Genomic DNA, 109,889 nt, shown 5'->3' with positions numbered 1-109,889 from the left:
ATTTATATTATGCAGTGCACCTATCAAGTAGGACTGATTTTGAATGAGAAATCTGGCACGTGGAATTTTGGGAAGTGTTTTTGCTTAATTTCGTATTGCTAAAAACTTTGCTTTTAGTTTGTATTGATTGTATCAATAGACTGTAGAGGATCTCATCCATGTTAAACAAGATATTTAAGTGTATTAACCTTGTTTAAGCCCCTGCTGGTCGCTCTTGCCGGCACATGCTTGCAATTACATGAATGTTCATGTCAGAGTTCCACAACTTACAAAAATCAACAGAGACATTGACACAAACACAAGTTTGATGTACAGCAAAAATACTTTAGACAACTTTATTGTTTATCAAAATGTAACTGCAACAGTCATTGCTTAAAAGCCATTTCTTTTATCTCATTCACATAGGACACATCTTTTTCTCATTACTCTGATATGCTGATTACATAATAACAAATACCAAGAGGGTTGGGCGGTGGGGTCGGGTGTGGTGACAGTGAAGTCATGAGACTGCTTCAAAGTGAATGTCAAAAAACAGCAGTTTCATCTACCAGTAACACTGAATTAGAAAAAAATAATAAATCCAAATATATATCCTGCTGGTTGCACCTGTCAGCACTATACAAGCTACTCAGCTGCTTCCTCTATTATCTGCTTCACCTCAAGCGCATCCCCTTCGTTTCTCTCAATTCATTTTTTGCAATAAACAGTTCTAACAAACCCTGCTTTGCAATCAGCCCAATCAGCTCACTGGTTTAATCAGCATGGCGTGGCACGGCTACCTAAATTGAAGAAATTGCTGAAAAAACCCACAAATTAGAGGCTTTTTTCTTTTTTTTTCTTTTTTAGAAAATACACCCTGAAGCCTTGGGCAGTGGTGTTTAGTTTAGCCTTGTGAAATGAACGATAACATCCAGCAAAAAATAAGGCACACTCTCTGACTCGCCTCTCCAATCTCTGATCACAATTTTTTAACAGCAGTGTTGCTAAATCCAGGCAAAAAAAAAAAAACAAACAAACAAAAAACTAGCAGCAACTAAACCGTTATTTGAAAAGTCTGACTAAAATGCGTTTGTCTCTACAGTTGTCCATATATAAGCCTACAGCTTCCACCATGAATGTAAATAAAAGGTATGTGTAAGTTTGTAAAATTAAAAATGAAAAAAGTGACAACTACAGGGCTTACAGAAAAAATAGGGAAGTGAAGCTAGTGAACAGAAAAGGGGGGGCGCTCAGTGTTTCAGTACGTATAACTGGGGTACAGAGGGCCATGGAGGGGGCGTGGGGAAACAGGAGGAAGGGGCGGGGCTACACAGAGATACGGTAGGGGCTCCCGGGGATGTGCTCGTCCCCCCACTTCACCACCAGGATGTACTCCCCCTTCTCCTTCAGCTGGTACGACACGTTGTACTGGCGGTTGCCCAAGTGCTTCACCAAAATCTCCTCGCACGGCACCCTGGGACCGTCCACGCCCACCAGCAGCATGTTCCTCCCTAAGAAGGGAAACAAACAAAACCCCACCCGTTTACATCCGCTTAGCCAATCTGCCAATGTCTGGAGATTCTCCTCTTTTCTTTTTTTGCATTTCAACTGAAATCACTCTGTGAAAAACGTTGAAGTTTTTCCCTCCACACTGGTTTCAAAGGTTTTTTTTTTTTTTAAGGGTCGGGGTCAGAAGACAGGAATATATGCAGACTGGGCTGGAAACAGTATCGTATCTGTAGGGGGAACGCATTTCAGCAAGGCACTGTGGTTCCCACAAATCTGTGTTGGGACTGCTGCTTTTTCCTTTTTTGCAAACGTGACCTTTTTGAGGACCTTCGTACCAATTTAAAAAAAATAAATAAGGAATACATAACAAGGAAAACAGGCCATTCAGCCCGTCTAGGCCCCTCACACAAATGAGAGAGTATTATATAAGCACTATATAAAGCCTGGACTTTTTTTCTTTTTAAGATTAAAATTCTTCTTTGGCCGTATCATTTTTTATTTGTCTGATCAGTAACTGATGAAGGCTAGTGCTGAAACACGTTGGTTTTGAAGAGTAAAAGAAAAGTCCTCATCCTTTCTACTTCATGGAAGGATGCTGGAGTACTTATGAAAAACCTTAGCTTCCTTTTACTTAAGCCTGAAGAGTGTGCAAGTCAAACAAAGCTGGGTCCAAACAAACTCTCCAGTGCCCCAAAATGTACTCAAATAGAATCAGCTAAAGCTTGCCTATATCTAAGGGTTTTCAGGTGAGTACTTGATAAACCACGACCCCTGGACCCCTCAGCCCCAAGGCAAACGTACCTGCTTTGCTGCAGTCCACGCTGAAGCTGTTCTTCTGGCCCACGTACCCCTTGCTCAGGCCGGGCCCCTTGGCTACGACGCGGCTGGCGTCGGAGGAGGCCCACCCCGGCGCCCCCTGCTGGCTGGTGGACACCCTGCGGGACACCGGGTCCACCAGGACCGAGGAGGTCTCGTGCATGCTGTGGCTGCTCACCAAGCGCGACCCTGAGGATGGACAGACAGACAGACGGACGCAGGTTTCACAAACTGCTAGCGCCACGCTTCCAAAATCGATACCATAATAGCCATACCACTGTTCTAAACTGATTAATAGGTTTTCAGATTCCACACGTCCCAGAGGCAGAGGAACTGGGTACGTCATAAGCCCAAACACATTAAGGGCTATGCACTCAGGGACAGAATGTTCAGTAATAAAGCCAAAAGATGTTGGTACCCAGAGAAGGGTCCAGTATTTACTGATTAATCAGGAAAATCAACAAGGGGCGGGGGGGGCGGGGGGCTGTGTTTGATTGGTTGAAACTGAGTCCTTCACTGGTAAGGGGTTGCCCTAATGACGTTTTCTCTGAGGGGCTCACCGGTGATCTTGGCCTTGTAGGGGCTGCCCACGATGTGGTAGGGTCCCCCGTACTTTATGGAGATCAGGTAGTTCCCAGGAGCCATAGGGGTGTATGTGACCTTGTAGCCCTCGGGACACTCCTGGCAGTCCATCTTCACTTTGGAGGGCCCGTCGATAGTAACGGCCAGGGCCCCAGGGCCCGCCGAGCTGGTGTTCACAATGAACTCACAGGGAGAACCTGGAGAGGGAAACACACACACACACACTTAGTGTCTACATGATACACACACACACACACACACACTTAGTGTCTACATAATACACACACACACACACACACACACACACATACACACACTTAGTGTCTACATAATACACACACTCAGTGCCTATAGAATATACTAAATCTGTGTGTGTCCATCTCAGCCTCCCGTCTCCCGTCTCAGCAGGTGCGTACCTGTGCTGCCTCCCTCCAGGCCGGTCCCGTAGGCAGACACCATGCCGGGGTCTCCCGCCTGGCTCGTCTCCCCCACGCGGATCTTGAAGGGGCTGCCGGGGATGTGCGAGCCGTTGAACTTCACGTCGATCAGGTAGAGCCCGTTCTCCCGGGGAATGAAGCGCACGGCGTACTTATCTGCGGGAGAGGAAGCCGTCAGCGCACAGGCTGGGGAAGTCACGCTGTCACTTCCTCATCAACAGCCCTGGCAACGGTCATTTCCATGAGCAATCTCTGAACTGGATTTCAAGCATTTAAAGGAAAGTTAAAATTTGCTTTTCCAAATTTTACTTTTTTTCCCCCAGCTTTGTCAAATTTAAGAAAATACCTGGAAAATGTATATTGCTCTGGGAATTACATGAAATGCAAACCCTACCACAGAATCCGGATATCAGCATAATCAACATACAAATTTCCAACATAAGGCTTATTACCAGTCCCTATGAAACATAGTGTCTTTGGAGTTCAATACTAAGCAGTTTTACTTTTATGTTGAATGCTTAATTCCTTAATAAATGATTGTTGCATCGAAGATCAACCCCCAAACATTCTAATTTAAAATTAATCTCTTCAGAACAGAGATCCATGCCAGAAGTTTGACTTGACCGAAACGTTCTGACCTAGCCTATGCTTACGGTTTGAACTGGACTTAATGTGTTCATGGCTATGTTACAGTACTCATTATGCAACATTATCGGACCTATGGTAGTTGTTACAATGACCTTTGGCATGCACTTATTGTACGTCACATTGGTGGGGTTTGGGTAACACAAACACAATTTACTATGTTCTGTCTCCAGAAGAGAGGGTGTGACTGGTGTTTCATGTGTCTGAACCAAATCTTTCATTTGTATCTACGAATGTTCATCCAAACTGATGATGAAATTGGGATACAGGTCCTTCTCTTATCACTGATGCAGGTGTCTTTTGAAGAGTACTGTGCAATGTAAACTATTTGTTGTACACATTTGACACAACTGAGATTGAGAATCTTGTTTTAGTTTGTTCATAATGTCATCCTCCAGTAAATAATCAGAATCCATTCCCTACAATTGGGGAAAGGGAAGGAGTTATACCCAGGTGACATCACTGTATGGGGGTGGGGCTCTATGCATTTTCACTGTTGTGGGCTAAAGTAGTATGTGACATATTAGAAATGAGATAGCTACACCTCTTAAGGTCAGGACCAAAATTCACTGTAAAGAAACGATATAGGGCTGTAGTTCACCTTTAAGTCCTACCCTGGTTACCATCATTATAAATGTGAAGATTTTGGGCTGAAGTTACTCAACTGCTCCCTGGTTACTGTATTATAAAATAACAATATTGTGCTGCAGTACCATTCAACTCCTCCTTGTTTACACTCATTATAAAGTAAAGACATTGGGCTGTAGTTCCCCTTAATCTCCACCTTGGATACCTTCAGTATAAAATAATGGTATTGGGCAGTCATTCCCCTTAAACTCCTCCTTGTTTACACTCATTATAAAGAAATGATATTGGGCTGTAGTTCCCCGTAAACTCCTCCCTGGTTACACGGATTATAAAGAAATGATATTGGGCTGCAGTTCCCCGTAAACTCCTCCCTGGTTACACGGATTATAAAGAAATGATATTGGGCTGTAGTTCCCCGTAAACTCCTCCCTGGTTACACAGATTATAAAGAAATGATATTGGGCTGTAGTTCCCCGTAAACTCCTCCCTGGTTACCTTCGTCGATCTCGGTGACGCAGCACTCCTCCAGAGCGCCGGACGGGCTGTGCACCTTGGCGTCGATGACGCCTTTGGCGCCGTTCAGGCTCACGGCGAAAGAGGCCGGCTGGTTCACCTTCAGCCCAGACTCCTGCAGGGAATCAGAGCTTAACACTCAAACCTGAATGGTCAGCCTAAATGGGGGGGGGGGAGGGGACATTTCTCACGGGCCCAGTTTCTCATTTCTCAACTGTGCTTCTCACTTCTGCAACGATCCTAATACGTACTCTGGCATTGAACTGGCAGCAAATGATTTTGGCTATACTAGCATTTATGCATGACCCACAATGTTATTTATTTATTAGGCTAGACGAGCATGAAATAATTTCACAAAAATTCATGAAGTATCTACTGTATGAAAGAGACTGCATAATAAAGGGTGATTGACAATCATTAGAACCAATAAGCTATCAATAAAAGTTTGTAATGCGTAGATTTGAGCTCAAAAAGCCCCTCCCAAAAAACAGAAAAAAAAAAAAATGTCCTTCATCCACACAAATCTTTCAATCTGTTTTGGGGGCACACACAGATCTTTGTATCGGCATTTGATCTCACTGTGAAGATAAGACACTGCGTACATGATGGGTGTGATACTTCTGTAATGCAGTCTAGTATTATTACAATGACCAGCAGAAGCCAAATTTAACAATTTAGTCCTTCCAATGCGGCTCATTTATCAAACTAACTACATATAGATATAAAATTAGGGACAAGTATATCTTTCACACGATAAAGAAGCTAGTCAACATGTTTTTGTTTTGCAGGGAGAGGTCTTCAGCTTCTCCTGGACTTCTCAGACATGTGCATTGGTTTCAAGCCATAAAACCACAGTACAGAAATTATATTTTTGTGATTCCCAATTAGAATTTGACAAAGCCCTAGTAGTACTATTTTTAAAATAATTAGGAAAGTAAAACAAGTCATTAGCACTGATGTTGATTTGTCAATCTACTTGTGGATAATATCTAAGCTAAAATAATGTGGTGCCATGCAATACTTTAATTTAGCACTTCTCAGTGTGCAATGAGCTACACTCTGGCTTCACAAGTAGAACGGTCAACATGTCCTGTATTACCCAGGGCATCCTGTAAAGCCCTTTATTCCATGTTTTCCCAAGTCCTGTAAATTCAAATGAGTACAAAGCGTTAGACTATAAAACCAGGCTGCCAAAAAATGCTCTGAGAGCTGCAATATTGTTACCTTGTTCAAAAAGCAATTAATTTGGAAAAAAACAACAACCCCCCAGGGGGCATTGTGTCTGATATTGAAGGAATGGAACGTTGGCAACCCTACTTAAAGTAAAATTTCCTTTTAAGCGGGTGCAATTTTGCCAGCTTCTTTTTGGAGCTGCAGACCCAGGTGATGACATCATTAAGGAAGAGTGAGGACAGGTAGCTTTTACCTGGAGGCAGCTAACAGGGTTAAAGAGGGAGGCTTCAGAGGAGAGCGAAGCAGGAGAATAACACCACATAACCAAAATAGGATTTCACTTTCTGTGTGTGTGTGTGTGTGAGAGAGTGAAAGTGTGTTTGACAGTTTGTGAGTGTTCATTAGTGAGTTCAGTAAATCAGGAGTGTGTGTGCAAATGTATGTGTTCAGGAGTGACTCTGTCAGGAGTGTGTGCGTGTGTGTGCGTGTGTGTGTGTGTGTGTGTGTGTGTGTGTGAGAGAGACTAACACTACTGAAAAGCAGAGGTGTCCAGCCCAGAGCAGTAGCCTCTTTCAGCGTCTTTAACCCTTTAGCTGCTGGTTTCCAGCGCTTTGGCTGTGAGCGAGTGGGCTGTTGAGAGCCTTTAGGTAGAGACACGAGAAACACACACAGTCCTTCAGTCCCAGAGCGTCCACACCACCCAGCAAATACACAGCAGCAGGGCCTACGGTCACCCCAATCCCCCCCAAAATCTACACTAAAATCTCTTTCCCCAACCCCCCTCCCCCCAATTCTGTAAGAGAACCAAATTTACACTAAACCCTCTTTCCACACAAACCCCCACCCATGGACATACACCTGGACATGATGCCAACAGTCATATGGCCAGTAGGGCTGATTTTATGATCAGATTAGCATCTCATCCCATATTGTTTTCACTTCTCATCTTCCATCTCATATATATATTTATACTAAAATGCCATTTTTCATGTCTCATTAGGCCATGTCTTTTTACTTTTTGCCTATTGTGAAGCACTTTGAGCCACCTGTGTAATGTAATGTCCCATAACTCTGGGCCCTGCTGTAGCCGAGGGCCCATTCCCTGTCCCATAATGCTCTGGGGCCTGCTGTAGCAGACGGCCCCCTCCCTGTCCCATAATGCCCTGGGGCCCTGCTGTAGCAGAGGGCCCCCTCCCTGTCCCATAATGCTCTGGGCCATGCTGTAGCAGAGGGCCCATTCCCTGTCCCATAATGCTCTGGGCCCTGCTGTAGCAGAGGGCCCCCCTCCCTGTCCCATAATGCCCTGGGGCCCTGCTGTAGCCGAGGGCCCCCTCCCTGTCCCATAATGCTCTGCTGCATCTCTCCCTAGAGGCCTGCTGCATTTGCTGGGGTGTGGGGGTGCTGGGGTTCCCCCCCCCGCCCCCAGGGGCAGGGGCAGGGGGTCCAGACAGGTGTCTGTCTTTCCCGATGTCTCACCTGAAGGCTGGCAACAGTGAGGCGTCGGGCGTCGTCCGAGGGGGAGGCCACAGGAACGATGAAGGGGCTGTCGGGGATGTGCTCGTCGTTGAACCGGATCGACACCTCGTAGTCGCCTGCGAGGAAGGAGAATGAACCCGGGTTTACACCGCGTTCTTCCAGCGTGTCATTTCCCTGAAGCCACGCTGGACGTACCAGTGTCACCCATGCTAAAATTCCCCCATAAACACTCAGGGGCGATTACAAAATCCAATCGGATGAGACTCCTTTTGTTAGTTAGGGATATAAAGCAGTTTCACTTCCTGATGCTTTTATCTAGCTACATCACCACATTTATCATCACTGCCTAGTGGACATGCGAGGTACTGCATGCAACACCTGCGTACACCTGAGTTGCAAAATCCCTGCAGTAAAAAAAAAAAAAAAGCTTGTTGGAGACAAAGGTGCTTCCTGTGATGAGTGTTCATATCTCTGTGCGGACAGTGTTCAGGTGGATTCGGAGTGTGTACCTGGCTCTGTACAAAGAATGTTCAGGTGGATGGGGTGTGTGTACCTGGCTCTGTACAGACAGTGTTCAGGTGGATGGGGTGTGTGTACCTGGCTCTGTACAGACAGTGTTCAGGCGGATGGGGTGTGTGTACCTGGCTCTGTACAGTGTTCAGGCGGATGGGGTGTGTGTACCTGGCTCTGTACAGTGTTCAGGCGGATGGGGTGTGTGTACCTGGCTCTGTACAAACAGTGTTCAGGCGGATGGGGTGTGTGTACCTAGCTCTGTACGAACAGTGTTCAGGCGGATGGGGTGTGTGTACCTGGCTCTGTACAAACAGTGTTCAGGTGGATGGGGTGAGTGTACCTGGCTCTTGGACGGTGTAGGACACACCGCTGGACCCGTCCTTTCGGTCCTCGAAAGTGATCTCAGCCTTGCTGGGTCCCTCCACTGCGATGGACAGGCCGCCTGCCCCCGCTTCTCTGGTCCAGATACTGAACTCAGCTGTGCAGCAGAGAGAACGCTGGTTACACCTCTCACGCACGCACACACAGACCAATAAGACACACACAAACATACACACACACACACACAGGCACATACTATAGCATACAACAGAAACAGGCACCACACACACACATACACCATTAAGACACTCATACACACACACAGACCAATAAGACACACAAACACACACTGATACACACTGACACACACACAAATACACACACAGACCAATAAGATGCACACACACATGCACGCACACACCATTTACACTCACACACTCTCTCACACACACACACTACCTGGCACCCCAGCTTCGGCCCTCTCCAGGCCGGGGCCTCCAGCGCGGACCTTGTGGGCCCCTCCCTCCCCCAGGGGCCCCACAGTGAACTGGAAGGGGCTTCCGGGGACATGCTGGCCCTGGCACTTCACGCTGACCGTGTGGATGCCCATCTCCGTGGGAACAAAGCGGATGCAGTACGTGTTGTTCTCCCCTTCCATGATCTCGGCCTTGTGGACTTTTCCAGAAGGGCTGGTGACCTGAGCGGTCATGTCAGCGATGCTGATTTCTATGCATGTGCACAGGCGGGGGGGGGGGGGGGGGGGGGGGGGTCAGAGCGTTAATGCATTTGATGCATGTATTTGCAAACTGGTACAAATCTGATTTGTCACAAGGAAGTCAATACTGCAGTGAACAGGATTACTACTTTCAGGATTTTAATTACAGTGGCATAGAACTGGGCATTTTCCACCATTTATCAATATGGAATAAGCGATCATCTGTCGCAATTGTGCTACCCACCAAAATTCAAACACAGATACTGTTCCTCACTGTGTTAATCCCTTTAGACTCCGCCTCTCACTGTTCCTCACTGTGCTTATCCCTATAGACTCCGCCTCTCACTGTTCCTCACTGTGCTTATCACTTCAGACTTCGCCTCTCACTGTTCCTCACTGTGCTTATCCCTATAGACTCCGCCTCTCACTGTTCCTCACTGTGCTCATCCCTTTAGACTCTGCCTCTCACTGTGCTTATCCCTTCAGACTCCACCTCTCACTGTTCCTCACTGCGCTTATCCCTTTAGACTCCGCCTCTCTCTGTTCCTCGCTGTGCTCATCCCTTTTAGACTCCGCCCCCTGGCTTCAGTACCTGGGATCTTCAGGCTCAGATCGCACTGGCTGCCCACGTTGGCCACGGACGCGGCTCGCCGGCGACGGGTGATGCTCTCCTTCATCCTGCCCTCCCCCGTCACCTTCACCGTGAAGGCACTTCCTGTAACGGAGGAAGAGACAAAATGAAGTTCCTCACGGAAAATAAAGTAGTTGAATTTGAATTGAACTGACGGAGGGTGAGTAAGCCCAGAAACGTGCTCTCGTGCTCCGCCTTTTCACGGACAGCAAGTTAATAACAATATTAAACTATTCTATCCCATCAGCATGATAGACAATGAGAGGAAGGGCAAGTTTATACAGTAATAAATTATCATACCCTCCTTTCATATACTGCAATATGAGGGCCAGTGAGTTAGTTTAAATAGGAACTCCAACAAAATAATTATCTAACATGTTGGGCATAACCTTCATAATTTCATATTTAATGGATCACATATTACCTTGGAATTATTAAAACATTAAAAATACAAAGATTTTAAATATTTTTTCATAGCGGGCAGGGCTACCTGGCACGTGCTGGTCAGCAAATTTGATGTTGATGATGTAATTTCCTGGTTCAGTGGGGTAGTAGGTCACCTTGCAGGTCCCGTCCTCCTGGTCCTCTGTGTTGATGTCCACCTTACTGGGGCCTTCGATCGACAGACTGAGTCCCCCGTAACCTTCGCCAAGGGCAACAAACCGGGGATTAGACCAACGGGTTCAAGCACTGCTCGGCGATTGGCCCGTACGGCGTTCTAACTCCTCCTCCCCTCCTCCGCTCTCACCTGCTTCCCTGGTGTCGATGACGAACACGGCGGGTTCGAAGGTGTGCGCCTCGCTCAGGCCCGGCCCGGACACCCGCACGCGGCTGGCGTCGCCGATCTCCGACTGGCTGATCGTCACGGCGATGGGGCTGCTGGGAATGTGCCGCCCGTTCTTGCGGATGTTCACCAGGTGCTCCCCAATCTCCTTGGGTACAAAGGACACGCCTGCAAGCAGAGAAGATTCAGAAGTGAGCACTTCTGAACAATCTGGACCATGGGTACAGCCAGTACACACAGTATTTGAAATATGCATTTGCGTTTATTAGGAGTTTTGTATGTCTTAGGGGTTGCTTGCTTCTTTGTGTGTATGGCTTTAACAAAAAAAACATACACCTCAACCATTTTGCCTGCAGTTTATAGGTACATTCAATTTGGGAAACAAAATGCCTTCCGTTGTATTTTTGCCCATCCTTGATTTGAACATGTTTCCAGAGTCACAGGGGAGATCTTTGCAGGTCTTTGTAAGCACCAAATTTCTTCCTAGATACAGTATGTCTAACAAACTGTAAGTACTGTTACACAAACGCATCAGGCACGGATTATGTTAGTTATGAACATGAAAGTGAAGTGGAAATAAACCAACTGAAAGAATGTAAATCCAGTACTGATTGAAATCCTTACTTCCATTGCTGTCACCTTGTTTCTAATAGACTAATGATCTCATGGTGTAGCAATAAATCACCAGTAACAAGGATCTCATTTGAAAAAAAGTTTGGAAAAAATGAGAAAAAATTTGAAAATTTTGATTGTGTCACACCCTTTATAATTTTCCTCATATTTTACGTTTTAGAAATAATGCCAATACATGCCACTTTTCTCTACATTGATAGTATGTATACATTTTTTAAATAATGAAAAATGTAACTTCTTAAGGTTTAATGCTTAACCATGCGCATCAGTAATAATAAAGAGCTTGATGGTGTCCTGGCTAATACCTTGTTGGGCTTTTTTTAAGGCTGATATCTCTGAGCTCATACTGCAATACCAGCAGGTCAGTTATATGTGTGTCCCAGGGCCTGTCACTCACCCACAGGGGGCTTGTCCCTGGACCTGTCACTCACCCACATGGGGCTTGTCCCTGGGCCTGTCACTCACCCACAGGGGGTGTGTCCATGGGCTGTCACTCACCCACGTGGCCATTGCGCAGCATCTTGAGCAGGCAGGGCTCCTCCCTCCCGGAGGGCGTGGTCAGAGAGGCGGTCAGCTGGCTGAGGTCCAGCTCGCCGATGTCCAGCGGGATGTCCGCCGCAGACCCCACCTTCAGGTGGGACATCCTCATCGAGTCGTCGCCTAGGAAACGGAAGCGCAGGGAGTTGGGGTCACAGGTGTAGGTGCAGATCTCTGTGCTTGTGTCTGTGTCCCAGGTGCAGGTACAGATCTCTGTGCTTGTGTCTGTGTCCCAGGTGCAGGTACAGATCTCTGTGCTCATGTCTGTGTCCCAGGTGCAGGTACAGATCTCTGTGCTCGTGTCTGTGCCCCAGGTGTGTACTCACCTGTGATCTTGGCCATGAACGGGCTCCCAGGGATGTGCTTGTCGTTGTACTTGACCAGGATGTTGTAGTCGCCTGGCAGGACCGGGAGGTAGGACACTGTGCAGGTCCCGTCCTGGTTATCAGTGCAGCTAATATCCGCCTTGGACGGGCCCTCAATCGCCAGGGACAGGCCACCTACAGGGGCGCATTTTCAACAAACACTCAATTTCAGCGTGCGGATAACACCCAAGGGAAGGTGTGACAAAATGACAAAATTCCAGAAATTTGTCATTGTCCAGAGTCAAAACATTAGCAACAAGCCACCTGTTATAGAAATAAACAGTGTGTCTGATGCAGGGCAAAAAGATGGCTTCACGCATAGAGGGAAAGACCAATCAGATGCTGCGAACGGCAGATCTGTGGATGCCCAGGGTGCATTGCAGCTTTGTCGTTCTACCTTCACCGGCGTCTTTGGTGTTGACCGTGAAGACCGCGGGTTTGTTGACCATGCCGTGGATCAGCCCAGGGCCGTAGGCAGTCACATGACCACTGTTCACATAGTCCACGTAAAACTGCAGAGGACTTCCTGTACAGGAAACGAATAAAAGACACTCAGCACACAAACTATTTACAATCCAGAGTGTCATACTAAGTAGTAAGGCAAACAGAGGCTTATTCTATGCCTTGCAGTGTTTTTTGTACCTGGAATGTACCTTTTGTACCTATGCCTTGCAGTGTTTGTAGCACGCCTGGGTCAAATACGTATTTGTTTCAGATTAAAATACTTTTCTATGCTTTACTGATCTTGATTGGTGTATTGGAACCAATTAAATACTCTCAAAAAGCGCAAACCCTGCCTTCTGGTCATATTGGCAGGCTCAATCACACCAGGAAAGATCAGTAGAGCACAGAAAAATATTTAAATCCAAAACAAATACGTATTTGGCCCAGGTCTGGTTTGTAGCTGGAATGTGGATGCCTTGCAGTGTTTGTAGCTGGAATGTGGATGCTTTGCGGTGTTTGTAGCTGGAATGTGGATGCTTTGCGGTGTTTGTAGCTGGAATGTGGATGCTTTGCGGTGTTTGTAGCTGGAATGTGGATGCTCTGCGGTGTTTGTAGCTGGAATGTGGATGCTCTGCAGTGTTTGTAGCTGGAATGTGGATGCTCTGCAGTGTTTGTAGCTGGAATGTGGATGCTCTGCAGTGTTTTTTGTACCTGGAATGTGGATGCTTTGCAGTGTTTGTAGCTGGAATGTGGATGCTGTACAGTGTTTGTAGCTGGAATGTAGATGCTTTGCAGTGTTTGTAGCTGGAATGTGGATGCTGTACAGTGTTTGTAGCTGGAATGTGGATGCCTTGCAGTGATTTTTGTACCTGGGATGTGGATGCTCTGCAGTGTTTGTAGCTGGAATGTGGATGCCTTGCAGTGTTTTTTGTACCTGGGATGTGGATGCCATCGTATTTGATGTCCATCTCGTGCAGGCCGGCCTCGGTGGGAGCATACTTGACCGTGACGGTGCCGTCTTTGTTGTCCGTGATGTCCGGCTTGGCTACCTTCCCAGAGGGCATCCGGACGTCGCCTGGGGAGAAGGGTCGCACTGTGACAGACCGCCGGCGGCTTGCTCCACACACGCACATCTACGCCAGCATGGCCTCAGTTCAGGGGTACCTACCTGTGATCTCTCCCTTCTGGATGGTGAAAGGAATGACCAGGTCAAAGGGTCGTAGGCCAGCTACATCCAGTCCGTTCATGCCCATTGGCTGGTCAGTTGCCTGCAAAACAGGGTCAAAGGTCAACAGTCTTAAACAGTTGCATAGCAGTCTGGCAAGAACCACACTTTCCCAATGTGCATTGTGTATTTAACGGAGAAATGTGGCTTTGTGGGCAATAGCCTGAAAGATTAGCACATGTTGAGGCCTTATTAGTTAGTCACCAGTACATACTGCTCAATCTCTTTCCTAACACTGAACAGGGGGTCTCTAACTTTTCTTCTCAGAAATATATTTCTCTAAATTTACTTAAAAATGAAACTGGCATTTGCTTTCTTTGAAGTCTTCTTTTTACCTAAATTTTTACAGTTTCAGAACCTCTATACTTCTGAAATCTTTCAACAACAAAAAAAAACAACGTTGAAAAGGCAAAATAAAAAGAAAGCTTGACATTTTGACATCACCCACACAATGACAAAAGCTGGCAGAAGGATGGCTGGAAAAGAGGAGTATGAAGTGGTTAAATCACAATAGAACAGGATGACCATGGATTCGCCAATAGTGACACTGCAAGAGGAAGTGACATCACAGCACACAAGAGGCAGGAGAAGATGACCATGGAATCACCAACAGAGACACTGCGAGAGGAAGTGACATCACAGCACACAAGAGGTGGGAGAAGATGACCATGGAATCACCAACAGAGACACTGCGAGAGGAAGTGACATCACAGCACACAAGAGGTGGGAGAAGATGACCATGGAATCACCAACAGAGACACTGCGAGAGGAAGTGACATCACAGCACACAAGAGGTGGGAGAAGATGACCATGGAATCACCAACAGAGACACTGCGAGAGGAAGTGACATCACAGCACACAAGAGGCGGGAGAAGATGACCATGGAATCACCAACAGAGACACTGCGAGAGGAAGTGACATCACAGCACACAAGAGGCGGGAGAAGATGACCATGGATTCGCCAACACTGATATACTGTGAGAGAAAATGACACCACAGAAGACGAAGGACTCAAGGTTTAGCGCACAGAAAGCGGTGCAGATTCAGGATGAAATGACCAAAGACCCGTTGACGCTTGAGATGACGTGACTGAAAAAAGAACAATTACCCACGGGCAGAGCTGAAAGAAATTTCATTTCAAATTTAAGCCTTTTTGGTCAAATAAACACAACTTAAATTTGGTGTTTGTACTGAACACGGATGCGGCTAAACAAGACTAAACAGAAATGTTGATCTTAAGATCGTAAATGTCTCAACCAGAGGCGGACATCTTGAGTGCTTCAGCCGTTTTGCGTTCTCAACCAGCTGATAGCAGGAGAAAAGGCTCCACATGAAGTCCAACTCTAATCACCTCAGAGACATTTAGGGTTTGAAAATCAGTGTTTCCTGATCAGCACAAAGGGCTTTGTTTCGGTTTCATATGAATTTGTAGATTTTTTGGTAAAATAATCGATGCCCCGTATTTTGTTCCTGTTTTTGATCAAACCAGGTGGTTTTTGGGAAATTTCTCTTAAACCTGCAGGGAGGAATGAACGAGTGGTCAGTCCCAGGGTGCTAGGGGCAGCAGGGTGGATTCTCGCTAGGAGTCAAAGTGCAGATGCGTGAGGGTGGGGAGGGGGGGGAGGGGGGGTTGGGGTGACTGTGGGAGAATAAGGTGGCAGTACCCAGGGCTGGCCCATGTTGGGCGCGTAGGCATATTGTGGAACCTGGCTCTGTTGCATCAGCTGTTCTGTGGGACCTCCGTCGAGGGCCTGGAGGAAGAGAGGGGAGGAGAAGGAGACAAGAAACCAGAAAAAAAGAAGTGAATTATGGAGATAAAGAATAAAGAAGGAGAAGGGAGGATATGGAGAGAGGGAGAAAAGAACGAAGAGAAATAAGAAAGAGGGGGGAATGCAGAGAGGGAGAAACCAGTTTTTTTCCCCTTCATTCATTGATATTACTGACTGAATGAGATCGAGTCCACGAGGCTGTAGAAACAGAGTAAATAAGACATAGTCCATGGAGGACGACAGCAATACAACACTGACCAGATTTAGCGCTGTCAAACAAACATTAAGCATTAGTCAATCAAAACAGCATCAGAATAATGTTTAATTTTAAGTACAGTACAAAAAAACTTGTCAACACAACACTTGTCAGTACTTCAAAAGAAAACAATGTCGATACACTTAGCATTGTTCCATCTGAGAAAATACTGAAAAAATCTTCATGAAGTCTGATTAATGTGAAATTTGGAACACTTTGTTTTTGCCTAACCAAATAGCAAAGAAGTTGTTTCTATGTTCTAAGACATGAAAATAACAGCCAAACATATTTCAGCATATGAAAAAATATGAAAAGCCACAGAATTTATTCTTGGTATGATTAATTCCAGGCTTGGTCTTTGAACAAGGCAAAACCTGAATGGAGCCAACAGTATGAACAACATGGCCGGCAGTAGGGTTTTAATATTTCACATTCATTGGTGTTCTGGGGTGTTCAGGTTTGTGGCTAGCTGGGCTAAAAGTATAACTCCATGAAAATGCATGGCGTTGCCACATGGACATGGCTGACCTGCAGCAAGTCGAAACTTGAATGGTGGCTGATGACTTGAAAAACATGGGTAGCTTAAATTTTTATTTATTATTAAGCATTTTTGTCCATTTCCATTAGAAAGAAATAACACCTTGCATGAACCAATAAGTCCTTGCAAGAACCATAAGTCCCTTCACAACATCTTTGGAACATGAACTCTTTTGTTCAAGAAGCGTGGACATGGCTGATTCTAGCTGCATTGTCGCACTAGCTGCTTGGACCCCGGAATCGCTGCTTTGCAGCTGCATTCATTATTATTGCTATTACTGCACTTACCGTGACCTGGAAGGGGCTGTTGGGAATGTGCTCTCCTCCGAAGCGCACGCAGATGACGTACTTCCCGGGCTGTGGGGCCGTGTAGAAGATGTCGAAGGTGCCGTCCTCGTTCTCCACCACGTCCACGTCCACCTCCGCCCCTTCGGGCGTGCAAACGCTGCACGTCACCTTGCCCTTCCCCGCCGCCTTGGCGTCCACCGTGATCACCGTCTGCTCGCCGATCTGTATGGTCGGTCCCACCCCAGCCCCTGAGGCGCGCCAAATTCAGCACCCAAATTTAGACGGTTCCGCAAAAAAAAGAAAAAGCAAAAAAATAAAAAATAAGATGTATGTCCATATTGTTTTTACTTACATGAATAAATAACACATTCAGTCTCAACTGTCTACGTTATCCACCCAGTAACCAATAGACCAGGGTCAAAAAAGACATACTTTTAACCCTTTAGACACCAGTAGGGCTGGGAGATAAACCATATTGACGATTATCACGTTTTTTTAAGTGTACTAACAATCAATCATCACCACCATGTAGCTTATCGCCTTCCTTTTGTCTTCTTTTTCTTTAATCGTACAAGATGATTTCATCTGGCTTTTCTTTAATTGAACCGGAAGTGACTGCGAACATCCAAACTTCAGAGGCTATGATGAAGTGCTTCCAGGAAAAAAATATCACCACATACCTATTGAGTGTTCATAAGACAGCCAATCAGCAGCAATGTGTTTTTGGAAAAACACATCACATTATCACATAGAATCCGTACGACCTTGCTGCAGATAGTATTATTCTTATTAATACCCAATAGATATCAGTGGTGGTGTGTTTTTTTCTGGAAGACTCATGTGACCTCTTAAGTTTGGATGTTTACTACAACATCCGGTTCAATTAAAGAAAAACAAGATGAAAAGAAAGGTATCACACCATATGGGGGTGCTGATCGTTACTGTGTTAAAAAAAAATAATTGGATAATTATCATTACGATATATTGCCCAGCCCGAGACACCAGTAAAAAATCCTGTAGATTGCTGACAATTACAGGAGTGTTTTCAAATGTTACCAGCATCTTGAAGGGTTAAAGTATTTCAGATGCACATTTGACCCAGTCCTGGTAACCAACGGTAACATTCGAACCACTGCGCATGAAACTGGAGGAACTAGCAGGAGAGGAGAGCATGTGGAAGTCTGTGGAGGTGGACTCATTCAGACATTTTTAACCATTAGAAGCAGACCTCCGCTTCCACAGTTACCTCATCTGAAGCAGGAGTATTCAATCTTATCCAGAAAGGGCTGCTCCTTGTTTTAGCCCAGCACTATGACACCTGATTCAGCTAATTAACGAACCATAGTCTAACTTGATCAGTAGAATCCGGTGGTATAGTGCTGGGCTAAAACAAAAACCTGCAACCACCCTGACCCTTTTTCAGATAAGACCGGACACCCCTGATCTAAAGGTTGATATTGTCTGCATTTTGAAAATCACAGAGTGCTCAATAAAAATAACTGCATAACTTTGGGTCCACACTCAAAGGGCATGTGTATTTTTCAGTGAAGCACTTCCTTGGAAGGATGCAATTGGCCAAAAACACACGTCTTCTCCATTTTACCATTGCTCCAGTTTAATGGACAATGTAAATCCAGTTAATAAGATTACTTCCCTTTCCAAAATAAACCCACAGTCCATTATATGTTAAAAAAAAAAAATCCCCCCAAAACCATATAAAAAGGGTCATTTCAGCCATAACAACAAACAAGTGTATGGCTGTGGTTAGTCATTAGTAACCATGACAACAGCCCTGAGGACAGAAAAGTCATGCTGCAAAGACATTTACACAGGACGGATGGATGGGCGAGGAAAGAGAAAATCTAAACAAATATCATTCTCTTTGAATAATACCAACTTATAAGGGATAATATGATGGCCATCTTCTAGGAATGAAAGTAAATTAACCATCAGAGTTTCACTGGTTACCCATACAGATACAATAACATTTAGGTTACAGAACGCTTTTCAATGTAGTCAGGAACTGTAAAAAAAAAACGTGTTATATAAGAGCATGTCTGCATTGCATTTTAATGCAATGTCTAGTAAATTGGTAATGTTTCAACCAAATTACATGAAATGGTATGAAAAATTCCTAACATTATATACTTTTCAACTTCTGAAAGAAAAAAAGTTATGAAGGAGGAGTGGAAATATTCCAAGCGCAGACAGGCTTTTGCTAAACTGTCCCATGCCAATATTCATGCAAAACGAAAGGTAAAGGGGAAGTTTTAGAAAGCGCTTACCCAACCCATGACCTCCAATTGAGACTGAGGAAAAGTGAGAAGCAGAGAGCGAAAAAGTGAGATCGTCAGCAACAACAAAAAGGCAAAATGTGCTCCAAAAAGAACAAAGGATGGTAAAAAAAAAACAAAATAAAATGTGATTGTGAGTGTGAGCAGCAGGGCAGAACAGGTGACAGGTGTGCGTGCCCGTGTGGGTTTGTGGGCTTGTGCGCTTGTGTGCGTGTGGGCTTGTGTGGGCTAGTGTGTGTGTGCGCGTGTGTGTGTGTGTGTGTGTGGGCTTGTGTGCATGTGTGGGCTAGTGTGTGTGCGCGTGTGTGTGTGTGTGTGTGCTTGTGTGTGTGTGTGTGTGGGCTTGTGTGTGTGTGTGTGTGTGTATATTGTGAAGCTGGATGGGGCTCATCTGTACAGAGGCAATACAGCTTGGAATTGAACATTTGGGAATAGGGCACCCAACCAGTCTATCACCTATTACACTCAGCTTCCTGTTCTAATCAGTCTATAACACTCAGCTTCCTGTTCTAATCAGTCCAAGGCATGCAGCTTCCGGTTCTAATTAGTCTATAACACTCAGCTTCCTGTTCTAATCAGTCCAAGGCATGCAGCTTCCGGTTCTAATTAGTCTATAACACTCAGCCTCCTTTTCTGATCAGTCCAAGGCACTCAGCTTCCTGTTCTAATCAGTCCGAGGCACTCAGCTTCCTGTTGTAAGTGTATAACACTCAGCTTCCTGTTGTAATCTGTCTAACAAACGCTTGTGGGTGTTATTAGACTGATCATAGAGGCTTGAAATTGCTGTGCAATGTGCACGGGATCTAAGGGCCTCACTGACTGCATGAGCAGCTTCTCAGAATCTGACAATCAGCATTCATAGCATCTGCATGGCATAGCATAGGATCTGATCATGGACTTAATGTTATTCAGTATTTATAACCTCCACTGTGTTACTGCGTGTACTGCATAACACTTATGAAGCGTTTATAAACTTCTCCGATAACACATGTAATGCTTATACTGCATCTATGAGCTCCACTGTGAGGATGAATTAATATTCAGTCTTTGTTAACTTTAGCAATCATAATGAATGTAATGCTTGTATAATGATAATTAAAACTAGGACATGGATAATTTAAACTAATGCTATGGACCTCTTTTTAAGAGGAGTCTTAAATAAAGTTGAAATGAAAAAAAATAAAAAATGAAAAATGATATCAAGCCCAGGTTGAACTCATAGCTCTTCAGAAAGCTGGGCTGTGTAAATGCTCTTCTTCAAAGCTTATGATACTCAACGTGTCAGTGCTGCTCAGTGCAAATTGAAGCGTGCAACAATGTGAGTTGGGTGTGGGGGGAAGGGGGGGGGGGGGGGGGTGACAAAAACATTCAGACTGTGTTCCTATTCTTGTGTCAGGTGTCCTAGTGCTCTTGGTGTGATTTCACTTCGGACAGTTCTATTCCATGTGCGATAATGTGATCTGATTTCAGAGAGTTCTACTCCGTGTGAAATTATGTGATCTGATTTCAGACTGTTCTACTCCATGTGTGATTATGTGATCTGATTTCGGACAGTTGTACTCCACGCGCGATTATGTGACCTGATTTCAGACTGTTCTACTCCATGGTTAATTACTTGATTGATCAGATCAAGGTCTTTGAGTGATGGGTCTTTAGGTCACTCTTCAGGTTTCACATTTATGTTAAAGTACCAAAATGTGAACTAAACACAAATAAGACATACAAAACTGCAGAACCAACCACTGCAATACACAAACAACATAAATGGCGAGCACACATGAATATAAACATTTCATACAAGACATTATCATCTTGGCCGACTGAATCTCTCCTGACTTGTGAAGCTACCAGTCAGTCGGTCACAGTTAGGATTTGATATCAAACCATGGGGCCAATCACCACTCTGGAACAGAGTCTTAACAGATACCAGACCATGGGGCCCATCCACACACTGGAACAGTGCCTTAACAGATAATAGACCATGGGGCCCATCCACACACTGGAACAGTGCCTTAACAGATACCAGACCATAGGGCCCATCCACACACTGGAACAGTGCCTTAACAGATACCAGACCATAGGGCCCATCCACACACTGGAACAGTGCCTTAACAGATAATAGACCATGGGGCCCATCCACACACTAGAACAGTGCCTTAACAGATACCAGACCATGGGGCCCATCCACACACTGGAACAGAGCCTTAACAGATATCAGACCATGGGGCCCATCCACACACTAGAACAGTGCCTTAACAGATACCAGACCATGGGGCCCATCCACACACTGGAACAGAGTCTTAACAGATACCAGACCATGGGGCCCATCCACACACTGGAACAGAGTCTTAACAGATTCCAGACCATGGGGCCCATCCACACACTGGAACAGAGTCTTAACAGATACCAGACCATGGGGCCCATCCACACACTGGAACAGAGTCTTAACAGATACCAGACCATGGGGCCCATCCACACACTGGAACAGAGTCTTAACAGATACCAGACCATGGGGCCCATCCACACACTGGAACAGAGTCTTAACAGATTCCAGACCATGGGGCCCATCCACACACTGGAACAGAGTCTTAACAGATACCAGACCATGGGGCCCATCCACACACTGGAACAGAGCCTTAACGGGATGATCCCCCAGCAGCCCCCATTCCCCAGCATTACACTGCTATAAGAGAAGCTATGGGGGGGGGTGAGTCTGTACCTGTGACGGTGCACTTGCTGGCATCCCCAGTGGGCAGGGCTCGGATTCGGTAGGGCGAGTACGGGATCTCATCGCCCCCGTACTTGATCAGGATGGTGTAGCGCCCAGTCATGTCCGGCACGTAGGACACCAGGTACGTCCCGTCCTGGTTGTCCCTGATGTTGGCCTTCTTCGGTTTTCCCTCCGGATCCTGAAACAGCCAATCACCATGTTATCAACCGCAACTGCCTTTAACGTGATTTTAACACGATTTTTCCCAATTTACCTAGAAATACTGTTTTTCAGACCCCAAATGTCTCCGCAGACACAGAGGACTTGGGTAAGTCAATAGTTTGCATACATCAAGAGCTTTCGCACTCTTCACAGCTGGTAGCAGGAGAGAATTTACAGAAATAAAACCAAATACTAGTGGCCCCCAGAGATATTAAGGGTCTGAAAAGTTTTGTTTCCCATTAGGGTCCTGCGACGAAACAGTGAGGAAGGCCCAACGATGCCTCACCGTGATCTGCACCGCCAGCAGCCCTTCCCCGGCATCCTTGGCGTCGATGGTGAACTCGACGGGCAGGCTGGCTGGCACGCCAGTGGTGTTGAGGCCCGGGCCGCTGGCACGCACCTTGCTGGCATCGTGAGTGGGCAACACCTTCAGCTTGTAGGGGCTGATGGGAGAGAAACCACATTAACATCCACGCAGAGAGAAACCACATTAACATCCACACACAGAGAGAAACCGCTTTAGCATCCACACACAGAGAGAAACCACTTTAACATACACACAGAGAGAAACCGCTTTAACATCCACACAGAGAGAAACCGCTTTAACATCCACACACAAGAGAGAAACCACTTTAACATACACACAGAGAGAAACCACTTTAACATACACACAGAGAGAAACCGCTTTAACATCCACACAGAGAGAAACCGCTTTAACATCCACACACAAGAGAGAAACCACATTAACATACACGTAGAGAAACCGCTTTAACATCCATAGTGTACAGGAGAGACTCGCCTGTGTGGGATCTCCTCATCAGCGTACAGCACGTTGATGGAGTAGGGGCCTTCGCGCGTGGGAACGTAGCTGACCGTGTGGGTTTGGTCGCCGTTATCCGCCACCTCCACTGGCTCGGTCACACCTGGGGGTGGGGTGGGGGGGACAGTTTTTCTAAAGTTCCCTGACCTGGTCTGACCTTGGGAGCATGACACCGTGTGGTGGAGTATATTTTTTGGGGAGGGGAGACTGACCTTTGGGGCCCTGCACGCGGACCTTCAGAGGGGCCACCCCAGCCTTGCTGGCGTCCACGGTGAAGACCTGGGGGACGTTGGCCCGGACGTTGGTGCCCAGGCCCTGGCCCTGGCACTTCACCTTGGAGGAGTCCACCGTGTCGTGGACAGGCACGGAGAAAGGGCTACCTGCAGGAGGGAGACACGGGGAGAGAAAGAGAGAGGGAGAGACAGAGAGAGAGGGATGTAGAGAGGGTGATGTAGAGAGGGAGAGAGGGATGTAGAGAGGGTGATGTAGAGAGGGAAAGAGGGATGTAGAGAGGGTGATGTAGAGAGGGAGAGAGGGATGTAGAGAGGGTGATGTAGAGAGGGAGAGAGGGATGTAGAGAGGGTGATATAGAAGGGAGAGAGGGATGTAGAGAGGGTGATGTAGAGAGGGAGAGGGATGTAGAGAGGGTGATATAGAGAGAGGGAGAGGGATGTAGAGAGGGAGAGAGGGTGAAGGCGGTCAGATACAGAGATACAGACACTGCGGAAGATCGCAGGCTAGGCTAAACCTCCCTGATCTCAGGACATTACATTCTACATTACAGGCATTTGGCAGACGCTCTTATCCAGAGCGACATACAACAAAGTGTATAACCATAACCAGGAACAAGTGTGTTGAAAACCCTAGAGTACCAAGTGCGGGGAACGACCGCGTAGTTTAACTTGGACCCTGTAGGTTAATCTGATCAACACAAACAAAAGCAGCAACAAAGGAGTCTATGCAAACAATACAAGCAACAACTGAGTAGGCACGAGTGCAATAACTAAGTCAACTAAGATAAACTGAGGACATAAAGGGAGGGGCCTCCTCGAACCCTCAGTCACAGCGCGCTTCCTGAGTGGGCGGGTGCGAAACGAGGCATCTCACCAGTGATTGGCTGGCCGCCGTACGTGACGTTGAGGTTGTACTTTCCCGGCTCGTAGGGGATGTACTCCACAGAGCAGCTGCCATCTTTGTTATCGGTGCAGGACATCTTCGCCTCAGATGGGCCTTCCATTGCCAGCCCCAGCCCACCAGTGCCCGCACCGCTGAGGGGGGGGGGAGAATGGACATACTAAGCACACGCTAAGTACACGCCAAGCACACACTGAGTACACACATCTGCTATTGGGCAGGGGGGTGGGCAGGACTTTGCATGTATGCATTTCGTAAGTATAACGGGCTGATTTTTTTGCATTACAGGTTTATGGTTCAACTATTCTAGATGCACTTTTTTGGGAGGTGCTCTGTATTTTGTGAAAAGATGCATATTTGGTGCAGAAAAGGCAATCAGGGCACTGATGGGGATCTGGAGATTTTTAAAAAAATGAACAGAACCTAATTAGATGAACAGACAAAGCTCTGAGAAAGATTTTTGGAGACACAACAACCAGGCTGTAAGCACTGGAATGTTCTACACCCATATAAGGAACTAAAGAAAGGCTTAGTAATGTTCGACTCCGCATGAGTGCTTCGATTTCCCCTTCGTCCCATTCGCTGGTTTCCCCTACGGAGGAAGGAATCAGTGTTTGTCGTCTCCAACCCAGCTGCCCCGCCCCTCCTGCCCGCCGGGCCCGCCCCCTCACCGCGTCTCCACGGTGAACTTGTTGGGCTTGTTGGTGATGCCGGACTGCAGGCCGGGCCCGTGCACCCGCACGCGGGCGGGGTCGCACCCCTCCGTCACCGGCACGCGGAACGGGCTCTTGGGCACGGGGGAGCCGTCGTACGCCACGTCCACGCTGTGCACGCCTGGGGAGGGAGGAGGAGGAGGAGGATTACTCATTAAGGTTCCACCCCCTACATTGGCATTTACAGTGATCGGCCATCTTTGACTTCTTTTGCAGCAATTGTCCAAGCTGCATGAACCAATCATTCACATTTTATTTATATAGTGCATGACAAAGAATCTGTCCCAATATGCCTCATACCCAAATGTGAACCCCCACAAAGCAAGCCAGGGGCAACAGTGGCAAGGACAATCCCCCTGGATGGGATATCGGATATCTGATGTACTGAGAGACAGCACAGCACCACAGGGTGTGAGTCTACTTTACTTAAATCTGTGCCTTAGTGATAAGGAGCTTGACAAGGTCTAAGTGCATATGCTACCGTAATTGAGTAGGCCAGCATAATTGGGTACGCAAGCACAATTTTGTACGCTAGCCTAATTGCGTATGCTAGCGTTTCATACCACATTTGGTGGGTCTAACTGCAGTTCTACCGCACATTAAATTTACATCTAGCATACGCTTTTTCCCCCCCAAACATCGATGTACACAACCACACACACACACAGCCGGACATTAACTGGAGCCACTCATTCATGTACCAGCTGGGGGGTGGAATCAGGAAGCTCTGAACACGCCCAGTTCCCTGAGCACCGAACTGAGCACTGTCTCCGGTCAGCGGTGCTACAGGATGAATTGGGAGCCCAGAGGGGTGAGAGTGAGAGTGAGAGGGTTAGCCCAGTTCTCCAGTCAGCAGTGCTACGGGATGAACTGGGAGCCCAGAGGGGTGAGAGCGAGAGTGAGAGGGGTTGGGCGAGCGCTCACCCTCTTCGTAAGGCGTGTACTCCACTTGGTAGGTGCCGTCGCCCAGGTCCCGGATCAGGGCCTCGGTGCAGTTGCCGGAGGGGTTGTTGATGCAGGTCTTGATGTGGTTCCCGCCGGATTTGGTCAGAGCGCGGGCGTCCACCGTGAAGTCGGTGGTGGCCTCCCTGAACACTCCTGGGGGAAGAACGATGTTTGTCAATGGCGACTGCGAGGCTGTACGCTTGGTTCCATGCACCTGTTAACAATGGGTGTGGCTGAAGTAGCTGAAACCACATTAGAAGGGCTGTCGATGTACTTTTGGAAACGTAGTGTGTGTGTGTGGGTACCTCTATCAAGTAGGTAAGCCAGTGAAACATTTTGATCTTTTCTATTTTTATCTTGAAAGCCAGTGTATGCAGGTGTTCACTCAAAATGCTTCATGGGAGTAGTGTAATAATGCCTAATCAGAAGACCAGTTTTGCAGTGTGACAGAAAAAATAAATAACTGAACAATGTAGAAAATGACAATAGCTACATTTGGTAAAAGTACATTGCTGCCACACTAAATTTACATTACATTACAGGCATTTAGCAGACGCTCTTATCCAGAGCGACTTAGACAACTTTTTACATAGCATTTACACTGCATCCATTTATACAGTTGGATATACACTGAAGCAGTGCAGGTTAAGTACCTTGCTCAAGGCTACAACGGCAGCGGCCTACCCGGGAATCGAACCTGCAACCATTAAAGTTACGAGACCAGCTCCTTACCCGTCATACTACACTGCCGCCCTGTGTGTAAAAATAATAGAGAGCACACAGGGATGGACCTAAAAGCACTGAATCTGCCCTTTTAACGGACGTTACCTTTGCCCTCCACTCCTGGGCCGAACACCTTGACCCCGCTGGAGTCCACGGCAGGCTCCACGTTGAGGCGGGCGGGGAAGTTTGGCACGTCCTGGCCCCCGTAGCGGATGGTGAGGGTGTAGGCCCCGGGGTACAGGGGGATGTAGGTGATGGTGTAGGTGCCGTCGCCGTTGTCCTGGATGTGGACCTCGGCCTCGGTGCCGTTGCTGGAGATGATCTCGATGGTGAGCTCGGCGGGGCCGGCGTTGGTGCAGTCCACCACAAACTTGCCCGGCTCGCCCACTTTAGCCCGCTGCAGACCTGGACCAGAGCACCGGACCTACAGAGGGGAAAACACACACAGAGCTAAGGACCTGCAGATACACACACACACACACACACACACACACACACACACACAGAGCTAAGGGCCTGCAGATACACACACACAGAGCTAAGGACCTGCAGATACACGCACACAGAGCTAAGGACCTGCAGATACACACACACAGAGCTAAAGACCTGCAGATACACACACACAGAGCTAAAGACCTGCAGATACACACACACAGAGCTAAGGACCTGCAGATACACACACACACACACACACACAGAGCTAAGGACCTGGAGATACACACACACACACACAGAGCTAAGGACCTGCAGATACACGCACACACAGAGCTAAGGACCTGCAGATACACACACACAGAGCTAAGGACCTGCAGATACACACGCACAGAGCTAAGGACCTGCAGATACACACACACACAGAGCTAAGGACCTGCAGATACACACACACAGAGCTAAGGACCTGCAGATACACACACACAGAGCTAAAGACCTGCAGATACACACACACAGAGCTAAGGACCTGCAGATACACACACACACACACACACACAGAGCTAAGGACCTGCAGATACACACGCACAGAGCTAAGGACCTGCAGATACACACACACACAGAGCTAAGGACCTGCAGATACACACACACAGAGCTAAGGACCTGCAGATACACACACACAGAGCTAAGGACCTGCAGATACACACACACAGAGCTAAGGACCTGCAGATACACACACACACACACAGAGCTAAGGACCTGCAGATACACACACACAGAGCTAAGGACCTGCAGATACACACACACAGAGCTAAGGACCTGCAGATACACACACGCACGCACACACACGCACAGAGCTAAGGCCCTGCAGATACACACACGCACAGAGCTAAGGACCTGCAGATACACGCACGCACACATCTAAGAACCTGCAGACACACACACATGCGCACACACACACACAGAGCTAAGGACCTGCAGATACACACACACAGAGCTAAGGACCTGCAGACACACACACACACAGAGCTAAGGACCTGCAGACACACACAATTAAACACACACACACACAGAGCTAAGGACCTGCAGATACACACACACACACACACACACACACACACACAGCTAACATGCAGAGACACACACGCACACACACAGCTAAGAACATGCAGAGACACACACGCACACACACAGCTAAGAACACACACACACACACACACACACACACACACACACACACACACACACACACACACACACACACACACACACACACACACACACACACACACACACACACACACACACACACACACACACACACACACACACACACACACACACACACACACAGCTAACATGCAGAGACACACACGCACACACACAGCTAAGAACATGCAGATACACACACACACACACACACACACACACACACAGCTAACATGCAGAGACACACACGCACACACACAGCTAAGAACATGCAGATACACACACACACACACACACACACACACACACACACACACACACACACAGAGCTAAGAACCCGCAGACACACACAATTAAACACACACACACAGAGCTAAGAACATGCAGAGACACACACATGCACACACAGCTAAGAATCTGCAGACACACACACACAGCTAAAAACATGCAGACACACGCAGAGCTAAGAATCTGCACATGCACACACACACACACACACGCACACATACACAAAGATCGAAGAACCGGCACACACACACACACACATACATCTAAGAACCTGCAGACACACACACATGCACACACACACACAGAGCTAAAAACCTACAGACCCACACACACAAGACAGAAACCTACGTAACTAATCACAATTTCCTGAACAGATCACCCCTATAAGTCAGTAATAATTATAATAATAAAATCTAAGGGACCTTCCACTCATTATGTTCCAAGCACTTCACAAATACATGAGAAAAACCAAGATAAACAGGGAATTTTCTTAATAAAACATATGTATACACACACATATGTAACAAGGCAGTTACATGGACTAATGCAGCACAAATTCAGTACAAGAAACAGCAGGTTTACAGCTGGGAATGAAATCACAAACCTAAGAAAAACAAGTTTTGTAAAAACAGATGCTTTAATGTTTCGCGGTATCTGACCGATCCTCTCGGCCCCTCACCTTGGACGGGTCGGTGGGGGCCACGGCCTCCACGGGGAAGGGGCTCCCGGGAATGGGGACCCCGTCGTAGGTCAGCTCCACCTGGTGGGGGCCCTTGTCGCGGGGGATGAAGCGCACCTGGCTGGTCTCCGGGCTCAGGCCCGGCTCCACCTTGCAGGGGAGGGCCTTCCCCGCGGGGCTGGTCACCTTGGCGCCCACCTTGCCCTGTCCTCCAGCTCCTTTGGTCTTCACCGTGATGTCCTGGTCTTTGCCAACAGGCATCTCTGCAATGGAGGGGGGGGGGGTCAGCACTGGGATCTGCTAGCTATGACTACAAACCATCGCTATGTATTAACTGGGCGGGATGTCCAGAAATTCAAAAGTGGATTCGCCCCATGCAGCACACCATATTTGGCTCCTGTGCCCCTATGTTCAGCAAATGATACCTTCCTTTGCACCTGTCTTTGACCTTACCCTGAGGACTGCATAAAGACTGACTGAACAATGAGCTACTGTAACGTTATGTTGAAAAACTAATTTGGTGACAGGAAAACCAAAACAGTACGCGGCACTACCAAATTCCGGTTGCTACACAGTTCCCGGCGTATTCGGTAAGTTGGCAACAGGGCTGCTGTGATTGGCTGCCTGCGGAGGCAGATTCTTTGTCTTGGGATATTCCATACACACCTCAGTGAGTGTATGTATGCCGTCTCTCTTGCAAACTGTATCTCTTCTCTATAACTGCGAAACCCCATTTTTTAATCCAGCTACAGGCATTGACACGTTCTGTATGTAAGCAAAGGAGACACCCCCTTCCATGCAAGCGAAGAACACAGAGAGAATTTAAATTTTAACTCACTGTCTGCAAGGCCAGAGACCTTGACCTTGCTCAGGTCCACAGTAGGGGCGACTGCCACAGAGAAGGGGCTTCTGGGAATGGAGTCCCCGCCATAGGTGACGTTCACACCCAAATTCCCCTGAGAGGACACACACACACAACCAGAATTATACTCGTACTGGAATTTTCTCTCCTCGTCTACCTGCGCTGCTCCTCCGACCTTGAACGCAGGTCACTCACCTGTTGCACGGGTGTGTACTTGACGGTGTAGGTGTTGTCGTGGTTGTTGACGATGTCGAAGTCGGTGACGGCGTCTGCCTTGGTGGGCCCGACAAACTGGGCATCCAGCTTGGCTTTCCCCGCTCCCTTTGTGTTCACAGTGAAGTGAGTGGGCTTGTTCAGTTCCACACCTGAGAGAGAGAGGGACAGAGGAGACAGAGAGTCAGAGAGAGAGACAGAGACAGAAAGACAGAGAGAATGATTGACAAAACCATTTCATTTTTTTATTAGATTTTTTTGTGCAGTATCATATATGCATCCACACGCACAAATAAGTGATTAAGAGGGAGGACAGGAAAGGAAGTCGGTGTTTAAGCTTAGCACGCCCCCTGCTGGTAAGGATGACCAAACTCACCGCTGCGGCTGAGACCCGGGCCTTCAGCCTTCACCTTACTGGCGTCGTGCGTCGGGTCCACTTTCACCCGGATGGGCGTCATGGGGATGGCCTGCAAAAGCCCCGCCCCCATCCCGTTAGCAACGGCTCACTGGTGCTCAACAGAGATCATCACTGTGTTACTGGACACGCCTCACTGGTGCTCAACACAGATCATCACTATGTTACTGGACACGCCTCACTGGTGCTCAACACAGATCATCGCTATGTTACTGGACACGCCTCACTGGTGCTCAACACAGATCATCACTATGTTACTGGACACGCCTCACTGGTGCTCAACACAGATCATCACTATGTTACTGGACACGGATCACTGGTGCTCAACACAGATCATCGCTATGTTACTGGACACAGCTCACTGGTGCTCAACACAGATCATCACTGTGTTACTGGACACGCCTCACTGGTGCTCAACACAGATCATCACTATGTTACTGGACACGCCTCACTGGTGCTCAACACAGATCATCGCTATGTTACTGGACACGCCTCACTGGTGCTCAACACAGATCATCACTATGTTACTGGACACGCCTCACTGGTGCTCAACACAGATCATCACTATGTTACTGGACATGGATCACTGGTGCTCAACACAGATCATCGCTATGTTACTGGACACAGCTCACTGGTGCTCAACACAGATCATCACTGTGTTACTGGACACGCCTCACTGGTGCTCAACACAGATCATCACTATGTTACTGGACACGCCTCACTGGTGCTCAACACAGATCATCGCTATGTTACTGGACACGCCTCACTGGTGCTCAACACAGATCATCACTATGTTACTGGACACGCCTCACTGGTGCTCAACACAGATCATCACTATGTTACTGGACACGGATCACTGGTGCTCAACACAGATCATCGCTATGTTACTGGACACAGCTCACTGGTGCTCAACACAGATCATCACTGTGTTACTGGACACGCCTCACTGGTGCTCAACACAGATCATCACTATGTTACTGGACACGCCTCACTGGTGCTCAACACAGATCATCACTGTGTTACTGGACACGCCTCACTGGTGCTCAACACAGATCATCGCTATGTTACTGGACACGCCTCACTGGTGCTCAACACAGATCGTCACTATGTTACTGGACACGCCTCACTGGTGCTCAACACAGATCATCACTATGTTACTGGACACAGCTCACTGGTGCTCAACACAGATCATCGCTATGTTACTGGACACGGATCACTGGTGCTCAACAGAGATCATCACTATGTTACTGGACACAGCTCACTGGTGCTCAACACAGATCATCACTATGTTACTGGACACGGCTCACTGGTGCTCAACACAGATCATCGCTATGTTACTGGACACAGCTCACTGGTGCTCAACACAGATCATCGCTATGTTACTGAACATTTAAAAAAGCCTAAACATACCTGAGTGATAATCTCCAATGAGTGCCAGTGAGAGTATATATCAAGAGTCATATAATAATTTCTCCAAAAAGTTTCAAAGTAAAAACGGAAAGAGAGTATTGGCTCATTTGCCCCCCCACATACCTGATCAGCGAACAGGACCATTATGGTGTAGCTCCCGGCGCCCGGGGGGGTGTACTTGACGGTGAAGGTGTCGTTGTCGTTGCGGATGATGTCGAAGTCGATGTCGGCCTCGGTGGGGCCCACGACGCCCGGGGCACACTTGATCCCGATGCTGATGTCTCCTGCCGAAGCCAGGGGGAAAATTCCTCATTAGCTACACATTTGCTAGGTAAACAGCCCATCTGGGGGGGAAACCAGCAGGGGCGCTGTGGAAGAAATGAGACGCAGCACTGCGGCTGCACTTCCCAAAAGTCAAAGGCACTCTCGTAGAAGGAAGGAAGAAGAAGAAAAATATGGTTTAAAACACTTTAATTTGTCACATCCATTAGAAAATATTGAAACTTCAAAATGGGTAATGGTCAAGGCATTTTGGTGGCATAGCCTTAGTCAGGGCATAGTCCTCTTGGCCTATGTAAGGGTTTGACTACATTTCCCATAATTAACCGTTTTGGCCAATCAGAGAGCGGAGCTGCAGTGGCGGCATTCTCAGGCTCACCTTGGCCTGCCTCGGCGCAGTCCACAGTGAAGTACGTGGGCTCGAAGGCTTTCAGGCCCGTCTTGGCAACTCCGGGTCCTGACACTTTCACCTTGTTGGGGTGACAACCGGCTCCCACATTCATCTACACGAGAGAAAGCACCAGTTACATTCAGGTACTTTTTACACTTTCAGCCTCTTAACAACCTCAATTCCTGTCTTTTGTAACCTACATTTACAGTAACAATCACCAAGCTTAAAAGAGCTGTTGGGGATGCTACACTGTTAGCATGTTAGCACTGACCCTCAAAGAGCTGTTGGGGATGTTATACTGTTAGCGCGTTAGCACTCACTCTGAATGGGCTGTTGGGGATGTTATACTGTTAGCGTGTTAGCACTGACCCTGAATGGGCTGTTGGGGATGTTATACTGTTAGCGTGTTAGCACTGACCCTGAATGGGCTGTTGGGGATGTTATACTGTTAGCACGTTAGCACTCACTCTGAATGGGCTGTTGGGGATGTTATACTGTTAGCACGTTAGCACTCACTCTGAATGGGCTGTTGGGGATGTTATACTGTTAGGGTGTTAGCACTCAACTCTGAATGGGCTGTTGAGGATGCTACACTGTTAGCACGTTAGCACTGACCCTGAATGGGCTGTTATACTGTTAGCACGTTAGCACTCACTCTGAATGGGCTGTTGGGGATGTTGACTCCACCCCATGACACCATCACAGTGTGCTTGATGGGTTTTTTGGGGGTGTAGCTGCAGCTGTACGTCCCGTTCCCATTGTCCTTCACCTGCACCTCCACAGGATTCCCCTCGCCGTCCTACAGAAAATCGGGAAGCGCAGACAAACCGATATACACACACAAAGGAAGTCTCATCAACAATTTTACACACATTCAACTTTGCAGAATGCCACTTGTACTGCAGTTCAAATATAATGGCATGTACATATCATTCATTGAATACATGTTACAGGAGATTTACTGAATTGAAATGAATGGCTCATACCTGGGCGTGGATTTTCAGAGGAGCTTTGCCTCCCAGCTTGGCATCCACAGTGAACTCCGCAGGCTTGTTCACTCCTAGGCCACTGCTCTCCAGCCCAGGGCCATGGGCCTTCACCTGAAACACAGGAAGGGGATTCATCAATCACCTGTTCATATCCCAGTTACAGGGAGGGAATTAACCAATCACCTGTTCATACCCCAGTTACAGGGAGGGAATTAACCAATCACCTGCTGACACAATAAATATACTGTATATCTTTTATTTACAAACCAGTCGTGTCTGTTATTTCACTAAGTTGGGCTCTACAGACGTACAGAATTCAGATTCTGGTTGCTGAACTTAATCTGTTCCGTTTAGACCTGACCAAACCTCAATACAGTATCTAGCTAGCAAGCTAATGCTACATATTTGCAAACAGAACCCCAGACAAGATCCCATGTTCACTTGCATATCAGTGCCGTCAATGACCAAAAATCTCTGGGGCAATGTGGCGAGAAGAGAAGTCTAGATAACTGCTGAATTTGCTAGCTCACTGATTGGAAACAGCAGCCAAGTGAGATGATTATGCTGTTTTTTCCAACTGATAAAAGTATGGTTTATCTTTATTGCACTACCAAATCTGGTTATTATTCGATGCGGTTTCTAATTTGCACGAGTTTCGGATTTCACACAGACAAGCAGACACATTTGGGTCTGAGTTGATCTAGATTAGGAGAGAAAGTAACCCACTTCAGCTCATGGCTGATTATAATGTGAGTTAATGGGCGACACTATGGGGGATTATAATGTGAGTTAATGGGCGACACTATGGCGGGTTATAATGTGAGTTAATGGGCGACACTATGGCGGGTTATAATGTGAGTTAATGGGCGAGGCTGGACTGACCTTCTCTGGGTGGAAGTCCTTTCCTGGCGATGGCTTGATCTCGGCCATGAAGGGGCTGTGCTGAATGTCCTCGTTGTTGCAGAGGACGTGCACGGCGTACTCGCCCGCCTCCATCGGCCAGTACCGCACGTCGCAGGACCCGTCGCCCTTGTCGTCGCACTCGATCTTGGCCTGGGACGGGCCCTCCACGGAGAACCCTGCCGCGGGCAGAACAAGCTTGAGGATTTGGGAACCGGACGTAGGAAAAAAGGGAACTCCGGACTCATTAATACATTGGTCTTCAACCTTTAAGAATAATTTATCCACTGCATTTCTAATAAGAAAAGAAATACTTTCGCAAACAAAGAGTGCACAGAACTTCACCCCAAAACAATGATGTCACATGGGTATAGCTCCTCCCCTTCCCCCGATTATAGGGAATGGATTTATAAAATTTAGCAGGAGCTGCTGTTCAGATGAAAATAAAACAAGACTCCAAACCTTCACTAGCAGCTTAAATATTGTGATTGTGACTCCAGATGTACAGACAAAACAATAAATTTGTCAGTAGTGCACAGTATTCTCCAAAGCAAGAGACATCTACATTCCCTTCAGTGAAAAGTACAGGAGGCGTTGCATCCCAATGACATCATCGCTTCAGATGGTCATTTGCAGATATAGATAGGAGAATTGTTTCTGATGCATGAACGAGGTCATGCCAACTATTCTGAGGGTAAAACAGAATGCACAATACAATACAAATTCACTATCCACACAAAGTGGGACATTGTCTTTGGTTTCACATGGCAAACAAATAAAAACAGCCATACGACACACAAAAACACTGGGATCGAGAAAACTAATCATGAAATGCACAAAGTATGTAAGTGTGCAGATCATTGAGCAGCAGTGCATTAAGTTTAAAATGCTGATGGCACCTTCAACTTGATTGCTGATTTTCAGTTGGATTTTAAATCCCCTTCAAATCCTAAATGAGCAGAACATTCCACAGGAGATGAACTCTGTCTAAGGACTTACCCAGTGTGCCAACATTGTCCCCGACAGCCTCCACCACGAAGTCCGCAGATTTTCCCACGATGCCACCCTCCAGTCCTGGGCCCCATGCCCGCACCTTCTGGGGACCGGCATCCGTGCCCACCTTCACCTCAAACGGGCTGAGGGGTGGGGGGGAAAGAGGGGGAAGGGCCGTTCGTTAGCTCATTAGCTACCTCGCAGGGCTGGCCGGTGTTCCATAATCATCGAATGTAATAACATCACCTTCACCTCCATTTTATAATAATTACAATACAGGCATTTAGCAGACGCTCTTATCCAGAGCGACTTACACAACCTTTCGCATCGCATTTACATTGCATCCATTTATACAGCTGGATATATACTGCAACACAGGTTAAATACCTTGCTCAAGGGTACAACGGGCAGTGTCCAACCCAGGAATCGAACTTGCAACCTGTTGGTCACAAGCCCGTTCCTTGCCCATTATTCTACACTGCCGCCCATATGGTGCATTACCCTCCTTTTCCACTTTTTCTCTTTAATTATGCCTGATGCGGAAGTAAAGAACCACACTTCAGAGGCTGTGTGAAATTATTTCAGAGGAAAAAAAAAAAAAACTTAACATCTTATCGACTGGGTGTTAGATAAGACAGCCAATCAGCGGCAAGGTCGTACAAGCTTCCACGTGATCATGTGATGCATTTTTATCGATCACATGGAAGCTGCAAAATCTTTCTACCGATTGGCTGTCTTATGGTTACCCAATAGATAACAGCGACAAAGTTGTTTTCACAGAAGCATTTGTGAACAACCAACGCAACGTGCACTGAATTTTTAATGGCCCATATATGCTGCATGGAAATATAGGGCCAGAGACCGAGTCCTTCCGTCCGAGACCCCTCCGCCCACAGGAAGGCCCCCTCACCTGCGTGAAATCTGCTGCCCTCCCCAGGTGATGGTGATGATGTAGTTGCCGGGCGTGGTCGGGTAATACTCATAGCCGTACGTGCCGTCTCCCAGGTCCTTCCTCTTGCAGGGCTCCTCGAGGCCCTCTGAAACAGGACGGAGAAGCCAATGGTGAGAGCAGCCATGAGGATTACTGAACTGCTGCCAAACAAAAAGGGCAGCGCATCTGCCATTTAGTTATTGGGCACATGCTTTTAGCTACAGCAACAAACAAGTGGATTTAACATGGCAGGCAAATGCCACTGGATGTAGAGATGGGCAAAACTCATTTACTTTAAAATTAACTCAATTACCAGTAAATGCATTTCAGGGCAAATAACAAATTAATGAAATTTTACAGTGACGGCAGTTACGGAGTCCGATCCTGGTATTTTTCTGGGGTGCGTAACCTTGGTGTGATGTTTCAGGGGTGTAATCCCGGGGGTAAGTTTTGGGGTGGGATCCTGGGAATAGCGTTCTTTGGGGGTGACTCTGGGAGAAGTTCTGGGGTGTGTAAAACCTTGGGGGTGGGTAATGATGTTTGACCCTGTGGATGGCGTTGGGGTGCGAGACTCTGGGGACAGTGCTTTTGAGAGTGTGACCCTGCAGGGGGGGGGGCAGCGCTTTTATTTTGGAGGGGGGGAGGTGACGCTGCTGTGGTGGAGACTCACTGGGTCCTTTGATGGTGACTTTGAGGTCTCCTGTCCCGGCTCCCTTGGTGAACACCTTAAATTCGGCGGCCTCTTTGGTCCGCAGCCCCTTGGGCTGAAGGCCACGCCCGGACGCCCTGCAGAGGCTGGGGTTGCAGGCTGCCGGGAAAGAGAGAGAGAGAGAGAGACACGCTCAATCGCCAACGGCAACACAGCGGCAGCTCAACTGCAACACCACGAGCTTGCTGGGGATGTTACGCCAGGGGAAAAAACGCTTTCAAACACCCCCGAGTCAGTCACACAACCGTTTCACCGAGCGGTGAAGTTCAGAGACGGAGTTCACTTGATACAACAACATACGCAGAATTCTGCAGACTCCGTGAGAGAGGAAAGTCAAGGCATGCAAAACTAAACTGGGCTGGGCTGGGACATAATTTCAATTAACAGACAACACAAAGTTAGGATGCATCTGGAGTCTTCTACAGAACAACCCACAGCCCTAGCATTAAGACTACATTAATACTAGAGAGTCCAGTACTGCACTAAACCTGTATTTGAACAGAGTTTCTGCCTCTACTACATGACCTGGCAAGCTGTTCCACACATGGACAGCTCTCTGCGTAAAATATTTCCTGATATCGGTGTGGAATTTACTGCGCCAATTTCCACCTATGTGCTACTGACAGAACTCAGCTTATCCAGTTCTCTTACGTTAAAAAAAGGAAGACCAGGACTTCCAACGCCCAGCACTGCCGACACCTAAGCTCATATAAATGTGTGCTAGCCAGGCCTGGGTCAAATACATGTTTTAAAGTATTTTAATTACTTTTAATAAATTTTATTTCAGAAATTATTAGAAACACAGCATTTACAAATACTGAGTATTTATATGACATATATTTGCAATTACTTTCAAATATGTCTTAAAGAAACATTTAAAATACTGAATTTTCAAATACAAAATGTTTGATTTAATGGAATTATTAAAAAATATTTTCACAACATAAGGCCAGTGGTGCTACATGGGCAATTGCACCAAGCCACTGAAAGCACTGCATATGCGGGAACCTATCAGCTCTGAAAGTTGAGCGTTTTGTCCAATTAGAGGACAGCATGATGAGGGATGATGAGGACGCGTCATGTGACTGCTGACGGCTCCAGTCCAATTTCCATTGTTAGGCAATATGCACGGCTGAATTCTATTTTATCAGTGTCTAACCTTACAAAATGTAAAAGATGGAACTGTACATATGGCTGCTGAATGCTCAGACAACAGGAAAAAAAAGGGAAATACAGTAACTAACTTTAAAAATATTGCATGGGTACAAATAAACTGGCAAGTAGCTTATCAAGAAGTCTGAGTTTGCCATCCCCCCATGCAAAGACATGTACGGGCATTTAGGGTACTGTCTGTTAGAGGCAGCACGTGGATTGTTTAAAATTGCCAACATTGGCAACCATTGTCCATAATCCAAATTCAACCCCTAGCCCCTAGTAATTGCCCTGTGTTATAACTTGCTGACATCACAACGGGGGCCACTAACAAAGATTGCTCAAAGAACTCTGGGATACTCTCTTCAGTATGAAGCCATCATTGTTGCTGGCTCTGTCATTTTCATTGTCGATCACTGAAATATTTCGAAATATTTTAAAATTGTATTTAATTGAATAATTGTAATTGAATTTAAATGTATTTTTAAAAGGCTCTACATACTATTTGAAAAAGTATTTAGTTTCCCAGGAAAGTATTTATTCAAAGGAATGTATTTTTAAATACTATTTGGGAAAGTATTTGGTTTCCCTTTAAAATAATGAAAATAAATCAAATACATTTACACTTGAAATACTTTGTATTTGAAAATATTTCAAATATGTATTTAACTACATTTTCGAATTCAAATACAAATATGTATTTGTATTTGACCCAGGTCTGGTGCTAGCCAATCCTGAGGCTCGGCTCACAAAAACCAACTAACACCGAGAGGCCTCATGATGGGACGTAAGCACAAAAACACCAATTAGAATCAGCCAAACTACACCGCAAAGAAAATGACATCACCTATTTGAAGAACCAGAGAAAAAGCGCAAAGCAAACTGGAGCGCTGTCGATCCGTAGAGAGAGAATGCGCTGTGACAGACCACATGACCACAGCGGCGGAACTTCAAAGAGACGTCCTGACAAAGTACAGGCTCGGCGATGAAAGCTCGGACACAAGCAGACCTACCAGCGACAGGGGGGGAAAGAGACAGAGCTCCAACTTCCTCTCAGGAAATACATTAAAGAAAAACACATATTCTAACTGAACCGGTTTGGGGACCAACCTCTCTAACACTTTGAGCAAAATACTTCTTTCTGGGAAAGAGAGATGGAGAAAGAGGGAGAGAGAGAGAGAGAGAGTGTATGAGGGAGAGAAATTGAGAGGGGGAAGAGGGGACAGAGGGCGAGGAGAGGGAGACAGGGAGAGGAAGAGGAGAAACGATAGGGGGAGAGAGATAGGAAGGGAGAGAGAGAGATTTGGGAGAGACGGGGCGGGTGAGAGATGAGGGATAGATAGGGAAGGCGAGAGAGGGGGGAGGGAGGGGTCCCCTATCCTAGCATCAGTGGGGAGCTGGAATGTGAGATGGTAAGTGAACCGCAGGGCAATTAAACAGATCAGATAAGCCTGGGGAGCGGCTACACGTCTGTTGGGCGGCAGCGTGGCATGATGGGAAAGGAGTTGGTCTCGTAACCTATAGGTCGATTCCCCAGCAGGACACTGCCGTTGTACCCTCGAGCAAGGCACTTAAACTGCACTGCTTCAGTATACATCCAGCGGTATAATTGGTCACAATGTAAAATGCTATGTAAAAAGTTGAAAGTAAGTGAACTTAATTTAATGTAATATAAAGCACAATAAATATCCAACACCCTTTCATAAGAACACCAAACTCCATTCCCTCATCCGCCTTTCTAAGAGCAGGAAGTGGAGACGCCCAGACAGACAGACGGACAGACAGGCAGGCAGAGACAGATATACACTCCTAAAACCTATCTGAGCGAGCAGCCACGATGTGTCACCGTCACAGTCACATCTATTTAAAACCTTAGGAAAATGCCCAGTTATGACTGGACTTCCCCTGAAGGAAATGAGGTTCCTGTGAGGTTCTCAGATAACAATAATAAAGTGTGCGCACGTGTGTGTGTGTGTGTGTGTGTGTGTGTGTGTGTGTGTGTGCGCACATGTATAATTCGTTATTAGGAAAATGGAGCATATCACAGAATTTAAACATGCCGACATACTCAACAAACCTCTAACGTGAAAAGAAAGTACGATGTTGGGAACGTGCTTCGCTACGACCACACAAACTGCCATCTACCCACTACGTGCGCATGCATGCCTACCACACTCTCAGCACAGGAAGCGGTTAATGCTGGCAGACAGTTAAGAAATGCATGCAGAACACAAATACTCAAGAGACCATTCGTAAGGTACCCAGAACAGAGATCCAAGGAGACAGGAAATGACATCAGAAGTCAAGAAGCTGATCCAGAGAGAGAGGAAGAGATACCAGCTGGCCAGGCTAACAGGACGAAAGAGGGGAGACGATGCATGTAAGATATAATAACAGCAAAAAGCAGGAACACAAAGAACATCAGAAAAAGAGATGCATACAATCAACTTTAAAACCACCTTCCATACTTATGTTACTATTTTAAATTTCCCCCTCCTTTTTCCCCAAGCCCAGTTTGTGCACGGCTGTGCTCTCCTCCCAAACATGGGACATCATTCTCTCTCTCCACAGTCCACCAGTTAACTCACACAGTCAGCGGTGCCAGACTGCGGTGCCAGACTGCAGTGCCAGACTGCAGTGCCAGACTGACCCGAGGGGGGCGCTGGTGTGCGATGAGGCACAGACACACCTGCTGACCAAACCCACCCTCCACACTGAGAAGCCTATGGCCAATTATACACTAACCTGAGTGTACACTTAGCTTGCCCATCTCCCACAGTGTACCCTTCTGCCCCACACACTGCACACTTACCCTTACAGTGTACCCTCCTGCCCTACACACTGCACACTTACCCTCGCCCAGTGTACCCTTCTGCCCTACACACTTACCCTCACAGTGTACCCTCCAGCCCTACACACTGCACACTTACCCTTACAGTGTACCCTCCTGCCCTACACATTACACACTAATCCTCACAGTGTACCCTCCTGCCCTACACATTACACACTAATCCTCACAGTGTACCCTCCTGCCCTACACATTACACACTAATCCTCACAGTGTACCCTCCTGCCCTACACACTGCACACTTACCCTCGCCCAGTGTACCCTTCTACCCTACACACTTACCCTCACAGTGTACCCTCCAGCCCTACACACTACACTTACCCTCGTCCACAGTGTACCCTTCCACCCTACACACTTACCCTCACAATGTACCCTCCAGCCCAACACACTACACACTTACCCTCGCCCACAGTGTACCCTTCTACCCTACACACTTACCCCCACAGTGTACCCTCCTGCCCTACACATTACACACTTACCCTCACAGTGTACCCTCCTGCCCTACACATTACACACTAATCCTCACAGTGTACCCTCCTGCCCTACACATTACACACTTACCCTCACAGTGTACCCTCCTGCCCTACACACTACACACTTACCCCCACAGTGTACCCTCCTGCCCTACACACTACACACTTACCCTCGCCCACGGTGACGGTGAAGGGGCTCTTGGAGATCTGCCCACCAGCGAAGGTGACATGGATGGTGTGCGCCCCCTCCTGGACAGGTTTGTAAGTGCAGTGGTAGCTGCTGTTTCCTTTGTCCTCTATTTGACACTCCACAGTATCCTTCTTCCCGCTGGGGTCGACAATCACCACTTCCACTTCCCCTACCCCAGCTCCTGCAAGGGAAGAGAGGGCGTGACTGGGAGTTACAGCCCCGCCCACAACCAGCACCATCCCCTCAACATCACGAGCCCCACCTCCAATCACCAGCCACAACCACCAGCCTCAGCATCCCCATCACTAGCCCCACCTCCAATCACCAGCCACAACCAGCACCATACCCTCACCATCACCAGCCCCACCTCCAATCACCAGCCACAACCAACAGCCATCCCCTCATCATCACGAGCCCCACCTCCAACCACCAGCCTCAGCATCCCCATCACTAGCCCCACCTCCAATAACCAGTCACAACCACCAGCCATCCCCTCACCATCACCAGCTCCACCTCCAATCACCAGCCACAACCACCAGCCTCAGCATCCCCATCACTAGCCCCACCTCCAATCACCAGCCACAACCACCAGCCATCCCCTCACCATCACCAGCCCCACCTCCAATCACCAGTCACAACCACCCGCCTCAGCGTCCCCATCACCAGCCCCGCCCACGACAACCAGCACGTTTGTTTTTATAAAGGGGCCCTCTGCTTTAGAACGGCCCTTTCAGTTCTTCAGCACTACGTTTGGAGACCGTGACCTACGGAGGACGCAGGCAGGGACGGCAGGCAGCGCGCGCTACCTTTGAGCATGCGAGGGCATCGCCAGCGCTACCTGCGGTGTACACGTCGAAGTAGGTGGTCTTGTTGGCGATGTTCCCCGCGGGTTCGAGGCCGGGGCCCTGGGCGGTGGCCTTGCTGGAATCCCCCTGGGCCATGCCCACCTCCACCTCGAAGGGGCTCTTGGAGATGTGCAGGCCCGCAAACAGAACGGTCACCTGCAGAACCCAGAGCACGAGCGCCGTTAAAAAATCTAAAATGGCTTCCGTCATTCAGGCAACGCGCAGCTATTGGCTGCGCCACTGGGCCCCGCCCCCCCACTGGTTCCGCTACCCACTGTACAGCAAGGTTAATGACCTTCAGTTTCACTCATACAATGACCAATTCACTGAGAAATTAAGAGGCAACTGCACAAAACACACTTGAATGAGATGCATTACTATACCGAACTAGCGTGGCTCATCAATTCATGAAACAAATACTACTATCCCATCATGCATAGGGTCATGTACAAATGCTGAAAAGGACTGGCTGCCAACAGTTGTGGTACAGACGTCTGCAACAAGAGACCTCATTCATTGTGAAATACAAGCGAATGTTTGGCGAGAGCTTCAACAACCAAGACACTTGCTGAATGAGCAACAAGCTGGGACATTTTTATCTTTTAAGAATGGAATATTCCGGAATGATTCCCAAGACAGAATTTTGTACATCTATCTCCTGAGTGTGAGCTTATTACCTCTTTATCTCTTAGTTTTTCCAGAAGAATTCCAGATGCTGGCAGACACTGCACACACAGCACATTAATAATGTGCAGTGGCTCAGCACCCTGTTCACTAACATTTTTTTTTTGTTCACACTTGTGAATTTGTTGATTTCCACAGCAGAAAATAACTAGAGAGAACCCTGCAGCCCGCAGTTACTTCAGAAGGACCGCTCACCCATTCAAAACCTTTTCTGGGATAAAACCGAGGGAGAAAGGAGAGAAGAGAAGGAGAGCAGTGGTGTGCACTCTCCGTTCAGAGCTTCCATTCAACCGTTTCACAGGACCGGAAAAATGGCTGGAATGCGTCCGTACCAGGGCTAAACGACATTAGATTACATCCGCCGAGCAGACGCTCTCAGAGTGACCGGCACTGTAAGAGAATCACGAGTGCCTTCATACGATTTATACGAGTTATACAGTGCCTGTGCCAGCTAAACGCATTCCCAGACCATAATGCTAATACGCGCAACACTACTAAAGCTCGAATACACGGTGTCAACTGTGCTTGAGTTGCGTCGCTTTACCTTGTGCTGTCCAGTGACTTTGGGTACGTAGACCACAGAGTACGTGCGGTTCTTGTCATTGTTGGCGGTGACTTTAGCCTGGGGGGGGGGGGGGGGGACCAAACATTTAAAAAAAACACAGGTGGTTAGACTCGTGGAGACCATTTTAAGCGCCGAGCAAATGAAGGGGTGAACGAGCGAAAGTGGCGTTGAGGAAAGACGTCACGTGACGTAACCCTCACCTCCTCCCTGTGGCCCGCCGGGTCCTCCACGTACACCAGCACCTCCCCCATCCCGGCGCTGATGGTTTCCACGGTGAACAGAGCCTTCTTCATCACCACGTTACCTGTGGGCTCAATACCTGCACGACACAGAGACGGTATCCATCACACACACATACGGACTGAAACGCACACATCCTCTACACCTGTACGACACAGAGACAGTATCCATCACACACACATACGGACGGAAACACACACACACCCTCAACACCTGTACAACAGAGAGAGTATCCATCGTACGCACATACAGACTGAAACACACACACCCTCAACACCTGTACGACAGAGACAGTATCCATCATACACACATACAGACTGAAACACAGACACACCCTCAACACCTGTATGACAGGGAGGGTATTCATCATACACACACACACACACACACACACACACACACACGGACTGAAACACACACACAACCTCAACGCCTGTACGACATCTCACACACACACGGACGAACGCACAGACGGACGAGCACAGACGCACGAGCACAGACGCACGAACGCACAGACGGACGAGCACAGACGCAGGCGAACGCACCCGGTCCGTAGGCGCGGGCCTTTTTGGGGTTCAGCTTGGGGCGGAGGGGAGCTCCGGGCTTCAGCTTGGCTTTGGGGAACTGGGACAGGTAGGTCATGACGGAGTGCTCGTCCACGTTGGGGTCCACGATCTCCTCGGGGGTGATGACCTGGAGCACGAGACGAAGACACAGCCACGTTAACCCACAGGGCCGACTGCCGCCATTACCGCCTTACGTCCTGCATTAGCCTGAGCGTCCCGCATCTCAGCCAAAAATATCGCCACACAGAGCACTGGTCCAAGACTACACAGTATATTACCCGCGTACATACAATAAATTCACGTTAAAGGGTTACCAAGTGTATGTGCAATGAAACTGACAAATACCCAGCTTTAAGTGGTATTAAGTGAATAAAATTACACAAGCCAACACTACAAAGCAGTGGGTAATACAGGCTACTAAGCCCAAAGCAATAAGCCTCTTATGCACTGTAAACGCACGTTAAAGTGCCACATCGGGAGATGCAATTGTTTTAGTTTCAATAAGACACTTCCCCTGAAACCAAAAAGGAATACTCCCCAATACTCAGTTATAGAGGTCATTTAATTAACAGAATACGACGCACCGGTCCAGACAGGACAGCTGTATGCCTTTGATGGAGATAAGGTTTAGTCTGCTTGGGTGCTCCGGGCTAATGGACTCAGAGAACTTCAAAGGCCTAGCCCACGGCAGGACGGAGATAAGCACAAAGATGAACAGGACAGAGGACCAGCCCCAGGGTGGGACGGAGATAAGCACAAAGAGGACAGGGGACCAACTCCAGAGCAGAACCGAGGGGGTGACTCTTTCTGACCCTAAGGGCAATCAGTGTGTGTGTGTGTGTGTGTGCGCGCGTGTGTGTGTATATACATGAGTGTGTGTGTGTCACCAGGGGTTAGGTGGCTTCAACAGTTCCCTGAGGAAGCCTCACTCTGCCACAAATTACAGTGTATGATTCCTCAACATTACAAAAGTTCAATATCTATGGGCACCATGTTTAAAATCCTGATTCAGACCAAACTAGAATGAGACCGAGGCCATGGTGTTACTACCAGCCTATTCAAACAGTATGTTTATTGCCTGACCAAGACTCCCAACAGCAGGTTCTGAGGTTTGCTGATGCATCTTGGGATGCCTTGGGAGAAACAGTGGTGAGACACTCATTCATTTTCCTGATGATCATATACATAGTATTTCACATGAAGGTAAATTAAACTCTTTATTTTAGCCAATGAAAATTGGTATTTGATACCATAAATTGCTCATAAACCTCCTTGATTTCATCTGACTGTGCACAATTTGTCAAAGGTCGATCCACTAAATTTCTCTGCCATCAGAGAATTTGGTAATACCATTGATGATAATTATCAAGTGAACTAAAAATAACAAATAAACAACATATTAAATGTTGGAAACGTGAGGAGGAGTTTTGGTAGCCAAATTTTGTCAGGAACCTTTCTACCAAAAAATTTCTACTTGTCTGACAGCTCCCAAACTCTCATTCACACACACACACACACTCATTCACACACACACACTCGCTCACGCACAAATATCAAGTCTGGCCGACAGTTCACCTCAGACGACTCTGACTCCGATAATACCCATAGATCCAGTTTGCCAGTCAGACAGACTGCCAGCCAGCCAGCCACGTGTGATGTGAAAGCAGCTTTTGAAAGCCTTTGTCACTGAAGAGGAATTAAAACCTGCTCTCTTAGCAGAACTCGCGCCAGTTGCAGGAAAACCACAGGCAACTGGCAGCCTGGCAGACGGGCTGCCCGCAGCACCGCACGCCACGGCTGGCTCGCTTCCTGCGCCATCACAAAGATTCGCCCGCCACTACAGACTCTGCACCTGCAGCTTTTCGTTCCGCACGCTCTCTGCGACGGGCGCTCTGCTCTCTGAGCCCGATCACCTCTGCATAAATGCACGCAGCGAATAATGCCTCTTCTCACCGGACCCGCATGACGCCCAGTCAGCATCAGTGATGGCAAATCAAAGTGGGCGTGTCTGAGTGGAGGAGGGTCTCTCTGTCTCTGCATGAGGCAGGGGGTATTTCTGGACCGGGGGGAGGTGTGTCTCTCTAGGGGGGGGGGGGGGGGGGGCGTGTCTCTGGACAGGGGGGAGGAGGTGGGTCTCAGAGCAGGGGGAGTGGCTCAGGAGCAGGGGGTGTGGCTCTGGATCAGGGGGTGTGGCTCTGGAGCGGGGGGTGTGGCTCTGGAGCGGGGGGCGTGGCTCTGGAGCGGGGGGCGTGGCTCTGGAGCGGGGGGCGTGGCTCTGGAGCGGGGGGCGTGGTGATGAGCGTACCTGTGGGATTCCCAGCCAGTCGTCAGCCTGCTGCATGGCCTCGCGGGCATTCTCCACCGGCTTGCTCCGGTCCCAGGAGTCCCAGTCAGGACACAGACCTGGGGGAGGGAAATGGGAGAACAAACTCAAACACCACCCCCTCACACACACACTTACTCCCTCAGGAGAAATAAGGACGCACAGCCCCACAGGCTGAAGGAGAGCTTGGGACGTTCATCCCACTTCATTATACAGATAATTACAGAGAGAGAGACAGAGGTGCTACTGGGCTTTAAGCTCACCCTCCTTTTCTCTCAGTTTGGAAGGACAAAATTTATTCTCAAGTGTACTGCTTATCACTACGTTCTCCATGCTTCTATCAGAACAGATACCAGACCATGGGGCCCATCCACACACTGGAACAGGGCCTTAACAGGATGAAGCTCCCAGCAGCCCCTCTGTCCACAGCCCCTAAAAAGGCCCTAGCCACGCCCCTCTCACCTGGGGCACAGCTGTCCACGAGAGCGCCCAGGGCCTGGCCTGTCTGCCAGTCACGGCTGAAGTTGGCGATGGGCAGGTCTGGCACTTTGTTCTGGATCCATCCCAGCAGCCTCTGCTTCGGCGTCTTCTGCTTGCCCTCGTCCTCCTCCTGTTCCTCGTCCCACATGGGCATGGAGATGGAGTAGTGCAGGATCAGCGTCCATATCAGGCCCAGGATCAGCTTCAGGTTCCCGTCCACAATCGCCTTGGAATCTAATGGACACAGTATCGACGGTGTGAACATGCATCACAACAGCTAAGGATGACTGTCAGAGACACTAAACACTGAACAGTAAGGACATGAGATTCACAGCTGAGGATGACTGTCAGAGACACTAAACGCACTGAGCAGTAAGAACACAATTCACAGCTGAGGATGACTGTCAGACTAAACGCACTGAACTGTGATAGTCGGCATCATCACAGTTGAGGAAGGCAGGCATGTTTTTAAATGGCACAGTTGCAACCAGATCGCGTGCCAGAAACGACCACTGGCCTAAAAGCGAATTACACCGCACACCACGCATCCTTCGGAGAGAGAGCATGAGTTAAAGAAGGCCCTGGCTAAAAAGCTACAGGTTTTGGTTCATTTATTTAGCCCTTTTTTGTTTTATTATTTTTACCAAGATCCACTGAGGGTGACAGAAGAAGCTTTCCATTTATTTATTTGTCATACTGTAAAACCTCTGTCTCTCTCTCTCTATCTCTGCAAATACATTTGCTGGTGAAAACCAGTGAATTCACACATCTCCCCGTGCCCAGCTCTTCTGTCCACCCAGGGGCGTGTCACAGGGGTGTGACACAAGCGATGAGGAGTTATTTTCATAAACCCGTGACGCATGTGTAAACTGTGCAATTTACAATATCAAATGCCCCTTAAAAAAGTAACGCCTATGCAAAGCTACACAAAAACTCAAAACTGGTGTTTTGAGAAACATGGAAGCAGATCTGCAGAAGTCATACACAGACCTGCAAGTGCATAAATATATCAAAGTGCCACTCATGGGTATTTCAGTGTGTTTGTTAAGTGCCAGTGGAACACTGTGTCACATCAGAAACACTGGAATTAAAGCCAATGAGAAGCGGCGATTCAGGAATTAACATGAGCATTTCAATACAACCGCAAGGAGTCACAGTTTCCATTGATTCAAAATGAACTACTATCAGAATTATGACTACACAGCACTGATAAACTTCAGAGTAGCACATTTTTTAGAAACGCAACAGTAACAATTCCAATCAACCAAGGATTCAAGTTCTTAAAATTTTCCACATCACTTTCATAGTTAGAAACATTTCAGAGTTCCGGAAGGGTCCGTTTCTGTATCTCAAGCTCTACCGTGATATTCTGCCCTTTCACCACTCGGTATTCAGACTACTGAATAACATCGCACAAACAAACCCTGGAACCCCACAGCAGACAGCAAAGGTGAATGTGTCACATGACCGGGCGGGGGGGGGGGGGGGGTGAGGAGAACGAAGGACTCACAAAGAGAAACCACTGCACCCCCCCGCGATGGAAGAGAGAGAATGAATCATCACAGCTTGCATGTCACGCGATTCGGGTCTGCAGGGGACCCAGCTAGCCATTCACTGAGATTAGAATGGCGTGCCAGAGAGGTGTATGCTGAAAGTCATATGCATAGCTTGTGATGCATGAAAGTGTTCAATGCACCAAAAACAGCCCACATATAAATCAGAAATTCCCCATGACGAATCAAAACCCCACGCACCCCCTCTCCTCCCCCCCCCCCCCCCACAGTCAGGAGGGCAGTGCACCCTCACATACCTCACGACTTTAAAAAAAACATTTCATGTTATATTGAAAAGTTTCATTTGAGTTTACATTTTTTGTTCAAACAATAATGCAGAATTAATCCCTGTTCCTCCAAACTTCCAAAGATTAAACCGTTATCTGATGTAAATCAGATGGATAAATCTCATTCACGTGGGGTCTGCCAAGGCACCCTGCACTGCCATGTGGTATCCATGGTAACAGGACTGCTCTGGGCCCAAGATAATCTTTGTGGATTACAGAGAGAAGAAAAGTAAACGAACATCGAGTGGGAAAAACTGACCGAGGGGTGTGTGCGCTGGGGGATGTCGTCTGCAGGAGTTCAAGTTCTCAGAACAATATAACCACGTGCACGCGAGTGCGCACGCACGCACACACACACACACACACACACACACACACCCCTCCAAGGTTACAGGGCAGGAGGACAAATCCTGTGATGGGGTGATATGACAGTAGAAAACTCAGTTCTTGCCAAACAAGGACTCATCCAGACCCCAATGCCGTAAGGAACGTGTACAGTCAGTCAGTGGGCGTGGCTCACACCCCAGGGTTGCATGTCAATCAACACGGATGATTATTACTCCGCCTCCATATCACAGTGCCTTAACCCCACAGCTAGGAACTCTCTGAACGGTCTGAAATGTCAGAAAGCCGTGTAAAACACAGGGACGGTTTTTAAAAAAAATTTTTTAAGGAGCACCCGAAGGCACAGCGCGTTCCCCTGTTCCAGATACGCTAACGGCCATGCGAGCCAGAGGAACTGAGCGTCCTGCTCCGGGGGTAAAAAGGGAAAGCATGATTTTGGGGATAAGCTGGAGCGAGAGGGAGCGCTCACTTATCTAACGGCATGGTAACAGGAAACATGACAGGAATCCCAGAGCGTTCCAACATCGGCCGGGGGATTCGGTACACACACACACACACACACACACAAATACACACACACAGGCCTTTTTTGGCCATAAACGCGTCCAGTGGGCTTAACCACAGTTAGAAGGCAAATTCCCCGAACATGAGTGCCGCAGCAGTGGAGTTGTGCAGAATCACTGAGTCATCCCTTCCTTTAAAAGAGGAGGCGCTGTTCACAGGCCCTGCTGAGCCTGACTCATTACAGGGCCCAAACTGCGCCAACCTGCCCTAACACTGCCCTCTAACAGAGAGAAACCACCCCCTACCTGCAGTACCACTGCCCTCTAACAGAGAGAAACCACCCCCAACCTGCTCGAAAACTGCCCTCTAACGGAGAGAAACCATCCCTACATGCTCTAAAACTGCCCTCTAACAGAGAGAAACCATCCCGTACCTGCTCTAACACTTTCCAACTGACAGAGAGAAACCACCCCCTACCTGCAGTAACACTGCCCTCTAACAGAGAGAAACCATCCCCTACCTGCTCTAATACTGCCCTCTAACAGAGAGAAACCATCCTCTACCTGCAGTAACACTGCCCTCTAACAGAGAGAAACCACCCCGAACCTGCTCGAAAACTGCCCTCTAATGGAGAGAAACCACCCCCTACCTGCTGTAACACTGTCCTCTAACAGAGAGAAACCACCCCTACCTGCCATAACACTACAGCACACTGATCACTGCAGTGGGGAACAGCACACTGATCACTGCAGTGAACAGCACTGAACTACAGCACACTGATCACTGTGAGTGAAGAGCACTGAGCTACAGCACACTGATCACTGCAGTGGTGAACAGCACCCTGATCACTGCAGTGGTGAACAGCACTGAGCTACAGCACACTGATCACTACAGAGAGAACAGTACTGAGCTACAGCACACACTGATCAGTGCAGTGAACAGCACTGAGCTACAGCACACTGATCACTGTGAGCAGGGCTGGAGGTTGTCTGGATTGATGCCACTAGTGGAAGCACACAGTGGGATGTTACCTTTGAGGCAGACAGTATGTGCCCAGTGTGACATTTAAGAAGACAATCTCAGTCTCAGTGCCCCATCCCCAAACAGGCAGCAATAAAACCCAAATAAGTTTAAAGGGTTAAAGTCCCTGCCTTGTAATGACCCTTCCCAGTGAGCTCACTGCATCTCCACAGGAGCCAGAGGAAACGGTTCACATTCCATTGACATCTTATCACAAACTACGTGGTCTGGAGTCGGCCCTGACTCACACCCCCCAGCGCTGGGACAGGGAGGGGGGCGTCAAGCCCATCGCCCATTCCCCTTAAGGCCAGGAGAAACCCCACAGAGAGGGAGAGAGGCACACACACACACTGAAGTGCCACACGTGGAATTAAAAACCCAATGGAAAATGTGAATGTACGTGAACAAGTACAAGTAAGCGAAAAAAAATCTATCTGTAAGACTGGAGATCTGTGAAAATCCTTCCTTTTTTTTTTTTTGTTGGATTAAATGAAAACCCCGCTCTGGCCCGAGCGGTTTGCAGGAGCCGGAGCTAAAGGTTAAAACATGGGGGAGACACGGTGTTCTAGCACACAGGGCCCAGCTCCGAGCGCAGGAGAGAACATGTCTCGCACGGACAGCCTCCAAAACGTCCTCTCCTCCTCCTCTCCGTTCTGCTCCCTCTTTCCCTCCCTCCCTCCCACCCTCCCTCTCCCTCCGACTGGAAACATTCCCTCGGCTTTTTTTGCCTTAAAAGGGCAGAAGCAAACTTGATCCTGGCAGTCTCCCCATTGCTCGGCTCCGAGGTTTCTGATTACAAGCAGGAAGAGGGGAGGAGAGGAGGGCGGAGGAGAAGAGGAGAGAGGAGGAGAAACTGAAGGCGGGGTGGGGGGGGGGGGAAGAGAGAAACGCAGCCGAAGAAAAGTGCTGTGTGGGGAATTTTTACAGCCCTGTTCTGACGGGGGCAGATCGTCAGACCCCTACCCACAATGCATTTCAGAACCAAGCAGAATGAGAGACGGCTCCCACAATGCACTTCACACAAATTCAAACGGTTCACATAACGTACAATTCTCATACAGTAGCAGCTATCCACAGCCATGAACCTCAAGTCCAGGTCAAACAGTAAAGCTTAGGCTTGGTTTTAAGGCTATGTTAGTAAAGCTATGGCTAAGCCTTAAGCTATTATAAGAGACATGATGAAAGAACTACAACATCTCAAGATACAGGTACAACAGGAAAGTTCAAGAAGACCAAGATAAGTGCAGCAGGAAAGTACTACTTGACTGGGGGGTGGCTCTGCAGTGAAGTGTAGTGTGAATGTTCGTCAAGGTGGAGTCTGAAGAGATGAGTCTTCAGACCAACGGCGGGAAATGGGCAGTGACTGAGAATCTCATAGAGGAAGAGGGAGCTCATTCCACCGCTGGGCAGCTAGGGCAGAGGAGACTTTCGGGCAGAGTCTGAGAACCACTCGTGCGGAGGGAAGGAAGTGCAGCAGAGCAGAACAGGAGCGTAGTGCTGAATTGCGTCCTGTGCGTAAGAAAGGGGCTGTCCGGTTGGCTGCTATATAGAGAGAGAGTCAGAGAGTGGCTGGATGCTCCCAGCCAGCAGGTGGGATTCAGTATTTTGTGATCAGTGCTGCAGGATCAGTATTTTGTGATCAGTTGCTGCAGAATCCGTGTTGTGAGCAGTGCTGCAAGATCAGTATTTTGTGAGCAGTGCCATTGAATAAGCGAGCAGCACAGAGTTGAATCATTTACTTGCATCAGTCAGTGGCCTCACCAATGTCTTGTAATTTTTTAATCCCATATTGTATACTCTGGTATACAAGGCCAGGTTACACCCTGTAAGCATACTGCACATGTATAAACACACATCACTTTAATGCAGGGGATTATGGGTAATGGCACTCAGCCCCTCCCTAGAGACTCAGACTAACTCAAAATCAATGACTCATCCCCCCTACGGATCACAGCAGGGGTGGGGAACCCAGTTCCTGGACGGCTGACCACTTCTGGGATGACATGGAAGCTTCCACTCGTAATTATGCAATTGGCCCAAATCGCTGAAGTCATCCAGAATTTCAGCTACGTTTAACCTCATTGATGAGAGCTGAAGACTGCATTAGAGTCCCTACGTGAAATGTTTAACAGTTTTTTAACAATTAACCAATTAAGCCAGGGGAAACCAGCAGAAAGACCGACCAGAAATAAGGAGAGGTCAGAAACGCAACACCTTTAATAAAACCGACCGATTGACATTCTGATATCTGCTCAGAGCCTGATGAGTCTTTAAGGGTATTGGGTTTCTGAGCTTCGATCTCTGACCTTATTCGAGGTCAGTCCCTGTGAGGTAATCCAGGTATGGACCCCCTCTGTGTAAACAAAGGCCCTTCATGATAAATAAGGCTGGAGTAGGATCATTTGATCGCAGGGTGAGCTGACAACCACCAGTCACAAGAAAATTTCACTTTGTTTCCACTGTGGTTTCAACTGATGTAAACGGCACAATAATACAAGAGGAGAAGCATCTACAGGTCGTCATGGTTACACAAAGACAAAAACCCAAAAAAACAGGATGTGTAAGAAGAGAGAGAAACAGGAAACGAATGAAGCCCTGAGATTGATGCGGTGAGCAGGTTACCCCAGGCCACCGCTTCGCGTGCCTGGAGGGTCTGAAAGGGTTTCGCGCCTCATTTCGGCTCTACCAAGAAAAGACCAATACCAAGATAAGAATGTGGGCAGTGCAGCTGCAAAAACCATTCCAGGGTAAAAAGCCCCAGAGCTGTTCTGCCTATTCCGACTGCGTTGCACTCTAAAACACAGACCTGCAACGACTACTCAAACTGTGTTACCGTAAACACCAGAGCTCCATCAATCTACCGCCAACTGTGTTATACCGAAAACCTAGACCTGTGATGACTGCAACTGCGCGACGCTCAAAAGCCATTAACACAGTACCATTTCCAGACCTGGGTCAAACACATATTTTTTTGGGATTCAAATACTTTTCTGTGCTCTATTGATCTTGCCTGGTGTAATTGAGCCTGCCAATACGACCAGGAGGGGTTTGCACTTTTTGAGAGTATTTCATTGAGTATTTCATACACCAGACAAGATCAGTAAAGTATAGAAAAGTATTTGAATCCAAAACAAGTACGTATTTGACCCAGGTCTGGCCATTTCACAGCTGTCGACTGTACTAACTGTATCACCTGGAACAACCATTAAGACGATGTCGAGAGGCAACACCATCATGTAACTCCACCTTGTTGTTCCACACGTGCCTTACAATGAACTTAAATGAGGTACGATTAGTTTAAAATGTCAGAATTATAAAAGAACGACAGACAAAAATATTGCGCAAGGCAATGTAGATCTGCTGACGCCAACTCCCTGCCTGTCAGGTACGGAAATACGTTTTTCACAATGATGCAACAGGCATTCCTGGATCGCAGCTCATTTGGAGAACACGTTTCTTCACGAAAGCACTGGCTACGAACTGAAGAAAATAAAATAATTCTGCTGGCAGGGGTACACCCTTATTTTAGAATACAGCTGCTGAAAGACACATTCAGAATCCCCCAAAATTATGAACGTGCGCTGCACACAAACACAGTCCGGGGTCCACACACCGGGGTCCCCTGAAAGGCCGAATCCAGGGCGCATCTCGACAAACACCACCATGTTTCCAAGGAACAGCTCCACCAGGTTCACTACCCAGCATGCACTATTCCCAGCTGGTCATTTTACCAACAATCCATCAGTGCTAAACAATTACAAAATATGTTATTGGTGCAAAACCATCTCCAAAAATAACACACACACACACACACACACACACTCACTAACTGCAATAGGGCATAACGGTTTAGCCTAATCATGTAGGGTTTTGAATCAGCATTATTAGAGTTTTGTAGAGATTATTGTAGAGTTATGAAACACTGACAGTACAAAAAAGCTGGATGAAAAACTTCAATGTGTCAAAAAATATAAATGACCAAAACATGGATGTGCAAAACGTTTCTGTACATTAGCGATGACATGCATCTTTGCTCACTGGATACTTCCCTCGTATGTTGCAAGAGAAATGTCCGTTCAAACAACGAGCAGCATATCCTTGCACAATCCTTGCCCCTGGGGCAATGGATTCCTTGGGTGGAGCGAGACACTCCTTTATGATGAAGAAATACAATTTATACATTGCTTCAGCATCGCCCTTGTTCTGTTTATGAGCTTGGCACCGCTTCTGTTTTTCCCCTTTCACAGAAGAACAAGTGTCAGACATACAGACAGACAAACGCACATGACGCACCCACACAAACTCAACGTGTCTCCTCCTGTGCAGGAATCTACCAACTCTTGGCATCTCAGTTTGGATGCCAAGGCCCTTTAAGTTTTCAGTGCACAGAGAGCCATGTTTTTACCGGTGCTGTGTGCAGCCATTTTTCTTCTCCAGACCACATTACTCTGGAGGATGACACTGCAGGCTCTGTGGCCGTTAAAATGTAGAAAAACGATAATAGTTGTGCACATGTGTGTCCGTTACAGCTTCCTTCCTCTTCAACGTAGATGGGCTGAACAGCCTGTTCTCCTCATTATGTATTAGGTTCTTATGTTATAGATGGGCTGAATGGCCTGTATTATGTCCTGTCAGGTTTCCACAATTCTGTTGCTCAGCAAAAAGAGAAAAGAGAAATGTTCTATTGGGTTATCTCTACGGTCACAGGTCACTGCACAGAGCGGTTGTCCCCGTCAGCCAATCGACACAGAGCGGTCTTCACTTCCAGCCTATCGCATATCTGCTAGTTCCATCTAACGGACTGCGAGATGCACTGAGCAAGAACTCCTTTAAAGGACTGACTGGACTGATCTGATATCTCCCAGGTAACCAGTAAAGAAGCCACCGCCCTTGTAGGACTTGTCACAACATGGAGATCACCACTGCTGAGTGTATTAGATTACATTCCTCTACTCTTCACAGGCAAGGCAATTCAACTCAGGAAAAACCCACTCACTAGACTCTTTAGAACTATACTGAAGTAAGTTGGAAAGTTCTATGAGAGATGCGGTAGACCCCAAAATGAACAACCTCATTTGCAAATAAAGTAAACATTTGTTCTGGCAAGATAAAATACTTGCTAAAATATCACTCTTAGGCCTAAGACAGGAGGCCGAAAGCAACACAGCCAATTTTAGTAAATATGACGGGGATTTATACTGATTTGTTAATGCAGATTTCTTTTGTTATTTCATACTTGCCATTAATGCATTAGGGATGTATACAATGCTTTGACGTTTAAAGTTTTAAAATGTGTGTGGGACGCACGACTGAAACTAACATGGCAGGCGGTAGGGGGTTTCTTTGGGCAGGCCATGTCTGCTGCAAAGGAATTTGTTTTACCAACAGAAGAAAATGGTTTCAGAAAGATTAACCACAATGCCATAGCAACCAATCACTGGGTAAATATGTAGTCAGTACAACCATGGCAACCAATTTAGGCAATTTTGTAATCAATCCTACATCCACTTTTCATAGTTTTTGTTCTTTCCATGGAACCTTTAATTCCAGAAGAGGTTTTGCCACAACCCCCAGGTAGCTGCTGAACTGAAACTGCAAAAACAGACAATCCCTTTTGTGTCAGAATTAATCTCCTGGAATTACACTGGCTATAACTATCCAACCTGCGTGTGGAACTCTTTTCCCCAGCTGTTACAATGGAAAGGCCCGGGCAGAACTCACAGTGCCCTGCACAGACAATGGCCATAGTTTTGCATCTCAATTGTGTAAGAACACATTTTAAAAGCCAGCTAAGAAATTAATGCCAATGTATTTTGGCTAGATTGCCACCCAGAAGAAAGCTGAGGAAGTTGGCCACACATTTCTTATTGCAGTCACCCCACCCAAAGCATCTTTGTATAGCTCACAAGACGCAACTGCTTTCCAGTAACATCGAGCGAAGGAAGACAAAACTACTACTAGCATAATAAAAAAAAAAAATCAGGCAGACACAAAGCCCAAAAATTAATAAAAAAGGAAAGATTTCAGGCCCACTCACTTCTGTCTTCGAGGGAGGAGCGACCAAAGAGCAAAATCAGGCAAATGTGAACAAACAAACGCATTCTGTTGTGAGGGTCCAACTGGGACAGGATAAAGTTTAACGTTGGTCTACACCCAATATTACTCTGAAAATCATAGAAGATTCCACAGGTGTAAATGAAAAACATGACAAAAGGGTGTGATTTTTGATAAAGAGACAAGAGTGTGGCATGTTTCATTATCGATTAAGCCCAATACATAAAAACAAATTCCACTGACAGACTGAAGCCAAAATGGCAGCCACACAGTTTGACAGGTTTTAAAAAACTGTCAGCACACATCCCGGCTGTGTCCAAACTGTGGGAGCCCGATATCATGGGGGCCTTGTCTGAAGCAGCACGCTTGCCTGCTACTGAGTATACAACCTGTGTACAACTTGTAAGCGACTTGAATGCTCAATAGTATGCAAGTGCGCCGATTTGGACAAGGCCCCCATGATATCGTTCTCCCACACTCCTGCAGTGCCTGGTTTCTTTTTTTACTGTTCAAAGAAATCACCAGGCATAATGGCTAAATAAACAGATGACAAAAAAAGGTGACAGAGGGAAAGGGATGAAGAATGTTCCAGACAGAAGAAGGGCAAACAATGAGGTTGAGAAAGACTAATCTTACACCTGGTTAGCCCCTTAAACAGAACAAAGACCCAGGTACATGGTTACTCATTATTGACTGTACAGGTGGTAACATTTAACTTCTTTTTAAAGAACAAAAGGAATCTCGCAAAATGGAGGCAGACCCTTGTTTGCAGTGTCAGAGGTTAAGAGGACAGGAGATTGCAGAAAAGGGTTTCCTATTCAGAGAGAACTGCAATCAAAATACCACACAGATAGGGTGTTCAACAAATGGGATGGGGATAAACTACACTAAAATGAGGCAAGCAGCCCGTGTCAGGTGAAAGTAAGACCCAGTCTATGCCACACAACAGAACAATCAACCAATGGTTATATAGCACACAGCAATACATTTAACCAATGTCTTCAGCCATTACTGTTCTGACCCTTTATTTACAACAGGACGGCCCAGCCCTGTTCCTGGAGATCTACCGTCCTGTAGGTTTTCACTATAGCCCTAACAAAGCACCCCTCATTCAACAGCTAGATTTCATTGAGCAAGTAATTAGTAATATCATATGCCAAATTGAGGTTGAAATTAAAAACCTACAGGACAGTATATCTCTCAGAACAAGGTTGGGCAGCCCTGCTCTAGCAGTTAAATGAGGTGTGCTTTGTTAGGGTTGGAGTGAAAACCTACATGATGGTAGATCTCCAGGAACAGGGCTGCCCAGCTCTGACTTATAGTGATGTTCTCAGGGACATACATATTGGTCAAAGAACACTGGTTCTTGACTTCTAGTCAAGGCTAGGTTCGCTGACCATCACATAAGGTGACAGTAAAATAGTAATTACAATGCACAATATTACAGCACAACTGACACGTGCAATGCCAAGGAACCTCCTTAATTACTCAGACAACCTGAGAAAATAAACACTGAACTTCAAGGGTATAGTCTTACAAAGCGCATACAGAACACACATTACGGGGTGTGGCAGGCTTAAGTAATGACATGGCAGCCATTCCGTAATGTTTACTGTAATGCAGAGCCAAGAGCTTAAGGGCAGGTAATATGACTGTTCTGTATTATGTTCATCCAGCAAAGTAATGTTCATCTAAATTTTGTTTGACCATGGACTCCAAACTGTGTGCCACGTTTATCATTTTCAAAATTTAGAAGCCCTAGCATGGCAAGCGTGTGCGTGGCACAATTACAATAGGCTGCTATTTTCCCCCAGACTGCATTTAAAAAAACAAAACAGAAACATTCCATCTGAGATTACACCAAACCTCACCTATCTGTAGATATCAGGATATCGTGGCCTTAGTCTGGGAAGCAGTAGCAGTGACTGGCCACAGGGATGTGCAGCTTAATCATTGGTCTGATTCTCAAAGGGGCGATACATTTGTGATGTATCTGCCTAGCAGTAGCCTGACATGTTAGCACAGTCAAAACCTCCCCAAAACTAGGTTTTCCAGCAAATGTATCCAGCAGTTCTGGGGGGTCTAGGGTGAGCCCCTGGGGCATGGGCCCACAGGCCCGGCTGCCTTCTCCAGGAGTCTGGAAACCATCAGGCCACAAAATTTGAACCAAACTAGGAAGTGACCCAGAAGAGAACCACTGCATGGCAACAGCCAGGTAACATGAAAGCCATTCAAATGAACTAGACTGAAAAGCAACAATATCGGGCTCTCTGCTAACATTTTTTCCAAGGAGCAAATGTGCTCCTAAATCGAAAAATCTACGAGCACAAAAAGGCATCCTGAATTAGATGTGCTCCTAAATTATTTTTCCAGGTGGCACATATCAATTTTTGGTAGCAAATACTCCTACAATGGGAGCACTGTAGAGCCCTGTGTATCATTTCACAAACTAAGGAAACAATGTCCCTTGGTCTGGTGGGTACAGGACCTATGAGAAACGGTCAGGACCAACTAGGAACCATCAAGCTTTGCAATGTGTGTAGCCACACCCAGAGATGCCCTTGCAACAGGCTCAATTAGCATGTTTCAGGCCCTGCAAATGTGCTGGGGCAGACCAGTTTGTACAAACCCAATGACAGCCCGTGTGAGGAGAGAGGAGAGGAGAAACAAGGACTGGAATTGGCTGTGTGTACTTTAGAGAGAAAGGGATGAAAGCAATTAAACACAGTGCCCAAGGGAAAGTGCTCGCATCCTGTCAGGACACCAGTCCAACACACAGCTCTAACCAGGAGAGCAGCCCAGAGCAGCCAATACCATCATTCAGAAACTTTATTGATAGAAACCTAACTCCCAGAATGACGTTGCTTTGATATTCTCTTTTAAAAGCAACCTGCCTCAAAAGTCTGGAGGAAATCAAACGTTTAGACCTCATAAAGACTCACAGCGAACCAGAGGAATGTATTGAGTCGTACGTCAAAGTCACAAATTGACCCTCATGACCCACTGGGTCACTAAACTGATCATTCCTAAACTCTCAGCTTTTCCAGCATGCTTTGGACGAATTTGAAACCAACTGTGACTGATTGTGACTTCAAAAATACAGAGAAAATAGATTTTTCACCAATACGGTATTCCGCAACTCAAAAGACACCTCCGGTCATTTTAAGGATAAGAGAATTAACTGGCAGATTATTTGATTTTGACACATGAAATACAAGTTGCAGCAATTACTCTGATATTAAAACAGATCATACCAAATTATGATTCATGGGTGGAGTTCCCCTTTAAGAGTTCAGAGGAAATATGTTACCAGATAGTCATCCGCTGAAGACTACTCATTGGGAGCACAATGTGACCAGGAGGCCAGCTGTGACTACTTGTACAACCAGTGGGGATCAACCCACCCTTCTGTACCTCCAGTGGAGATCAACCCACACTTGTGAGCCACCAAAGGGAATCAACCCACCCTTCTGTGCAACCAATGGGAATAAACCCCACCCTTCTGTGCAACCAATGGGAATAAACCCACCCTTCTGTGCAACCAATGGGAATAAACCCACCCTTCTGTGCAACCAGTGGGAAGCAACCCACTCCAAAGCAAAAAAGCTATAACATGCATCTACAAGGCAATAAAAATGGGGCCATTTCACTTTGAGAGACAGTGCAGACCGATGTTTCAGGACTAAAGCTAAGATTAGGCCTGCTCGGTCCCAGATGTAGAGACCCTGGAATCAGCACTTACTGCATTAGCTACAGGCCACACCAGGGATACACCAGTGCAGACAGTGGTCAGAATCTGACGGCATGTTCACAGGAATGTTTTCTGGTTTGAATTTGCATGTTCGGCTGAGACCCGCCATCACCAAGTTGATGTGATTAGTTCGAAATATCTGCAATTTGCCAAAGAGGCTCTGAACTGCCCCGTCACCTCCAGGCTTGGAGCAGTGGCATATAACCCTGACCCAGGTGGCCAAGGCATGCTCAACCGGACATTTATACATTGAATTTCTTCAATGTAAACTACTTGGTGTCTAATCAGAGCATCCTGAAGGCACCTGGAAATTAGGGGTGCCATTTCAAATGTGTTCCATAGCTCAGCATTCTGTGGTAAACATTCAGGGCCAGGAATCTCGTGTTGCTGGCAGTGAAGGAGGAACCCAAAGTTATGCACTCTGCAAACAGCTCTGGGACACAGCATTTTAGGATGCAGCCAGAGCCTGTGGGCCTGTGTTGGGTTCAACCAGTACTCAACCATTCCCTTGGTCCATGCACAGATTTAAAAAATCTAAACTGTTTTTGCTAAACTTAAAGCAAGGAGTATTAAACTCCATTCCTGTAAGGCTGCATCAGTTTCTGGTTTTAATGGTTTTAATCCTTCCATCAATCACCCTGATTCAATTATCTAATTAGTCATATACATTAATGCCAGGTCTACTTTGTAGATTAGACCAAAGTGAAATACTTCAACAGGCACAAGAACAGACCTTAACTTGCATTCATAAACTTATCAATAAATATAGCTAAAATGGTGGATTATGTATGCAATTGGGGCCATTACACAATTAAGAGAAGCAGTTGGCATGAAATACAGAAACAGAGCTGGCTTCCCAGGAATGGGATCTTCTTCAGTCTTAAAATGAAAGCTGGGCTGTCACCTCACCCAGTAGCTGGATGCATAAAGGTACGGACTTCCTGACTTCCAAATTTTAAAAAGAACAATGGAAAAACAGAGGCCAAGACATACCTTGTGATGTCACCGGGCATTACATGGATAAATGCATGCCATTTTAAAGAGTGTATAACAGTAATGACACAGTACCTGAGTAATTACAAGAAACCCACTGCTTTTAACCATAATCATGAAGACAAGAGAGCACAATGACGTTCCTTCCCAGACAAACATTACCTTTCTATTTAAGGATAAACGTCTTTCTATTTATATACAATTATGTATATATCAGCTGTCCAAACTTGCCTCGCTTCACCTCTGTATTGACATACTAAGCTATGACTGTGAGAAAATGTCTGTGATTGAAAAGGTTACAACTGTTTATCTATAGTTAAATGTGCATACAATCATGCTACTGAATCTAACTTTTTTTCTTTTATTTATCAAGCATGAAGAGTCGGACTAATTATTGACAAATAAAAATAATACTCTTGTCCTCTGTGAAAACCGTGTCGGTAGGCTACGATAACCATTTTGTTTTTTAATGCTTTTGGCTTTACGCTCATACTTTAAGAAATCCAATTTTTTGTTTGTGCCTCCCCGCGACTTTAGGAAATAGGCAGCACTGCCTATTCACATATGGAAAGACATTTTCATGAGTTAATGCTGGCCAAAATCATCCACGCCGTTTTGGCGCAACGCCCGTAGCCTATGTCCCATTACTTCGCCAAAAGTTCAGGTAGCCTAGAAACAAAATCGTGAAACTCTATAAATGCATCTCTTAGGCCATAACATTACGACACTTGCAGTCTCAAACGTTTTCTACGTGTCGCATAGCGTGAAAGAAAATGAAATTGAAATAATTCCTAAAGTCTGCACTTCATCCGCAGTGGATGGCTGGGCTTTCCCACACTGAGTCAGACAAAAGCTTAGCAGTCCGCCGTATTTACACGCTTTCGCCGTTTTCCCCACCCCTCGTTTTCTGTCTGGCTCATGGATTGAATATCCAGACTGGACACACGTCCGGACATTAAAAAAGCGAGGCCTTTACTTTCGGGATTACATCTAACTACATATCCCGATGCTCCAAGTGGCCAATATTACAAGCAACCACCGCTACGTGGGGATCCGGACAGGCAAGGCGTCTCTACCTCTGCAACTCGAAAAAACTTAAATTTTTTCGGGAAAAAATATATGGTCTCACCATACATGTTATTGATCACACAATTGTTAAATAGTCTGCATGGTTTTAGTTACCTACGAACACGGATCTATGCAATACCTTTCAAATACTGGGATATCGAAGTGAGTTTTAAAACCGGAGCTTTGCGCCAGGCCGTAAAATCTCAAATTCACTTGACCTTTTTTTCCTCCTCAGTTATGCGTGTTGGTTTGTTGCAGACTTGCCCAGAGACGAGCTCCGTGTAGGTATGCACCGAAGTATGCAGCTTAAACGTGCTTTAAACTGCGAAAGACGCTGCATTTCAGATTTTACACGTAGCAAAGTTTCCTCAGCTGTGAGCCCGGACACTTAACAGTTAAACTTGTATAAAACATAATTTGGTATAACCCCCAATTCTTGTGTCAAATGGTAAAAGCCCCCCCATTTCTTTTGTTAATTAAACTTCTTTCATGAATATGTTCCTCAGATTTAAGTCTAGAAGCACGCACTTTTAAATGCAATAATACAGATATAACGGGCACTAACCTATGGAAACAAGTTTGATATTTTCTTTGTCCAGGAATTCAAGCGCCACCGAGACGTTCTCCAGCTGCATTTGCCGGAACGTGGGGCGCTGGTTGTACTTTCGGAACATCTTCTTCTGGCTGAGGACTTCCAGAAGACCGATAAGCCGGAGCCCGTCGCTCAGGTCGGTTTGCAGGTTGGCGATGCGCTTGTTGACGCATTTCAGGTGTTCGTTGCACCAACGCGTGAAGGTGTTTTGTTGGATCTTCTTCCACGGAGCGTCCTCCGCTAGATCCTTCTCCGTGGCGGGCATGTCTACGTCCTTATCCGAGCCGTGGACAGAGTTGGAAACGGGACTCGAAGCGGCAGCGCTCGACTGGTGGAGGCGTGGGTGTGGACTACTCATTTTTATTGACTCGGCTCTCTCACTCGTTCGCTGTCTAGCTTTTTGGGTGGGGTCAGTAGATTTTTTTTACAAATCCGCACAGTCCGCGTCTTCCTGAACGCAGCGTATTCCTCTGAAAGTGAGAACACACAAAGACAGTAACATCAGAAATACTTTTATATCAAACTTCTGCGAAGAAGCAAACTTCGATCATTCGAGCTCAGAACAGACCCAACACGTTTCTATGACGTGTTACCTGGGTCAGTACCAAATTCCAGAACAAGATGAGTTGGTGTAGCCTACAGATTAGAGATGACTGACGGATTTATTTATTTATTTATTTATTTATTTATTTATTTATTTATTTATTGAATAATCGAATCGATTTGAACGAGACATCTATTGTTTTACATAGCACAGATTGGCTACTTTTTTATTGAAATAAGACAGCCTACTCGTGGGTCTTGTGGAAACTTCAGTACATTGAGTAAGAATCCTGTACAAACCTTGTGTTCTTAATTAAAGAATGCTGCCCAAGACTGGATTAAAATGTATTCAATAATCGTTTAAAAATTAATTATTGTATATTAATTATTGCATAGTTATAGTATATAGCTATAATTATAGTATATAGCTAGATTCAATATTGAACACAAATAACATCCTTTAGGAAGTCAAATGTGAAACCATGTGGAACTGTGCTTTTTTAAAAAAAACCCATAAAAAAACCAAAGCCGTGTCTACTTTAGTGATGTGTCAATACAGTAGACTAAACTAAGCTTGTTCTATACAGTTAGATGCTAAAATAAAGTAGAAGCATTAACTCAGGAAGGCTTACTAAATTATGACTGTACAGTTAGAAAAAATGCTGAAAGCAGCTGCTCTTGCAAATCTCTAGCTCCTCTGCCAGTGAAAAGCTCTGTATAGATTCTTGTCTCTTGCCAGCGGGTTATCCTCCTATTTATGATCCCTAAACAAGGAGCAAACCTTGTTTAGATCATGGTTCAGATAGTTCAAACTTGTTTTCTTGTTCGTTAACTTTTTTTAAAATAATAATTGTATCATAGATGGTTTTTGAACCCTTTTGATGGAGTTGTTGGGTATACTCTGTGCAGACAAGTTTCCTGGTTTTATGTTCTCACGTTCTTCTCTCCTCTCCTCGTGATTGGTGCGTTGTCCCCTTAGTGTAGGTTTCAGCTCAGTATGGTGCCTGAGTAAGACCAGAGACGCATGTCCCATACAGGGGACAAAAATGAATTGACTGCCAAGTCTTAGGAGGACATGGTCACATGACACAGAGTTGGAACCTCTTGTATATGATAAACGCACATGACCCGTAGGTACATCTACATTAGGCAGGTCTCTACTGCAGAAAAAAAAGTCAATGGAAAGTATGAATTATTCACCAACACAGTGCATGCGCAGTCTTATCACTGAAATAGCTTTCTGCATTCTTAAATGAACAGATAAACAATATTTCTCTGTTCATTTTCCAATTAAGTATAAATTGAAATAAAACAGTTCCAGGACGTGCTGGAGTATGCAGGTGTCAGGTAAAACCCAGTCCTTTACTTTCACTAATGATATAGTGGGTGAAGGAGGAGTAAATGGCAAGTTATTTGGCAGAAGAAAGTGGATGTGTAGCTTACAGTCCATTACTAAATAAGGTAACCCTGCCAAAGCCTCTTGTATGGACGTGGTCCATGAAGAATGTTGCTCTTTCCCTTCAGTTACTGTGGGAGAATGTAAAGAATGCTGATGTCTAATGAAGAACCAAAACACCCCTGACCTCACAGAGTGGGGTGGGGTGGGGCTAAGAGTCTGTTTAACAGCATCCGCAATGACGCACCTTGGTCCTTATTAGACTAGATCAGTCCCGACGCACAAATATCGAGTGGCGATCGGGGAGCATTTGTCAGAGCTAATGCTAATTTCTTACCGGAAAAACAAACGGCTATTTCTAAGTGCAGTTGCTCCAATCTTCACGGAAATATTCCTGTGTGTACGAGTTATAATTCACGAGGACACATAGATAGCAAAATTCAAATAAAGGTCAACGAGAAAATTTCTAATAAAGGTCAGCTCTTGTGGTTATAGCGATAACTATGCATGTGTACACAAATGAGTGTCCAGATGCAATGATAACTACAAAAAGTTGGAATGCACAACCCGTCTGATCACACGCAGAACGATTTTTAGAACAAATCTACAATTATAAAACAAATCAAACCACCACTGCTGTGCGTTGAGTTTGCCAGCGGAAGGCGCGTGTGTGTTGAATGACAGGCGTGGACACTGATAACACTTCGCCGGTGTCGACGCTTGCGGACGATTTATAGTTTATCATCACGGTTGCAGTTATCGTTATAGGTCCCGGTGGAGATGGGCCTGAAACGCTTTGCAACCACAGCTCTAGCGCAGAGTCTGGTGCCCTCTAGGCTCTATGTGCTGTAGAGAAGCTATAGAAGCGTGAAGTTCCAGCTACCCTCTGAAATATTAATTGCCCTTGGAAGAGTGTTATACGAAGTTGGGCCAAACGCTTCCCCCGTTATTTGATGATGGTGAGATGGTTATCATAATAATAATTATTATTACTATTATTATCATTATTCATAAGCTCTATTAATCTGGCCTATTATCTTCACCACATTTAAAGTGCAGAAAGAAAACCGCAACATCCCTCCCCCGGTCAGCGTGTACTGATGCGCCCTCATCTGTACAGACAGCCATCCTTCTAGTCACCTAACAATCTATGCTAACTCGACCCTGTCCTGCCCTCAATGGATTTCGCATAGGGACGATACCCATGTCATTGTTACAGTGTAACATTTTTATTTACAGAGGAAGGAGTGAACGCAGTTAAATGAGGAATTATTCTGGAATAGCCTACTTTCTGTATTTATCACTTAAAATCAACACCTGGCGGAATATAAACTTTATTAAGCCTCAAAAGCTCCGCCACTATAAGAAAGGAACTTTTAAACACAACGAAATAACGACTATGCATCTATTGCCTGAGTCAATCGCTTAGATTGCAGTTTCACGTCTGTTGTGTTGCGTCGCTTGAATGCAGCCAAAGAGACTTCCCCTCGCCTGTGGGGACGTAGCATCATGCAAAGTCATCAAGATAAAGATTATTTTGATTAGGTCTGTTCATACTTAGGTAGCGGAGAACAGAATTGCGAAAATAGACTACACTTCGACGGCCCTCTGCAATTATTTACACATTGTAACCCGGGGAACCCATTTTGCCTTTAAGAGGTTTTTTTTTAATTTTTTTTTTTACTTAAAGAGTGAATCAATGTTGGGGGTCATAACAGGGTATTCGTGACGGGCAACCATATGCCTGTCGGCGCAGAGCCCGGTACGGGCGTACGGGGGCGCAAGCTACTTTCACGTTCCAGTCCATCCAGACACAAAGATGGACTTTACGGTATTGTTGCCTTATTTGGCGAGGAGACCTTAATTAGATTATCCTACAAGAGTGGGGTTTAAATCCAGAGGACGGTCTGATGTTTGGATGTAGCTAGTTTCCCCAGTCCCGAGAAAAACGGAACCATGAAACCTTTTATTACCGACACCAAATGCATTAAACATGATCATGTTTGACATAAATAGGATACAAGCGAATATGGAAGATAAAATAGATTAAGAGGAGACACAAAATTATTGAATATGTTCAGACACCATTGCTGTATTGTAATAATCTGTAATTTTGTGTGATTTAGGCTACTCTCTTTACAACATACTATTATGTTTCAGACATTCCATCGCAATGGCAATTTTAAGCATCAAACTCGTACCTGGCATTATACTGCAATACAATGTGCAAAAAGCAAAAACATATTCGTTTTCTTTCTTTCTTTTTTTTTTTTTTTACAAAGAGCGCACGCATATCTTGTGCAGGGCACCACGTAGGGTACCACCCAAAACTACCCACACTGCATACTATTATACCTGTTAAACTTTTAGCGGAGGCAAAATTAAATCTTACCACCTAGCTCTTGGCAGCACAAACGTCTTCCAGAATACCGGCATTAAACAATGAAAACCACAGACATCAACATATCCATATTCGAATATTTCGCTCACCGTGACCTTGGTACATCAAGTATACACACACAAAAAAAAGTTATTGCAGCCGGGTTGTAAGAATAAATATCTGTTGATAATTGAACTAAATGCCTCTGAGATGTATATTCAATAAAGTACCTACCGCAAGTAAGAACACCCTTACACGTTCAAGAAAATTGTTGAAACAGTAACAAGCACTTCGATTAAAAACGAGACACGCTTAAAGTTCCAAACTTACTTTTCGGGTTTATGCAATGCCTGTTTTTATGATTTTAAATTATGCTTCTCTCTCTCCCCCGTTTGCCACTCGGGTGTGCGTGAAACTAAATCAGGAAAATGTACTATCGCCCTGTAGCTCCCTCCCCGACGCGTCTCTCTTGGGGAAATGCGTCTTCGGTGAACTCGAGAAAGAACAAGAGTGACACCCCTTCGTATTTTCTCCCTCCTTTCCCTTAGCCGTTGCAATAGCAAAAGCCTTAATTGGTAAAATATCAAAGGGGGGTACTTTTTTCTCCTGGTGCGAGCGCGTTTTAGCAAAGGGGGCTGACGTTATACCGGTGACCGCGCCTTCGGATTTTAAAGGTATGATGTCACCCTGTTCAACTCGCCCTTGCAACTGTAAACTCGTGTGGGATATCGGCAGTTTTGCTTTTCTTTACCGTCAGATTTAAGTTTGTTGAATCTCACCACTTGAGCCTCTTCCTGGCTTCCTCGGTTAAATGTTTTAACATCAGAAGGAGGTTAATGTACCTGCCCTTTGTTCTTAAACTTATTCAAGCTTGAATTGGTGACGCGCCAAGTAGACAAAGGCACAAATGTATTTTATTTAAGCCACTTTGTTATATTCTTCAGTTCAAGTCATCATGGGGGGGAACTGCAGTAAGAAGTAAATGCAGTGATTAAGCTTCTCCGTTCTCCACTGTTGCTGTTGGGAGTCTGGGGAACCATGCAAACGCAGGAGAGACATAGGGTTACACTGCGATATGGCCACGTGCCACTGATACATTTGCGCCAGGTACAGTACTTACAGCAGAGCGGGAGCATTCGTATTTGCATTTGATGCCTTTCTCATTCACCTGAAGGAGGTGTGAGATGTCTCACTTCCTAGCTGAAGTTTTTAGGAGGAATGTTCCTCCCTGTGGATTTTTAAAGTGGTGTGTGTGTGTGTGTGTGTGTGTGTTTTGGGGGAGAATTTTTTTGGTTTGGTTTATCATTGTTGGAGAATAGGAACGTCCTTCCGAGTATTAACTCAAATAGGAATTGTTGTAGTCTGTATTTCCAGTCACTTGTCTCCCCAGTACTGTCTCTGTGTCTGTGTTCCCTGAGCTGCTTCACTCCCCTGTACTTGTGTGATTTCACTATTCGGGTGGTTCCGGGTTTTCGTGGTTTCCCCCCTTCTTTCCAGTCTCGCTTTACTTTCTTCCTGCTGATTTCTAGTTTTACTAATTTCTACTAATCCCTACTAACTTATAGATTGTAAAGTACTAACCTCACTAATATACTAACATGTGAATATTACTAATGGACTAACACACACTAGTTTTGGGTTTTTGATAGTTTAGATCACTATACTAATACATTAACCAGTCTCCCCTTTTCCATGCTGCGCTGTAGCTCCGCCCCTTTTCTTTCTAGCCTGCTCTAACGCTGAGTTCTGCAATTGCCTGCACCTGTCTCTTGCTCTGACTGCACCTCTCTCTCTCTGCACGTGTTTTACCTGCTTCACCCAGGCCGTCTATTATCATTGTTGTCTATGTGATTCCAGTCCGCGTTTTGTCAGTCCCCTGTCATTGAATTAGTTTTCCTAATGTTCTTCACCTGGATGTTGTTTGTTACTCCTCCCTCACTCACTTAACCCCTCCTTGATTGTTATCTTCCCCAGTGTATAAATGTCAGTCTTTTCCACTTGTTTCTTGTCAGAACGTTGATCATATTCATTGTGCCGATTATTTGTAAGCCTTTGTTTATTGAGATTCTTGCGACACCCCTTTGCCCGACTTCGAGTTTGCCTGCCCCTTTTGGTTTTGTTTGATCTGGTTCGACCTTCGCTTTTCTTTGACTTCTCTTTTGCCTGCCCCTTTGTACCTTCGCTACTTCTGATCTCCTGGTTTTTGACTTTTTGCCTGTCTTTCTACTTTTCTTTTGGAAACTCGATTCTGTACCGCACTCTCTCTGATCACCTGGCTACGAACTTCGCACTGATTAAAGACAACGTTTTCTTGGATTTCCCTGGTCTGCGTGTGGGTCCTTACTCTGAACGTAACAGTACGTTCTGACCAGGATGGACCCAGCGGACCCTGCCCAGGTACAATTTGTACTTGGGCAGCAGGGAGCCATGTTGGGACGCCACCAGTCCCACTTAGAGTCGGTCTCTCACCAGCTGCAGACTCTAACCTCCTGCGTGGCAGAGCTGACATCTGCACTCCGGGCCTCCTCGCCTGGCTTCGCTCCCCAGCAACCTGCGGCTCCCGCTACGCCTGACATCCCACCTGCACGTGCTCGTGAACCCCACCTTCCTCCTCCGGAGAAGTACGACGGAGAACCTGGTGGCTGCCGCCCATTCCTTACCCAGTGCCGGCTGATCTTCCAGCTACAGCCAGCTACCTTCCCCACTGAGCAGGCCCGAGTTGCCTACATAATCACGCAGCTCACCGGGCGAGCTAGGAAGTGGGGAACGGCTGCCTGGGAGGAGGGGCTTCCCTGCGTGCAGACCTCCACGCTGCTCGCAGAAGAGATGAAACGGGTCTTTGACCGCTCCAAGCACGGCCATGATGCGGCGCAAGAACTCCTGCACATGCGCCAAGGTGGAATGACGGTGTCGGACTTCGCCATCGATTTTCGTACTCTGGCTACCGCCAGTGGCTGGGAGAAGAAGGCTCAATATGACACCTTCCTCAATGGCCTGTCTGAGCGCGTGAAGGACGAGCTGCTGACCCGGGACCTACCCGAGGACTTCAACGATCTCATTGCCCTGGCTATCCGCGTGGATTCACGCATCCAGGAGCGCCAACGGGCTCGCAGTCAAGGTGTCTACAACCGAGCAGTCACTGAGAGGTCCAGGACCACTGCTGCATCCCCTACCAACCCCAAACCTCCTCCAGTCATGATGCCGGACCCGGAACCCATGCAAGTCAACCGTGCTCGCCTGACCCAGGAGGAGAGGGATCGAAGGATGCACACCAGGTCCTGCCTCTACTGTGGGAAACCAGGTCACTATGTCGCAGCCTGCCCGTTAAAAGACAACGCCCGCTAGTGTATCGAGGAGCACTAGTGGGCATGATTCCGACTGAATCCTCCTCAAAACACCGGACTTGCCTGCCTGTCACCATTGAGTGGGGGGGACGAACCAAAGGGACCACCGCTCTCATCGACTCCGGGGCCGAGGAGAACTTCCTGGACGCTGGGGCCGCCGAGAGATGGGGAATCCCCTTGGAGAGGGTATCATGCCCCCTAGTGGCCAACTCGCTCAATGGTCAGAAGTTGGCGAACATCACTCACACCAGCGTTCCACTCAAGGTTCGGCTCTCCGGTAACCATCAAGAAGAGCTTCGGCTCCACATCATTGAATCTCCCCACTCACCCATCATTCTCGGGCACCCCTGGCTTGAGAAGCACAACCCCACCTTGGAATGGAACTCGCACAAGATTTTGGGCTGGAGCCCATTCTGTTTAGCATCTTGTCTGCGAGAGGCCCATTCTTCTGTTCCCGAGTCACCTCATCCCGAGAAGCCGACGGATCTGTCGGCGGTTCCTCCCGAGTACCTGGACCTTAAAGAGGTCTTCAGCAAATCCCGAGCCACCTCTCTGCCTCCTCACCGCCCCTACGACTGCGCCATTGACCTGAAGCCCGGCACCACTCCCACCAGAGGTCGATTGTTCTCCCTGTCTCGGCCGGAGACGGAAGCAATGAACAAATACCTCCAGGAGTCCGTGACTGCCGGCATCATCCGTCCTTCATCCTCACCAGCGGGGGCCGGATTCTTCTTCGTGGGGAAGAAGGATGGCTCACTCCGGCCGTGCGTCGACTACCGTGCCCTCAATGACATTACGGTCAAGAACCGTTACCCACTTCCCCTCATGGCTTCCGCCTTCGAACTCCTGCAAGGAGCCACGATATTCACCAAGCTGGACCTGCGCAACGCCTATCACCTGGTGCGCATTCGAGAGGGCGACGAATGGAAGACAGCCTTCAACACCCCTACCGGACACTGGGAGTATCTGGTGATGCCCTTCGGGCTCACAAACGCACCAGCTGTTTTCCAGACACTGGTCAATGATGTTCTGAGGGATTGGATAAATAAGTTTGTTTTCGTATACCTGGATGATATCCTGATCTTTTCCAAAACTAAGGAGGAACATATCATCCAGGTCCGCAAGGTGCTCCAGAGACTTTTGGAGAACCGCTTATTCGTCAAGGCGGAGAAATGTGAGTTTAGCTGTAACACCACTTCTTTCCTGGGGTACATCATCTCCGCCGGCAGCATTCAGATGGACCCCCAGAAGATCCGGGCGGTTGTGGAATGGCCTCAGCCAGACTGTCGTCGGGAACTGCAACGTTTCCTGGGCTTCGCCAATTTCTACCGTCGTTTCATCCGTAATTACAGTTCTCTGGCAGCCCCACTCACCGCCCTCACATCCATTAAGACCCGATTCCAGTGGAACGCCCAGGCTGAAACAGCCTTCCGAGCCCTCAAGAACCACTTCACCTCTGCACCCATCCTTGTTCATCCTGACTCTGCTGCCCAGTTCATCGTAGAGGTTGATGCCTCCAACATTGGGGTGGGAGCCGTTCTCTCTCAGCGTTCACCCAGGGACAATAAGATCCATCCCTGTGCCTACTTTTCTCACCGCCTGACACCCACGGAACAGAACTACGACATTGGGAACCGTGAGCTGTTGGCGGTGAGGATGGCTTTGGGAGAGTGGCGCCACTGGCTGGAGGGCTCTCAAACACCTTTTCTGGTGTGGACTGATCACAAGAACCTGGAGTACCTTCACACAGCCAAACGCCTCAACTCTCGCCAGGCCCGATGGGCACTCTTCTTCTCCAGATTTGACTTTACGCTTGCTTACCGCCCTGGGTCGAAGAATACCAAACCTGACGCCCTCTCCCGCCGGTTTGAACCACCCACCAAGGATCCCTCACCTGACACCATCCTCCCGCGGAGCTGTTTCATCAATGCCATCCACTTGGACATCGAGGAGAGGGTTCGTAAGGCCCAGGAGGATGAGGCTGGTCCAAGTAATTGCCCAGCGGATCGTCTCTACGTTCCTGCCCAAGTCCGCTCTCAAGTTCTCCTTTGGGGCCACGCTTCGCAACTTTCATGCCACCCGGGGGCCACCAGAACCAGGACCTTTATTCAGAGACGCTTTTGGTGGCCCTCCATGAAACAAGAGATCTTGGACTTTGTGGCTGCCTGCTTGGTCTGTGCCCAGAACAAACCCTCTCACCACCCACCCTCAGGTCTGTTACAACCCCTCCCCATCCCACACCGCCCCTGGTCTCACATAGCGTTAGATTTCATCACAGGCTTACCCCCATCCAACACTTTCACCACTATCCTCACCATAGTTGATAGGTTCTCTAAAGCTGTTCACTTCGTTCCCCTCACCAAGCTTCCCTCTGCTAAAGAAACCGCCAATTTACTCATTCATCACGTTATTAGACTACACGGCATCCCCACTAACATAGTTTCCGATAGAGGCCCCCAGTTCACTGCACGTTTCTGGAAAGCTTTCTGCTCACTGTTGGGTTCCTCCATTAGTCTATCCTCAGGATTTCACCCCCAGACCAATGGCCAGACCGAGCGGGCCAATCAAGTTATTGAAACCGTCCTTAGATGCCTCTGCTCCAAGAATCCCTCCTCATGGTTTTATCAGCTACCCTGGGCAGAGTATGCCATAAACTCTCACACCTCCTCTTCCAAACTTTCTCCATTCGAGTGCTGCCTAGGGTACCAGCCGCCTCTGTTCCCTAGTCAGGAGGAGGAGGTGGGGGTCCCCTCAGCTGAAGCGTTCATCCGGCGCTGCAGAAGGACATGGAAGACCGCTCGCTTCAACTTGCTTCGCGCCAGCGCCAGGATGAAGGTGACGGCCGATCGCCGCCGCTCTAAAGCCCCCTCCTACAGAGTTGGACAGCGTGTTTGGCTCACCACCAGAGACATTCCCCTACGTGTTGAGTCCCAGAAATTAGCTCCTCGTTTTATTGGCCCCTTTCCTATTGTTAAAATCCTCAGCCCCACTGCTGTTATATTAAAGTTACCCTCCACCATGCGCAGAATTCACCCCACTTTTCATGTTTCCCGCTTAAAACCCGTTGTTACCCATCCCCTCTGCCCTGCCCCTGAGCCCCCCCCTCCCCCCCGACTCATTGATGGTGGTGATGCCTACACCGTGAACAAACTGCTGGATGTTCGTCGTCGGGGTCGCGGCCTTCAGTACCTGGTGGACTGGGAAGGCTACGGCCCCGAGGAAAGAAGCTGGATCCCCTCTCGCTTCATTTTGGATAAGCAGATTGTTAAGGACTTTCATGTTAAACACCCTGTGCCACCGGTGAAAACGCCAAGAGGCGTTTCCTAGGGGGGGGGGTACTGTTGTAGTCTGTATTTCCAGTCACTTGTCTCCCCAGTACTGTCTCTGTGTCTGTGTTCCCTGAGCTGCTTCACTCCCCTGTACTTGTGTGATTTCACTATTCGGGTGGTTCCGGGTTTTCGTGGTTTCCCCCCTTCTTTCCAGTCTCGCTTTACTTTCTTCCTGCTGATTTCTAGTTTTACTAATTTCTACTAATCCCTACTAACTTATAGATTGTAAAGTACTAACCTCACTAATATACTAACATGTGAATATTACTAATGGACTAACACACACTAGTTTTGGGTTTTTGATAGTTTAGATCACTATACTAATACATTAACCAGTCTCCCCTTTTCCATGCTGCGCTGTAGCTCCGCCCCTTTTCTTTCTAGCCTGCTCTAACGCTGAGTTCTGCAATTGCCTGCACCTGTCTCTTGCTCTGACTGCACCTCTCTCTCTCTGCACGTGTTTTACCTGCTTCACCCAGGCCGTCTATTATCATTGTTGTCTATGTGATTCCAGTCCGCGTTTTGTCAGTCCCCTGTCATTGAATTAGTTTTCCTAATGTTCTTCACCTGGATGTTGTTTGTTACTCCTCCCTCACTCACTTAACCCCTCCTTGATTGTTATCTTCCCCAGTGTATAAATGTCAGTCTTTTCCACTTGTTTCTTGTCAGAACGTTGATCATATTCATTGTGCCGATTATTTGTAAGCCTTTGTTTATTGAGATTCTTGCGACACCCCTTTGCCCGACTTCGAGTTTGCCTGCCCCTTTTGGTTTTGTTTGATCTGGTTCGACCTTCGCTTTTCTTTGACTTCTCTTTTGCCTGCCCCTTTGTACCTTCGCTACTTCTGATCTCCTGGTTTTTGACTTTTTGCCTGTCTTTCTACTTTTCTTTTGGAAACTCGATTCTGTACCGCACTCTCTCTGATCACCTGGCTACGAACTTCGCACTGATTAAAGACAACGTTTTCTTGGATTTCCCTGGTCTGCGTGTGGGTCCTTACTCTGAACGTAACAGGAATGTCCTTCCGAGTTTTAACTGAAATTACATTATTGAAGCCACAAAGTGAAGATGATTTGGGGAAAAATGCAATACAGACCACTGAATGCTCAGGGGTTTTTATTTTTCAATTTCTGAGATTTGCATTTAACTTTGTATAAACCAGAAGAAACTGAATGGTGAAGAGGAGGGGCCTGTATGTGGGAGGAGCCTGGACTATTTGGAGGAGGGGCCTGAACTGTGATTTTTACTGTAATTTTTTAAAGATGTTTTGTGTGTTAATTAGCTGGATGAGGGCAGTTTAATTTGTCAAAAATAAAAAAGTTGTTACATATTGTTATGCACTTAGGGGCCTAACAACTATAACGATTGTGATCTGTTTATTAAAAACTAAGAGAAGCTGGTTGTGCACGACTTCTTCTACCTTCCGGAAAATTCCTATGATGGTAAAGACAGGCCATTGCTCATTTAGGACTTTCGGAACATGAGGAAGCAATTTATCTTGCCATCCTGATAGAGTTGGTTAAACGTGAAAAAAGAAAAGGAGACGTTCATCTTGGAGTTAGTGTGCCTTTAACCAGAAAAGGAGAAAACTTCTGCCACAGAGCCAAAGAAGGGACTGTAGCTTCGCTGAAGCCATAAAAAAGGTAGTAAAGTGACAAAAGGTGGCATCTCTTTTTCTTTTTTATGCTTTCCCCCTCTTTTCTCCAAATTTGGAAAGCTCAATCAAACTTGCTCTACGATGGTCATCGTAATCTTCACTGTTGAGAGCTAAAGACAAGCATGTGCTCTTCTCTCATTTTCACACCACAGTTGGCGAGTTGTGCTCACGGTTACGATTTGGATGGAGGTGCTTCAAGTGCAGCTCAGCAGTCCTGGCTGACTGAAACACTCCCTCACTGGGTGTCAATCATGAGTTGCACTCCATACCAGACCACAGGGGCCCATCCACACACTGGAACAGAACCTTAATAAACACCAGACCATGGGGCCCATCCACACACTGGAACAGAGCCTTAATAAACACCAGACCATGGGGCCCATCCACACACTGGAACAGTGTCTTAACAGATGCCAGACCATGGGGCCCATCCACACAATGGAACAAGGCCTTAACAGATACCAGATCATGGGGCCCATCCACATACTGGAACAGTGCCTTAACAGATACCAGACCATGGGGCCCATCCACACACTGGAACAGTGCCTTAACAGACACCAGACCATGGGGCCTATCCACACACTGGAGCAGTGCCTTAACAGATACCAGACCATGGGGCCCATCCACACACTGGAACAGTGCCTTAACAGATACCAGACCATGGGACCCATCCACACACTGGAACAGAGCCTTAACAGATACCAGACCACAGGAGCCATACCCACACTGGAACAGTGCCTTAACAGATACCAGATCATGGGGCCCATCCACATACTGGAACAGTGCCTTAACAGATACCAGACCATGGGGCCCATCCACACACTGGAACAGTGCCTTAACAGACACCAGACCATGGGGCCTATCCACACACTGGAACAGTGCCTTAACAGATACCAGACCATGGGGCCCATCCACACACTGGAACAGTGCCTTAACAGATACCAGACCATGGGACCCATCCACACACTGGAACAGAGCCTTAACAGATACAAGACCACAGGAGCCATACCCACACTGGAACAGTGCCTTAACAGATACCAGACCATGGGGCCCATCCACACAGTGGAACAAGGCCTTAACAGATACCAGATCATGGGGCCCATCCACACACTGGAACAGTGCCTTAACAGACACCAGACCATGGGGCCTATCCACACACTGGAACAGTGCCTTAACAGATACCAGACCATGGGGCCCATCCACACACTGGAACAGTGCCTTAACAGATACCAGACCATGGGACCCATCCACACACTGGAACAGAGCCTTAACAGATACAAGACCACAGGAGCCATACCCACACTGGAACAGTGCCTTAACAGATACCAGACCATGGGGCCCATCCACACAGTGGAACAAGGCCTTAACAGATGCCAGGCCATGGGTCCCATCCACACACTGGAACAGTGCCTTAACAGACACCAGACCATGGGGCCTATCCACACACTGGAACAGTGCCTTAACAGATACCAGACCATGGGGCCCATCCACACACTGGAACAGTGCCTTAACAGATACCAGACCATGGGACCCATCCACACACTGGAACAGAGCCTTAACAGATACCAGACCACAGGACCCATACCCACACTGAAACAGTGTCTTAACAGATACCAGACCGTGGGGCCCATCCACACACTGGAACAGAGCCTTAACAGATACCAAGCCATGGGGTCCATCCACACACTGGAACTGTGCCTTAACAGGTATCAGACTGTGGGGCCCATCTATACACTGGAACAGTGCCTTAATAGATACCAGACCACTGGGTCCATCCACACACTGAAACAGAGCCTTAACAGACACCAGACTAAGTTGCCCATCCACACACTGGAACAGTGCCTTAACAGACACCAGACCATGGGGCCTATCCACACACTGGAACAGAGCCTTAACAGATACCAGACCATGGGGCCTATCCACACACTGGAACAGGGCCTTAACAGATACCAGACTGTGGGGCCCATCCAAATACTCCAACAGTACCTTAACAGATACCAGACTGTGGGGCCCATCCACACACTCCAACAGTGACTTAACAGATACCAGACTAAGTTGCCCATCCACACACTGGAACAGGGCCTTAACAGATACCAGACCATGGGGCCTATCCACACACTGGAACAGGGCCTTAACAGATACCAGACCATGGGACATTGGAACATTGCCTTAACTGAATGAGCCCCCAGCAGAGGTATATTTGAATTAAACATTTTTTATTATTGAATTATGAATAATTGATGTTTTCTATCTGTAATTTAAGATGGTTGTTATAAAATGGAATGAGACAATTCTCTAAACAGTCTTATATAAGATTATTCTTAGCATTCCCTGTTCCAGACATGTTCTGTCAACGTCCTGGTAATCATTTAATTGTGAGAAAACTTTGTGGAGTATACATTCAAATACATTTAAAGAATGTTCAGAATGTAAAACTTGAAATGGTAAGTTCATTTAACAATTTCTTTAGAAACATTTAATTAAGCCCAAAATAAATTTAAGTGGAATAACAAGACAAAATAAAATGCTAAGGTTATTTCTGTAATGTTCCTCGTGGCATAATGCAAAGGATATCCAAGAAACCGGAAAAGTCAAATGTTGGCAATGTTTACTGTATCATTCCCAAAATGTTCCGGGAAGCAAGAAAATTGTTTTCGGGGCTAAAAGTCTTTTGGTGGTATAAACAATTTTAGTCTTTGTTTCTACACAATGAGTTTGCTGTAAACATACAGTATAAGTAGTTTTTTTTTTTCTTATGACATGTACAGCAATCTGGGGAATGGGAAATCATAGAATAAACTCTGCATTCTTTGTTTAAAAAAATGAATTTGGCAGAGTATTACTTTTAATTATTGTTTTTACTTGTAAAGCCAGTTTAAGAAAGGACATTCCGCTGGGAATCGGTGTGCAGAAATGTCAACTAAAACCCAGTAACATCGTAGGATGCTCTGTGTTTCTGTCATCACAGCTACTTATGAAATATTCACATACATCTGATAAAACGCACGCTGTAGTATTAAAGAAGTAGCAAAAAACAAAAACACAAAGTGATTAAAGCCTGACAGCAGAAGTTACACACTGATATGGAATAGAAGAGTGGGGAGGGGCAGTTTCACACTGCCTCTGTTCGCATTATCAGCACTAGTGTTGGCTGCATGGTCAGGGGTTACCTCTCCTTAGAGGGCACAAGCAGCTGATGCACATGTGTACAGTATGTCTCGCCCTCAGGCTCTCCACCTAAGCTCCCACACCCAAGCTCTCGGTCAGTCTGAGTGACAGTCTGGGACCTCCCACCTTGCCAGAGGACAAGCCTACAGGATCACCCTCATGCAGATTCACGGTGGGTGGCGGGCTGTGTGCTTCCATACGCTTGGTTTGATGATTTATGTGGTGTGTGACACTCAAACAGCCCACGTGGCTCCTGTTATCCGCTGTGTGAAACGAGCTGCCAGCAATACAGGGGGCTGTTTCCACACTTGCAGATATCACAGCAGAAGCCGAAGTCAGAGTTGTTAAAGCTCACAAACGGTGCGGAATTCCTCAGCCTAGTAGCTTTCGCTTTTTTTCACTGCCATTTAAATGCGGCTGCAGCTGCAGGCGATGGGCCATTCCAAATTGTGGTGGGAATTGGAGATGCTCAGCCCCACGTTGAGTGCCAAATTTATTTTAAATAATTTCTGATTCTTTCCCCAAGCATTGAAAACTTTGTGGACCGTGTGCCCAATGCGACTTTTGTACCATTGCGTATACTGTATTTTTCGAAGATTTTTTGATTGCCTAGTGTTCACGTGGCGTTCATGCTGTGATCTCTGCAGCTAATGTAGGAGGGCATAGACAAGCATGTGCTGCACTTTAAATGAAGCATGTGATGTCACCAGGTACACTTAAGCCCACAAGCCAAGCTTTTACAGACATGGGTCAGAGGAAGACATTTTGTGTGCACCTTAAGCAAACAGACCGCTGACATCGGATGAACCAGCAGGGGTCGCTAGAAAGTGATGAAACGCAGATCCTGATTGGCTGAACCCTGGGCAATGCTACCGCCAATTATGCATCGCCTGGTGGGGCTACTGGCCACAGTCGCCACTGGGACTGTTGGGATTCGACCCCAGACTGTGGGGCCCATTCACACACTGGAAGACTGCCTTAATAGGACGAGGCCCCAGCCCCATCAGATCCTTTAAAAATGAAAAATATGTTTCTATTCCACAATAAGGACAGAACTGAATGATTCAGAGCTCCGGTATTGTTCTGTGGTCGATGTGGTTTTACTGTCTTTTTGCAGAAGTGGAACTATTTAAGGACAGGCGCGACTACAGAGGAAAACAGGGTGTTTCTGCTGACTGGTCCGCGTGAGTATTCACAATGTTCAGCTTGCTGCAACCAGACACACCCTCTCTTGAAAAGGAAGTACCCCAGAGTTCTGTGGGACACTGCTGCTAAGAGAAGAGGTTCCTTTTGTAGGACTGAGAGGTTCAGCCTCGTGTCCCCCTCTCTGGGTCGGGACACACTTACGGGGTGAAACAGGACTGTGCCATGCACACTGCCCAGACTCGGTTCTCCCCTGTATGCTCCGCCCGGGCAGGGAACAGGATTTCCCTTTCGTTTCCAGGTCCGGCACTCCGCAGAGTAACGTCCGAGAGATGCCGGGTCCGGGGGCTGCCAGGTCCAGGTCCGGGGGCCGCGGGGTCCGAGGGCCAGGGAGACGAGAGAACTGATTGGCCGAGGAAAGTTCACGACACAGCGAGAAGGGTTCAGCCGGGCCAAGCGAAACATGACCCCACATGACCCCGCTGCCTTCACTGTGAAACCCCTACTACTGCAGGGCCATGAAGGACAACATGCTGCTAGGAATGAACAAAAATGGATCCGGTTACAAAATGCAAAAAACTACAAAAATGCCTTTTGAATGCATCTATAAACTACAATCAAAATGGCAAAATGGTGAAAAAAAGTGTAGGTTGCTTTGTAAGTGGCACAGAGGTATAAACCATTGAAGGTCAGCTCCAAATATTGCATATGAAATACATACACAAATACACATTTCAAATATATATATATATATATATATATATATATATAAAATATTTATATTTGAAATGTGTATTTGTAACATTGCTCAAGGGTACAACAGCAGTATCCTACCTGAGAATCAAACCACTGATCTTTAGGTTACAAGACCAGCTCCTTATGCATTTATACTACACTGAGCATGTATATGTGTGTGTGTGAGTGTTTGCGTATGTGTGTGTGTGTGTGTGTGGTTGCTGGGAGGATGCATAACACTGTGACAGCGCGAATGGGTTTGTATGTAAGGAAATTCCCCACCCTTCCTCAGTGGTCAGCCCCACCATCTACTGCTCAGCGCTGAAACCTCATGTTTCAGCAGTCTGCAGAATGATGTCAGACCACTGTCACCCTTATCTTGCTGTAACTTGACTACTTAACTAGCTATACAATGTCCCATGTTCATGTAACCATAACTGCCTCAGCTGCATGAAAGTTAATACCAGCATAACTGTACTGTACTGTACTGCTTACAGTAAAAAGCATGTTAATAATGACTAAGGTAATGAAAACAGGAAACATCTGGAAATGTCCAGTAAGGATGTGGGAACAAGGTAGGCAGTCGCTGATAAAGGGATTTCCCATACAAACGACTTTAATCTCTGAAACCTAACACAGCACAAAATGTCAAATCTCATCTTACGTTTTTTAAATTTTAAAATAATGTCAAAAAGTGTGATTCTGAATATGTAAACAATGGCAGTGTTCATTAATTATTATAAATTAGAATAATACTGTTGAAAATTTTGAAATCCTGATGGTGGTCTCAGTATTCTCAATAATAAAGATAATAAAAATTAATAATTAAGTTTAAGGTGCACTTCCTGTTTTCTTACCCAGGGTGCTGCTGGCACAGGATGCAGGCGTTAGTTGGGGCGGGGTGGGGGGGGGGGGGGGGTCGAGTTCCCCACAGAGGGGTAGTTTATTTGCCTTTGTTGTATCCCTGGTGTATCCTGAGTGGTTTGTCAGTACTGCTTGAGAAGATGATGCACACTAATCACGGTGCACTGCTAATCGCCATGCACTGCTAATCACGGTGCACTGCTAATCACCATGCACTGCTAATCACCATGCACCGCTAATCACCATGCACTGCTAATCATGGTGCACTGCTAATCGCCATGCACCGCTAATCACCGTGCACCACTAATCACCATGAACTGCTAATCACCATGCACCGCTAATCACCATGCACACTAATCACGGTGCACTGCTAATCACGGTGCACTGCTAATCGCCATGCACTGCTAATCGCCATGCACTGCTAATCACCATGCACCGCTAATCACGGTGCACTGCTAATCACGGTGCACTGCTAATCGCCATGCACTGCTAATCGCCATGCACCGCTAATCACCGTGCACCACTAATCACCATGAACTGCTAATCACCATGCACTGCTAATCACCATGCACTGCTAATCACCATGCACCGCTAATCACCATGCACTGCTAATCACCATGCACTGCTAATCACCATGCACTGCTAATCGCCATGCACCGCTAATCACCATGCACACTAATCACGGTGCACTGCTAATCACGGTGCACTGCTAATCGCCATGCACTGCTAATCGCCATGCACTGCTAATCACCATGCACCGCTAATCACGGTGCACTGCTAATCACGGTGCACTGCTAATCGCCATGCACTGCTAATCACCATGCACTGCTAATCACCATGCACTGCTAATCGCCATGCACCGCTAATCACCGTGCACCACTAATCACCATGAACTGCTAATCACCATGCACTGCTAATCACCATGCACTGCTAATCACCATGCACCGCTAATCGCCATGCACCGCTAATCACCATGCACTGCTAATCACCATGCACTGCTAATCACCATGCACCGCTAATCACCATGCACTGCTAATCACCATGCACTGCTAATCACCATGCAGTGCTAATCACCATGCACTGCTAATCACCATGCACTGCTAATCACCATGCACCGCTAATCACCATGCACTGCTAATCACCATGCACTGCTAATCACCATGCACTGCTAATCGCCATGCACCGCTAATCACCGTGCACCACTAATCACCATGAACTGCTAATCACCATGCACTGCTAATCACCATGCACTGCTAATCACCATGCACCGCTAATCGCCATGCACTGCTAATCACCATGCACCGCTAATCATGGTGCACCGCTAATCACCATGCAGTGCTAATCACCATGCACTGCTAATCACCATGCACTGCTAATCACCATGCACTGCTAATCACCATGCACCGCTAATCACCATGCACTGCTAATCACCATGCACTGCTAATCACCATGCACTGCTAATCGCCATGCACCGCTAATCACCATGCACTGCTAATCACCATGCACTGCTAATCACCATGCACTGCTAATCGCCATGCACCGCTAATCACCATGCACTGCTAATCACCATGCACTGCTAATCACCATGCACTGCTAATCGCCATGCACCGCTAATCACCATGCACTGCTAATCACCATGCACTGCTAATCGCCATGCACCGCTAATCACCATGCACCACTAATCACCATGCACTGCTAATCACCATGCACCACTAATCACCATGCACCGCTAATTGCTCCAGGGGCCGCCATCACGGCTTGGGAGACCCTCGTGGGCACGAGCTTGGGAGAAGAGAGAGAGAGAGAGAGAGAGAGGGGGGGGGGGGGGGTGGGGGGTTGAAGGCCTGCAGTGAGATCTGAAGAGCAAGGTAATGTTGATGGCAGGGCCTGAGCTGCAGTGAGATCTGAATTACATGCTGATGGCAACGCCTTTATGATGCCAGTATACTGAAAACAAAACTGAACATTTTGTTCGAAATTACCCGTTTTGAGTAAAAGACAAGCAGACGCAGTGTTTTGAATTTGTATGGTGTAGTGCAGGGGTGGCCAACCCAGATCCTGGAGAACCACAGGGTCTGCTGGTTTTAGTTTTTACTCTGCACTTAATTGATCAATTATAGCAGTTGATTACACAGTTAACTCACCTCACCTGGTTCCTTCAGTCTAAGTGGTTGCTGTATTTAAGGTGAAAACAAAAACCAGCAGACCCTGTGGCTCCCCAGGACCAGGGTTGGCCACCCCTGGTGTAGTGTGTGTGAATTTGTATGGTGTAGTGTGTGCAAGCCCCAACGCAAACTGTTTGCAGGAAGTTTGCAAGTTTGCAGATCTCCCCATCTGCAATAGGTTCGCCTAAATATTACATGATTGGTTCAACTATGTTTCCCTGGTCGTCCCCTCACTGCACTGTCTTGGGGCAGGTTGTGCCCAGATGGGATTACAGGAGATTTCGGAAACTGGTGTCCGATCTGACAGGTTTGCCATGATACAAGAATTAAATTGTGCCTGATTCCTCCTTCCCGGAGGACAGTTTGACCTCATTTGTTAGCCAAACTAAGGACAAATAGTTTGGACAGAAGAAGAGTTGCTGAACTCATGCAGGGATATCGTCATCTTTATGATTGATAACGCAGGGATTTTCATTTTAATTCCCGGCATGAAATTTTTTGGTGTCAATGATCCTGAACTGTGTAGCAAAAATCCCCCTCAGTGGTGTGGAGTGACATAAAACTAAGAACATCGAGTTCATGTTGAGTATACTTGCATGTTTGGCGACAAGTTGCTGGTGGGTTTTTTTTTTTCAAAAAGTGTGTACGTTGTTTGGAGTATACTGCCTACTGTCGTGAGATCTGAATAGAATGCTAATGGTAATGACAAAACCATAGACAGAGGGAAAATGGCGAAATTCAGATCAGATAATGAAAGGGAAACTAAGGAAAGAGATGGGCATTCTTCATGAAGGTAATTACTGGGTTCACTTCACTGGGTTTCTCCCTGTCTGTTAGAGGATGTTCAAGGTAGATGATCAGCGAGGAGAAAGTGAGGGTTGCAAGAGAGATGTGATCAAACTGAGTTGTTTTGTTAGTGTAGAATAACAGTAAGGGAAATGGGCTGCCAACTTCCAAGTTACCTTTTGATTCACAGGTGCTGCACCTGCTAAAAGCCCTAAATGGGCACTTTCCTTCTGTGTTATCATGTGTGGGTCTTCAGTAGGGACTGTGGGGTTCTCTGGCTATTGTCTGTCTGTTATTTTTTCTTGCTTTTAAAGTGGGTTTGAAAAGTAAAATCAAACTGTTGTTTGTTAAGCTCACCACTGTGGTTGGTGTGGTTGTTGTGTTGAGAGATGCGGCCTCGGTTCTGGGTGCTGGGTGCTGGAGTGACTCGTATTTTTGCCTGGACAGGCTTTAAGTCCACCCCTGTGACATCACGCAAGGCTGAGTCACCGTTTACCTCCGTCTGCCTCTGCTTGCGTAAGTGCTGTCGTAATGCACCTGTAACCACTGCCTGTGAGGATCAGATCACAGAGGCCCGAAACAGATGCGATCACTGAGTCGCATTAAAAATGTCTGAGCAGCCCAGGCTAATCGCGTCTTAGATCCTGACCCTCCTCCGCTCCAGCTATGTCAGAGAATGAGCGGACACAGCACTGCAATTTTGGACTTGGTGATGCACCCACTACCTCTGCGTTAGTTAAGAAAACACAAAGTTCCTGCCTCATCATTTAACCAAGGTTGAATCATGCGCCTCCACGCCCTGCACCAGTGCTAATGGCAACAGCTAGCTAGCAACAGTTAACCCACAAGTAGCCAGAGAGCAATTTAGTGGAGATTTCTGGAGACTGGATGCCTTAAGAAAGACAACAAATCTCAACAAGGACAAAGAGTCAGGACAGCTCTGTAGGCTCTTGTTGAATTTGACACCAAGCAATAGCAAGTTCCTGGTCACATCAACAGTAACAAATTGTATTACTTTAGTGTTATGCTTATTGTTGTTCATTTTTTTGGGTGACAAAAAATGCTAGAGCCGGCGAAATGCATACACTAAAAGCAACCAGAGGAGGCACTATTGATACAGTTGATAATTCTTCAGAGTGAAACCCTCCCTCCCTGGATACAGCACTCAAGAGCATTACATTACATTACATAGGTTCATGTGGCTGGGATTTGTATTCATATCATAATGAATGCAGTCATTTACATACACACTAATAATTTTCCTTACATGAAGAATTCCTTCCTAATATTTCTCATGTGTAGTAATTGTGTAACAATGCTCATTCCTGGCATTGTTTAGATGTAGCAACTGTGTAACCCTACATTACATTGTTGGCATTGCGTAGTAATTTTGTAACACTACAGTGCTCATAGCATAGATATGGAAATCATAGTTGTATAACAGTACTCATTCCTGCTGCTTGCTTGGCTTACAACAGCATTACTGTATCATGTTCTTTTTGGGTAACAGAACTATCCTGTTTCTCCAATAACAAGCGAGGAAGGGATAGAAGCGATGAGATTTGGCCCACCCAGCTATCTAAACTGAGATCAGATGTGTTGCAGATTCACTCTGAAAATAGCAGAGAAGCAGCAGGGAGAGGGGCAGGCTGAGTGAGCCTTCGCCTTGCGCAAGTCGTCTTGGATGCCCCCTCCCTCGCCCCCTCCCTCGCCCCCTCCCTCGCCCCCTCCCTCGCCCCCTCCCTCGCCCCCTCCACCTCCACCCTCCCCCATTTATGATAGCAGGGATAGAATCTTTCTTTTGAGCCAGAAGCTACAAGAAAAACAAATGTAATGACATGCAGATGATAGCATCTAGAATAAGCACCCCCGGCTCTGAAGCTCTGACCCTCAGAGAGAGTTCTGCGGTCAGGAACAAGGGGGGGGGGGGGGTAAGGAGAGGGTTTGTCCACTGCGGCACATCAGGTTCCAACAGGAATGAGGAATCTCATGAATAAACAAGGGACAGTTTCAAACAATGACATTTTTTTGGGAGAATGCAGTCCTTTTGCGCTTTGCTCTCAGAGCTAAAATATCAATTCTGGTTGGTTTGATTTTGAGAATGTGTGCGTGTGTGTGTATGCGTGAAAGAGAGAGTCTAAATCACAGTTGCTGCTACTGATTCACCCATCTTGCTTCCATTATCCATAACAATAATAATAATAATAATAATAATAAATGTAGTTACTAATGATGTCCATATTGATTGGTGTTATATTTGTAATTCAGGATAATTTAAGCAAATACGATCTCCTGAAGCTGAGAATTTTTATTTAACTGTTGTAGGAACCTTTAACAATCCAAGGGAATACAGAATATCCAAAGGATAGGGACGAAGAACGCTAGGAACAGAAATGATTGTTTAGTTAACTTACTAGAAACTTTGTAACAGTTCAACGTGTGCAGTACATAAAGTGTGTGCCATAGTTTGTACTGTAAATGCATAATAGTGGATCTTGCCGTGCAGAAAACCTTATTGTACAGCATGGTTACATCCTGTTTCCTACAGTTATTCATTTAACTAGGGCTTGTTTGTCCCGATGTAGACACATTACTATGGTGAAATGTACAGGACTGCACTATTTTAATGTAATTTATTTCAAACACTTATGAGAGCATATTGGCATACACCTAGTTTGCAAATATTTGAAATGCGCATGTAAACATGGCAGACGGATAAATCTGATCTTTCCTGCATCACTTGGGTTATGTGCCTCATATCCGCTCACCTAGAGCAGAGGTCTACAACCCTGTCCCTGGAGAGCCGCAGTCCACATACCCCGATTTTCACCTTATAATCAACAACGAGTTCACACCCAAGAACCCAGGTGAGTTTGAGTTCATTATGCAATCAGCAGCTTTAATCGGTCTATTAAGCACTGAGTAACAATGGAAACTCCATGGCTGAAGACCCCTGATCTGGAGAATAGCCCCCACCTCATGTCTCTTCCTCTGTCATTAGAGGGTTGTCGTGTGGTATAATGGGTAGGGAAGTAAACTTGGCTTGTAACGCAATGGTTACGGTTTGAGTTCCAGGTGGGCTTCTGCTTTGAACCCTTGACCTGAATTTCTTCACTAAATGTCCAGCTGTAAAACATGGATTGTTTGTAAAAGAATTTACCCTGTGCGCGTTTCTCAGAATAAGAGCATCTGCTAAATGCCAATGTAGTTTTTAAAAAACTGCCAATAGTGAGTTATTGACCTGTAAGCCTCCCATAGGGGTAGCAGTAGTCGTAGCAGCAGTAGTGGCAGTAGTAATAGTAGCAGTAGTAGCAGCAGTATTAATAGCAGTAGTACTAGTAGCAGTAGTAGTTGTAGCAGCAGTATTAGTAGCAGTTGTTGTAGTTGTCATATAAAAAGGGGTTGAACTGATTAAATAATTAAGAGCAGAAGTTGGAATAAGAACCCAAAACACACCAGCCCACCACAGACACTTGGAGACTGTTTCCGTTTACAAAAGGGTAAAAACTGGGAAACATGTTTCCCCTGGAGATGGAGGGAGATTAATCTTGGTAAACTGTAACTGTGTGTTGAAGCCTTACAGTAAAAAGTGCATTTCCTCCTCTGACCTTCCTCACAGCTTTCTGGACACAGAAAGCAGTATTGGGGCAGGATCCACCTCCCACTTCTTCTGGGTGTGGATCCTGCCCAGTATTGCTTTCTGGACACAGAAAGCAGTACTGGGCAGGATCCACCTCACACTTCTTCTGGGTGTGGACCATGACTTATCAGCACAATATCTATGGCTCACTCACTCACTCACACACACACACACACACACACACACACAGTCACACACACATGCCCAGCGTGCAGTCACAAGTGCATCTCATAAACATCTGTGTCTCCTTGGTTGTTATATGAGAAACAGTGAACAGCTTTATCTATCTACTGGAATACCCCTGTTATGAATGGAGGGCATGCCCAAGGTCTGCTCTTACATCCATACACTGGAACAGTGCCTTAACAGATACCAGACTGTGGGGCCTATCCACACACTGGAACAGGGCCTTAACAGATACCAGACTGTGGGGCCCATCCACATACTCCAACAGTACCTTAACAGATACGAGACTGTGGGGCCCATCCACACACTCCAACAGTGACTTAACAGATACCAGACTGTGGGGCCCATCCACACAGTGAAACAGAGCCTTAACAATAACTAGAATGTGGGGCCCAGCCACACACTGGAACAGTGCCTTAACAAATACCAGACCATGGAGCCCATCAAAACACTGGAACAGTGCCTTCACAGATACCAGACCATGGGGCCCATCCACACACTCCAACAGTGCCTTCACAGATACCAGGCTGTAGAGCCCATCCACACACTGGAACAGAGCCTTCACAGATACCAGACTGTGGGGCCCAGCCACACATTGGTACAGAGCCTTCAGAAATACCAGACTGTGGGGCCCATCCACACAATGCAGCAGTGTCTTAACAGATACCAGACTGTGGGGCCCATCCACACACTGGAACAGTGCCTTTACAGATACCAGACTGTGGGGCCCATCCACGCAATGCAGCAGTGCCTTCACAGATACCAGAGTGTGGGGCCCATCTACACACTGGAACAGTGAATCCTCCAGCAGCTCTTTTTTTTGTAATGTAATGTAATGTATTCTCTCTCCTACCCTCATTGTTGGCCTTCATGTTTCATTGTTTTTTTTATGCCCTTAGTACTGTATGACATTTAAAACTATTTGCTAATAAATTACAGTATGTCTAAGTGAATGTGTGAGAGAGTGACTGTGTGTGTGCGCGGTTCATGCTTTAAATGGTAAGCCAGCTGTACAGAAGCAGTGAATCACAGTCCAAGAATTTTTCACTCTCATGAGCTTCTGGTCAGCTTCCATTAAAAGCCAGGGCTTTGGTTCCGCTGTCCCACAAGACGATTAAATAATCTCCTGTACAGAACATGCCATTATCTGCACTAGTGCAGGATAACAGCACTGTACACAAGTCTTCAGCTGACTCAAACATTCCACAGTTAGTCTCAGTCACAGCTCTCATTTTCTCAATTTAAGCATATTCACAATTTACTTGAAGGTATAGCAGATCAATAAACATTAAACTGAATCTTCTGGGGGAAAAAATTCCAAAGAAGAACTACCACAATTATCACGGCTGCAGAGAACCATAAACTGAACATTTACCACATGGTGATTTATCAAATGAAGATTATTTACCATGCAGTCTTTAAACACACAAACCGCAAACTTATTGCTGGTTCACAACAAAGCGATTTATCGTCAAGACAGCTTTAGATCATTTACAAAATAAATTTGGTTCCACATGAACTTCTGGGTTATCAAATGCCAACTGTGGTCTTCAAGTGGTCACCGAGATTCACCTAGTTAAATTTGACTTTGAATAACAGACTTAACATCAATATCTTAATGTGTGATCTTGGTATGGTGCTGGTGAAGGCAGAGAAGTAGGTGATAGGTGCTGGCTTGCAGTGATGAACAAAGCAAGCATACTGTATGGAATACAGAAAGATGCTTTCATAGAAAGTCTCGGTGACATTTCCTTTAGATGAGCAGTTACTCGTGGAGTGTATGAGCGGTGTCTGTCGGTTTCTTCTGAAGAGGTAGAGCAGGTTGATTCCGGCTGGCACAGAAGGCAACAATGAGAGGGATGAAGACACAGGGATGAGAAAAAAGAGGAATGTATGAGAGAGGCATGAGAACAGGGAGATATGAGCGAGAGAGAGAGAGAGAGGGAGAGATGGAGAGAGAGAGCAAGATACATAGATAGAAAGATAGATAGATAGAGAGAGAGAGCAAGATACATAGATAGAAAGATAGATAGAGAGCAAGATACATAGATAGAAAGATAGAAAGATAGAGAGAGAGAGAGAAAGAGAGCAATCTAAATTTTCTACAGGCACTACACTTCAAGTTTCAGTTTACAAAGTTTACAAAGTCCTGACCCTGGAGCTCACCTACACCACCCTGCCTGCCCTCCCCCACACTCACACACAGAATACCCCCCATGGCTACTCATTGTACCCATACATTTCCATGTCTCCTGTCTCCCTTACAGTTTTACAGTGCACAGAGGCTTTACGAGCAGCACTCTTCCAAACCTCTCTGTGAACGCTCCAAATTCCCTCCAGCGCAAACACAGCCATTTAAGGTAAGCTAGCATCGACGCTGCAAGAATTTCCAAACAACCAATCCTGAAAAAAAATCTGAATGCGCAAGGGGCCGCTGGATGTGCCAGCAAGCCTGCCACACAGATGCACTGAGTCGAACATGAGGTCAGCCATCCTGATTGGCTGAAGCGGACCGTGACATCACACTGGGGTTCTGAGGCAGGAACACATGGAGCTACACCAGTGTGTGGGAGATGACTGCCATGGCCCAACAAAGTGCGATGCAAAGGCGGACACCATAACAGCGTAAGTGCGTCAGCTGCTTCCTCTGACTGCGAAGTGAGCCGACTGTAATGGAGGAAGCGCGAGGGATGGGTTCAAGGACCGGCTTTCCGCCCCTGCCAGAATCCCTCTGATGCTCTTTCAGCAGGAACAGAACTGTGACCCCCTGAACTGTTTTCCTCAGAGAGTGAGAGAGGGATAGAGAGAGCGAGAGAGAAGAGAGAGAGTATTCAGAAAGGCAGGACCTATGACTTCCTTATTGTGAAACACTAAAACAATATAAAAACACACTCAGAACCAAAAAAACACACTCAGAACCAAAAAACAACAGTGCATCCAAAACAAAATAAATGTAACTGAAGAATAAATGAAGTCAAATAACTTCTGAGACAATTATAAATCTTTAAACCTGCCACGCCATGACAAATTGGCCATCCAAAATGGAGAAATAAGGAAGAATAATTGTGAACAATTACATAGTCAGATGATAAAGAACCCAGAACACAACCAGTTTGAAAAACTGAACAACCTTGCAAAAATCATTGAAGACAAACAGAACCCCCTAGAGTATGAAATTACAGAATCAGAATTTATGGAAAAATTGAATCTCTTGCAATCCAGAAAAGCCTGTGGAGCAGATGCCATTTTAAATGAGATGCTGAAACGCACAAACTTACATTAGCCATTCAAAAACTGTTCAATTTTGTTCTGAGTGCGGGTCATTTCCCTGAAATTTGGAACCAAGGACTGATACCCCCTCAAGAATGGACATAAATTTGACCCTAGCAACTACTGAGGTATTTGTGTTAACAGTAGTCTGGGGAAGGTATTTTGCAGTATTTTAAATAGATATCATAGCCTTCCTTATTGAGCACAATAGTCGTAAGGAAAAGTCTAATTGGATTCTTACCAAAACACCGGACAAAGTGACATCTTGGCGGGGTGGCATCCCTCATCACATCACATCACCCTGCATACCGTAGCGGATAAATATGTGAACCACAACAAAACCAAAGTCTTTGCTTGCTCTGCTGACTTCCAGGAAGCTTTTGATTCTATTTGGCATGAACACTTATTCTTTAACCTTATTGAAAGTGGTGTAGGGGGTAAACTGATATGATGTCATTAAATAAATGTACACAAAGAGTAAATCTGCATTCAAAATTGGAACTAAAGAAATTGATTTCTTCACCCAGGGGCATGGAGTGAGACAGGGCCGCAGTTTCAGTCCTATCCAATTCATTACATTACAGCCATCTAGGAGACGCTCTTATCTTACTTACATTTTATCCATTTATACAGCTGGATACATATTACAGCAATGCAGGTTAAGTACCTTGCTCAAGGGTACAACGGCAGCGTCCTACCGGGTGATCGATCCTGTGACCTTTAGGTTACAAGACTAACTCCTTAGGCATTATACTACACTGTCGCCCCTATTCAACATTTATATAAATTCATTGGGAAATTACCGGAGCAAACTGCAACACCTGGCCTCACTCTGCCTGACACAGAAATCAAATGTCTTCTGTATGCTGATGACCTGGATCTGCTGTCATACATAAAAAAGGCCTGCCTGTTAGAAAGATTTTGTCAGACCTGGGCCCTGACAGTTAACCAAGAGAAAACTAAAATAATAATCTCAAGGATCTCAAGGAATCGCTCAAAAAATACCATTGAATCAACAACTAATTATACTTATTTAGGCTTAAGAATGAATTCCATGGGAAATTTTAGCTTGGCCAAGAATGAACTGAAAGTAAAAGCAAGAAAGGCTTTCTATGCGATTAAAAAGTCAATCAAAATCAAAATTACATTTAGGATCTGGCTCAAAATATTAGAAGTAGTGATCAAACCAATTGCACTTTATGGCAGTGAGGTGTGGGGTCCACTTACGCAGTTTGATTTTGTAAAATGGGACAAACGTCCAATTGAAACCCTGCATGCTGAACTCTGTAAAAGCATTCTCCAGGTGTAGAGGAAAACCCCAGACAATGCATGCAGGGCAAAATTAGGCCAATGTCCACAAATAATAAACATCCAAAAAAAGAGCCATGAAATTCTGGAAATAAATATAAAACCATATAATTATAAAGCCCTGCGATGCCAAGAGTTCAACACAGAATGGAGGCCCTTACAGAGTTCACTTACTGTACAGATACTGACACCACTAACACCAATCAACCTCAGGGCTGCCACACATTATTTCAAAGAATTAGACCAAACCAAATTCTGACTGAAGAAAAATAAAACTGCATCATCTATTGGAACAAGACCACACAAACCCGAACGCAAAATTGAATGCTGTCTGACCCTATATAGACAGTACACCACAGCAGAATATTTGACCATGGTGAGTGATAACAAATTGAGAAAAGGACTGACAGTGTACAGAATCAGTGAGCACAGCCTGGCCATAGAAGCCTGCCGTCACAGGCAGACCTGGCTGAGCATAGAGAACAGATTGTGCTCCCAACTGTGATCAAATGCCCAAAATACCAGGACATAAGGATGGTAAATGGTAAATTGTAAATTTAGGACATAAGGAAAAACTTATGTTGGAACCATTTTACCAAAATACACAAATTACAGTAATCTAGAAAGATTATAGATTCTAGATGGGTTGAATGGCCTGTTCTCCACATTTTGTGTTCTTATGCTCTAAATGCACTAAATGGCCTGTTCTCCTCATTATGTGTTCTTATGTTCTAGATGGGCTGAATGGCCTGTTCTCCTCATTATGTGTTCTTATGTTCTAAATGTATGACTGCATTCATACATGCAGTAGGACTGCATGAGTATGAGTAATTAACAAATTCAGCCCATTTCTCCCTCTCTTCTCCTTTAATTGCACTTTTACATGGCCTGTGCACCATCGTTCTCCTCTTATCAACAAACAATGCACAGGCTTTGGTGGTTTTCCAGGACCACAAGTGCAAAAAGATTACATTTCACGCAGTTCACATATAGCTGCTCTATTCAGTTTATTCAATGTCTCAGTTTAAGTGAAAACCAGAAAATAAGCTCTAGATCATTTGTATAACTACAGCATCTGCAATTATTCATCCCCACCACAAAGGCTTTATCAGCTTCATCAGGTGATTGCAATGAATGGATTTCATGTGATTATACGGGCAAAGTTATTTTCGATAGAGCTTGATTGGGAAACTCGTACCAAAGTGCTGGTCATTCAGTTGCTGAACAGTGTGCTGGAGTAGGCAGTGATATGTTTTCGCACCTGGGTAAAAGCAGGGGGGGTGCTATGAAGAAAATGGCAAGAACTGCCGGTATTTCTCGATTTTTTTTCCCGTTTTTTTAAAGTCAAAATATTTATGAAAGTCGTGGAAGGGGGAGGATACAACATTTATGGCGCAATGTCACTGTGGCCTATTTAGTGTTAAACTGAACTCTCACTTGCGGTCTCTCTGCAGATGTGTGTATGTGTCTAATTGAGTAACTTGGTGCTGACTTCTGAGCAACTGTAAAAGCAACGTTTTTAATTTTTGAGCAATTATTATTTGTTATCAAGCAAGCTAGCTTCCATTCCGCACAGAACCACGATGCAGACCACAAAGCTTTTTCAAAGTCCTTTTGTCTGTGTATTATCATTCTGTAATTGGCTACTTTGATCAGATTTTTTAATTGGCAGATGCAGCTAAATGCCCAATGGCTCAAAATTTTTGATTGTGGTTCTGGAGGATGCGTTATGATATAATCGGCAAGAAGAAGAAGACGAAGAAGAAGAAAAATGGAAAATCCCTTAAGTTAGGGGCTTTATTGAGTGAAATTGGCTGTGAATTCTCTCTGTTTACATGAAGTCAGAAGGTACAGAATTTAATGTTCATAAGGGCCGAGGGTCCGTGGTCATTGTGGTTATTTCTGTAGGAAATCCTGAAACATGGCAAACTCTGAGTGCTCCATAGGTATGAGGCATACTGCCCTTCCCGCCAAGTTCTTAAATATAACTTAAATACGCCTCAAGTTCTTGTACATAAGCTTATCATCATTTTCATTGTTTGATCTTTTAAGACAAAACAATAACTAATTAGAACATAAACCAAACAAAGACTTCCACTGTTCCACCAGAAACCTGAAATACTTGAACAGAGGTCTGGACACCACAACCAAAAGGTAGTATTAATCACAGCATCATATGTTTGACAGTTCTTTGAACTGGACCACAAACCATGGTCAGTCCACAATGAAGACAGTGTCCATATTATTGCATGCGCTGAATGAACCTACCTCATTCAGAGAAAGGAATTTGTGCTGGAATTCAATCACAAAAGATTATCAGCAGGACTCCCAAAGAAAAGGTGGCAAGTGGCCAAGACGCTCATGCTTGTGGATTGTATTAATTTTGTAACTGAATTTTTCAGCCTATGAGTATACAGGCATTCCTTCTGCAGTGTTCTAAGTGGAATGAAACAGTGACATAAGCATCAGACATGATACTGTGGCAATGTGCATGATAAATCCTTATTTTAGGTATTAACCCTACTTTCCAAGCAGAGGGCAGTGTCATTTCTGAAATATATTACATTTATTTAGCTGACGCTTTTATCCAAAGCGACGTACAAAAGTGCATATCATGGTCATTGGGACAACTACAAAACACAGGTTCGATAAGGTACAATACTCATTTCGTTCAGCTATTTATAGCCGAGAACACAGTTCAGTTCATGCAGTGAACATTACTCTGTACATGCACTAGGGCAGTGTTATTTCTGAAATATGCTCGAGCCATGTTCCTAAATCCAACTTTCTTCTATGTTGGGTTCCTTTTCGTAATGAGCTGATGAGTATTTATTTATTTTTCATGTTCCGTTTCCTACCAATCACAGGCAGGGGTAGATCTGCTTTGCGGTTTGTGCTTATTGTAGAACAGCTGTGAATGCAATCGGCCATTAATGACTGAGTCACTGAAGTATTGATTAGTGTCGCCAGCCCTCCTGGTTGGCCAGGAGTCTCCCAAAATTTCCACTGGCCTCACGGAATTGCAAAATTGAAATTTTTGCCATTGTAACAAACAGATTGGGAAATAAAATACAAACGTAACACTGGGAGACTCTTGTTTTTGGCCCTCTGACTCCCAAATAACCATGCGTTACATTGGCACGTTACTTTCAGAGTGCGCTGACCTACAGCACCATCAGGAGGGATAAGAACTAGTGATTAGCGATCAACAAATTTAAACTTGGGCCTTTATTTTGGGTGACAAGCAGCAGGCAATATGGTGTAATTGTCAATAAAGGCATTTGTTTAAAATAATAATAATTTAAAAAAAACAAGAAAAAGCCATGAATGTCCTGGAATTGGTCCAGTGGGAGTTAGCATACCAAGTATTGATTCAAATTGAGTAACTGTACAATTATACCCAAATAGCCTCTCCTATTTGAAATATGAGCAAGCACTGACACAAATAATATTAATTGGAAACCTGCCTGTTGTTTTACAAGGGAATTGTTTGAGTTGTCATGCAGATAAAGGTGCAGGAATAAGGATGACAGCAAAGGGGTCATTGAGGCACTGATTGGCTGAATGACCAGCAAATGGGACGCCTGAATATTTCTTGGAACCACTTCATCTCAGTTTATATAATTTTGAGTGTACACTTTCTATTAAAGGAGCTGGGTTATTGGGGTTGTCTAAATATTTATATTTGTGTAACGGAATATGGTACTTAAATTTCAGTGGTAAAAACATTATAGAGGGCAGGTTCAATTTAATCTTTAATGTCAAGAATTTCTAGTATGCCTCTGGTAATTCTTTGTATCGAAGCTCAGAGTCAGTATCTGTGCATCACACTCAGCATCTGTGCATCAGACTGTCTCTGTGCATCACACTCAGCATCTGTGCATCAGACTCAGTATCTGTGCATCACACTCAGCATCTGTGCATCACACTCAGCATCTGTGCATCACACTCAGTCTCTGTGCATCACACTCAGCATCTGTGCATCACACTCAGTATCTGTGCATCACACTCAGCATCTGTGCATCACACTCAGTCTCTGTGCATCACACTCAGCATCTGTGCATCAGACTCAGTATCTGTGCATCTCACTCAGTATCTGTGCATCAGACTCCGTATCTGTGCATCACACTCAGCATCTGTGCATCACACTCAGCATCTGTGCATCACACTCAGTCTCTGTGCATCACACTCAGCATCTGTGCATCAGACTCAGTATCTGTGCATCTCACTCAGTATCTGTGCATCAGACTCCGTATCTGTGCATCACACTCAGCATCTGTGCATCACACTCAGCATCTGTGCATCACACTCAGTCTCTGTGCATCACACTCAGCATCTGTGCATCAGACTCAGTATCTGCGCAGTACACTCAGTGTGAGGGCATGGGTGTATGTGTGTGTTGTGCACGTGTGTGTGTGCTTCCATGCGTGTGTGTGTGTGTGTTGTGCACATGTGTGCGTACGTGTGCGTACATGCGTGTGTGTGTGTGTGTGCGTGTGTGTGTGAGCTCCTGCAGGGCTGCGGGCTCTTCTGTTCTCAGCACTGAGTAGTCAAGGAAGTAGAGAGAGGGGGGAGGGGGTGCAGGGAGATCAGTCATTCATCACTGCCTAACCCTCGACCCCTTTCACATTCCTTACCCCAAATAAGGACACAACCACCGCAGTCTTCACTTGCTCGGCCATTCCCTCTCTCTCCCCTGACTCTCCCTCTCCCTCCCATCTCTTTTGCCTTCTCCCTCCCTCCCTGCCCCCCCTCCTTTTCTCTCTCCCTCCCTCCCATCTCTTTTGCCTTATCCTTCCCTCCCCAGCCCCCCTCTCTTGCTCCCTCCCTCTCTGTCCCTCCCACCTCTTTTGCCTTCTCCCTCCCTCCCTCCCCAGCCCCCCTCTCTTGCTCTCTCCCTCACCCTCCCTCCCATCTCTTTTGCCTTCTCCCTCCCTCCCCAGCCCCCCCTCTTTCTTGCTCTCTCCCTCACCCTCTCTCCCACCTCTGACTCTCTTCTTCCTCCCCATCTTTGACTCTCTCTCTCTCTCTTTCATGATGTCATGTCTTAATGTTTTTTTTGGCCTGAAATAATGAAAAATGAAAGCAAAAAATATTGTACTAAATGTGTATTTACTATGATTTTCCCAGGATGTTAGGGTTGCAGTGAGGGCTGGGCTTTGGGGTTAGGAAATAATTTTCCCTGAAACATCTGCAATCTGAACGGGCTACACACAGATCATTACATTACATTACAGGCATTTAGCAGACGCTCTTATCCAGAGCGACTTACACAACGTTTACATAGCATTTTTACATTGAATCCATTTATACAGCTGGATATATACTGAAGCAATGCAGGTTAAGTACCTTGCTCAAGGGTACAACGGCAGTGTCCTACCCGGGAATCGAACCTGCGACCTTTCGGTTACAAGCCCAGTTCCTTACCCACTGTGCTACACTCCGTCCTACCGACATTAGAACAGTGAAATGAGAAATTGCTACGCACACAAACTCAAGCAGAGAAAGCGCTTTCTGTTGCTAACAGCATTTGAATGCTGGGTGGCCATTACCCCTGCCATGGTGCGCATAAGTTTCCTGCAGTGCTGTGCAGTGCATAATAATTACTTATGACAACACAAATGGACATATTCTCTGGGTCTCATGAGAGAACGCACGGACATGAGGACTTAAACAAGACCACCGTAATTGTGTCGGTGCCAAGTCATGTGACTGCAGAATTAGTTAAAAAAGTGTGGAATAATAGAATGACACCGCAACCACCACCAAAATGAGGCCCCCACACCTGGGTGATGCATGGCAGCCATTTTGCACCAGAACACTCACCGTACATCAGCTGAGGTGAACAGGGAGGACATCGTACAACCAAATCAGGCGATGATTGATTTGCCAGGTCGAGGGAACCAGGTGGTGACTTTTTTCCAAGCCACCATGGAAAACCCCCATTCTTTGCACGCAGTCTTCAATGACCGCGATGGATGAGTCAGGATTCCATTTCATCCAAAGGAGAAGCACATTCTATGGAATAGTGTGCCTGACACTGCACCTTAAAATTTTTTTTGGATTTGGTCAGAAAAGGGCTTCCCCCTACTGACCCATCCAACAGAAACTTAGTGTGCCCAGGTGGTCTAAAACAAGCCCAGCGCTGCTTAGCTTCAGTACTAAGCAAGCCAGGCCCTGTTTAGCTTCAGTACTAAGCAAGCCAGGCCCTGCATAGCTTCAGTACTAACCAAGCCAAGCCATGTTTAGCTTCAGTACTAACCCAGCCCAGCCCTACTTAGCTTCAGTACTAACCCAGCCCAGCCCTACTTAGCTTCAGTACTAACCCAGCCCAGCCCTACTTAGCTTCAGTACTAACCCAGCCCAGCCCTGCTTAGCTTCAGTACTAACCAAGCCAGGCCCTGTTTAGCTTCAGTACTAACCAAGCCAGGCCCTGTTTAGCTTCAGTACTAACCAAGCCAGGCCCTGTTTAGCTTCAGTACTAAGCATGCTTAGCCATGCTTAGCTTCAAGTACTGACCATGCTCAGCCCTGCTTAGGTTCAATACTAACCAAGTTCAGCCCTGCTTAGTTTCAGTACTAAGCAAGCCGAGTCTTGCTTTGTTTCAGTAACTAAACACACACACACACACACAATTCAATTTTATCACAAAGACACACACAAACACACACTCTCTTTAACCCCGTCCCCTTCTCTCTCTCTCTCTCTTTCTATATGTCTATCTCTCTGTACAGAAATCAGCCAGGGAAATCATGTCCACACCTGCATATGAACTGCATCACTGAAAACTCACATTGGGAAAACAGATTATGTCATGTGACAGACTCCCTGTAGCCAAAGCTTTCCTGGAAGCTGCAGATGGTGCCAGTACGTTAGCTGGTGCTTTAAACTGCGGAGAGGCTGTGCTGTGCCTGTTACCACACATAAACATGCTGCCACATGCAATGCCCTTGAATGCAGATAATAATTGACCTGTAGTTTGCAGCGTTTCCCTCACCTTTGGCTCTGTGGTCTGACAGTACAGTAACTGCTACTAAATGCTAGCTGACATTTGCAATGAATTTTCCCTCAGAAGTTTGTAGTTTTCTTTTTCCAGGCAAGGGAAATGACATGTAACAAAAAACAAACAAATAAGTAATGAATTTTATTATACTAATCTCATTTATGGCCACCTTTCTTACTTAAACACAGCTAATATCTGCCAGAAATCTTCCTCATGCTTTTCTTCCTCCTCAGTGTCTTCTCTGTCTCTCACACACACAGCGGCTTGGGTGACATAACGTGATCTCATGACTGAAGAAGCTGCATTTGATAAGCATATTTGTGCAGACAGGCAATAGACTGGGGATCTTTTACAGACCAAGCACGAAGACACTGGATCGCTTAAACACAAAGCCCTGATACACTGGATTCCTTACGCACAAAACACTGAACGACTGGATAACTTACATACAAATCATTGAGACACTGGATCCCTTCCATACAAATCACTGGACCACAAAATCCCTGAAGAAAAAGCAATAAGACACTCAATCACTTCCATACAAAGCAATTTCTTACACACAAAGTACCGAGACACTGGATCTCTTATACACAAAGGACTGAAACACTGGATCCCTTACACACAAAGGACTGAGACACTGGATCCCTTACACACAAAGGACTGAGACACTGGATCCCTTACACACAAAGGACTGAGACACTGGATCCCTTACACACAAAGGACTGAGACACTGGATCCCTTACACACAAAGTACTGAGACACTGGATCCTTTACTCACAAAGGACTGAGACACCTGATCCCTTACACACAAAGGACTGATAAACTGGATCCTTTACTCACAAAATAGTGAGATGCTGGATCTCTAACACACAAAATACTGAAACACTGGATCCCTTACACACAAAGGACTGAGACACTGGATCCATTTCACACAAAGGACTGAGACACTGGATCCCTTACACACAAAGGGCTGAGACACTGGATCCCTTACTCACAAAGTACTGAGACACTGGATCCTTTACTGACAAAGTACTGAGACACTGGATCCCTTACACACAAAGGGCTGAGACACTGGATCCCTTATACACAAAATACTGAGACACTGGATACCTTACAAAATACAAAGACTGGATTCCTTGCACACAGGGGACTGAGACACTGGATCACTTACTCACAAAATAGTGGGATGATGGATCTCTTACACACAAAATCCTGAAACACTGGATCCCTCAGGGTTTGTCAAACATGACCCTCCCATCAGTGTGTTTGGAGTGAGCTTTAGAAAACCTCTTCCACAATAAATACAAGCACATCAATCAAATCCAATTACTTTCTGTTCTCACAGGAAGTACTGCTAGTTGACTATAGATGTGAATGGCATAAGCATTTTGGGGCATGCAAACTAGCAAATGATTCATTGCTATTGTTATTGTTATACTCCCAATTACCGTGGCAATGATCATTACTCAGAGAAGTGAAAGAAGAGTGATACACCAAGAATGGGAGGGGGGTGGAGGGGAAACAGAACACAAAGACAAAAGCGTTAAAACAATACTTATTCTGGAGCTATGGAGAGTGATATTGAAGAGACAACTATCTAAATTAGGATTAAGACTCTCTGAAGCAATATGCCAGTCTGAACAACACCGAGAAATGATTAGTCACCCAAAACAGAGTGACCAGAAATCTGCCTGGCCCAGTTTAAAAGCCGTTTGTTTGTTTGTTTGTTTGTCCTTTTCATATTTATCTCCATGGTAACAGCACACATTTTCGCTTTCTTTTAAAGAGGACACGAGGCTATTCCAGGAATGCACCCGTTGACTTGAGGCATCACATGTCCCTACTTCAGAACATTACAGTAATACATCGTGTATGAGTCTAAAATCCCATTGTAAAATAAAACCAGCACATTATTTGAAGTGTATTTCCTCCTTAAAGGAGACAAAGCCTCTTCAGATTCTGAATTTTATATTAACACTAAAGATGTGCATGTCATGAACGACAAAGGTTTAATAAAGGATATTTAATGTAATTATCTGTGTATTTGAAACATGAAACCCAGTCAGAGAAAGACAATTTCTGCATTTCTGTGTCTGTGTGCTTCTGGGAATGTGTTGTGTGTTTCTATATGTATTTTGCGTGTATGCGGTGTTTGCATGTTTCTGTCTGGTGTTCATGTGCAAGAGACAGACTTTAGATTTTAGATTTAGATTTTGGTGACAGCACACACCTTTTCCTCACTCTCTCTGATATTCAGGGAGCACACATCCTTTTGTCATCCTCCCGCCCTCTGGTCCCATCTAGTCTGTTCTTACCCTCTGAGGTAAGCATTCCCTTCAAAGAGAGCTTCTCATTTGGGATTCATTACAACTAAACAGCCCCTACTGCACCAACACATGCTGCACACATACACACACACACACACACAAACACACTGTGCACACACACATGTACCGTACTCACACACACACTGCACACACAGATACTGCACCAACACACACACACACACACATGCACTGTACATGCACAGAGACACACATACACACACACACACACACATGCACTGTACACGCACAGACACACACACACACACACATGCACACACACACTGTGCACACACACACGTACCGTACTCACACACACACTGCACAAACAGATACTGCACACACACACACACACACGCACTGTACATGCACAGACACACACACACACACACACGCACTGTACATGCACAGACACACACACACACATCCACTGTACACGCACAGACAGACACACACACACACACACACACACACACATCACACTGCAGTGTCAATTGCCCTGTCATCAGAGCAGTGTTCAGCCCATACAGACAGCACAGACAGGAACATACCTCTCTCTCCGAAGCAGTGATGTCAACCCCCATTTATTTTCTCACTTCAGCCCACGGGTCAAGAGCTGCACACATCACTCGGCTCTGGCACAGTCAGGATTCAATCGCGCACTGGACTGGACCGGTCCCTGAGGTCCACCTGTGCTCTAGAACAGTGCCTTAACCGGATGAGCCACCAAGCAGCCACCGACAAGCACACCTCAGTTTTTTACCAGGGAATTCTGTCAGGTTCACGCGGCATGCAGCCGTACAGGCAATGTGTAAATGAACAGACCAAAGCACAACTGTCTGCCGGTGGCCATGTGGCTTTGCTGTGCTCTGCGCAGGAGGACTGTGGGAGAACCTCGGCAGCGGGTAAACGACAGTTTGCTTTTTCAGACATTCAGTACCAAGGTGGCGGATGTACTCTAGGACTCAAATGTGTGACCCAGCGAACCTGTACGGAAGCCTGCTTTAGGATGAGATGTTAAAGCAAGGTCACGACTGCAGTCATTAATGATTTCGTGCAAAAAGTGGGGCGGGGGGAGGGGGGGGGTCTTCCACTGTGTCTGGGCAAAATTCACAACCAGGCTCCCTCTACCTGACAGCCTAATCATTCACCTGTTTGATTGGCTGCATACTTCCCTCCCCCCCCCCCCCCCCCCCACCTCAGCTGATGTGCGGTGGGTGTCCTGGTGCAAAATGGTTGCCGTGCATCACCCAGGTGGAGGCTACACACTGGTGGGGGTATGGAAAAAGTAGTATATCAATACAGTGTGATACATTATTATTATTATTATTGAACTTAAAGAAGCAGAGGCTAACTCACTGTCCACTCTGAAATGTTTTGCTTTTGCTTCTTTACATTTGGTGGTTGCTATGCCAAACATCCCACAGCACTGCAAACTAACACAACTCGAAATCCTCACTGAACACTATCACTGTTACATTTCAAATATTACATGTTTTATATGTAATATTACTGCACAATATTTTATAAACTCTGACCAACAGCGCTTTCACTGAGAGGTCCTGTGACATTGTGGCCTCAGTAAAACTTGCTGATTTACCCACACACACACCACATTTACACAAACACACACACACACACTTAAATGCACATACACACACACACACACACACGCGCACACAGTACTACTGATATCCACATTATGGACACCAGACCACACTACAGATATTTTCAACTGCTTGTACAGAATGCATACTGCCAGCTGGCATAACGTTGCAAGGGTATGGATGCTGTAGGTTTTTACAAGAAGTGACATGGAATCTGTAAACAATCAACGACATGCTGAACCTTGTATACCAACAAAAAAAAAATACCTTGCCACAAAAAATGAAATACAGAATGATTGTTGTGTATTTTGTTTAGTATAAAAGCCAGAGGGAAATGATTTGGGTGTGGACTAACACTTGCGGCCCACTTGTGATCAGAGACAGGAAATGAAACCAATAGTTAGTCTCTCAATCATACTGGGCGTTTGCCCTGATGAGTATGAGAACTTTTGGTGATGTTACCACGACCCTGCGTGAGAATTTTTCGCTGTGCCTGTGTGTTCAGTGCCCTGAAAAAAGGCTTGTACCCTTCTATAATAGGATTAGCGCACCTGGTTACCCCAATTGCGGAGTAAGCACTTTAATAAAAGACAGTTGGGGGTGCTGTTACTGTGCATTGTAAACCAAGGGACTGGTCTTGAGTATGTTTCTCTGACAAGCACATAAAACATCACCCCATTTTCCAGATAAAAACCAATGTTCAATACATTTGAGAAAGGTCAAATGAATCACAGCAGTCTAAAACAATGTGAACCGGGGAAGCTGTTTTTTTTCCCCCCTGATGTTTCTTAATTGATCAGGAAATATTCATAGTCAGACCCAAAGTGTCTGATGTATGTGGTAACAACGCACATTAAGAGCTTTTGCCGACAGTTGACAGACGGAGGGAGGGGGGTCAGCATGTACCAGTGCCCCCCCCCCCCCCCCAGAGATGCTTAAATATCTGAAATATCTGAGGGAAAAGGACATCCCCGGTGCTGACATTAATAAAAGCAGTTCTGCGTGCGGGGAGGAGGAACCCGAGCAGCAGACGTTCGTCAGAGCGCTGAATCACTTTGCTGTCTGGGGTGCTTTTGGCAGGACGCCAGAAAGGGGTTCACTGGGGTTAAGTGGGCGGAGAGCAAAAGAAACGGGGCATTATTAAACGCGCCTGTCTGCATTAAAGGGGAACGCCACCCCCCCCAAAATCCTAATTTGGTATGTTCTGTCTTACCCTCGTCATAACTGGTGTGGGCAGTATTTCATGTGTCAAAACCAAGTATCTAAAAAAAAAAAAAAAAAAAAAAACCACAAAAAAAAAACATTTGATTTAAACTGATGATGTCATTGAGATAAAACTTCTCTTGTTATTAAAATGAATGAAGGTGTCTTTTCAATTGGAGAATGCTATGTGACGGTGATGTTTTCTTTGCATTTCTGAAGTAAAAATCACAATATTTAAGACACAACTAAAAGTTCAGAGTTTTGGTTTAGTTTTTTCTCAACTGCAGCCTCTAGTAAATTTTCTAAATCCATTCTTTACAATTGGGGCAAAGGGGAGGAGTTATACCCAGGTTACATCATCATGTGGGGGTGTACATTTTATAGTTGTAGGTTAAGGCGCTATGTGTCACATTAGAAATGAGATACTTATACTTATATAATGATATTCAACCAGATATAAAATTATGGTTTTTGGCTTTCAGGCCTTCAGAACCTACTACATCCTACTTTGGTAATGTAGCAGCGACACTGTCTGGTATGGAGTTTTTTTCTAGCTGACATGGTCAAATTATGTCCTTAGATACATTGGCAGTTCCTCACAACAGGAAACAAACAGCCTGGCACAGACGTCAGCCAAGGCTTTTTCGAAATGAAATTCAGTGTGGGTGATGTCACTGGCCGGATTAGCAATTCCTCAAATTCCAGCAACACCCTCCGACCATAAAGCATTTGTTCTGCATTACCCAAAGTTTCAAAGGTATGACCTCATACTCTTTGAAGAATCAGAAAAGTACCGTGAGACTGGTACTTTCCATGTTGATGCAATACCGCCATCGTCTGTCATTACCTTGTACTCAAAATGGCAACAGCCAAGTATATAAAAATCCACTCCACTGTAATTCTTTATCTTCCTCCTGTGATGCTATTTCTCCCTCTTGAGGCAGTAGTGTGTACTGCAGCACTAAACTTCACACAGTTAGCCCAGGGGTACGGAACTCTGCTCCCGTGAAGATGCGTGCTTCTGGATCTCACACCTGCTTTTGCTCTTCATGATTTAATTAGCCCAATCTTTTTTATAGTCTGATATATATTTAGCTAGATTTCTTGGTAAGTTCAGATGAAGATTGCTCTTCGTACATTCAATGCTTTAATATGGTCTAATCAAGTGAGCCAGCACTGGTGTATACAGCATGTTAGCTAACTGAGGCAGGGGTAATTGGTGGAAACAGAAACCTGCATACACAGCAGCCCTCAAGGATAGGGATTCCCAACCCTTGCATCAATCACATTTAGGGAGTACTGCCATGTGATTGGCCAAGTCAGACAGTGGTGCTGATCACTGAACTCTATGATATATATGGTGCCGATGAATCATTAACGGAATTTTCCCATCACACAAACGGTGCAGGAAGTATCCAAATCAGGAACTATCTGGAACTTCAGTGGCCCCTGAAATGACTCACTCATTTATTTTCCACTAAACCTTGAGAACCACGGCGATGCATGCCCAAGGGCTAACATACATACTTTTCCCAACTCTAACATACAGTACAGGCCAAAAGTATTAGGCCACTTGTAGTAAAAAAATAAAATAAAAAACTTTAGGTTGAGAAGAATTCAGTTAATATATGCACATTTATTGAATAACAAACCAAATGACAAACTTTTTTTCAATTTCTACCTAAAATAACACAACACGATGAGTTTTACATAGAAGTAATCTTAGACACGACTTTCCTTGAAACGGCCGCTACAATTACAATTAAATTAATTATTGGAAGTCGATCCAATCATTTGGCAAAGTGGGAGGCGTCGCGGTGGGAGGGAGGTAGTAAATTAATTGGGCGAAATCTTACCCTTTTCTTCCCTTTTTTTTAAACAACCAGCAGCCTAATATATTTAGCTTTCAAAGCAAGAAAAAATAGGCACTAATGATGTAAAAAATTAGGCAAAGAAGGAGTTCAGGCTTAGATGTGCGGGGCCAACTGAACATTGTGGCAAGAAGATTATTCTCAGAGAGAAATTGCAAAGAAGCCTGAGATTTCCAGGCGCAGTGTTCAGTTCACACTCAGAAGGGTCCAGCTGTTGGGCAATAATGTTAACAGGAGAAGACCAAGAAGCACAAGAGGCAGACGGAAAATATCTTGTGTTGCATAGCAAAACTGCATCACAACTAAAGGAAGAACTCTGTGAATACAGTGAAACGGCAACTTTGATCTGCTGGTCTAAAAGGATGTGTATCTGAGAAAAACCCATTGCTATGTGTTGCTAACAAGAAAGCACAACTTTGGTCTGCATGTTGTCAAATGCCAATAACAGACTCCAAAGGCAATCAAAAGGCTAGAATCAAAAAGACACTGCAAGCTCTCTTAGGACTCTGCTAAAAAGAAGCAACTGAACATGCCCGACTACTCAGAAACACCTGTGACGCTATTTGCCCCAAACATTCTGATGCCCTGAAATGTGGGGACTATTTATAAAAAGTGCTGTAATGTCTACATGGTGAAATCAAAATGTATAAAAATACCATTTAATAAAAGCAGAGAAACTGCACTTTAAGCGCACGTGAATTGTTTGATTGCAAATCCAAAATTGTGGAGTACTGAGCTAATTCAAGAAGAAAAAAAAAAATATATATATATATATGTGTATCCCGGGCGGCACGGTGGTGCAGTGGGTAGCACTGTCACCTCACAGCAAGAAGGTTGTGAGTCTGAATCTTTCTGTGTGGAGTTTCTGTGGGATAGGCTCCAGCACCCCCCGCGACCCTGCTCAGGATAAGGGGGTATAGATAATGGATGGATGGATATATATCCCAAACATTATGGAGATATATATTGCAATTTTTTTTCATTAAAATATGATCGAAATGGCAAAGTAACTATCCTGCCCTGTAACGACCAACATCACTTCCTTGCACCCCTAATTATAGCACCACCGTTGGCAGATGAGCAACGTTATTATTAGCAGTCCAATTGACCCATTGACCTGAAAGGTATTCTGTCTATTTCAGCCTGGGGTTCCCAGCAATTAGCAGCACTGAGCCGCCTACCTGGCGCATGCAATAACACCGAACGCCAGCATTCTGCACACGTAGCGCACGCACAGGGCTCTTCAGATCTGCAGCCTCAGAAAATACACATCAAACGATAATAAAATGTTAAATGGATCAATTAAAACAAGGCATGTGTGCCTTGGTTTAAAAAAACGTAATTTAATTCAGAACGGGAAAAATGATAAATTGATGATGTGATAACAATAGAACTTCTGTATTTACCATCCTGTTTGGGTTTGTACAGTGCTGGAAGGTAAACAAAATTACAGGTAGCCATGTGTAATGGTTGGGGATAAAGGTTTTTTTCTATACTTTCATTTTATTTTGCAACCCAAAGGTTGCAGGTTCAATTCCCAGGTGTTTCTGCTGTTGTACCTTTGAGTGAAGTTACTTTACCAGAATTCCTTCAGTACATATCCACCTGTATAAATGGATACCATGTCCAAACTGTGTAAGTCATCATGTATAAGAGCACCTGCCAAATGCCAGTAATGTAATGTAAAGGACAGATATGCAATGACCTCTCTGGGTGGCGAATCCTGTAGTTTCCCCACTGAGGTCTGCAGGGAGGTTGAGAAAGATCCTCCTAAGGACAGGGGGGCAAGACAGGAAATGGGACAGGAAGTAGAAATCTCCAGGGGAAATGGACACAGGTGGACTTCCCCCCCACCAGGTCACACGGTGTCTCCCAGGGTCCGATTAGTCCTAATCCATGACTGAATACACAATGAGTCACACATGCATTAATCAGAGTTTGACAACTGCTCAACTTAGAGAGACTGTCATTGCTGACCAGTAATCTTTTTTCTATATTTTTATATCACAAACAATAGGTAACCTATGACATACCAGGCAACTTAGCTAGAGAGCTGTAAAGCACACTTGAGAGTTTAGCTCCAGGCTCTTACTATTATAGCTGATTCTAATTGTAGCTGAAAAGATTATGAATGCCCCATCAAAGTGATTATCCTGTAAATCATACTTGTATTCTTACAATGATACTGTGAGTTCCATAATGTTTGGCAAATATGACAAAGCAAATATATCTTTTCTTGATTTGGCTCTGTACATCACTATTTTAGATTTGTAATCAGACAGTTCACGTATGGTGAAGGGCAGTGGTGTCCATGGTAACGGTGGTGCATGCGAATGTCGTTTCCGAACGGCAGCAGCCATGCGCCTAAAAACTGGGTCGTGATGAGGCGAATTATACCCATAGGCAAGGGCATATAATATTATAAACGGTAGTAGTGTT

At 46.0% G+C, this 109,889-nt stretch overlaps 1 protein-coding gene across 5 annotated transcripts; it reads right to left on the bottom strand.

The window, feature by feature from the left end:
- Nucleotides 1-310: 310 nt before the first annotated feature.
- On the bottom strand, nt 311-68,393 carry LOC118211767 (filamin-A-like). Of its 5 annotated transcripts, XM_035389201.1 has the most exons (48): nt 68,177-68,393; nt 63,501-63,997; nt 47,343-47,594; nt 46,863-46,960; nt 44,537-44,684; nt 43,952-44,070; nt 43,731-43,808; nt 42,496-42,658; nt 41,638-41,838; nt 36,956-37,093; nt 36,265-36,391; nt 35,361-35,497; nt 34,344-34,540; nt 33,459-33,572; nt 33,128-33,271; nt 32,461-32,584; nt 31,926-32,086; nt 30,354-30,444; nt 29,960-30,129; nt 29,741-29,858; nt 28,903-29,165; nt 26,403-26,721; nt 25,554-25,727; nt 24,588-24,750; nt 23,890-24,050; nt 22,995-23,162; nt 22,762-22,885; nt 22,249-22,405; nt 21,750-21,939; nt 19,022-19,045; nt 16,737-16,984; nt 15,551-15,637; nt 13,830-13,929; nt 13,596-13,736; nt 12,615-12,743; nt 12,179-12,352; nt 11,814-11,975; nt 10,647-10,850; nt 10,389-10,541; nt 9,860-9,982; nt 9,012-9,278; nt 8,572-8,709; nt 7,719-7,834; nt 5,052-5,184; nt 3,303-3,479; nt 2,865-3,083; nt 2,290-2,493; nt 1,306-1,490 (listed from the first exon to the last, which is right to left on the bottom strand). In XM_035389201.1, exons 2-48 carry the CDS (start codon nt 63,883-63,885, stop codon nt 1,306-1,308), a joined length of 7,668 nt encoding a protein of 2,555 aa, XP_035245092.1. In that variant the 5' UTR covers nt 63,886-63,997; nt 68,177-68,393. The 5 variants fall into 5 exon arrangements, with proteins under 5 accessions (XP_035245096.1, XP_035245093.1, XP_035245091.1 ...); XM_035389205.1 differs by lacking the exon at nt 15,551-15,637 and having other exon boundaries at nt 311-1,490; nt 68,177-68,392; XM_035389202.1 differs by lacking the exon at nt 19,022-19,045 and having other exon boundaries at nt 311-1,490; nt 68,177-68,390.
- Between the last annotated feature and the right edge of the window lie 41,496 nt (nt 68,394-109,889).

This window comes from Anguilla anguilla, chromosome 13 (assembly GCF_013347855.1).
Source record: "Anguilla anguilla isolate fAngAng1 chromosome 13, fAngAng1.pri, whole genome shotgun sequence".
Taxonomy (NCBI): Eukaryota; Metazoa; Chordata; class Actinopteri; order Anguilliformes; family Anguillidae; genus Anguilla; species Anguilla anguilla.
Note: the sequence above shows the minus strand (reverse complement) of the source record. Positions and strands in the feature narration are given on the sequence as shown.

Coding starts and splice junctions, on each gene's coding strand:
- LOC118211767 (XM_035389201.1), bottom strand. CDS start 63,885: ATGAGTAGTCCACACCCACGCCTCCACCAGTCGAGCGCTGCCGCTTCG. Junction 24,051..24,587: donor AAGTTCACCGTGGAGACGCG/GTGAGGGGGCGG, acceptor CCCCCCCCTCAG/CGGTGCGGGCACTGGTGGGC. Junction 21,940..22,248: donor TGCTGGCGGTGCAGATCACG/GTGAGGCATCGT, acceptor TGGCTGTTTCAG/GATCCGGAGGGAAAACCGAA.